This window comes from Carassius auratus, chromosome 9, assembly GCF_003368295.1.
Source record: "Carassius auratus strain Wakin chromosome 9, ASM336829v1, whole genome shotgun sequence".
Classification (NCBI taxonomy): Eukaryota; Metazoa; Chordata; class Actinopteri; order Cypriniformes; family Cyprinidae; genus Carassius; species Carassius auratus.
The window spans coordinates 31,720,318-31,849,287 of NC_039251.1; the positions used below are offsets into that span (position 1 = coordinate 31,720,318).

The window sequence follows — 128,970 nt, forward strand, 5'->3', positions numbered from 1 at the left end:
ACAAAAAGATGAAATATTGCTGCGATAAAACGGGTTGAGAATCCCTATAACTGCTAACTGACTAGTATTCTGCCAAATTCTTGTTTTTTGGTTTTTGCAAAAAAAATATATATATATATATATATATATCTGGTTTCAAGTTTTTCTACATTCATTATTAAATAATAATAAATAAAAAAAATCAAATGACCAAAAGAAACACTGACCCTTAAGCAGCAAATCAACATATCAGAATGATTTCTGTAGGGTCATGTGACACTGAAGACTGGAGTAATGATGCTGAAAAGTCAGCTTTGCATCACAGGAATAAATAACATTTTAAAATATATTACCAGTTGTTTTAAATTGTAATAATATTCCACTATATTACTGTTTTTGTTGTATTTTTGATTAAATATATGCAGCCTTGGTGAGAGTAAGAATATTTTTTGTGATGTCTGGATTGGTGAATGTTGTACCATGTGCACAGTATTAGCCAGGCACAGACTCCCTAAGGACCTGATCATAACTTGAAAAGAGGAAGACACAGAACAGACAGCAGTTAAGCTTCAAGACTGAAAACAGCAGCCTCATCACTGGTGCTTTCCCTGACAGCTTCTGATTAAGAAATTAGGTCAAGTCTGCTTGCTTGTATTTGGCAGCACACTGCAAATATCTTCATTCAGAACACCGCAATGCAGTATGCTAAAAGAGCAATCGTACATCGTATTAATGTATGTTTACTGCAGGTGTCGTGTAGCTTGAGTGGCTGTGTGATGCTCAGACAGCAAGTGCCATATGGTCACCTGATCCTGTGCTGCTGCTATCGCACACGTTCCCTCCAGTGCATGCTGGGACATCACAACAGAGTCTGTCTGGCTGCTCCACTTCATGCACCTCTGCATCGCCAGGAGAAAGTCTGGCAGTGGGAGCTTCCATTTCCTCCAGCTAAGAGTGTGTGTGGGGGGGTTAACATGCAGTGCCGCCAAGCATGGCTAATGCAAAAGGACAGTTCCTGCTTATTATAGAACCATTGCGGATAATAAAATCTGAATCAAACTGCCAGCTGAAAGCCACTGGAGAGTTTCCTCCTATTTAATTTTTAAAGTTATGGAAGCACTTGACACTGAGGTGGATCAAATATCACTAGTTTGCGTGCAAATACTTACTTAGCAAGCCAGTGTAGCCAAATTTCCAAAAAAAAAAAAACCTTAAATCAGGTGAGTGGTCTTGCAGTAACCGAGTACTTAGTTCTTTTCTGGAATGTCACAATTGGCCCTTAGTGGCTGCGGATGACATCTCATCTCATGATAGTTTTCACAGTGGCAAGTGTTAGGGCAAATTTATGTTTTGGCTGCCTGAAACTGGTACCATACACAAAACCATTTCAACATTAAAACAGATGCCGGAGCTTCTGGGACAGCTGCAGTCTGTCCATCACTTGCCTATACACAGAGCCCTATGGATCTCATGGGAAGGAAGCCATTGTGGGGAATCTACCCATCAGTAAATATTACAATATTTAAACAACATTCAAGCTTCCCATTTAAAAACAGTAGGTAGATACCGCTAATGCTACACTGGTCACACAGTTCGGTTCAATACTATTATCACGTAACCAATCCGGTTAAATTGAATATCATGATGCATTGATGATGCACTGCATGCTCAATTTTCTAAACTTCACATGTATACAATTTTGTCAATAAATACAAGCAGTCAGATATATGAAAGCATAAGAATCCGTCTGCTCTCTTATCACTCTCGTGGTACTTGATATCATACATTGATCATTCTGCATTGCAGCGCTTCAAGCCAAACGCGCCTTATGTGTGCTACTGCGACAAAGCACATATGCAACAAATTACATCAGAAAAGTGTCCTCCTAGTCTGCATTGTGATGCATCATAGAAACTATTATTTTTGACACCCTATACTTAGTATCTTACTACAATTTAAGAAGACAATATATTTATAAATGTATAACTATCCAACCAAGCCTCAATGGAAAAATGTGTTTATGGTAATATTAAAGGGGTCATATTATGCTTTTTCATGTGTTAATATTAAGAGCTAAGCAAATGAAACTTGCGGTTATGGTAAGGGGTGTGTCATTTCAGGAACATGCTCTAAGTGGTTCGCCAATCACAACACACTGGGCCAGCTAACCAATCAAAGCACATTTCATCTTTAGGATGGAGGGGTTTCACCCAAACAGGAACTAAACAGGCGTTTGAAACAGACTGGGAAGAAAGGAGCTGTAATAATGTAAAAAAATAAGAATAATAATGCTTCTCTGGATGCTTCTCTGGAGCATGAAAACCTATTTTAGTACACTGAAAAACTAAAAATTAAGATTTCCTAAAATGGCATAATAGGACCTCTTTAAACATCCATTGAGTGGGGCTATAAGGTTAATGCTCCATAACATTTAAGATTGAAAATAATGTAGAACCTACACTACACCTAAGTGATAGTGTTAACAAAAGTGAACATGAAACAAAAATTCTGAAGGCAACTATGCCAATTTTGCTTATTCAAGTCTTTGAGCTCTTTTATCTTCACTCGCTTTTAACTGGACATGTACCTTCACATCGCAAGATTAATGCTGCACCAGCATCATTTTTCCTGCCTCTTGTTTTTATTTCAGCTGGAAACTGTAGTGAATTGTATGTATAGGTACATTTTTGGAGTTTTGCAAAAATGTAAGTAGAGGTAAGTTTTCCAGTAAGCATATGTTGGTCACACTACTGAAACAGGTAGTATGTACTAGCTCATGATTGCTTCCTCTGCTCTCTGAATGCACACACATGACTTCCTCACAGCTGTTCTTCTCCTCCTGCTTTGACATCTCTTCTCTCAAACGTGATTAGAAACCCTAATTCCATTGTCTATGCACATTTTCACAAGTATTCACAAAGAATATACCATTCCAATGATTTATTTTTTCAAGCTGCCCATTATGGTATAATCTATTGCAGATAACCATGCCTCTAAATAGCATATATATATATAGTATTTGTCTTTTATGCGACAATCAGAAAATCTCTTCCTGTTTAAATAGATGGCCAAAATAAGTTGCAATGTGTACCTGTCCTTATCCTACAGTATTATCTGCAAACTGCATCCATGCTATTTCTTTTGCATAGTATCATGTAACACACAAATAAAATGAAATTGGATCATGTTGCATTTACAGCATTAGAAGCAAACCTCAAACAGCAGATACAGTTCACCTGAAATGTTCTCATACAACACAGCATTCCTGTGATCTGCTCCGAGACCTCTGAAAGTAACTGAATATCGGCTGTCAGAAACTCTAAGCATGTGGGACATGTCTGTTTTTCACCAATCTTGACAACACAGGCAGAAAGAATGAAGATCGTGGAGCCTCAGCTCTCCAGCTGGCCGTCAGACTGCTGATGCAGCGCGGCATGTCATTTACATGAGATAAACACTGACTCGCTGACTAGTCAACTACTTTTCTAAACAACTTTTCATCTAGAGTAGTCACACAAGCCTTGCCACACACATCGTAACAGTACAAACTGAATGAATATTTAAACTTAAGACAAGTAGTCTCACGATCACTCACTGGCTGGCAGCTAAGGTCTGTTCATAACATAGAGAAATATTATTTGCTGGAGGTCTGCTTTTCTGTGTTGTTAGTTGCAGTGGGTGTTCCTTGGGCTGGATGAGCATTACTGCAAGGTTCACAATTGGCCTTAGCTTTTGAAAATCTGGAACATCACAGATAGGATGTATTGCTTGTAAAAATAAAAAGGAAAAAAGTGTCATTCGGTCATTCTGAGAAACAGTTATCTAAGGTCATACTCACTAAAAATCTTCATAAGAAAGAAGTTACAAAATGCATCTTTTATTTCTCCTTAAAAAGGAAATGACAGCCTTTGGGACTGTCTGATTGTATGGTCTGCAGATTACCATAATACTCAAAATAAATTAACTTCAAATTAAATTCAATTAAATTCAATGCTTCTAACACTGCACATAAAGAATTAAATGCAAAGTATTATGTATATGAATAGTGGAACTGAAGGTGTTGTGAAGCTGTCATCATTAGAGATCATGCAGCCACTGTGCAAAATTGGACAGACAACCAATTAAATGACATATGTCGTAGTGACGTGGTTTTAGCACCGTCAACATTTCTAACTGGCATGCACTACTTCATGCTAGTCAGATGCTAATTGGTCTATTAAGCACAGCATGAAGTCACACCCTAATATCTCACAGATCATCAAATGAGCTCCAGTGTCCATCCTCCTATTGGTGGTCTCCCATTGCATAAAGCTAAATTATTTTCTCAATTCTGTTGGATCTAGATACATCCACACTGCATTTCCAGCAGTCACACATGAACATGCTACAGCAACAATTAGCATTAGTCTGGTCTCGGAGCTTTCTGCTCATAAGCATCTGACTCATTCTCTCTCATATGCTCATTCCCTCCGCTCTGAGTTATGGGAAAAGTTATAAAGCAAAAATATGATGGTTAAGTGTGAATCATTGAGAGTCTTGCCAATGTGCATGCCATTGAAAGCATATAATAAATATGAACCAAAACTGGGCTTGTACTCAAATTGAACTCTAGTACAACCCTCCAGAACAACAAACAAGGTTGTCAACCATGTTTTGTGGAAACAGTAAGTCACACAAGTCATATTTTAAAAATGAAAGGCAACTATTTCATACACAATAGTGTTCTTTAGTAAATGTACCCAGATGTTTTTCTCTCAAATGCCACACCATAACCACATCATGGGGGAAATAAACTAAATAAATGTGCAAAAGTTGAAATGAAATAGGATACAGCAAGTTAAGTAAATGTTTTTTTTTTTCAATCAACCATATGATGAATGAAAATTATATATATTAGTGCTGTCAAATGATTAATTATGATTAATCACATACAAAAAATAATAATTTTACATAATGTGTGTATACTGTGTATATTTATTATACAATAATATAATGACATGCATATATATATATATATATATATATACATGAGAAAAATATGTTATGTTATACATTAAATATATTTATATTTAATATAAAAAAATAAAGAGATAAATATATAAATGTATATACATGCAAATATTTATGTGTGTGTATTTATATATACATAATAAATATACACAGTACACAACCATATATTGTGCAAACAAAAACTTTTATTGGGATGTGATTAATCATTTGACAGCACTAATATACACACACACATTTTCTTTTTTTTAAGAAATACATATATAGATTTCAGTATTCACTGGTGACTCAGTTACTCATTTGACTCAATGTCAAGTATAGATACACATCATATGCTGACTTAGAGTTACTCAAATAAATCTTCATTTTAAATTAATGCAAACATGCAAATGATGGTACTGCCAGAATACAGTAAGACACACCTGTCAGCAACAGCAAACAAAGGGTTTTGACAGGGAACAGAGAATCCGGCAGATTCTCACACCCCGCCGTAGCGATAATGAGTTTTGTTGGGTGGTGCGAGGAGCCATTTTCAGCAGACACTTGAAAGCATTTCTCCCATGTGCCTCCGTCACCCCTACACAACAAGCAAGAGTCCGGGGTCACCTGCAGAAGTTCTGCACATGCTCCCAAGGCTGTAATTTAGGAAGGTATGAATGAAGCTCGATTGCGCAGCATGACAGCTTAATTAATGACTTGACATGCATGAGTGGCAGAAGAGTTTGGCTTGGGAATGCAAGCGATGTGTTTGCCATGGCGAGATGAGAAAGGTACTTGTTAATTATAATAATATGGGATTTTGGCTCGCTCGATAAATTGTCCCACAGGTGGGAGAGACAATAGCAGATGATACAGCTGCAGGCCCTGATGGGCAAATGATGGCAGTGCGGGAAAAAGGGAAGACAAGCAACTCATCACACTAAAACACCCAACTGGAAGGTAATTGCACATCAAAGATGAAAACACGGTGCTGCGAGTGAGCTGAGGGATATGCGTTTTCAGACAGCTGCGCGACAGTCAACAGAATATTCAACTCTGATCGGATGAGACGAGACTCGCTTTTTCAAAGAAACCTCAGTGCTGTCATGTTGAATTATTGTTTATTTTGTTTGAATAGCAAAATACAGTTGAAGTTTCCATCCCTCACAGGGTTGAGAGAAAAATAAGAATTCATTTTTGATTTAGCTTTCTTTTAATTCATGAGATAGAATCTGAATACCGTTGCCCTAATTTTCTGAACAGCGATTCAAAGAAACAGTCAGACAACAGAGGAATTTCATTAGTCCATTACAGATTTTGCAGTAAAACATAATTAGATGATTAAATGACTAATTAATTATTAGACATGTTCTTCTAGACCAAGTACAGTACTGTTAATATAATTAACAGATCAAAAAAAAATGTTTTTGCTATAGATCAACAAAAAACAAAACCACCACAAAGTTTCTGCATAAATGCAAAGCTCTGTCATGAAATCCTAGATGACACAGGCTGGTGGGTCATTAATACGAACAGATGTATTGGCAGTGTTAAACTATTTGGTGCAATCTGATTGGTTTATGTTGCATTTGCAGCCAATTTGCATTGCTTGTTAGCCTCCCACCTCCCCAGCTCCACCTGTATGCATCTGCTATGGGTTATTATACATGCTAAATTATTATTTGTATGCTCTAGAACATGACCAATAATCAAAAGCAGACGAAATTCAGCAGACATCGCCAGTCCAAGTATTCATGTGGGTCTCAAATTAAAAATTATGCGTTATAGATTTTAGACCTCATGATGAATTGAAAGCTTTATTGATGAATAAATCAGTACTTCTCCACATTGCTCACTAGGCAGCTTGCAACCGGAGTTCACCCGTCATATGGCGAGAGGCGAACAGGGACCTAAAATCCTTTCAACCCCGGTCTGTTTACTGAAATCTACCTCCACGGCTTCAGCCCGAGCGAGATCAGAGCGCTGCTTTGATGTGTGTCATGAGCTGTGTACAGTCCCTCATCACAGGCAATCTGATAAGTGAATTATCTTCCCTCAGATCCAGACTCTGATAACTGTGCAGTTACCGCACTCCAGGATATCATTTAACAGAGCTGAACCACACGGACAGGCAACATTAACAATCTGACCCAGCCATCTCTTCTGCTAACCTCTAATAAGAGTGTTTAAACAGAACAAAACAGACCACTCATTGAGTGATTATATGGCAGATTGGCCGTTAGAAGGAACCCACACTCCAGGAGAGGAAGTCAATGTGGCAAAGCCCTGGAGCAGAGAGAAACACTGGTCTCAAAAGGCCACTGTGTAAAGGGACAGTCACGCAGAGATGAAAGTGAAATGGGTTTCTGTGAAGAAACTCGCAAGGTTTAAAATGACCCTGCTAAAAGCAGCCCTGCCTTCGTGAAGAAACCGGCCTGTAACAGCGGGACGCCACATGGCTCAACCTCACCTAAAGCTGAAGAAAGGGGTCACCACTGGCTTTGTACTAAAACCCAGTGAGCAGCCATGCTGTATACTTGTCTAATGGCTACACAGGCAGCTGCCTTCCAAAGTAGCATCGTGACTCAAAATGAAACCTCAAAATTTGAAGCTCTTTCATTTCTATAATTATTCGTTATGTAGTGTGTAGCGTTCACATCACGTGAAGAACAAGAGATATTTGGCTTCTAGTTGATACAGTTTGGCTCAAGTATGTTGCGAAGATAAGAATGTGATACATTAATGAACAAAGAAACACAGCACTCACAAATATTCTGTCAAATATTTTTAATGGTTTAAAAGTGCACTTAATTGTTCTGACTATGTGCTTGTACTTGCAGATCAAATAAAATACTTTGCATGACTTTGTTAAAAATTACATTTAATTGAAAGTGCATTATTTAAAATGTGTAATTACAAATATATTTAAATACATAAACTAGTTTAAATAGAAATTACAGTATATATTTATATATAAGGTGTATCATAAATGCTTGTCAGTAAATTCAGTTCAATTTAAAGCTGCAGTAGGTAACTTTTGTAAAAATATATTTTTTACAAATTTGTTAAACCTGTCATTATGTCCTGACAGAATATGAGACAGATAATCTGTGAAAAAAATCAAGCTCCTCTGGCTCCTCCCAGTGTCCTATTGCCATTTGCAGAAATACATCGCTCCCGTTAAGTAACAACCAATCAGAGCTGCGGTCCGTAACTTTGTTTGTGTTCAAAATGTAGAAAATTGTATATAATAATAAGCGAGTACACCATGAATCCATTTTCCAAACCGTGTTTTTGGCTTGTCGTGAATCACAAGGGTGCACCTATAATAAGTGTTTATATTCTGACTATTTTAGATTGCTTCGGGGGTACCGCGGCGGAGTAACCCAGTACCTTTGTGATTCTTCATAGACATAAACAGAGAGAAGTCGTTTCGGCAACGATGTTCTTCCACAAGACGCAAGCAGTTCTGTTTATTAACCGCTAGAGCGTCAAAAGTTACCGACTGCAGCTTTAACTGTAATTATGAAATTGCCTGTACAGATGTACTACAATAGTTCATTAGGTTTAAAATAAGACCTAAATTTTCACTATAATGCATATTCACTTAATTTAAGTTAACGTCCAAAAACAAAACATAAAGGGGATTTTTTCCCCCTTTCATTTTCATCCAGAATAGTTCCTTGATCTCTGAACATGACATGCAGGCTGGCTGCTATGAGCATGTGTGCAAATAACTGTCGGATATACATGACACATTACTGTTGGGTACAAATAACACGGGGATAAACAGACAGAGCAAGAGAACACAATAACAGGCAATTTCATCATAAATGTACAGAATTACCCACCCAAGCACACCGGGAATGAACAGCAGTTACTGATGATAATAATAAAAGAGAGAAAGCCTCAATCCAAAGTTAAAAATGAACAACTAAAGCAAATTCACAGTAGTTTATTAGCACTAAAATCTAAACATGGGGTTTTACAAGAAGAATTACCTTGAGAATGACTGCAGCCAATATCTGCTCTGATAAATGATAACACTAGTGAACCCACCTGTTACAGATATAACTGTATAACCATCTGTTCTACTGAAGAGAGATAAATCTGAACAAAATCAGCATATGAACAGGCATAACACAAACAAAAATCTTCTCTCTCTCTCTCTCTCTCTCTCTCTCCCCAATGCAAACAAATGGAGATGTTTAAAAAAAAAGTCTAAGCTGATTTCCAAATGAAATAAAATACACAAGTCAGTCAGTCTAAATACATACACTTTGTGAACTTGACGATAGCTTTGTGTGAAAAATACAAAATCAGCTCTTGTTAAGGATTGTTCTTCCTCCAGGGGGCGCTTAATCCAGTTTTGACCCATGACTGGATTGGACCGTCCTGACCAATAGGAAACAATTAGTCATGTTATCTCTGAACTGCTTCAGCAATGCTCTTAACAGTAATTATACTGCAAAACCTTAATAACAAGTGAACTAAAAATTCTTGTAAGCTCAGCCAAAATTTGGTAAAAGAAAAATGCTGTTCTTGGCTCTTGTGCCCAAATGTCTATATGTTTATCCATTCCTGTTTGTAACATTTTTGGACTGGCTTCGCTGTAAATGATACCAAAACGTAGTCGGCTCCTGAGGTAACGGGGAACAATCTCAGAACGTTGGAGAATGTTCTGTCAAGGTTGTATCAACGTTATGAAGAAATGCTAATTGAACATTCACTGGAAGTTAACAGGAGACACATTGGATATATTGAACGTTTATAGACCATTCAGAAATAGCGATTCAATTACTCAATGTGAACATTAGCAAAACATTCTATATTTGTTAAATGAGTCACATTTGTTTTACAACCAAAGGCACCAAATACATCACAGATTCAAACAAATGTTGCTGAACCCACTAACAGGTTACATCCATCTTGATTGCAATCAGAAAAAACCTCAGCTGAGACCTTGTGGAAAACAACCTTTTTATTTATTCCAGCCGGTTCATTTTCAGAACGAAGGCGGGAAAAGCGAGCGAGAAGAGCGTACACCCGGAGGGTGAACTTGAAAGAGATTAGACTAATTTCAAGCAAACAGAGCGATGAGGGAGCGCGGGTGTTATCTGGCTCTGAAGAGAGAACTTAAAACAGTCTGCGATACGGGGCAGAATTAAAGCATTATTAATTGCATAGGCGTATTAAACAGACCCCAGCAAGTGACCTCTTCTAATATGAGGGAAGCATGAGAACAAAATACGTCTTAATCTGCTCAGCAGTGCTTAGATAAATGTCAAGAGTATCTATCACCTCAATTAACCAAGCAGAGAAAGTTGTCAGAGTCTAATTCTCCTTGTGACAAGAGTGGCGTTAAGAGGCTCCCATGCACTTCACTGAGCTTCACAGTTCCTGCTGTAGATTAATGCCCCTTCAGACAGCACAGCCAATAGCGTTCAGCCTCGCTCACTCCCAAACACATATTCCACCTCCACCGTCCAATACCTGCCTCTCTCCAGGCGTCTCTTTCTCTTCATTTCCCACTGCAGAGGCAATACGCTTGTAATGATCGTTGGTTTTAACCAGTTACAGCACCTGGAGAAAGCTGTGTGTTAGCATTACATCTGCCGCATTTAACCCTGGAAGTGTGTCAAATGTCCACTCCCCAAAATGACGCTAAGGGGTGACGCAGGGTAGGCGAACTGAGTAATAATAAAGTCATTATTTTAATAATAAAGTCATTATTTTAGTTTTCTTTGCGCACAAAAGTATTCTCGTATTCTTGTAAACGTATGGTTGAACCCCTGATGTCACATGGACTATTTTACCAATCTCCTTTCTTACTTTCTGAGCCTTGATCGTGTAAGGATCCTTGCTGTCTGTGGAGGGTCAGAGAGCACTTTGAGTAAGAATCTGTCTGTTTGCTCATTTATTGATTAAAAAAGGTTATGTTTATGCACAGATGCACTAAATTGTATCACAGTTTCGACAAAAACAGAAAATAAGCAACTGTTTTTAATACTACTACTAATAATAGTGAATATTATAATGATTTCTGACTCTGAAGCCTGGAGTAACGATGCTTTAGTAGTAGACTAAAGAAAGTAATTAGAATTAGATAGTCATTAGCTTTGCATCACAGGAATAAATGACATTTTAAAATATATTCAAATATAAAACATTTATTGTAATAATATTTCACAATATTACCATTTATGCTGTGTTTTTAATTAAATAAATGCAACCTTTTGAGCATAAAAAATGTATTAAAAAAATTATACAAATTTTCAAATTATAGTTCAAATAGTATATTTAAATATTTTTGCAACGCAACAAGGAGTTTTTTATTTATGCATTTATTTTTCGTGATATATTCCATGCTCTGTAGATGATTATGTTAAGCACAGCCTCTATGCAAGGTCTCAAAGGAATTCCTTCACCCATGGAGGCTTTCTCTCAGCTCTCTGCGGCCAGCATGTGCACCATATGCATTTCTATTCCCCAATTTAAGTACACGCAAACAGATGGCAACCTTCTTTTACTTGAACCAGCGTCGCCATGTGTGGCCAACAGTCTAGAGTTAGATAATGCCAATCGCACGGTTGCCCTCAGCCAGAAAAAATAAATAAAAAAAATGGCATAGTCAGGTGCAGATTTACTGTGAACACAGCTGCCAGTCTCAGGCCAGTGGAGCCGGACACTGTCACCAAGCCATTAGTTTCTAGAATAGCACATGCAAAACCCAAAAGAAGGTCAAAGCTGTTAAAAAAAAAAAAACACTGTACTCGCCGCCTCACAAGAGCGGTCTCAAGGGTAAAAAAAAAGGAAGTACTAATTCATTTCTCAAAATTGCAATTAAAACTCAATTTGGTCACTTTGTAATGAGCAAAAAGTGGGGGAATGAAATAGGAAGTGCAGTCAATACAATTTAGCTGCATATAAAGAGGCCATACAAGTGGCCTAGTTTTTAAGAGAGAGGATAGATTAATAAATCATGCTTTGTAATGGATTTGACTCCCACAGCATTGACATGACAACACTGTTTTGCATCCGAGGGTCTGCCTATCAGCGCCCTCGACCGCTGACCCACCTGCGAGCGATTCCTGCCCCGCGGCTGACCGAAAAAACTCAAGCGGCTGCGACATGACACTGCAAACAATGACTGACACCAAGGCCGGCCTGATTTATCAGACTCTTGTAACAATACCAGATACAACCTTCGTTTCTCCGCCCGATGGCATATGAAGATTTATAACCAGGGGAGAGAAACGTGGAAAAGTGGAGCTGAGAAGAAAAAGTCAATATGATTCTTTGGGGGATTAATAACGATTTGTACAACACTGATCTGGCTGCAATGGATCAGCGTCTGGATATCATTCTCCACCTTCAAGGAAGCATCACCTGAGGCGTACTGGAAAATTTCCCCCACCGTTTTGAACGGCTCACTTCATTGGTATTCAGATTACGAGCTCCTGGAGTGGAAACGGAGAGCAAGGCGCTTACAGAAAATCTCTTGTATCACTTGCGTTCTTTAAAAGCACTTAGGAGACGTCAGGCAGCTGTCACATCTTTAGTTTGTTGTCAAATTAAAACGTCTTTTTGCAGTGTCTTCACTAAATGCTATCTCATGCCCTGAAGGCTTGATTCAAGCATAAAGCCGATATTGTATTTACTCTCACTTTGTTAATGTCCTAGATTTATAGTCCTACTAACAGTCGACTTTATATCACCGTGATTTAAAGCAGTTACAAATAACATTGTCAAGCAAGGCAGTAAATTTAAACGCTACATCCGTAAATTTGAAAGGTAGGTTATCTATTTTAGTAGCATCACCTGGATGAGTCCCAGATTCATCCGGTGTCCACCTTGAAGCTCCTTGAAAGACCGGCCCACCGTTTGACAGCTCACTTCCACTTGTTAGTATTTCCAGAAATAAAATCAATGTTATTTTTCCCTAAACGGAGCTGACAGAACTCGGTCTGGAATTGACAGTAATGGTGTTTGAACACCCGGAAACCTCAGAGATGATTGAGCGCGTGATTGATAGACAACAATTCTAGAATCGCGAAGTTAACAAAATACTCCGAGCCATTTGAAATGGAGTTACGGAAAAATGAAGATAAATTACCGTCATCTCAGGAAAGAAGTTCCATAACAAAAAGGATCATTTAAATGACATAATCCACAACCCTCACAGATGAATGCAGTGCTTTCAGTCTGCAGATTCACTCGTACAGTAGCTAACATCCAAAGTCAGCGTTAATCGCGAGCATCTGATTTGCTTAATGTAAACCATTTTGCCTGTGATTTATCATTCAGTTCCAATCATGCAGTCTGCATGACATTAAACCGACCTAAAAGCATTCTGAACTATCTGAAATCACTCTTGAGCCAGTCACTGAGAAAACCTTGAAAAAATGTTCTTAATTATGATAAAGTAATATCTAATTTCCTTAAACGCCTTGCTCTTTAATCATCGTCTCTACAAAGCTTAATTTACTCGTTTCTCCATTAAAAGTGCATTGCCACACATTAAGTCTGGCAACATGTGTTTCTTCATCTGGGTTCCCTCTTAAGCGCACAGTGTAATTCAGGAGTTTAGTAGCTAAGCTGCAATTTCCTGTAATTTAAGAGAAATTGACATTTCATTTTATCAGATCTTTATTTCCTGAGCAGGCAGGTCTTTTCTTTAAAACCAAGTAAGACGTTTGGTGGCATGGGTATAAGAAAAAAAAAGAGCCAAACTGAAAACAGCCTGTAGCAGCTCACCTTACTTAGCAATGAAGATGTTTTACTTCTGCAGTCTGTTTAGTATTATCATTGCTACAGAAAAAACCCACCTTTGACATTAAAGAACAAGTCATATGGGTTTTCGTAAAATATCTATTTTGCAGTTAGTGAGGTAGCTATCCTTCAACATAAACAGTCTGCAAAGTTGTTAATTAAAAAAGTGCATGATAAAGATATTGTCTCTCAAAAGAAAGAGTAGACGAGTCGTTATATTTCCGAATCTTCTGCCTGTTACTGGTACACCTCACTGGGTAACACATTCTCCCACCTGCGCGCGAAATACAAACACTCTCTGTGTCGAGAAGATGCTGTGGTCCACGATAACACAATTCGAAACCATTTATTCAGTTTGTTATTTTACAGAGGACTGCTTCTCTGATCTTGTCTTTTATCTTCGCTGGGTTCTAATCTTCTTTATTTGGACCAACATGCTCTCCGAACCACAACCTGTAAGTACTATTGATACGTTATGTGTGCATTTTCAAATGAGTGCTCTAATTTGTGCTAATAATATCCAACCCATTGTCACTCCCTCTAGCATCACTATCATGATGCCAAATAGGTTTTGTGTGTGTGTGTGTGTGTGTGCTAATATGTGATGTAGCCTATATCTAGTTTTACTGAAATAGTTCTGGGAGTGAATTTCCTAAGATTGTGTTGATTATTGTAGACTGATGTTGTTCTAATTACGTTGTTTAATAATAAAGAATGTAGTGTAGCACAGACTTTATAATCACTCGGATAATATATCCACCATTATTGCTTTGTTAACTGTTCAGTGTAGCAGCTAAACTTTAGCTGTGGGGACAATTCGCTTGAATAAGTGTTAAACAACATGTTTTAATGTGATTATTTTAAGAACTAATTGGAGCACTATATTATTGTTTTATGAAAAGGTGAATGCTAGGGTTGCCAGATTGTCACAACCCAGGGTGGTGCCTCTTTAAAAATCCTATTCTGGGTTGTAAAATACACACTTTCAGTCGGAGTACCCCGGGTAAATTTGCATTCCAGTGCCTAAATATGACGTTACTGGGGTCGCTACACCCAGCGACATCAAAAACAACGGTGGACTTGGCAACACAGATGGTAGCGCTTGCTAACTTGCTCAAGCGTTCTTCTTTGTGCCAATCATAACAGGCTTGGCCAGCTGACCAATTATTCAGGGAAAATTACAAAGTCTTCTGACCTTAGATGCATTTAAACCTGTTGTAGGAGACTCCAACACAATATTAGGACACTTAAAAAAATTTTTTAAAACAAGACCTGCTCTTTAAATCTGATCAGTTTTATTTTAATATAATTTATATATTGTTATAGTATTTTTTTCTTTTTTATTTCTTTTTTAAATAAGCTAAAATAAGATTACTTTTTTTTATTCTAATTTTAGTAGTTTAGTTTCTTTGTGTGTTTGCATGTGTTTATTAATTTTGTGTTTTGGTCATTTTCAAATATCAAATATATGCTTAGTTTTTTTATTTTTTATTTTTTAAAATTTTTCCCTCTAATATTTATAGTTTATACTAGTTCAGGTTTATTTCAATTAACAACAACAACAAAAAAAAATCTTTAATTATTCAATTAACAATTACTTTTAATAGTTTTACTCAATGCAGAACTGATTCTGATATCAGACTGAGCCGTGTATGCCTGGATTTTATTAAATTCTGTACGCTGCATTGTCATTTTATGTTTAAATGAAGCAATATCACATTGAATATCAGCACCGCTGTGATTCGGGCACAATCCACAGCCGGTCTGATATTCAGACCAAAAGCATGATTGCAATTGAGTGTGTTTATAAAAGAATTTGAAATTTGAAAAAGTTCATTTTGAGTAAATGACTTACAGAAACACTTTTGCTCTAGCATCACTCATCTACTTTGTTTCTTTATTTTTGCTGATTTCTGACCCAAAGTATTATATTTATTATTATTATTATTATTATTTTTATTTATTGTTTTGGTGGAGACAAAACAAAAAAAACTTTTTTTATTATTATTATTTGCAAGAATCTAAAAAATGTTGTAACTTTGTCTTGTTTATGGAAACATTTTTATGTTTTTGCTGAATTACGAGATTATTTTCTTTTTCTTTCTTTTTTTTTAATTAACAGTTGCATTTTACATTTATAGGTTCATTCTAATCCAATCCACTTGGTGATTTGTTTTCTTTTTGTTGTTGTTGTTGTTCTACACAAAATAATAATGCTCTAGCAGTTTCATCTAAGTCTTTTCAGGTAGTACAACTGCTGTGTCAACAAAACTAAACAGGGATAATAACTCAATACCACAAAATAAAAGTTTACCCTTGAGTTATTTCTGTTTGTTCGGCACGTGGCATACCAGTATATGAATGCTTTGGGGTGAAGCGTAGACTGAATCAGGAGGAAAACCCAAACCTGCTGACACTCACTTGCTGATCTGTGCTGTGTGCGCTGCCAACTGACTCTCATGATGATGTATTGACAGATGCAGTTCTCTCCAGTGCTTCTCTGGGCCTGAGAATTTGGTTTACAGCAGCACCATGGGAAATAAAAAAGGGGGATGCCCAGGGGCCTGGCTAGATGAGGATGAATGGAGACATTCCTGAATGTCAGCAACGAAACTATCGGGCCAAGCTGAGACACGCATCTTACAGCTGGAGCTAAACAAACAGAGCTTGGTTTCCAGAACTTTCCTCTGCATTCCTCTCAAATGATCAAAGGCAGCAGAGCTGGAAATCTGTGTAAACTATACCAATATAAATAATAATATAAAGTAATATAAAAGAAAATTACCTCCATCAGAAACACAAAGCAACCTGCAGCACAAAAAGATAAATGAAGCAAGCAATACAAAACAAGTTAATGATAGCATGGCCAGTTTCAGTTTCTGTGAAGCCCTCTTCGGTTTATCAAAGGGACCAAGATTGGTTTGGTTAGCAATACACATATTTTATCATTTTACAGGAAGGGGTTGGGCTTTTAGATCACTTTATAGTATTATTTATATTAGTATAGTTTACACTTTTTATTTATATTAAGATTTATATTTTTAAGAAATTCATTCATTATATTAATATATTAATAATGGTACTTTTATTCAGCAAGTATGAATTAAATTGATCTAAAGTGAATAATTATTTTTCTAGTTTGTCTTCTGTTCTTTTAAACTTTCTTCACATCAAAAAAATAATAAAAAAATAAGTTATTTTCACAAACATTGTTACAAAAATAAATCTATTTTACATGATGTTGTGGATCATTTGAAGAGTTAAGAATGTATTATTATTATTTAACTAATACTTTTATTCAGTATAGAATACTGAAATAGATCAAAAGGGACAGTACCGATTTTTACATTATTAAAAACATATTTCTATTTGAAGTTCTATTACTGTTGTTTTGAACTTACTACTCATTAAATAATTCATCTTTGCATCACAGGAATAAATGACACTTTAAAATATATTAAAATAGAAAGCAGTTCTTTTAATTTGTAATAACACTTCACAACATAGTTTTTTTTTTTTTTTTTTTTTTTTTTGACCAAAGAATTGCAGCATTGGTGAGCATAAGACATTATTTCTTATATTTTCAATAATTAAAATGAACACACAAACAAATAAATACATCTTACTGACCTCAAAGTTTAGAATGGTATTGCATATATGTTTCCCTGTCTGCTGCAGTTTTGGGACTGTGTTGTCATTGCCATCAGCCAATCAGAGTTTTCATGATGTCATTTCCTGCGACCTCAGAGTGATTAGTCACATTGAATTTATGGCTCAGGTGGATGTCTAAAGAAATGTGCTTCTGGCAGGATGTGCTACCTGAGAAAGTGCCATGGAGATGAATGGAAACGCCATCGGATACTTTCTCCAGGAATTACAGACCTCCTCGGGTAAATAAACTACTGCAGGACATCATAGCAAAACTTCCTTCTCTGTGAAAAAAAAGGGCACTGCAGTAAAGCGGACCTCAGTTGACAAATTAACTTTTGCCATTTTCATTCCTCCGTGAAAATACTGTTCTCTAATTGGATTAGGTCTTTGACCGGAAGTGGCGCTTCAGCGGGTGGGAGTGTTTTTCTCTGCCAAGAGCCAGAAAGCACTGACCCCTGAAGTGTCACCCTCATGAGGCCGGTAACAGTACTGCTGTAACATGAATCATTCCTCCACACTCGCTTTCCCAGAATGGCCATGGACTGATGTGACAAACACCGAGCAGGAGACCGGCACAGCTGGGCCGCGTAAAGCCTGCAAGAAAAACAATGAGCGAGAAATAAAACCTGGACTTAAACTATGTTTTATGAGCTTTGACTTAATGATGACCACCTCAGAGAGAGTTATATATGCTGACCTCCACAAACACAGACGCAGGATTAAGCCACTGAAATCACCACAGTCAAATGCTGGATGAATATGAAATATCACAGATTAAATAATAAAATACAAAAATTAACCCTGGAGGTGAATTTGTCAAAACAATATTAAAAGCGATATTAAATTAATAACACTTTACAATAATGGTGCATTCAAACCCTCCAGGTCTGTGCTTACTTTGTACATAAATAATGGCCGGATTCAGAATAGCAATTAAAAGGCTTAATGGTTTTTATACTGTACACACTATCGCTATTGTAGTACCAATATCTTTATACACATTTGTGTATTCATAAACCATATATACCAGTACACACACACACACACACACACACCACATATTCGCTACTCAAACTCAGACATCGCAGTCTGTTCATTATCAAAACAAAATACAGTCAACCAAAAATATAAAAAGTTACATTGGTCAATTTAAATAGTCTGTGGTATAACTGGTCCACTTTGTATTCCAAGCATATTTTTGCTCGTGTGAAGAGGATATTTCAGCCGATATACGAACCCCCATGAAGTACAAAGCCTCTACATGATAAATAATAGGTTTATTCAAATAAATTGTGAAAATTGGAAACATCAGGATTTGTGAGGAATGAGAGGTGAGTCCAATTAACGCCTGGTAAGGTTACCTTCAGTTTCCCTTTGTTTTGGTTTCTCTAGATTATACGTTTATTTCATTCATGTTCTGTTCTATATACTGTTACATTTTTATGATTTGTTTTGGAGTGAGCTATACTAACGTATAACTGCGTTTATAGTCTTTATAATGTTTAAACATTATAATATTTCACTTTATTGGTATTATTTATGGTATTATTACACTATCTTCAAACATTCTGTTGCTCACAAAACAATGAGCAGTGAGAACCAACCAATGAGACCGAGTCTGAATTTAAGAAACTGACTGGTCACGGTCAAAAACATGATGAGGACCAATACATAACCTCCACGTGCTTCTTTCTCTTGCCCACTTCACTCTGAAACCTCTGTTCTGTGACTCTGCAAGTTGTGTAAGCCTGTACAAAATTCTGCGAAAAGGACGGATATTTCTTTATAGCAACAACAAATCAGCAATCCACTGTAATTATGACAGTGTGTTCCACTCACTTAACAGTAGGGGGCTCCAAAGTCGCAAAAATAGCTACGCAAAACTACATTCAGTTGCTTTAACTCTAATCATCAATTGGAATGTGGAAGAATGTTCACGTTAACACATTTAAAAACATTAGAGTAAAGTGTTACTACTAAATCCTTTGCCTGTGTATAATGAAAACAGGAATTTTTAGACACATAGTGGACACACAGTGCACTAACTGCGTCCAAATGTCTGTGTGCTGACGTCATGGAGAGAGGGAGAGTGTGTGTGTGTGTGTGTGTGTGTGTGTGTGTATGGGGGGGTTCATGGGGAATTGAAATTAATGAGAGTAATCAGTGGCACACAGCGAAGGAGGCAAGGGCAATTAATATAAACAGGCTACCAGCAGGCCGGAGATCAGTATTGAGAGTGCGCAGCAGATGTCCTGGAAGAGCCAGAGGACAGCAGCACAGACAGCCAGCTAAAGCCAACCTGACAGTCTGCTGGCACTCCCAGATAACATGATCATTTCCCCATCAGCAGCCACGCTCTCAAGCCTCTTTAACACCCGCTGCCTGCTCCCCGTCCACATCTTCCAGAGCCGCCAGGAGCTTGTCCACAAACTCTCTTCCAGAAGGACGTTCTGACAGAGCACCTTCAGCTGTGAGAGGACCGATTCGCTGTGCTGTAAACGTTTAAGAGTAACGTAAAGCTCATGGATTCTTCTTATTCATGTTCAACTAAACTTGTGCGTCAACATTTTTACTTGAACAGTTCTGTGCACTGCACTGCACACATTCATTGTTGATGTGGAATACACAAAGTGCTTACAGCAGAAAGTGAATGCTGCAGAGCTGCCTCGTCTGTAGAGAGCTCGCTCCGTTAATAGACCACACAGTGTTTAGTGCTTTAAAGAAAAAGTGAGGCGCAAATCCAATGTGCCCAGATTTTTTTTTTTTTTTTTTTTTAGTAATGGATACTTGTATTTGTTAGGAAATTATATGTTAGGAAACTATTATGTTACAAAATTTAAAACAACATAAAATGATAATATACTTTATTTAAAGATAATATCTATAAAAATATATAATATATAAAAATAGTATAAAATAGTTTTACAAATATTTTTATAACCACCTTCCAACAACTATAAAACAATATCATTATAATGTTGAATTTATATTATGTTAATTGTATTATTAAAGTACAGTAAGATCCATTAGTTAACATTAATTAATGCATAAACTAATATTAACAATGAGCAATACATTTATTACAGTATTTATTCATCTTTGTAAACATTAATAACAGTACTGTTTATTTTTAGTGCATGTTAGCACAGGTCCATTAAATAATATTAACAGACACAACTTTGGATTTTAAAGTTGAAATCAAAATTAATATATGCTTTACAAGAATCTATCATTGCTATGTATTAATGTTAACAGATTGAATCTTAGTGTAGTGTTACACAAGTCTGAATTATTACTGACGATTTTTCTGTCCAAAATTAAGTTTAGATTTTTAGAATTATGGTTCTACATTTTTTTACACAACCCTGCCATTTCATAATTCTCCTCTACCAGAGAAAATGTTAAATTTAAACATTCACAACCACGACATCTAAGAAATATTAATGGGAACCTGTTATAGCATGACAAGAAAATGTATTCTCATTCTATTTTCTACATTTTCGATGAACACTATAAACTTAACCGTTCTATATTGTTTTCCAAATGTGAAGATTTATGTTTTTTCACATAAAAAAAAAAAAAAAAAAAAACTATTTTGCTCAATTTATGGGGAAATTAAATGCAGTTTAAAATAAATCGTAAATCTAGTTTATCAATAAAACTACTTATTATCTTATTGCTAGAGAATTTAACCCCACAAATTGTAATGTTGTTAATGTTTTATTCTAAACAACTGTTAAAAAACAACATAAGACATTTAATTTAATCTCCTCAAATGAACCACAGACTGAAATGGTTGAGGTCCTATATTTTACCCAGTTTAAAGCATCCTATACACTGAGAAAATGTAATAATTTTGGAAAACAACGAAAATAAATATTTGAAACTGGAAAAGGGATTCTTAACTTGTCGGTGATGGCAGAAGCCAAACAGACTCATTCACATGTAGATCAGTCAGCCTGTGTTGTAGAGGGCTACATCCCACAGACTCATGTACGAGCGCGATCACATGTTACAGGGTAACCGAGGTCAGATCAGAAATGGTGATCACGTCTTTAGGTTCTGTCCTTCCCACATGTATAAACACGGTAGTGATGCACTCCAGCGTACTGTCTGTTTGCTTTACAGCTCTAATTCTTATGGATGAGAGTCTGTCAGACTTCAGACAATAACTCCTTTAATTAAGCAATTGATTGGTCTGGGGGTTGTCAAAGGTTTAACTTATGGATTACTTGGTTCAAGGAGTTTTTTCCCTTTCTTTTTGTTTTACTAAGGACATTGTCACATCACATCAGATCAATAAATAACGTTCACTTTTAATATACATCATCATGGTTTCCAAAAGCAATAATTTAGGTGCAATACACTCAGGGAGAGATTGATTTAAAGTCAAGAAATCAGCAATAAAACTTAAAAATGTACACTTTGGTACAGCTCTATAAAACATTGGGGTTGCATAAAACAAACTGATTTTCTAAAACAATTGCATTACCTTTCGATTTTGACACAAATGATGGGCCAATGGTGCCCCCATGAGGACATTTCATTGATTCGTTTTGTTTTTGGCCAGAAAGTTGTTAGAGATTACGTAAAATGTCACATCAATTTCTTCTTCTTTTTTTTTTTTTCTTTTTTTTTTTTTTTAAAGCTAATAGTTCAAGATTAAATTGGTTTCTATGCAGCAAAACTCAGATTAATGTTGAAATAGAATCATATGTAGATGACAAGCGTTTCAAGTTTGGCCATAAACAAGCGAACACATGAAACACCCATGTGCTATTTTCTAACCGTTAAAGCAATAATTCAAAAGTAACGACCAAAAAAAAATAAAAAAATAAAAAATAGACTAGCCAATTATAAAAAGTTCATTGTTCACCCCTCCAAAACATATCTGAGAGATTAAGCATCAAAACGTTAGCGTGGTCTTTATGAGAAACACACGTCGCGTTACAGACGCTCTGAAGGCGCAGTGATCCGCAGACGCCAGTCACTGTATTTCTGAACCTGCACGTCATATCCGTCAGCGCGGCCAAACCACTTATTAAACAGAAAGAGGCCACGGCTATAAAGACAGAAGGCGAGGAGCTTGTTATTTTTCTTTCGGGGAGGTGAACAGGGAAAAGATCAATGGTTGTGGTGGCGTCTTTTGCCACAACTATGGCATTAAAAAACTGCTCGAGAAAAGATATTATCGAAGCGTCAGCCTTTGAAGCGAGCGCCAAGAATAATTTCCCACATATAACATTCCCCAGTGAAACCACACACTGCTGTGGTACTAAACACCCCTCCCTGACTCCTGCACACCCCTCCAGAGAGAAGTGCTGCTTCATCTAAAGCCCAATTAGAGACTGATGAGTCAAAGAACTCGCTTCTGGCCTCTCGACAACCACAAAAGGTACTTTATTCCCGTTAGGCGTGAATACTGTAAAACACTCCTTCCGCAATAAAGCTGCAGATCTGATGATCATGACCCATAATGACGGGAATGAGGGAATGTGACGAGGAAAAAAAGCATAGAGGTTCTTCCCAAGATCCCTAAAAATGTCGGTGGACTTTACAGTAAAGCTCCATTAGTTAACACTGGTTAATGCACAAACAATGAGAATTACATCTAGTCTTTATTAAGGTTTGTTAATATTAGTTCATAAAAATCATTAGTTCAGGTTAAGTCGGGTTCATTAAATTATATTAAACAAAAACATTTGATTTTAATAAATGTATAGTGAATTACCATTGACTGGGATTAATAAATGCTTTTAGAAGTATTTTTCATCGTTAGATCATGTTAACTCATGTATTTAGGCTACTTCTTGTTAACAACTGGAATCTTATTGTAAAGTGATATCAAGATGTCACTGTATTTGAACAAAATAAGACTACATAAAACAATAAAGTAAAATAAGAATAAAAATAAATAAATAAATGCATAAAGTCATGAGGCACAGATGTTAACAGATATTTTACTGTGAAATGATCCAAGTATTGATAAAAGTGCTTATAAATAACCAGAAGGAATAAACAGATTTGAAGTATTTTAAGTAAAATTGTAAAATATTATGGAGATAAAGATTACTTTAAATTTTCCAGAGTTTGAATTCTAGCCAACCCAAAGTCACAAGAGTAAAATCATCATCATCATCATCATCATCATCATATTTTATATATGACTCACATGAATTTTTTTTGAGAATTTATTATTTTGATGTTATTAAATTCGTAGAGCATATATATATATATATATATATATATATATATATATATATATATATATATATATATATATATATATATATATATATATATATATATATATATATTATCATGTTATGGATATTTAGGTTACAACTGCCACCTTAAAGTGGTAATGTGGTTTCACACATTTCACATATGAACTAAATGCCTAAATTTGTATTCATATTTTTTGTTTTTGTTTTGAAGTAACCAGAAGGACGAATTTAAAATCTTTTTAGGCCAATTTTCAGAAAACTAATTAATTAATATAAGTTGTTCAATCCATATAAATAAACATTAATTTAAAGTTTCTATTTAAAACAGGAATAATAATAATTATTATTATTATCATTATTATAGTTATAAATAATAAATAAATAAAATACATATTTTGCTTGGGATCAAACTGATTGGAAACTCCCAAGTAAAAAAAAAAAATAACAAAAATACAAACTAAGATCCTTTTACAGATGAATATTTATCCCACAATAAAGTTGTTTACACACAATAGTAGATCATCATCCGATGCGTGCATCTCTTTAGTGAAACTCCAGGCTTCCCCTCAACTGTCGGTAAAAGCTTCATTACTCGACGCGTTTCGAGACGCTGCACACAAGCGACATCTTCTGGTTAAAAGGTGGAAAAAACTGCCTTTGTTTCCCAGAAGACCCCACTAGTCCAGCCATGTTTGGACTGTTTCAGATAATAAAGTAGTTTGTGCTATGAAAAACCTGTATAAAGCAAATAAAATATGAAGTCTATATAAACAAGTCTTCATGTCAGGCATTATATTACACAATATTAACACATTAATACAGTCTGTAAAAAAATAGGCAAGACTGCATATATAGGCTATGATCAAAATAACCGAAGATTATCATAGAATGGTCAGTTAAAGCGTTTGTGAACCAGGAATTAATACAAAACGAACATGCACAAAACTACACATGCAAATATGTATTTGTATTATGATTTATTCTTTTCAAAGCAGTGAGTTAAACTTGAAACTGCAAAAGTGGTTCACGTTATTTGAATCAGAATACAAAGAAAACGAAGCTTCGGACATCACAGATCACGTGGTTTTGGCAAAACGAGTCGAGCTCTGGTACAGTGCTTCACTGCGAGACTTTAGTTTTTTTGACAAGCTTCAAAGTCTCTGTGTCAAACATCACATCACTGCATCGCTTCACTGCCGAGTCAAAACATGTCCAAACAGACCTCGTGTGGATCAGTCACAAAGACTCAGCAACTCTTTTGAGTCGTAGGTAATGACTGGTAACTGTCTGTCTGTGATGGCACTTTGTGCTTCCACTTTCATATTCACAAACTTTATTTTCCAGCGATTATTGTCCATTGGTGAGCGAATGAGGCCAAACACTTTCTCAAAAATCCCAAGGCAGGCATTATCACGGTGGACGGTCCCGGCTACGGCCACTAACACCAGTCCATGAGCTGAAGATACACACTTTAACCCTTGACCCTCCAAGTTCGGGCAGAACAACAGACCCTCTTGTCCTGCGAAAGCATGAAGCCGCTGACTGACCAGCTCTGCCCCGTTGAACTCATCTACACACCGCTCTCCAGAAGACGAGAGGAGCCGAAGTCTCACATCCGGCCAGAAGTGCTGAGGACCCCAGTCTTGAGCCGGCTGCCCTTGAGTGGGGTTTTGGGAGTTCAGAAGGGTGAAGAACCACTGGCAAAACTGTTTTCCCAAAGCTGGAAGGTCTGCCAGACCATCTCCAACATCTTCTGAAACCACGGTGTTCTTCTCACGCTCTGAGATCTGTCAGAAATATCCACCAGGTCAAAATACAACCATAAAACCTTAACTGTTTTTAAAAGAATTACATTGAAGCACTTTTTTTTGTATTATTATTATTATGTTTAAACAGTCAGTGCTTCACAGAATTGGGAAAGCTTTTTTTTTTTATAAAGTGAAATTCACTACAGTTCAGAGGTTTGGAGTTGGTAAGATTTATTTATTTTTTCTTCTTTAATAAATTGTTAATTTTATTCAGCAAGGTAAAAAAGAAATAGAATATCAGATATGGGCATGATCTAATGATTTCTTTAGGATCATGTGACACTGAATAAATTTAATTATTTTCATCTATAATAATATTTCACATTATTACGGTTTATAAAGGCTTTTAATTCAATTTTCAAGTAAATGCAGCCTTGGTGAGCATAAGACTTCTTTTATAAACTTTTTGAAGGCTAGTGTACTTTTAATACCTCTGTGCCTCTTTCCAAGCACTTAAAACACACCTTGTACAGCAAACTTTACAAATGGCAAGTTCTGTCAATCATATATATTGTGGTCTCATTTTATTGGCCATTCGTTGCAAAGTGCTGCCTATTTAACAGCTCCTGTGATCCACAAACAGATAAGCTGGGCATCCAGGCGGGGTAAAATACAGTGCATTGCATCAATGTTTAATATATTATCAGATCCAAGATCTACGCAAATGTGATACGGTGAATCACAGCTTCTGGACAGAAGCAAAAATGACTTGTTTAAAGATCTTTGCCCCATTGAATTATCCCTCAACTCCCACAAACCTCGACTGAAGCCCAGCTATAGTGGTGCTCTATAGGCCATGACATTATTTAACCTTCAATCATAAAAACAATTCAAATAAAATATTCAAATACAGAAAGAGTGATACATTATTCTTGCAAACTTTATAACATATTAGTAAAAAAAATACATTAAATAATAATATTACGTGTTCAATGTAAAAACAATTAAATAGTGTAATACAATTAAACTTCTTTTAATTGCTACTGTGATGTATAAATTCTTTAAACTACATTGCACATGAAGTAATATATCATTTGTATTAATTTAAAATGTTGTACATTAACAATGTGAAACGGGAGAAATATGCTTAACTGGCACAGACATAATATGACCCAAACATGTTTTTGACACTGACATTTCGACCCCTACCTCCCCAGATGACCAGTACTCCGTGGTCCTCCTGATCAGCTGTTGTTTATCACTGTTAGGGGGCATGGCAACTCCTTCACTGGCGAGATACTTAAAAATTACATCTCTGTGCACCTTCTTTCTCTTGAGGAGCTCCTCGGCGTCTTGTGAGTAAGTTATGATGGCCTCAATGGCCTCTGTTGATCAGGAAACACGACTCTGACAGACTGACAACATGCATAGCTCATAAAAAGATACAAGATAATACAAGAGAGTAACAATTGCTCAGTGTCGTTGTCATCAGACACGGGGACGTCTGGAAAACGGTTAGCTTTACAGTGCAGTCTTACCTTGCGTGCTCTCTACAGCGATCAGGCGATTCGTTACTGTCTCTTTAAGGGCGAACAAGTCGTCCAGGGGTAATAATCTTAACAGTTTTCGACAGCCACTTTGCTCTTTCATTGACAACTTTGCCATACTTACACAATTTATGTCAAGATACACATCTTCCTTCGCTGTGTGAAAGTTGAGCAAGCAGTTGCTTCCACTGTTGTGACGCACCACAGCGCCCCCAGAGTTCAGAGAGAGGAGGTGCACCAACCGTCCGTCAAAATAAAAGTTCAAGGCGGCGTTATCTATGGTCATTATTCACAAATGCAACCAAAAACGTCAGGACTCAGGACAAGATCACAGTCCAGTTACAGGACCATTGACTCTTATTTGCTGGCATTTTATTTAATAATAATAATAATAATAATAGCTACCAATAATAATAATAATAATAATAATCATTATTATTATTATTATTATTATTATTATTATTATTATTATTATATTTATATATAAATATGTATGTATGTATGTATGTATACCCTATCCAAATAAATAACTTAAATTTTTACTACACTATACACTATATTTTTTGTTATAAAAATAGTTATCACTGCTTTGTGGCACTGGTGGTAAAATTGTCATCTTTCTTATAGAAACATGGATTTTATTTATTTATTTATTTATTTATTTATTTATTTATTTATTTATTTATTTATTTATGTTGGAGCAAATGGTAACACAAATATGTTTGTAAAATGTGTGTGTGTGTGTGTGTGTGTGTGTGTGTGTGTGTGTGTGTGTGTGTGTGTACATTGTGGTGGAGAGGTGTTCAAATAAAAAAAAAGGTATCCCTTTAATAATATAATATATATAATATATAATATAACATATTTCAAATTATACAGCTGTTCCAATCAAATGAAATCTAACAATAACAACTTTACCATTTATCAGTCTATTTCGACTGCAATTTATAATTGCATAACTAATGTGAACTAATTTGTAATGAGTTTTGGTTTAAAATTTACATTTTTGTTTTAGAAATATGGAAAATGTTTACTACAACCTTTTTAATTTATGCAATAATGGCTACCTGAATACTGTTAGACCACGGGTAGGCAAGTTCAGTCCTAGAGAGCCACAGTCCTGCAGAGTTCATAAACATAATATAATATAATATAATATAATATAATATAATATAATATAATATAATATAATATAATATAATATAATATAATATAATATAATACACAAGCACAGTCTGCTCTGATTGGCCAGCTGACCCAGTGCATTGTGATTGGCTGAACACCGCAAGCTCTCGTCCGAAATGTAACAACCCTTTCCATAGAGTGTCAAAGGGTAGGGGAGAAAATATTCCCCTAAGGATTGGGACACCACTACCATGACGTCACACACCATCATTCGTCGTCTAGCTCTTACAATGCACACAAATACTGGTGTGCTGGTGTGCATTAGAGCCTTTAATTATCGTTCTGTATTAATGAGCTGCTTAATGACACACACACACACACACATATCGGAAATCGCGCAGCTCAGTCATCCAGGAGAAAATACAATTTTCAACACTACCCCACGACTTTTATTAAATACAGTCTAAATACTTAAACCACTACATTATATTTTCCAGCGACGAGAGGATACAATCGCTGTTTTTAAGTAAACTCACTCTAAAAAGATAAACGCACAGATGCGAAAATAGATGCAACCTCCATATCTCTTTCTCTCTCTCTCTTCCTTTCTCGAATGGGCAATATTTGAGAAAATGGTTTAGCGATTTGTAATTATTGGGGGGATTAGCCCCAAAATTTCTTTGAGTAACATGACCATTATTATGAACTCAATTGAATGTAACATAAAACAAATGACTACTTTTCGTTAAAATCTTTATTTATGCCCAAAAAAGCTTACATTTATGTGTCTTTTTGTTTGCTGTAGCAGCCATGTTGCCGAGATAATTCATACCCCTTCGTTTGAAGTGTGGTCTCGAAAAATCTTCATTTGAAGGGCTATCTGGCCCTTCCCCTCCAACCAAAAGAGAATGGAGACACCCCGACACCCAGAGGAAGGGCTAAGGGGTAGAATTGGGATTGGGCCGCAAAACTCTGCATTTGAACATTCAATAGCAAATATTTTATCTAATAACAAAGCATATTTACAGTAGCTGATTCAGAAGCACCGGATTGTCATAGCAAAGTCAGAATTACCTCCTCTTCTATGTTCACCAAATGGTCATCCATAAAATGTGTTGCTGTTCTGTTGTAAGTAATCTTAAAGGTTCCTAAATGCATCTACTTTCGGAAAGGCCAAATAAGCTGCTTTTGCTTTCGCCTATAAACACATAGCATCTCCCTGACATGGCTACTTCGACACTTACTGCGATTACTGAAACCACACCTTCTTTCTTTGCAAGAACATTTGAGCAGCATTATGCAAATTTCCCACATAGTAACGTAGACATGTGGGGGCATGTTTGATTGAGCCGTTTTAGGGGGCCATGGCAGAGTCTTAACTTTGATAAAGAATGTCTCTTTGGATTTGAGACTTTATAGTCTTTGCATCTTTACAAATCTTCTACATGCACCAATAGCTTGTAACACTTTAAAGAGAAAGGAAAAATTTAAATCACGTCATATGATCCCTTTAAATGCATCTGAATAATTTCCAGCCGAATGCATGTGATGGAGATTTACTGGTACTACTAATCAGAGAATCGGCTTTACTGACAAGATGCGCATGACAATCACATGCGATTTATTGTGCAGCCCTTGTTTGTTTATCACAAAGTACAAAGTATATGAGGAAAACTAAGATGACTGGTATATACAAAGTGCCGCCATAACTGTCTAGAGTGTGTGGAATGATTGCACTGTGATTGGTTGAGCAGATATATTGCATTTGTCAGAAAAGGGTGACTTGCTTTTGCCGCGGTTTGGAAAAATTTGAGACAACATAACCTAATAAATCTGCGCATATCACATTTTGCGTAAAATAATAAATACAAATCTTTCCAGTAACGACCAGATAGGCTACAATACAGATTTTGGCATAAACTCAGTTTTTTTTTTTTTTGCATTTTGGAACCAAACTCTTCGTATGTATATGTATATGTATATGTTTATTAGGCATTTCATCTATTGCATGCCCTTTAAATTTGCTTATTGAAAGAACAACAACAGCAGCAGTTTGGTGTGACATTTATTTAAATCACATGCATTTGGTACTTGCTACACTATATCTTTTGTCGTTCCTTTCATTCTTTTCATGACTTTGGAAAACTTTTCAACGACACCAAGCTTGATTGCAATTTCTTACTAGGAATTGAATGCTTTCTCTGAATTTTTAAAGACTGTCCACGAGCGATCATACAGGTGAAGATATATTTGTGCAAAGGCCATCTCATGGAACCACACTTCAATGGTTTGAGTCTTACCTATCAGACAGGTCCTTCAAGGTATCTTGGTGAGGAATAGGTGTCCAAGTCACAACATCTAACTACTGGGGTGCCTCAGGGCTCAGTTCTTAGACCACTTCTCTTCTCTGTCTACATGGCATCATTAGGTTCTGTCATTCAGAAACATGGCTTTTCATACCACTGCTATGCTGATGACACTCAACTCTACCTCTCATTCCACCCTGATGATCCGACGGTAGCTGCTTGCATCTCAGCATGTCTAATATTTCTTGCTGGATGAAGGACCATCACCTTCAACTTAACCCTGCCAAGACAGAACTGTTTGTGCTTTTAACAAACCCATCACTTCATCACAATTTCACCATCCAGTTAGGCACATCAACCATAACACCTTCAAAAACAGCCACAAACCTTAGAGTTATGATTGATGATCAGCTGATTTTCTCAGACCACATTACTAAAATTGTCCAGGCCTGCAGATTTGCTTTTTTCAGCATCAAGAAGATCAGGCCCTTTCTTTCTGAACATGCTTGACAACTCCTTGTTCAAGCTCTTGTTCTGTCCATGCTGGACTATTGCAATGCTCTCTTGGCAAGTCTTCCAACCAGTTCTATCAAACCTTTACAATTAATACAGACTGCGGCAGCTGCTCGCATAAAATTCAAGGCATTGATGTTTGCCTACAAAACCACCACTGCACCCCTTTACCTAAATTCAATACTTCAGACTTATATGCCCTCTAGAAGCTTGCATTCTGCAAGTGAACGTCACTTTATTGTGCCATCCCAAAGAAGCACAAAATCACTTTCATATACTTTTACATCAACTTTTCCCTCCTGATGGAATGACCTGCCCAACTTAATTCAAGCAGCTGAGTTTTAAGCCATGTTTTAGAAACAGCTAAACACACATCTCTTCCATCTTTATTTTAACCTTTAACTCTAGCACTCTTTATTCCAATTCAGTTTTATCTTTTTTTTTTTTTTACTTTAACCTTCAAACTAAACCTTTAGAACTTGTACTCTATTTGTTTTCAAACTGCTTGTTTTCTTAAAATAGCTTTCTCTCTTTTTCTATTCCATCTATTAGTTTTCAATTATTTGTTATAAAAAATATATATATATAAAAAATAAACTTGCTACACTTAACTGCGTTAGGCTAACCGAGACTTGTCATAGCACTTGCATATTATTGCTCTTTGGTTGATTTTGATTGCTTCCATTGTCCTTATTTGTAAGTCGCTTTGGATAAAAGCTTCTGCTAAATGTAATGTAATTGTAAAACACATTTGAACAGATATGACTTGGCAACTTCCCTTGAAATATTTGTATTTTTAAATCATCCTCTTCTTATTTTATTATTATTATTATTATTATTATTATTATTATTATTATTATTATTATTATTATTATTTTTACCTTATTCCAGTTGTGGAAAATGATCTGGTCCTTGGGCACAATTTATTTCCAAATAAAAACTTTTGGGGGCTCGAAGTGGCATTGGGTTCCTGTTATGGACATTGCAGAGCCGTTGCCTCATGCATTTGCCCTGCAACTTTTATTAATAAAATAGCTTTGATACTGAATCATTGCATTATATTTCTCAGAAACAAGGAGGTTATTATTACATTTTGATTTATTTAATTAAAACATGAATGTAAACAGCATTTGGTCATTCTCAGACTGACATTATGCAAAAGCATCCTAAGCTACATTCTGCTCATAAGGTTACACATATAGGAACACTAAAGTGCCCTTTCAGTCCAGCCTCTCGTTCTACTGAGGATGTCCCCACAATGACTGAACTTATGGCCACAATGCACTATAATTAGCTTAATTCCATTTGTTTTATTACCGTAAATAAAACTCCTGAATCAATGTTGATGCAATTTGATCAAGACGACGCATGATGGCAGTATATAGCAATTCGTTTCATCCTTCTGTTACTGGGGCAGTTCAGTTCAATGGGTTGGAGAAGATGGGCGTTTTTTGGGATAAGCTGATTATCACAGGGACTCCAGTCACCACTCCCCGTGTTCATTGAGCAGTAGTCTCAGTCAGTCTCTCTGCGTCCCCTAACTTACACAGCTCGCGGGACACACACACACACGCGCGCGCGCACAGAGACAAAAGCGCTGGGAAGGGGACACGCCAACCACCTCTTCCAGTTTATCTAGAGCGGGATATTTTCCTTCAAGAGTGGATTAAAAGGGACATTTTACTCAAGAACTGAGGCAAGTTTTGTTTTCATTCATTTAAAAGTTGTTGTTGTTTTCTTACTGGCTGAAATTATTTTAGGTTGCCAAATAAGCGGTGAACTTCTTTTCGCTGCACATTCATTCATTTTGTGAAATAATCCGAAAGAGACGCCCAGTGTCATTATTTTCATTTGAATCTAAATGGGACCTTCTGAACATGTTTGTTTTGCAGTTAGGCTCTGGTTCCAAAAATGATGCGTGGCTCTAAAGTTAAACAAACATGCTGAAACTCACTGACTCTCAGTCGCATTAATGCACAAGAAGACAGGACTGAAGTTTTATTTAGAGTGCAGACCGACTAAATGAGCTAAAGAAGTAGCTAGCTCATCCGAAGAAGTTAATGAAGGAAAAATGGACGTGAGCCTTGATTAATAAAAGTTTCATGTTTGGTTCAGTCGCTAAGAAACGTGCGCGTTAACAGGAGACTTTAATGATAAGAAGTATAAAGAGCACATTTGCATGAATGGTGAAGATGGCAATACACACACACAAGGGGTGAAGGTCTTAATGGTTTTAAAGTTAAGTGGCAGAGACAAAGAAGCCTGAAGTCTGCTGAGTTTGAGCTGAATCTAATAAACCCAGTGTCCTTGCGCCTAGTTTTCGCTCATTGTCCCACATGTTAGCGGAAAGTGTTGGTAAGTTTCTCGTCTGATGTTGGGCTTAAGCATTGTTCAACTCCTAAACCTGTTAAACTTGGACACGTAACTCGTTCCTCTCAGTTTGGGCTACAGACATGAGTGATACATGATGCCTCAAATCATTGTTGGGGAAGGTGTCCCGTTAGCTTTCTAAGTGATCAGATTGTATTGTTCATTTTTCTTAGTGAATGCTAAAGTTGGCAATAAAATCCCATAGATTCGCATTTGTGGGTTTGGCTGATCGATCAGTAGGCAAGCAACCACTTTGAACACTTGAGAATTTACTACTTAACTTAGTTACTTTTTTCGGAAAGTAATGCATTGCGCTACTTTTTGGTTTTACATTACTGTTACTTTTGCTTCACAACTGTAAAGGCCCTCTAACACCTAAAGTGAAATGAACCTCAGTCTGAAGAAAGTGCCATGCCTCTGCACCTCACTCACTTCCATTTCTCTCAACACAAGGACAGAAGAGCTGTCGGTATAAATGGGAAAACTTGTGTTACTTGTTTTATAAAATAGATAGAAGATATTTTACTGCAATCTTAAAAGTGATGTATTATTTTATTAAGTTACTTGTGTTAAGTTTCAAGTATAGCTTGTAAGTCCTTGATTAGCTTGTGCAGGTGTGTTTGATTAGGGTTAAAGCTAAACTCTGCAGTTTGGTAACCCCTGCCCTAGCGACTGCATAGCAACATGAAAAAATGATGCTAAATGTTTTCAGAAACTGCTCTGAACACTCAGAACATCATTGTGGCAGTGTGCAACAGGCAGTTGCATTTTCTTAAGAAAAGATCACTACCCTGCTTTATTTTCTCCTCTTGCTGAACATTGAAAATATGTTTCTTGAAATGGACTTAATGTAATGGTTGTGATCATGTTTCCTTTCATCTAACAGGATGATACATTTATTGGTTTGATTGATTAATAAGCAGCCTAGTACTGTGGACACTTCCTTATCGGAGCAATTGTTAGTGCTATTTTAAGGATTGATGGGATAGATAATCAATTGGAGGGAGCCATATATTTTTCTTCATGTAAAGCACACAAAAAGTAAAAATAAAACATATTTGTTAGTGTAAAATTAAATTGTTTCCTGTCATGTTAGAACCTCATTGCTAGCTGTGGTGTGAACACTCTCAGTGAACTGATGGACAAGGACAACGGTCAATGCCAAGAACTGCTAATATTGGGTTTGGTGTAATCAGGGCATTTGTGGGACAAAAAAATAAAATAAAATCAGTCCTGGCATTTTTTTAGTTCAGGCGAACCACCACTTCACCACCTCTCTATCTCTCTCTCTCTCTCTCTCTCTCTCTCTCTCTCTCTCTCTCTCTCTCTCTCTCGCTCTCATTAGGGGTGTCCCCCGTTAAGGATTTTCATAGTCGAATCGGAATTTTAGAAATCTAGCCGATATTCGACTGATAGTAGAATCATATGTTTGGGGGCGGGGCAAAATACATTAAAAAGAGTCAAGTGAGACATTCAACTAACATAATTACTGATGTTAACACACAGGGAAAATGTGTAACCAACACCTTGAAGATATAAACAGGGGAAATATTATTTTATATTTTGATGAACAGATAGCTAACACTTAATGTCGGGAAACCATAACAATTTTTTTTTTTTACAATAGTACTCTCATTATAACGCTAGCCTGAAACTTTAACAGTTAATGTTATGTATTTCTATTTTGAGCTGCGCACCGAATATGACCAGTAGAGTAACGCATTTGATAGCAAGTTTTTAATCAATGGGATTCAACTAGTGCTGTCAAAATTAGCGCGTTAACGCATTCGATTAATTTGAAATATTTAACGCGTTAAAAAAAAATAATGCAATTAACACTGTTGCAGTTTTTTTTTTATTTCCAGTTGTGGCCTATGTGTGTTCAACGTGCAAAGAAATATGGATAAGACCAAGGAAGGACTTTTAGACGGAAAGTTTCAGTATAAAACTCTGCCGGATTACTCTTCAGTCTGCCACAAGAAACATTACTCTTCATTCAGTCTGCCACAAGAAACAGCAACATTAAAATCATGAACTCAAATGTCATTGTTTAAAAAAAAAAAAAAAAACAATGACTGTAACAGTGCGTAAATCAGACCTTTTTGTAACGCTAACGTTAATAAGCTTAAACGAAAATAACGAAATAATTGTGTAGCGGAGTATTTTTTGTACACAGTGCCGCGAACTGTCAATCACTCCTGTACGCGTGCATCACTGTCCTCCTCAGCTGCAGCAACTTGCGCTCTCTCTCTTCATCAAGCTTTAAAACAAAAAGGGGACAAAAATATCATATTGTCTTTGTGCATAGGCTATAGATTAATTAGATAAATGAATATCTAAATTTGTGCCTTGCCGTCTACGGTATTTGTTTAGAACTTAGAAAAAAGATGCTGCAGCCAATGAACAGCCAGCGGGGGCTGCAGGACGACACAACCTCCGCAGACAGTTTTTAATGTTTATCAGACAATAAATACTCAAGATTTTGCTTTATGGTGCACACACATTAGGATAGGTTAGATGGCTGCCTCCGTTGCAAGCCCCTATCAAGCACTTTACCGATTCAGCTACTCTCTTCTTCTCCTCCTTCGCCTGGCTCTTTGGCCTGCATCACTCACCACAGAGCAAGCCTGTTCCTGATAAAGCGTCTGTAAAAATGGGAAAAGCCGATGAGGAAGAAGCTTGGATGAAGTCATCTTTATATAGGTGGAGCAAAATACTTCTTAGTACCGTCTATAGTGCAATGTGATTGGATGTTTACACTGTCAATACAGGAGATAAACCAATGGGCCACTGGCTGCTTACTGTCCCTGTGTGATGGTCCTGCAAAAAAAAAAAACCCACCGGGAAAATGCCTGGTATGGCCCGATTACTAATCCAGCCCTGGGTGTAATGCATTTAATCAGTGTAACGGGAAACCATTGGCTTTATCTGCTGGCTAACTGTAGTCTATAACTTTCTGTATAATTCCCTTAACATTGAGTAGTGAATGTGCAGCAAGTATTTCTCAAAATCCGATTTATCTGTTGTCATAAAACAAGGAGTTCACAAAGTCTCTGTTTTTGTTTTTCCTAGCAGTACACTTTGCAGAAATGACAAGTACTGTATGTAACGCTCTTTCTTTGCACCTTGCTCACCTCACTTGGAGCATATGTATTGGTCCACCCACTGAACGCCTACAAGTACAGCGCTCTTCTCTGGAAAGGTGCTTTGCAAACCACAATCAGCAGATGTGAGAGGCTGAAGAGAATTGTTGACTTTTTGAGGGGGTTGGGTCTCACAGGCTTCATACACTAGAGTCACTTTCTCTAAAGCAATGCCTCGTTTTATCAAGGTCTCTGTGATTAGTTTTACAGAGATGATGAATGTTTGGTTGTTGAGAACTCTTCACAGATAAGGGTAAAGTCCTTATGCCTACTATTACTCGCCTCAGTGTAAATAAAATAACGACAGCACAATTTCCAAATCTAATAACTATTACGCACTCTCCAAATTTTACAGTCTAATATGCTTTTGTGTAATTGTAATGAAGGATTTTTAAATTAATATAGCCTATAGGCTCGTAGGCTACCTTTGTTTTAGATTCAATATCTGCGTTTCTACTGTCGGGCTAAAAGCAGGCGTGCGTTTCCACTGTCACTTCGGGGGTTGATCGTGCTTTGTCGGGGCCAACTGGCAGGGTTTTTTGACCCTGAATATCTGAACCTGTGATTTTACTCAAATTTACTGATTTATCTTAAGGCTTTGAGAGTCCCGTTCTATGGTCCAGATGAATAAAAAAAAATATATATATATATATATATTAGGGCCGGGACTTTAACGCGTTAATTGAGATTAATTAATTACACAAAATAGCGCGTTAAGATTAATTAATTACAGAAAAAAATTTTACCGCATCTTTAATAACTTATTTTTGCACCGCGGAACGTTTCTCACAGGATCAGTTTCGGCGGACCGATTATACTGGAGCACCAACTAGCGTTCGCATATCACCGCCAAGGGGCAAGGAACTCGACCGGAAGTTGAAGTCGGGTGGGGGCTGCCATCTTTTAGCAGAACTTCACTTGCGTTAGCATTCCCATTGACTCCCATTTATTTTAGCGTCACTTTGACCGCGAATAACTTTACATCTGAGGCGTTTAAAGGAAAAATTGATTAAAAGGAGCACAGGAAACCAAAACTTCAAAATGATATACGACCCGCAAAATCACAGAGATGCTGAATCGCACTGGACTAATATTATCACAGGACCTCGGTGTTCAGCGAAATATTGTAGGTCTTTTGTGTGGGGATTTTGACTTTACAAATTACAGACAACCTTCGCAATTATTACAAATGACTGGAGGTCACCAGGTAATACTAATCCCAAGCGATTAGGGCTTTAGAGCATTGATTTGTAACTTTTTTTTTGGGGGGGGGTCTACTGCTCTGGACATTTTGTATGTGATTCCTCTTCTAAAGACATTATGATCTGAATCAGGTTTATTCAGTAAGAAGGACAAAGAAAATGTGCAGAACAATGGGACTAGAGTTGAGGAACACTCTTATTGGATGCTGGAAAGCAGTGAACAGTAGAGAAAACTTTGCCTTGCATGCACAAATATCATCTTGTTATTTTAATATGATTATTATTATTTTACCTGGGTTTGTGTCATTGGCACTTGAAAAGTAAAGTTCAACCATAACACCGTAATAGTGTCCCGCAGCTTCTCATGAATAATATAAGTTGGGATAAGAGCAAGCAACAGACTTGAGATGACTTCACTGTCCCAGACATGTCTCATAGGAGAATATTGGAAGGTGTGTGTGTATGTATTTGTGAATTCAAGAGCGTTTAATGTATAGCCATCATACTGAGCTCCACAGTCCGTCTCTTTCTATCCTGACACGTCTTTGAAAGCTCTTTATCTTCAGGCTTATTTTGGACATATATGATCTTTTATGCTGGCTTAGCAGAAATTCATAGTATGTTAGTCGTTGAGGCGAGACACTTGGAGTTGGGAACCAGCAATGATCCTGTCACACACATTTTAGTTTTATTGCTGTTATAATTATTTTAAATGATAAAGATCCCAGCGATGGGATTCAGAGATGCGTTCTAGTCTGCCAAGCCTGGCTCCATTGGGATTGTGGAAAGTCAATCCCAGGGTTTACCCTGGAAACAGTGCAGACTCCCATAGCAGTGCTTCGGGTCAGTGAGCAATGAGCGTGCTTGCATGTACTCACAAATAACCACAATGGCTTTGCCCTATCGCTTCATTTGGAGCTTGTCTGTAGTTGCCATCACCAGCCATGTGTCTGGCTCTTTATTCAGCGGTCTGTACTCGATTAAACCCTATTATGTAGTTAACTTGTTCCACTGGCATCACTAACTGTGACGTTTTAGTTCTGCATTTGCAGAGTTTTTTTTTTTTTTTTTTTAAGCTTGAGTAAGGGCATGGGGTTTGAAACTGAGCTGAATTGTCCTTAAATATGTGATATAAAATGTAAATGGAGGGTCTGTTTGATCTGAGTTGTTTAAGTGCATGTCTCTCTGGGTGTTTCGGGAGGGACTTTCTGCTCTACCTTGTCTGTGAGTGGAAAATCACACGTGGCTCACATCCAGGATTTTTAAATGATATATATTAGAGGCATTGCACTTAGAAATGTAGGGCAGATGCAGAGTTTTGGGTGCGGGCCAGTTTTGAAAGGTGACAGCCAGTCAGTCCAGAGAAATATTAATGCTGCTGCTGCACATGGTGGCTTCATTTTTAGGGCAGTGTTGTCACTAAAAATACTACACGGCTTAATCTGATGGATTTGTGGAGAGTTTTGGAGCTCTGTGCGGTGAATCTGAAATCTGGCTTCAACAATGATGCCTTTATTTGCTAATGCACATCAACTGCATTCAATTATGAGCAGGAAAGCATGTCTGACCTGATGCACTGAATATGGAAACATTGCGTGACCCGCTTGTTTAAAGCAGCGATTCCTTTGCAATAGTGAAAAAGGGAAGTATTTTGTAGCTGGGTGGAGCAGTATAGCTAAAAATATTTGTTTCATAGTCTTGATGTTCAATACATAGCAAATACGTTAAAAAAAGTTAGTACAATCATTTAAACAAATAGCCATTTGTCTAGATCTAGATCTTTCTTTTATTCTTTCTTTCCTTTTCTTTAAATGTAATTTAAAATAATAAAGACTTGACCTGTTTGGATGCTTACAGTACCTACATTTTTATTCATAAGCACTTAATACTTAGACTTTCGACATTTTTGAAATGTAACATTGAAAAATCATTGAATCAGTTTTGAATTGACTTAAAACAGCTAGTTTGAACTGATTCACAGAAATTAATCAAACGTAACATTTACAGTTTTTTGCTAATGAAATTTAAATCAGTCAATCAAGATCACGAGACAAGAAATAGACTAACAATTAGTCATATGATGCTGCTAAAAAGAAAATTATTTGGTGAAATGAAATGTTTATGCAGTTTAAGGTTTAAAAAACACATTATTTTCCACACTGTGTACATTAATTGTTTCTCCTCTATGCCCTGCCTTTCTGAAACGCGTTGATTTTTACAAAGGTTATCATTCTGAAAAGTGAGGTGTGCTCTGATTGGCCAGCTATCCAGTGCATTGTCATTGGCTGAATACCTCAAGCATGTGACAATGTTACGCCCCTTAACATATTGTGATGCACTGTCCAGCTGGAGCGACCAGACATAAACATAGAACCATTATAAACATGATTTGTAGTCGTGTCCTCTTTTGGAAGGACAATCAAAGTATGTTCGCTTTCACAGTGAAACACACAGTGTCTATACGACATGTCTGTGGCGGCAACAACAATACTACAACCAGAATAAAAGGTACGCCTTATTTCTTTGTGTGAACATTTGGGTGGAGTTATGCAAATCTTCCCACATAGTGATGTAGAGATGTGGGGGCGTGTTAGAACGAGCCGTTTTAGGAGGGCGTGGACGAGTCTTAACTTTTATTAAGAGTATCTCTTTGGGTTTGAGACTTTAGTCTTTGCAACTTTACAGATCTTCTTTATGCACCAGGAGCTTGTAACACTCCAAAGAGAAAGGAAAAATTTAATCATCAAATTACCCCTTTAATAGTGTCGTAATCAGGAGTATATGCTCATAGCACAAATATCCTGGCAAATAAAGTTATATTTAGTAATTTTTCATAGATATTTAGATGCTGAAATCTGAGCACTTTATGTTGTTTGTTTTTTTGGTTCTATCTGGAATCCAGTCTGTGAATTGTCGTTTTATTTTATTTTTTTACCAGTTGGGCATATTCAGAATGATCATAAACATGGTCAAATATCCGTTTGAACCAAAATCCTTGCTTTTTGGATTAAATGCCATTCTTCATCTCAAACTATGAAAATATTGCTTCAATAGTTTTTCAAAATGTTGTGATTTAAAAAAAAAAAAAAAGAAAGAAAATCCACATGATGTTCTGTCCTTGTCCGGAAAAATAATCCTTCCACTCTTGATCTGTAGATTGATATGGATTTAATATATGGTCCAGTGCTGGTTCAGATGTAGTCATGTCAGTGGGGGAATCTGGGCTACTAGGCTACAGCACACATTCACATGCAGTTATAGTTGATGAGCATCACACGGAGCTTTTGGAAATTCTAATAGAACACCAGTTTCCAAGTTTCCACTTTTGCTGGGATTCACATTCTGGTGTGTTTTTTTTTTCTCTCTCCTGACTGTAGTTTTTCCTGCTAGAAAATGTGTTATTGAAATGTTATGTTCAAAGGTATACAACCCCATCACTTGCTGATTTATTTACCATGTATTTGGTGGTGCCTGTTTATCACCTGGTTTCCTCCTGCATGGCCTGTATTCTGGTCTTCCTGTATTAAGTCCAAAGTATAAATGGTCCATTTGTGCCATGTGGTAAGCGTGCAACATAAAACATCTAGATCTCCCATAACAACAGCAAACATCACATGCAGAACACCATGGAAAACAAACAAAAAAAGGGTCTATGTGAAACCAAATCGAAGTCCGGTAATCATTCATTAAAGAAAACACACACCTGATCAGATTAAAACACTGGAGAATGTTTATTGGCTAATATTTTGTCCTTCCAGGGCTGCTGCTATTCAGTTAGACTAGTAGATTTTGTCAGGAGTTGTTTTGTAGTGGGGAATGTGAGGCCTGGAGTTATTCTCTTTACTTTGGAGCCACTGGATGCATCCAGGCTTTCTTCATGTTTTGTCTGACCTTTAGTGCGTGGTCTTCTCCTCCTGTCCGTTTCACAAGTCACTGATCATATCCCCGGCTGTCAGGTTACAGCTGTTGCCATGACACATATTGAGCTAGACAGAGAGAGAGAAGTGGTTTTTCCCCACGATTACTCGAAAGCAAAGATAATGCGAAACAGAAAAAGGAGGTTTATGAAGAACTTCATTGTTCAGTTCTTAGCAACTGGCTTGGGATAACTGTGATTTATTAGCAGGCAGGATCACAGAGGTAACTGTATCATAGGCAAAACGAAATATTAAGTGAACGTGCCTCTTTAATGTATGTAAGTGTTTAGAGTGCAGAAATGAATCATAAATGTGGTAGCAATGATCTGTAGTATACAAACCTCATTATTTTTCAGTGGTTCAATTCTAAGTTACCCACATGTACTAATAAAAGGAATTGTTCATTTAGCATTTGATCATTTGATTGCATTTATTAAATCAACTGTTAGCATTTAATTCCTTCAGTTGATTACCATCATTTTTGTTAGTAAATTTGTATTACGTCATGAAGAAAAAATAAAGTGGATAGAATACAATAATATAAAAATGATATTTGATGACATTACACAAAGAATAGACTTTTAGAAAAATAATTTAGGTTTATGTAGTTTACAGATATGTCAGATAATTCTGTCTCTGAGATGTTTTTAATTTGTGTGTGTGTGTGTGTATGTGTGTATGTATGGGTAATGTTAATGTGTTGGTTTAAAAAAAGAAAAGAAAAACACTTTACCATGAATAAAACACTCCAAGAAAGACATGCATTATTTACAGTTACCTTTTGGATATTTGTAATTAATGCATTTATTGGTTTAGATTCTGAATATTTCATTTATTCATTATTTTTGGACGCCGCACCGTTGTATACTTGGGTTTTATACACCGTTACTGACTTTATTATAATACTGCCCCTTAAAGGAAGTATAGGTTCCATGTATCAAAGTGATTAGCCCTTTTTAAATGGTTAGTAGTTCACCTGTGAGCTATATTTTGATACTTTATATTGGTAGTTGCTGGCAACTTGTAAAAGGGGAGGGACATTCTCAATCTGGAGAGGATATTTAACCCTTTAATGCATGAATGTTTCACCAATCATTCTTACATATTCGGGTCTTTAACGACCCGGACCTAAATATCCAGCACGGATGGATCTCCAATAGCAAAAAAAATAAAATAAATCTCTTGATATTTTGAGAACAATTAGAGGAGAATAAAATAAAGCATTTTGTTTCCTTTTGAAACTTAAAAGGGTTCAATAAGAGCAGATGATTTTACCATTGCTATCATCGTCAGAGCGCACTTCTACAGGACATTCAGCATCTGCCTCATATTCACCATCTCAAACATATTCACTAAACTATCGTTTTCTATGACTCCATATTCAATATTTTGATCACTAGCAGTTTATTCACCAAACTCAGCATCAAATGGCAGTGACATTTATATTTCATTGTGTATAGTTATTGCTCTGCGGTAAAGCCATTCAAACCAGTTCAGTTTTTGCTTATGATATTTGTTAGTTTTATGCCTGCTTTTAATAATCAGTGAAACGCCATGTCATCATTGTCTATCAAACTTGAGAAAAAAAAAAAAAAAAAACTTCTGGTCTCTAGCGACCTTATACACTTTTTATAAAAAATAAATCAGAAAACAGGCATTCTTTTTATATTTTACTTTTTTTTTTCTTCTTATATTGTTTATAATAGATTGAAGAATACTAAGAAAGTTGATGTTTAACTTTAAAAAATGAAAGAGGGGGAGGGTAGGTTCACTAAAGACCCGAGATATGCATTTAAGGGTTAATTGGGTGAAAATGTGTATATATCCTTTTAGTGCAAGATGACGACTCAATATTTTTGGTCTGTTGTACATTTTAAATATGTATATCTGCTAAATAAATGTTTTCAGTGTTTAGGAGTACACAAGTGGATAAAAAGCCACACAATTTAAATTTGTGTTCTTTAATTTCTGACATCAAGGCTGCAAAGTCTTCAAGTTGATGACAAGCCCTGAAAAGATTAGGATTATCAGAATGCACAGCAGCAATCTGAGGCACTTACAGGAGACTTGAGGCAGACACGCAGCCTGACCACCTTATCAGTCTAATCTGCCATTAGCTTTCACCTCTCAATCCTTCATTTACATTCAACTTTTATTTTTTTATATATATATTTTTTAAGTTATGCCTTGCATGGTGCACACAAATGACACTTTAGCTGTCAACAAAGCACATTGTGTTATACTGTCTGCCCCTTTTTTACGACTTGTTTCTTTGCCCATGTTTGTATTTTGACTACAACTGGCAATGCTGGGTGCTTTGTTTCTTTACTCCGAGTGAGCTGGGAGTGAAAACATGGGCTGGTATTGGAGAAGCTTTTTGCTGAGCACTACACTTTGCCAGTGCCTGTTTGTTTGAACAGTGCATAGGGGGTTTATGGGCTCAGTATGAAGGCCCTGAATGCAATTGGCACCTGGAGAGAAAAACCGCTGCCGTAGCAGTTGAACTGTTTAGCTGTTAACTATGAAATCACAATTCAGGTTGTGAAATTGGTTTGCTTGAAGTAAATATTTACTTATTATTATTATTATTATCATCATCATTATTATTATTATAATTTTTTTTCTGTCCACTTTTATTTAAAAAAAAAAGTAGCTACATTTTGATGCCTCCACTCCATAAACATCTTGGGAGTATCTATGGGTCATCAGCTGGGACAAGGGTCTTTCGTTACATAATTCCCAGTGGGATATCTTGTGTCCGTAGTGTCCCGGAGAGAACTAAACATGTCAGTCCAGTCATGTGCTGCTTTGCAAGTACTTTAGAATGTATTTGCATTGTTTTAGGTTACAAGAACAGAATTCTGGGATAGATGGGTCACTGACCAAGAAGGGAGTACAAAAATAGTGGAGAGAGTCTTTAAAAACTCATTTGAAAAAGCATGTGCCAAATTCTTAGAAATGTCATGCTTTAATGTTTGTTTTGCGTGTGTGTGTTTTAATGTGGTGCAACCAAGAATAAACTTGTGACATGAGTAAATGAGGCTCGCAATTGATGTCAGACCAAATTTTGGCAATTTTTGTGTGTTTTTGTAATGTGTTTTTAAATCATTTTTAAGTTTAAGTTATTTTAGGGTTCATTAAACTTTAAAGCGTTAGTTCGCCCAAAAATGAAAATTAGCTCATAAATTACTTGCGCTCAAGTCATCTTAGGTGTATGTGACTTTCTTCTTTCAGATGAATCCAGACGACTCTTTGATCTTTTAAGATGTTTTATGGCACTCCATGGGTGTGCAGTGCATCAGTCCAAAAGAAGTGAAATAAAAAGCGCCCATCCTTAATAAAAAAAAAGTGTCTCATACAGCTAATTTACATTTTTGAGTGACCTAACCCTTTAACAAAAAAATAAATAGAAATATTTCTAAGTTCAAATGTTTATTTATATGTTTATTTTACTTTATTTCATGGCATGATTTTATTAATTGTTTTAGTTAATGTCAATAATCCTGCTCCACAGAAATATCAAAATTAATTGAAACTCAGAAATTGAAAGCATGTTAATCATCGAAGAGTTTTATTCAAACCATTATCAGTATGAATTAGGAACATTTCTTATGGATTTTGTATGAATGAATAAACAAACACACACACATTAACTCCACAGACCTAGATACATGTCTAAGTCAAGGCCTACAGAACTCTTGATCTGATGTGTAATTGTCTTGATTTCTCCATAGGGGGTGTTGTCCAAAATGGAGGTGAAGACGTCACTTCTCGACAATATGATAGGGGTGGGCGATATGGTCCTCATTGAGCCCCTGTCAGAAGACACCTTCATTGAGAATCTAAGGAAGCGATTCGATCACAATGAGATCTATGTAAGTAAAGCTTAAACTAATGCTGAGAACGTCATGTCACTTTTCTTGGTCGCCTTCTCATTTTAGGCTTTCACTGCTCCAGACAGTCACATCAAGAATGTCTTAGTTTAAGTTTAGTCTGAGTGTGTTCCCACTTCACAGATAAATAAGAGTGTAGAGATGAACACAGTGTAAATCACAGCCCTCTCATTGTTCTGTCCCTGTCCCTAGTGTCTTTCTCTTTCATTTGGGCTCAGTTTAGAAAGCTGTTGCTTACCAATCACCAGACCAACATACAAAATGGGTTCATCTGAAGTGTAAATAGTTGTTTAATGAATCATAATATGCAAGAGTGAACAGATATCAAGGAGATTTGAGGATTTTCTACTTCAGGGGGAAAAAAATGCACTGAGGCTCTGTTGTGCTATTCAATTATTGCCTGTATGTTGTTCGACCAATAGCAGACAGGAAGAGTGTTCAGGAAACCTGTGTGAAAACACTTATATTTGCAAACAGTTTAGAGACATTACCACTTCAGAAATTACTTTACACTTAAGACTTAAGCTCATATACAGCGGTACATTAATGAAATGCAAGAAAATCCAGTCATTTAGAATTACTAGTGATCAGTGAAAGCTTTCACCACTGTGCTTCCTCCATTGCTACACTATTGAAAATATTACTTTTTTGCTAGTGAAATTTAGCTAATAGATAGACAGCACATTTAGTACTTTAAAATGCTAAATTTTCATTAATCAAAGTATTTTTTTTTCTGCTGAAATTGGAAGAAAGCTCTACCATGTTCAGATTTACTTACTGTGTGTGTGCATTAGCTGCAATGCTTAATGAGAATTTGCATTTAGTATCAGGAAACCGTAAGGTTAATGACCCCTTCAAATGGCTGATTTACATTTTGTGTGGCACCATAAAAATGGACCCTTAAAGATGTTTATTTATATTTTGCAGAGCTGTAATCTTATCAGTTAAAAGACTAAAATCATGTAGTTGGTCACAAACAGGTTCTGTGTTCACTCTGTAATTTAGAGAGTAACTACCCACTGCCCTCAATGTCCAGTAGCTGCAAGTTTGTAATGCAACCTCTAGCCTTGTATTTAATGCAAATCCCCAAATTACACAGGAGAGTGCTGACAAGAGCAAAATTATGTAGACCACAGTATATTTATGTTCTTTGCACTTTGTGCAAACTGGTCACTTAATTTTCTTGTTCGTAGTCACCGCAACCTTAAATTAAAAGTCTGTAATTATTTACACACTCGTACGTTTTCTGGCAGGTAGACCCCTCCTTTTGTGTTCAGTTGAACAAAATACGTTTTTTGAATGATATGAAGGTGGGAAAATACTTCTGAATTGTTCAAACGTACATTTTAAAAAGGCTTAATGGAGAATATTCTAGGAACGTCTCCACCCTCAGTATCATCTATTTAAATGCCAAGAAGCTTACATCACAATCTCACACATTTCACCAACTTTACAATGAATATCACAGAGAATGATCTGCCTTATCTAATCAATGCCCTGTCAAAAGCAGTTAGAATGGGTTCTATTTTCATATACAGCAGGCGATAAGAGCTGTAGAATTATGAAACAAATGTCCTTGTAATTATATTTAAACTTTGCTCAGTATTATTGGCTGCAAGAAAGAACAGATGTGTGTGTGTGTGTGTGTGTGTGTGAGCACATTTAGTTAGTAAGGAGCAGATGTGATTGTGTAGATCACTCTTTTAGTGATGCGCTTTATTGATCCACAGTTGCGCGTTCTTCCAAAATGTATGTTCACCAGGTCTCATTTAGATGCATTTAAGGGCCAATTGATTTTTTTTACACAGGCCTAGACCTGCTCTAATGCACCCATAGCTGTCATATCTCTTTAGTGCCCCAGATGTCGTCATTGTGAACCGTATTTAAATCCATCTGGGATTGGGACAACCCTAATATTCTTAATTGAATAAAGAAATGCCAATTCTGTTCTGTTTGTGTGAAATGAGAATTGAGCTACTGGTTCAAAAAGCATAGGATAAAAGATATTAATTAATTTGTTGCAAATGTGTCCAAACTCCACACATTTGACTGGTAGCATATGTCTTGGGTGACATCTGTGCTTTTATTGATGTAGGCCTATACTTCCATTATTTCTGTAAATTTTACTTCATCTGTTCATTTACATTTGTTCTCTACATCTAAGGGGATTTATTACGCCTCCTGTGAACACTTGACAATAGATTGTGGGCTGTGCTGCCATGGGAGAGGCCTGATCCTCTGGCTGCAAGCTTTATGCAACCCTCGCTGTAATGAGAGGTAGAAGACGGCTGCAAGAAATAATCATTGTTCTGAGGTCCCAGAGACATTGAAAGAGATTTGCTTTTAATGTCATATGTTGAAAATAGGTGGCAGAAAGTATGAAATAAAGATTTGAAAAGCAAGAGAAGCTGGAATAAATTAGTCAGGATGTTTGTTTGTATCATGAATTAGACTACTTTAGACACCGTTGCCCTTTCTGGCCACGTTTGACCACAATATGGTGTCGATGCTTTCTGAGATTCCAAAGATTTTTGTTTGTGTTCTCTTGTTCGGTTGCTTGCGGGCCCCCCGCCTGTCTGAACAATACCCTGGAATTCCCATCTAGATCATGCAGACGGATGCATATTGTAGCTCTACTCCCCTACACTGCTGCCGCCACTGTTTCTACCAGAACGAGGCAGAGAATGTGCTTGATGTCTGTGCCTCACAGCAGGGGAGTATGAAAACAGTGCAGTGTCCTTTAGGGATGTCACGATACCAGTACAAGTGAAATTTCACATGTACCAAAATTTTCATGATTGGAACACACCATTATTTTTATCATGACTGGCTTGATGATGCATATACAGTCTGCGGTGACGACAACTGGGTACCAAAATAAGTTTGTATGCTCAGTATCACCAATACTGCAGACTAAATGTTCCCAATCCTGGTCCTGGAGGACCCCCAACACAGCTTGTTTTTGAAGTTTCTCTTATCTGACACCCACATCTGAGATCTGGAGGCTTTATTAATAAGCTGATGTGTTGAATCAGGTGTGTGGGTTTAGGAATGCATCTAAAATGTGCAGGTTTGGTTTCATAAGCACCAGGATTGGGAACCAATGCTGTAGACTGAATATACATTGGAAATTAAAATTAGAGAACTACCTAAAATTTCTTAAATTGCAAGGTCTTCGGTTAGTCCTGTTTGAATTTGTCCTAAAGTAGAAGGGCAATTCTACAAACGTAAGACAATTGCATGAGAAGACCGGATAATGAGGAAACTCTTAATGGGGAATTGGTTCAACAGGAAGTACCATGGTTTGGGGGGGTGTTTTCCACGGCAGAATTTGGGGCACTTATACAGCTAAATGGCAGATACGTGACTGCAGATGATCACCATATCCCTCTTTAGCAAAATGCAGTTCCTTCCCTTCAAACATTTCCAATAAGACGATGCCCTTGTCACACTAAAAAAAACATGTAAAGTAGTTCATTGAGGTTTTAAACCGAATTAAATTGAAATAATTAAATCCGTTAGCTCCTCACTATCTGCGCTGAAGCTGAGAACGTTTGCCAGTTTAAATGAAAGTTAACGTGCCTAGCTTTTTCAACTCGTACATTACACGTTACATCCTGATGTCACGTGTCATTACAGGACCATTACGTGACCTTTACGGGTTGTGTGTGAATGCACGCACAGATTCAGGTAAATCACTGGCAGTGTGAATGAACCAAAATCTAACGATCCGGGAACAATTGCTGGGACACATTACCCATGTATTATCCAGAATCTCAGTGTGAAAGGGTCTTGAGAAAACGAGTGGAGTGGACCAAGATCAAACCAGACTGAGAGATCAGTGATGATCTGTGGGTGCTGATGTGTGAAGTCATTAAAAGCTAGGGCCTCTACACTTCCTACTAATTTTTAGGCAGCTGTAACCCCTCCAAATTTTTTATTGTAATCTGTTCTGTGGAAAACACAGTGATCAAAATTAGAGAACAGTAATCACTGTAGCACGACAAAGTTTTTTTGTTGAAATGCTTTAATTTGTCGAACATGTTAGTAGAACAGCGGTATACCAACAGCTAATATTCCTTCAAAATTTTGCACGATGAGCATTACCGTATTTTTCGGACTATAAGTTGCACCTGAGTAGAAGTCGCATCAGTCCAAAAATACATCATGATGAGGAAAAAAACATACAAGTTGCCCTCTCGCGGCTGTAGACGGTAATGTTTTCTCTTGGTTCATTTATATTGGTTCATGTCAAATTAATTTTGATAAATAAGTCGCACCTGACTATAAGTTGCAGGACCAGCCAAACTATGAAAAAAAAGTGTGACTTATAGTCCGGAAAATATGGTAATAATATTTCAGAAAAAAACTATTTCTAGATTGTTGTATTTTATTTCCTTCATATGACGGTTATGTTGTCTCTTCTTATGTCATGTTTTCACAAATATTTTCTTATGTTTTATTTTTATGTATTTAGTTGTTTGTTTGATCATTGGTTTATTGCGTCTTTCACTATCCTCAACAGACATACATTGGCAGTGTGGTGATCTCCATGAACCCCTACAAGTCCCTGCCCATCTACACAGCAGAAAAGGTGGAGGAGTATCGCAACAGGAACTTCTATGAGCTCAGTCCACACATGTGAGTTTAAAAAGTCACGGTCACGGACTCGTTTATTCCTAGGCTTCCTGGTCCGCAGAGCACAGAAGAAATTGTTGCACACATGCATGCAAATGGTTGGAAAAGCCTTGCAGCTTTTTTAATCAATAATAATGTGAAGCTCACCCATTGGTGTCATAGTTGCAGAGTAGGTGTGCATAAACCTTGTCCAGCCCTTTCGGGGGGAGGGGCGGCTCACTGTCCTGTCCTGCTCCAGCTAATGACCATCTGTCTCCTTAGAGGGCTGCCAGCCGCCTGACCAGACTGCCAAATCAAAACAAAGCAGTCTGCTTTATTTGATCGGCAGACACACACTTAGCATCTGAAAAAAAAAAAGGAAAAGAAAAAAATTGAGTTGAGAATGGTATGGCTGTTCCAATAACATTTCCCATTCATTCGACACACTCTCCCCTGGAAAAGAAGTTTAAATGACCAACTATGTACAGCTGTGTCCCCCCTCCCCCAAAGGATCCTTGTTATACTTTTGCCTGTGGGTTCATAGTTTGTTCTCATGTTTCTAAATTGATCTCTTCTTTGCTTCTGGTCCTATCCTGTTCATTTGATCTGCTTTAAGTGAACGTTTGCTCTGGTATGCAGATCGCCTTCAGTCTTGAACCCTTCCACATTCATATGATTTAGTCTAGGCACTGTTACGCTGATGTCGGGGTCTGTGCTCCTCTGAACTGAAGCCAGGCTCTGAGCTCATTCCAGGGCAGCTGCTTTTCTTGTCATGCCTGGGAAGCAGACCTCTTAGATGGCTCTGGGTGTACTGGCCTCTGGGGCTTGTACATTTCAGCATCCTGGGCCGTAACTGGTCCTGTTAACAGCACAAACTGTTGAATAGTATTTATGATCATCACCTCATCACCTCAGTAAACATAGCAGTCCGCAGCAAAATGGCCCAGAGCATCTGTGCTCAAACTGCTGTCAAGCTTTTGGGTAAGTTTTAGTCAAGTCTATACTTGTTTGATCATTTTCAGAAATATTGTAAGAGCCTAGTCCCATATAACCTCATAGGCTTAAAGGTGCATAAAGGTAATACTTTAAGATACTGTAGCTATGTATTAGCATTCTCATAGATCTCCATTACAGCCACTCACCTGTTGCAGGACATCCAGTGCAATTTGAAATCAGCCATCTTTCATCACGAGTGCTCAATTTTGCATTTAGATGGAAAACTGAATATTACCCTTTTGCAACAATGCTAAGAATGAATTGTTTTCTTGGTTGCATCATAAATTTCATGCAAACGTATTTTGGAACACAACAGTGCTCAAAGATAAATGAATTTCCACATCTAGCTAGTGGTCTTTCGCTGGCACTTCTGGTGGACTGAAGGTGTGGATTTGCTCACTGGTTTTTATTTGGTTCACAATATTAGTAGAGTAATGTTGGGAATAGTACATGATGGTAAAGGGGCCATTTGAGATGCAGCTCTAGAAACTTACAGGCAAGTATGTTGGCGAGTTGGAGCTTAATTGAATAGGGCATTGGCCCTCCTAAAGCAGGACTATACACCCTTGCATATTGTAGGTTTACGTAGGCATAAGACTTTTTTTCTCATCTTTTATGAGAGTCTTGGATTAAGGTCTCTTTTAATTAGGTCCTCCTTAAAGATTGTGAGGTTTTTTTTTAAGTGAGGTCTTTGTAAAAGACTCCGTAATTTTATCTTAATCTCCAAGTCAGGCCATCTGCTTAGGCTTTTGTGTGGTAGATCTTTTGTAAGATGAGACTATGACAGGGTTTCCTAATCATCTTTTCTTATCCATGGCGCTCCATCCCTTATCGATTTTAACAGATGCTTGTCAATTTTGGGGTTTATAATGACAGTTTTGAGTGTGCCTGCTCTACATTGAGACCATGTGTGATATGATTACATGACTGATATCACGTCAGTCTGGTTGGCATTTGTATGGTGTGTGGCGTTAAGGTACTTTAAGTAAAGCAGTAGTTAAAGTAGCCAAAGTCTGCTTATTCTGCTAAAAAGTAATCTACGTTTTTGATTAAAGATTATCAAGCTATCCCTAAATTATACTGTACACCACTTCGATGGAGCCATGCAATGAGCCCCTTCATTAAAACTACATTATTATTGCTGTTTTTGACTCCTGTTATAGTACAGTGTGTTTTTGGTTTCCATTAAAGACCAGAAGAGTCTAGAGTGTGTAGATGTGCTTGAGGCATTGAGAGCTGATATGCCCACCTGCTTTTGAGAGGCCTCTTAAATTAAACAATTGTTTAAGTTTTCTTAACATTAAGAGTTAGTTGCAACTGGCAGCTGAGCTTTAGAGGTGGTCAAAGCCATGGAGACAATAAAGTGGCTGAGACCACCCTGATCACTAATCACTGCAAATGGTGGTGTTTTTAAAGACACTCACCGGAGGTCACAAACAACTGCTGGTTGCAACTATATCCTAAAAATAGCTATGTGCCCTCACAAGAGGTCTGTTATCAGGACAGTCTGACATCTCAGAGAGAAAAAGGAGCAGACCTCGGAATGGTAATATATTATTTTAATTCACTTCAGATTTTGGTTGGGTTATGATTTTTCTGTGTTGTGAATTTTTAATTTGAGTATTTTGTTGAATACAAAATTTAAGCAACCATTGTGAATATATCATTAATATAATAATCACTTCAACTAGTTTTGACTAGACTAGGCCTACTTTGTTCAAAATATGATTCATTTGTCGTCATTCAGAAATGTTCTGAGAAGTGTCATCAAATAAATAAATAGTGCATGTCATCAGAAGGCTGAACTTGTATTAGATACGATGTTTGGAAATGCTCTGGACTGGATCTTCTCTGACCGCTGGAATGTGAGCTTGAACTTTGTTGTTGAGGTTGTTTTAGTTAATGACCCAGGATGAGTGTGAAATGCCTCATTCTGGCAGCCGCACGTGGTTCAAGAGCCCCGGTGTTACCTCTCCCTTCCAAACAGACGGAGTTTCACACTGCTCTGCTGTCTTTGGCTTGGTGGCCATCTGTGTGTGGTAAGAGTGCTTCACTGGAATCAGACTGTGAATGAGGTTGTCTGTGTGTGCATGCTTTTTTTTCTTTTCTTTTTTTTTTCAGGGTGAACAGTCTCTTTAATGGACCTTATGACATCTCTGTCTGATGTTAATGCCATGTGTTCAACACATTGTGCTTTTAGCTTTTCTGAACACAACTTTTCATAGTTCAGGCCTGAAAGTGTTCTCAGAAACACATACTGTACTGTATGGTTTACAGCAATGCCAAGAAAAGGAAGATCTGTCCATCCATCCATAAGCAAATTCGGGGCCTATAAGCTTCCTATTCTGTTAAGAAACTCTGAGCCAACAAGAACCATTAGAAGACCAGCCTTCTGTAACCAACTAATTATTTTCACAAATCAGAATAATCTGTTTGTATACATGCTTCATTTCAATACTGATATTTTTTTTTATTGTCAAAAATTTTTTAATGGAAAAGTTCACCTGATAATTAAAATGTTTTCTCTGCCCAGTGGCATTCCAAACCAGGTTTTTGATGTACTGTCACAAAGCTCGTAGTTTTATACTTAGTTCATAGTATTTATTTTTATTATTATAATTTTTTTTTAATCTAAAGAGTTTTTAAAGGCTATAGATCTTCTGAGGTGGAAAGAAAAATCATCAGTGAATGTGAACTTAAAAAAAAAAAAAAAACACACATAAAGCTATTGTATGACTTCAGACTTGGAATATACTGGGTATACGACTACTACTATGAATTGTATTTATTATTTTTTATTTATTTAAGATTGACAGTTATGGTTTTCATATGACAGAGCTGCATCATAAAGGTTCATTCAGTTTCTCCTTTTGATAAGAACAAAACAGCATTTTGAATTTGGAACAACATGAAGGTCAGAAAACATTTTCGTAAAAAAAATCACAAAAAATCCCGCAGCAGGCTTGATGATTCATTACCTTAGCATTAATTAAATGGATGACCTTTGTCAAAAGCTTTAGACAACCATTGTCTCACCAGACATCTATAAAACACTCTCATTTCACATATGTAGTGACTAGGCGGCCCCTTTCTTTCCTCTGGGGTCTTCTGTGTGCTGTGGGCCTGCTCGCACCTGCTACCCAACACTGTTCATCCCAAAGAAGCTGTAGTGAGAGTTTGCAGCTGTGTTCCAGGCTATTAGCGTTAATTGTGTTTGATTAGAGAGGAACACAATGAGTAGTAGCCATTATGCAGTGATATTTATGTGCTCTGTTCCAAATCTACAGTGGTATTTAGGGTATTGAGTAACTACTTCAACTAATATCTGTGTATTTTTATGCTGTACCAATGCAGTTAGTTTAGCATATGCTAACAGTAGACTCTATTATGAATAATTGTGATGTGCTTTATATGAGGAGCACTGTTTGTGTAGTCGTCTTTTGTAGTGCGTTCCAAATCACTTACATACGAGTTGAATCTGCACCGGCAGAACACATTTGAAAATGTTTAAATCCATTCTGTTGAAATCCAGTTACAGTTTTCCCTCAAAATCTTCATGGAAAAATGGGGGTAAGGGGGTTCACTTCAATTAGGCTGGATTTCGGACAGAGCCATAATGTCGCCCTGCCTTGGACAGTAGCCAGCATTCATCACATTAAATACTGACATTAAACATCATAAAAGCCAATTAATGTCCACGCGTGGCTTTGAAGGTCTTTTTAGTAATCTGCATGACAAAGTTGGTGGCAGGTGCTTATCCTCATGACCGTTCTGGAAGATTGGGGTCTTGGAGGGTGTTGCAGATGGGGACTACGGTCAGTGTGTCATTCCCAGATTGAGCTGCTGCGTCTCAGGGGGTGGATTGTGTTACATTGTGTGTAGTGATGTAATGGGACCTCTCAGCACTCTGCTACTGAGCAGCACCAGGGCATTGTTTGCAGAGAGAATGTACCCGGCACACAAATAGCAGCTCATAGGGATTTTTCTTTTCTTTTTCTTTTCTTTCTTTCTTTTTTTTTTGTACTTTACAATAAGATGCCGCGCAGTGGACTATTAATGCATCTAGGGTGTTTCTCTATGTTTATGACCCCAGTATGCTGCACTGTCAGAAAAAGAAACCAAAAAAGTAACAAAGCTGACGCTGGGGTGGTACCATAAGGTACAAAAGATATAATAGGTACATCTTTGTGCTTTATATGCCACTAATTGATACATGTTATTACCTTAAAGGTACTTATTAATATTGTATTACTACTTTAAATGTGCCTATTAGTACCTTTTGGAAAGAGTAGCAGTCACAGTTTTGTACATGTATCTTGTTGTGTGAGTTTTTCTTATCGCTTCAGACATTTGTTCTATTCAAACGATGGAACAGTGGATTATGGATTCACTCACAACACAGGACCTGAGTGAAAGCATTGAGTCCTGCTGAAGGTTGCTGAGCAGACACAAAAGGCCAGGAGGTCAGGCAACAACGTGCTCCCAAAAATATCACTTAAACGTTGTGCCTAAAATGTTGTGCCTGAAGTACAGGGTTGGAACAACATGGGGGTGAATAAATGAAGCACTGTTCATCTTTGGGTGAACTGTCCAACCTTCAAATGTTTTGAGGTCCATTTTACTTTTCTGTTTTCTTGAAAATGAGTAATTTCTGGGTTGTACCATGTGTGGCACCTTATGGTTAAGGCGGTTTGGCCTTCGTTAAGATTGAAAACAGGCATTCAAGCTGATATTATCCAGGCTCTTTAGCTCCTACACCGGCCAGTCCGGGTGTATATGTAATTTGTGTGTTTTTATGTTGTGTTGATCATCTGTGCACTATAACATTAGCCTTTACTACTGTAGAGTAGGGTGTGTCTCTTTGCGTGGCTATCTTTATAGGCAGAGAAAGAGATGTAAAGAGCAGATAGGCATCACAACACCCCTTTGCAGAATAGTAAATTTCAGTGTTGTGTGGGAGACTTTTCTTTATTTGACTTGGTCTCTCACTGCCACATCTCACACACATTTGGGAAGCAGGAGACCGGTTTCATCCAGGGTGTGGGCCAGATGTCTGCTGCTCTCATCACGCCTATGCCTAAACTCCAGACTGGCACAAACTTGCTGTAACTGCCGGTTAAAGGGGTCAAATAAAGAGAAATTGGGTAGATCTAATAAGAGTTGCAAGTTTAGAAAGTTCACGTACTGTAGCCTTGTGCTGATTTTGGCTTTGTGTAGCACCTACAACTCTACAGATTATTTTGAAGTGTCCCAATGTTCGATGAGCAACTGAAGTTTATTTTCAACAAGATATGATTATTTCAGTCTGATTTTAACAGTTTAAGCCACACATTACATTTTAGATTATTTTTTATTTTTCAAATGCAGCTTTGCAAAGATAATTATTGGAGCGCTTAAAACATGTCAAACAAAAATACTACTTTTCTTTTTTTTTTCTTAAGTTAGGCCTAAGGGTCCACTTAATAAGAAAAATGTTAATAAAATAAAATATTAAAGCTAAACCTGACCCAATCCCCCTGTGAAAAGACAAAACCTAAAGTTATTTTTCATTGACAGACCATATGTGGGAAAACAAGATGTGTCAGATAACGTTAATTGCTGGTAAAAGGGATGTGGTATCTTGTTTTTAGTCCATATAATAGACATTAGTTGCATTATGTGCATTATAACTCTCAATGTTTAAATTGCATTAGGTTCAACAGCATAAATAAAAAATCATGATATGTGTTTATATATATATATATATATATATATGTATATGTAAACCTACAGTACCACATTTTGTCTCTTCGGCTGCTGTAGGATGTAGGCAATACGGAAATGTTGAGCTACCTTTGCTGTTTACAGAGCCACTACATTTGTTTGCTTTCCCAGAATCCCTTTACGATCCAGGGTTTTACTGAAAAAAAAAAAAAAACATTGTCCCTACACTGTGAAATGAAAAATGGCAGTTGTGCAGTACCATTTCAGTTTGTTGTGTCAGTGAGAATGTCAGAAAATGACATTATTAATCACACAAACAAGTCTTAAGACATTTATAAAGGACATAAAAGTCTGTTTTTGTATTTATTTCAGATAATTTTCTTTACAATCAATTCAGCACTGTTTTGTAAGCTGCAAGTGACTCAAGTTCATGTTGTTCATCCCACACATGCTTGCAGGTAATATTGTATAACAAGTGTCTGCAAACAGCTTTTAACATTCACATGGACTTTTGAGTGTGTCATCCTGGTTATTTGTTATCAGCGGTGGCTTTTAGCACAAAGAGAGATGAACTCTGGACTTTGCGTTGGTAGGCATGCTCTTTGGTAGAGAGTGAAGCTTCTCTTCTCGTGTAATTATGGCCACCCACCCTCATCCTTTGCCAGTGAAACACAAAGCAAACTGCCTCTGTCCCTACAGTATTTACTGCCTACAATTCATAGCTGTGTAAGTCAAAAAAAAAAAAAAGAAAAGAAAAAGGAAGCCATTAGGATATAGTGGGAGAAAATGCTCACTTCCCAACTGGAAAGTCCCTTCTATGGGATTGCATGAGAGTTGCATGAGGGCTTTAATATGTTCACACTGTTTGTTCTGGCTCAGGTTGTGTAATATCTAAATCACCTCTTCTCCATCATCAATAGCTCTGGCTCTGAATGCTCATAACAATGTTTGCACGTCCTATGTTTGTCACTTAGGTCAGTTAATATAGTTAAACATCAGTCCACATTATATTTGCCATTGTCAATTTTTAATGTGGAAAACCGTTAACCTAAATATAATTTGGAAATGCATAAAATTGGAAAATTGGAATTTAACTGCGTGTAGTTTCCTTAGCAACAAAGATCTACTCTTTCAATGTGAAAAAATAAATAAATAAAAATCCCTGCAGAATGTTGTGATTGACTAATCAGACTGAAGTATTCCAGAATCCAGAAAGTCGGGTAGTTATTACAGTATGTCTGTTCACCACAACATATCCATGAAATCTGAATATGATTGCTTAACTGCTTTCCAGATATTAAAGTAGCATAGATCTGTGTTGATTTATGATCTGTAATGGTCACATGTCGAAAACTGTGTTATGTCATGAACTTGACCTCAGCCAGTGTTTGCTTTTCTCATTGTTTCCATTCCTCCTTTGACTTTCCTTGTGTTCTCAGAGCTTCGGCAGTGACTACACAACTTTAACACTTGACCTTGATTGTTCACTCATGGAATCGAACTAAAAATGAATCTATCCGGCCATGTGTTTAATTGCTGGCTGTTGTAATTAACCTTTCTCTAAAACATTACTGTTCAGTTTTACATTTTAATAATGTAACTGTTTCTTCAAATAAACCTTGGCTTCATAAGAATGTCAACTTGGAGAACATTTCATTAAATCACACTGTTTACAGAAATGTCTAATTTATTCCTATGAGATGTTCTATAAAGTTTGCAGAAGCAAGCGACCTTTGAGGTAGTCAGCCATACTATACTGTTGAGTTCTGACCATTATATAACCATATTGCACCCCATAATTGTATTTATTTTGGCTCTCAGAATGTGAAGGTGACCCCTCTCCCAGCATGTTCACAAACCCTCTCCCTCATTTCCTGCCACGAGGTTGGATAAACAAGCTTTGGCTCGTGTAGAACGGCCTCCCCTTGGCCACAGCTAAATTGTGCCATGATGGCATGGTTTGTCGTCTCGTGGAGACTGCTTGCCTCCCCGACAGCTCTTCATTCATTGAGGGTCACACTTGGGTCAAGTCCCCCTATTGAGACATGTCAAGCGATGTGTTTTTATGTGGCGTGTTCATCTATTCTTTCTTTGTACCACCAGTCTGTGGTTGTGGTTAAGTTTGAGTATTGAAAAGCCATAAGCTCTCCCTGAGGAGTGAGAGTGAATGAATTAAAGAGGATGGTGCTCTCTGTGGGGCATCAGGATACCAGAACACATGAAGGTTTGTGCTAGACCTCGAAAACCTCTAAAACTGTTTTGAATGGAATACATTTGAGTTCATCCGTTTTCCTGTGTATCAACAAAAGCTTTCTTATAACAGCCTAGACAGCATATTAAGGTATCATAATAGGCTATTCCAAAATATATCTGAAATAACTTGCATTGGCTAAAATCCAAGGCTGAATCATGTACGTTTGAGAACGCAATCCCAGGACACATTGTGAGCTCTAAAGAAAATTCACAGAAGTCTGCAGACAGATAAAAAAAAATATATAAATTATACTATTGTTTTTTGGGGAAAAAATTATAATCTAGTAAATCTAGTAAAATATATTATACTAGAAATGCACAAATTACTAAATATGCATTTGATTTCAATACCTTTTGCTATTAGCATGTTGCTAAGCTAAATTTCACAGAGTTGGTATAAAATAAAAATCCACCCCTTCCGGGTACTTTTCACCTACTGTTTTATGAATACTTGATAAATATTTAAGACATGCTGCTCTTTTTACATCGTTTTTTTTTTCTCTTCCTGCCATACAGTAGGAAAGTCCAATCCAATTTTTATTTTCCTCTCAGCTAGTCACAATTCATTCAGGATTTTCCATCTACCCAAAGGATACATGCAAAACTGGTTGCACTTTCCAAAAAGAACCTATACATGTTCCCTAAAAATGCTTTCCACAAACAGCTTGCTAGGTTTTGGAGTGGGGCCTGAATGGAAGTCTCCATAGGTCTCCTCAAAGGACAGATGTGGGACACGTGAGAGAACATACAGAGCGCAGACGTCAGGAAAGCTGAGTCAGTGCAGACAGAGGGAAGCAGTAAAGTCATCCGGTTTTGGGTGACTAAAAACAGACCGACTCACTCCCTTGTTCTTCCTTTCTGTGGGTGTGAAGGGGCCAATGGAAGGGGGATCCCAACTATAGGTCTCTAGCGCTCTGTTGTTTAAACATTTGTAAGAAACAACACGTTCAAGTACTCTTGTATTAAAACACCCACTTCCAAAAAAGCTGTCCATTTCATAGTTAATTGTATAGTAAAAGTAAAGTTTTTTTTTAATTGATAGTGCATGTCCTCTAATCATACTCCTAATATTTTCTAATTCAGATTTGGTTGGAAAAGGTTTGTGCGCAAACATGCTTATATTGAACATTTAAGAATCACATTGTCTTATTTCACATCTTCCATATGGAAAAGCATCGCATCCGGTGTGTGTTTACTCCTGCAGTCTGTGCAATAGCTTTGTTCAAGAAGCAGCTGAGGTGTTTGTGGCCACCTGGTTGAATGCACTTGCATTTTTCTGCCTTCCTTCTCCGGAGCTTCCGTGATCCATTGTTTGTTCCAGCGGAGTCCATGATCAGTCCACCACAAGCAGGAAAACATTACTTCCACTGTGGCTCATTCAGAAACACATACGGATATCCTATCCTGGTGTAGCGAGCTGTCCAGCCTGCTGAGGCGTGATTCATTATTTGGCTCCGGAGTAGTTTGTCCTGCATCCAGCTCTGTACATTAACAGCATTGATGTCGGTTATACTTTGGGTGTTCCTGTCCTTGTGATTAGTTTTCTCTTTTAAGCAGGGCTATCCGTGGTAGCAACATTCTATTTTCTGCCATGTGCCTTATGTTGCGGCTTTGGCCCTTACCGCAGCCTTACAGAAAGCTGAAATTATGGTTCAGTCTCATGTAGGCCATGTGCTAAAGGACATCCCTCCTCCATTCATCAAGAAGCTCCTGGTCAGATGTGGCTCTTCGGGCCAACAGCCCATGGACTCCTTACTGTAATGTTCCGAGTGGTCCTTTGTTACTACATCTCACCAAGTCTTAAATCAGCCAGAGTGAAGTTTGCATATTGTAGAAATCACTCCCTGTTGTAGAGAAGACTACTCAAACTGACCCCTCTCTCCTAACCTTGTGACGATTGCACAGAGCAGATGTTTTCACTTTACTCTTGATTTCTTCTTTCTCTGCACATGGTGTGGCTCCAGGCGGGGCATGAAGATGAACATCTAATGATTCCCTGGCCTTTTAGTGCAAAGCAAAGCTCAGTTATAGCTCAAAGTTGGATCGGGACGGATACCACACACGCGTCTCCTCCCTTTTGTTATTGGGAGAGTTCTTTTGTCTTTTTTTTTTGTTGCTCTGCTTGAAGACGCCTGAGATTCCATTCATATTCAGATTTTAAACGATTAATTTTCACATGGACCCTTCGCCAGTGTAAAAAAAAAAAAAAGGTTTTGCAATGCATGCTGTGACTCCCTGTAGAATTACAACAATTGTCTAGATTTGTCACTTTGGCAAATTTCCTACAATGGGACCCCTTTCATGGCCCTCTGTCAGGGTTAGGATGACTGTATTATGCCTCTCTTTTGTTCAAGTTGTGTTGGTTTTGCCACCTCACAAAGCTCAAACATCTGCTATCTAGGCCCTGCACGTTTCTGTGTTGATGTAATGCCGCATAGCCGCTCTGGCTCTCCTACTCTCCTCTTTTCCTTGCAAGTCTCTCGCAGGCCTCCGCCCAGAGCCCAAACCTCCATCAGATGGACTCTATACTGTTCACGATTTAGTTTGGAGTGTTAATAGTAATACTTGTGTTAGTATATTATCTTCATAATATAAAAAAATTTTCCCAATCGAGTGAGCTGCTTTGACAGCAATTTGCAAAAATACTGTTGACTGAAGTTACTTTTTTTTTTTTTTTTTTTTTTTTAATGAGAGTATAATATTTATTTGGAGTGAAAGAAGCTATTAAGAGTCCTGTACAAATTTTTTTTTGCAAATTCGAAGCAATGTGTGGCAGCTTCATGGCAATAGGAGTCTGATACAGCTGGCTGTTGCAGTTGAGTAAAAACCTTTTTACTTTATATGTTACTGATTTGAAACACTCTACAAAGGCAGCTTTATGTGCCATACAAATATCCCTATTTATACAAACCTCAGAGGAAACTCACATGAGTTTAGCATAAACATTTTGCATTTGGCTTTCAATGCAGTTTTCAAAGCATAAAAAACTTGTGTATAATAATTGATAGAACTGTTTTTAACCTGTACTGTTATTTAACTGTTTTTCCACCTTATTAAATGCATGTTTTTATAAACGTGACGTCACTTTTAAGCTTGTACACCAAATTTCCACAGGTGAAGGCAGTCATCTCAAGATGAACTTTAAAAATCTCAACTTTGGTCAATGCAACACATTTTTAATGTAAAGCTACTATGTTTGAAAGTTGTATTAAAGTAACCGATACTTCATACATAGCTGTATTGGACAGTGGACAATGGACTTTTCTTGCCATTTTTGGCAATGTGACCACACCTTTAGGGTTTAAGCAAAAGGTGGCATTTTAGAATGTAACATAATTATCTACACACTTTTGGAACAGCCTACGATGCCTTAAAATGCTTTTTCTGTGTAGGCAGCTTGCAAGATTTTGGAGCCATAGTGTCGGAATATGGTCTTTCATTTGAGCCATTTACCCAATTCAGTAAATTTCAGTCTTTGACCCATTTTAGAGCTTAAGGATCCAAATGTATGCATGTCACATCAGAGATGGCTTCTGTCATGGTCATTAAGAACATGCATATCAAAGCAAGAAATTCCATTCAACCTTGGATCTGCTTATCATTGTTCCGGAGCTTTTGTTTTGTACACATGTATACCACTAGCTCTCCATGAAGCTGATCAGTCCAGAATTGTATTCGTCTTAGAGGAGGGGAACTACATGCAACATTTCCCTCACAATCAGACCTATTATTAGTGGTGGTTTTGGAAAATTCCTCAGTAATGATTGCAGAAAAGTACAGACTGTGAGGAAACTGGGAGGTGGAATAAAATGGGTTGAAATTAGCACTGTTTTAGGCGGTGTGTAGTCCAGTTTATTTCGAGCTGATCACTCACCCTGGAAGAGTGTCAGTCAGTATAGCAACATTTACTGACCTACAATCTGCCCTACAAACATGAACTGAGACTGCTGCTTTTTTCTTCTTCTTCCTCCTCAAATGAATCATTTACAATTACATCATTGTTAAAGTGCCCACTGGGTTATAGAATCATATGACCTACTTTTCTTTTGTTTACTGTCCTGGAATTTCTGGAGAATGATTCTAATTACTGACTCTTTTCATTCAGAAGCTATATCCTGTTCGTTTCCAATCAAAGAATAAAAACATAAATGCAATGGTCCCCAGTATAGACTGTTAACACTGAGGAATTTCTTTTGTCCCCAACTGATGCCTCCATCAATAAAAAATGAATTTGCTGCAAAGCAGAATGATTCAACTGACTATGTGCTGGAGGGTTGTGACTGAAATATGGAATCTAGGTTTCAGCACTGCAGGGGAAAACAATGGTACATGCAAATAATAAAATGCAACTAACTATATACTCATGCATAGTTAAACCTAGCCTTTTCAAAAGTCTATTCTAATGTGTATGTGAAATAGTAGTGCTATACACCTCAAAGTTTAAATGAAAGAACAATATTTAGTTATGTTTTAATGATGTATGTCTCCTAGTTTTGCCAAGAATTTACTTATACACTGGTGTGACCGTCATTGACGATTCCCAAATCTAAACCATGCATTGCCTATCCTCTTATCAAAGCATATAACAAAGTGCTCTGAATTTACCATCAGTTTTTTTATATATAAAGTTCAGATGGTGAAAGTAAATTGCTTATACAAGGTGCCTAATTGCAAATAAAAGTTTTGCTTTGTCAAACCTTTAAAACCTGCATATTCTCTCTCTCTTCTCAGTTATGCTCTGGCAGATGAGGCCTACCGGTCCCTGCGGGATCAAGATAAAGACCAGTGCATTCTCATCACTGGAGAGAGCGGGGCAGGAAAAACGGGTAAGACCACTTAAAAACATTTCAACACGAGTCAAGCTAATCAGTAACTAATTAACATTAGTGATGCTTCCACTTTGATATATTTAAGTTGGATTAATCTACAATCTAAAGTAATGATTTTGATTAAATTAGTTTTTGCGGACTAACATACCTCTTTGAAGTGTGCAGTCCATCTGTGTTGGAGCTTTTTCAAAAATGCATTTAGATTCTTCATGTCAAACCGTTCATCTGCTGTTGGGACTCAGATCAAAATCTACAAATGGGGAGCAGGTGCGGTGTTTCTGAAAATTTATGAGCCAGTCATTACTGTATTCAGTGTTTTCATTCGGCTCCCATCCAGAGTTTACATACGGATGCAGTTTCATATTCTCCCTTTTGAGACCTTTTCCTTTGTGTTTTAATAGCAAGTTGCTAATTGTTTAGAGTAATTAAGTTGTGCCTGCCTATCAGTCTTTACAGAAGAAACATTTGCTTTAGACCAAGTAGAGATGATCAAACAATGAATGACCTACAGATTGAAAAATGAGGTAATATAAACACAATCTTTTTATTTTCGTTTCGAATTGCAAGCGTTCATCTAACAAGCAAGTATAATATTGTGACTTTCTGAGTTTGTTCATGTCAGCTCAGCTCTATAATGTTCTTTTGGAAGAAGCTGTTTTATTACTTTACAAATGCTGATGTTAAACCACAGCCATTTAGCAGTACAAATCTGGAGTCCTCTTGGTTTAAAATGGGCATCTTTCTGTGCCAACCATTGAAAACCAGGACATCCAACAGTCAAGGCAATGAGATGAATGGGGATTGTGGTAATCCACATCGACATACTGCAGACTACAGAGCAAGAGATATGAAAATCATTTACGGTTAGTCAAGGTCACTGTGTTAATTTCAAAATGCTCTTCTGCAATGATGAAAATCAACCCTTGCTCAGAAATAAACGAAATTGTGCTCACTTATTCAGTGTTCAAGCTATGTGAAATGAGGGGTTATAGCATTATTTTCTATCTGCTTGATTATCGCTCTGCCATCCCTTCATGTATTCGGCTTGATCAAAATGTTTCATACTTTTAAGTCCTGTGAATTGAGCAGAATCCAAAAATAGCCATAAATCTCAAAAAACATAAGTGGGCGTCTTTCCCTTCAGAAAACATTTCATATCTGCACTTCTGTGCACAAGTCACTGCTCTCAGGTCCAGACATGGGAAAGTCATTAAGCGTCGAACAAGATAAATCTTACACAGCCGTTAGTGCCAAGTAGATTAAAATCATTCCATGTAAAAACTGGAACCGAGTTTTAACGTTAAGAAAAATAATAATGATAATCACTAGTTTAACATAATTATTTACTAAATTAACTAAAAGAAGAAATTTAGAAAATATATTTATTACATTTATTTATTTATTTTTCACTTCAAGTTATATTTGCCAAACTTGAAATTGACACACAGGCTTTCCATTATATTAAAGTTGTTCTGTCATCTCTTCATAATTAATAGTATCAGCTCTTTAAACGGCTGATCTCATAGTTGGCTTTGAAAGAATGAGGGAGTCTGGGTTCTCATGTGAGGTGGGAAAGGCGTTTGCTCTCTGGAGGATGGGTAGAGTTGATGTAAAGGGGATTTTTGGGGTGAGGTCTCGTCTAGAAGATGACCCCTGACCTCATTCTTCTGTGGTCTGTTTTTCAGAGGCCAGTAAGTTTGTGATGTCATATGTGGCAGCAGTGTGTGGGAAGGGCCAGGAGGTGAACAAAGTGAAGGAGCAGCTGCTTCAGTCCAATCCTGTGCTTGAGGGTGAGTCTTCCACATCTTCTGTTTTTGCACCAATTACCTTGTCTGTATGTCGTTTCACACCTTTAAGAGATCCAGGTTCCTTGTCTTGCCTTAAAACTGAGACATTGGGGTGTGCTTGAAAGTATCAGGTTCACCTTCTTGTAGGCAAGTTTGGGAGCAGATGATTCGAGTCCTACATCATATGAGTGTTCCCATAATCTTGTCCCACTTTCAACTAAAGGGCAAAAACAGCATCTTGGTCCCTGTTGGCAATCAGACAGCTGTGTTTTTATGTGGGGCCATGAACAGGAAATGCCCATAAGCAATGAGATGGAGATGAAGTAGGAATGTCCAGTGCTTCTTGGCAGCAGGACTCAGAGCAGAGTGAAGTCCCACATCTGTGAGAGTTTAGCTGCTGGAAGTAATGAGCCCCACTCTGGGGGTCCTGCACATTTCCTGCTGCATGTTTCTCTACCATAGACTCTCTGTATATATGTAGTTTATATATAGGGAGATCATGTTTTAAGAAGGAAAATTAAAAAAAAATGTGTTACATTTAATGTCGTAATAATGAATAATAAAGATTCTTTGTCGTTTTGGTTCCATTAAGTACCTTTAAAAAACGTTAAATTGCACCAAAGGTTATTTTATAATAGAAAAAAAGGTTCTTTAGACTTAAAAAAAATAAAAAAATAAAAATAATCTTCACTCTAAGATCATAAAACCTTTATTTGTAAGTATGATTAATGGTAATTTCACTGGAGGAAGAAATGGAATCTGAAAAAAAAATAGCTGTGAAACTAAATTAAATATGGATTTTTTTTTTATTTATTTATTTTTTTGTACGCAGGTTTCCAATACATGATCTTTGAAATCTTCCCTGAAGAAAATCATGAAAATTCCCTGAAAAATATTGTGACGATTAATAAATCCTAAAAAGACTATAGACTGTACTGTAGAGTTTCTATAACAAGGATAATATATAGTGCATCTCAGAAAAATAGAATAATATAATTCAAAAAGTAAAACATTTTCTTAACTTTCATATATTCTAGATTCATAAAATGTAAAACATTACAAAAGTTTGCTTATTTTTATTTTGATGATTAATAAAATAAAGCTGACTTGACAGAAGGTCATTACTGAAAGTGCTGGCTGTTCACAGAGTGCTGTATCAAAGCATATTATGTGCAAAGTTAACTGGAAGGAAGAAATAGAGTAGGAAAATGTGGACAAGTGACAGGAATTACCGAAAACTTGAGAATACTGTCAAGCAAAGCCGATTCAAACACTTGGTAGAGCTTCACAAGGACTGGACTGAAGCTGGAGTCAGTGCATCAAGAGTCACCACACTCAGACGTCTTCAGGAACAGGGCTACTAAGCCACTTCTGAAACAGAAACAACGTCATGATATGGGGAGTTTGTGCTAACGTAGCCCCAACCAAGTAATGAGTGCATAAATTAACATACTTTAAATAAATTGAACATTTATGTTTTGCAAATCCTTGCATGGTTATTCTAATATTTTGAGATACTGGATTTTTGACTTTCATGTAAACTCTAATCATCAAATTTTAAAACAAACCAAAAAAAACTTTAAAATGTTTTACATTACATGCAATGAATCTAGAATACATGACAGTTTCCGTTTTTGAAATAATTTACAAAACAAATGAACTTTTTCAACGCTATTCTAATTTTGAGATGTACCCGTGTGTGTGTGTGTGTGTGTGTGTGTGTGTGTGTGTATGTGTATATATATATATATATATATATATATATATATATATATATATATATATATATATATATATATATATATATATACACACACATACACACACACACACACACACAAAGGAATCTAAGATATGATCATGCAGAATAAGGCACTGATATGTGCTTCACTAATAAATAGACATATGCTGGTGGTTATAAGCAGCTACTTCCTGAAGTGGAAGGTTGCATTATTGGATACATTATTCTGTTCATTGTGCTGTTTTGTATACTGCAAATGTATTAAGTCATCTGGATATTTCATGCATGCAGAACATTATTACAGAACATGTATCATGTACTAGAGTATTTTTTTTTTGGAACTTAGCATTTGTTTGAAAACAAACAAATGTTCTGAAAGCACATTCAAATATGAATTTGTTTAGCTTGTGTATCAAACTGTAAAGCATGACTCTGGCGATGCCAAGGTCATGGGTTCAGCTGATAAAATGTAAAGCTTGAACGCAAATTCTGAACACAATAAACTACTTAGAATAAATGTATCTGCCAAATCTGGACACGTACATTCCATTCAGTGTCTATTAGAGTTAACGAAGATAGTCATTCATGTTTAAAATGGACGCTTTATTGAAGGACATGTGGAATTGTTTTTATTCATAATTTTAGGCCATCTTATGCTCCGTGAATATGATGAAATGCACCTGAGAGGACTCGGGATAATTTTTCCACAAGATTGCATCCGTCAAAGTAGAAATGTAGTACTAAATGAATCTGGCTTGACTAACTTTCATGTTATTCCATTGCAGCCTTTGGGAACGCCAAAACTGTGAGGAATGACAACTCATCTCGATTTGTGAGTGTCTCTCTTTTTTTTTTTTTTGACAGAATACTTTACGAGTGTTTTGATGCTGCTCCTCCCTCTAGAGTGTGTTTGTTTTAGATCAGATCAACATGGACTTTTGATCCGTAATGTGAACACAGGCAAATGATTCTATTACTTTGTCAACCCACCCCTAAAGTGATGCAATGCTTTTCTTGGGAGTTTGATTTTGCAAAAATTATACTGCAACCTTTCTGGTTTGCTTTGTGTTCTGCTGCACATCTGGCCCTATTCTGACACAGCAACTCTAGAGTGATTGCTCTTCGTGCGTATAGCAAGATTCAAACAGAACTCTGTGTAACCTTTCTGGCAACCACCTCCAGATGCCTTTGAGTCGGTTCTTTTTTTCCCTGTTGTCCATGAGGAGAGGCTCCCACAATGCCATTTGCACAGAGATTAGCACAGTTAAATATATGTGTTTATGTGTTTATGTGTTTAATGCCGCCGCTCTTTGACAGTCTGGCCCTTTTCCAGATGTCCGTCCCAGCCTGACCACACAAAGTAAAGATACTGAGCTATAGAGTGTGTACTTACAGAGGTCAGACCACACAGCATTGTCCAGCGTGTGCTTTCAGAGGTTCAACAGAGGTGCTGTTCAGTTTACATAACAGGGAACATTGAACAGTGCTGAGTCAATGTTGTTGTTGTTGACGTTTATCCTCAGGAAAACTTACCAGATCTAAATTTTACTAACTCGTGGGTCAAAATTGAGTTTGTTGAGCACTCTTACTAGCTCTTGCAATCACCCACATGAGACAATCAGTGTGTTACATAACAAGCTTTAGCCAGGAACCATTTATTTCTGTGACTGTTTTAAAACCTAGCCTATATCTATATCGATAGATAGATAGATAGATAGATAGATAGATTTTTCCAAAATAGGTCAAGCGGTAAAAAAAAATAGCAAAGACAACATAATTTCATGGAAATAACAGCTGCAACATACTTTGCATGTGTGCATAAGAATGCATGCTTCTAGGTGTAATAATGAAGACAATGAGCCATTATTTGCAACCTCAGTGAAACAGATTTAAAAATATGTATGTAACTGCAAGCACTTTACAAGGGAGAGAAAACATGCATTATGGATACAGACAAACTCATGAAGACAGGCATTGAAAAATACTGTGCTATCATCCTTTATTACTAAGAGCAACAGACCAAATCTAAATCCAGAAAAAAGGAGTAGCCTATATTTTATATATATGTGTGTGTGTGTGTGTGTGTGTGAAATACTCATTTTGTGAATGAAACACTTCTTCAGATTATATGTTAAATGATCAATATAAGCCTGTTGCTGTTTTACCCACTTCAGACATTAGGCCTAATGTGCAGGGTTTTTTTTCTTCAAATTATAGCTAAAGGGTTTGCAATGATTAATTTTAAATCTAGATTAAATGAAGGTTTATCTAATAATTCTGTTGCACCAAACTTGAAACATTAAAAAATTAAGTAGGTTTACATTTTTTACCCATGGATTTAAATTATATTTAAGATTTACCTTAATCCTGTTGCACCATAACTTTAAACTCCGATTTAAATCTTGATTATGAATTCACTTTAAACTTAAAGGAGGTTTAAATAAAATGCACATGCAATTAAAATGTAACTGATCCCACAAAAAAAGTAGATATCTGACAAAAACAGGTCTCAGAAGTGTTTATTACAAATAAAAATGTTAATGAAAGCACATTTCAACTGCTATACTGTTACAACTTTTCAGAGTTACAAGTAATTTTCAGCTGTTACTTCCTGTGCTGTAGGAGTTCTAGGAGTTTATTCAGCAGCCTCTGAGGCGGTTTCCTTTTTGAAGAGCTGTTGGATATAAATAAAGAGGGAAAAATGTAACTGGCTCCAGAGACACTGGGCATACTGTTCCTTTCCCAAATAGTGTGCAGGGACAGAAAGACCCAAAAAGTTTATCTTACAATTACAGCAGTAAAAAAAAAGCCTATGCTCCCACAGAAGTCCATTACTCCATTGCAAATCTATGTATGATTGGCAGCGTGTGTTGGAGAATTGAGGGATTTTATTTTTTTTCTTCTCCTATTTGCCTCACAGAAGGCTCAGATTTCATCCCTATTTGCAGTGATGGCTGCCCTCGTTGTCATGCGTCTTTTCCTACCACCAAGAACCACAAAAGAGCCACGTGGTTCTCCGCAGCAAGCCTGCCATTAGTACCAAAGGCCTTGATGCAATGTCACCATTGCTTCTTAGACCTTAGCTTCTTAGTAATATCTTATTTTGACTTCACAGGAAGGCCATTTTTAAACGATAATAAAAAGATACATGTCATCAACTAACCTACCCATGCACTTTTTATGGGATGTGCTAACAATTTCTTCTCTTTCTACAGGGGAAGTACATGGATATCGAGTTTGACTTCAAAGGAGACCCCCTTGGTGGAGTCATCAGTAATTGTGAGTATAATTACAAGGTGGAAAGCAAGGAGTATCCCTGTAATACTTCCCAAGTAGAAATAAAGAAATAGTCCACCCCAAATCTGTCATTATTTATTCACTCTCATGTCGTTCCAAGCCCATATGCGGTTTAATTATGTCTAAAGTGCAAAAGACAGAAAAATGTTCATGCAGTTTTTGTTCCATACAGTAACATTGTGATTTTGACTGTCAACCTCCCAAATGTACAAAACAACCATTATAAAATAGTCAAAATATGACTTTCTTTAGAAATTCTCCTTTTGGGTTTTCTGAAGAAAAGTCATGTGAGTGCACAGGCAACATGCAAGGGAGAATAAAAGATGATAGAACAATTTAATTTTAACTTTTTTTCCTCTCTAAGAATTTAATTCAAGTGGCTGTGTCTTTACTTTAGCTCCCAGCTGTGTGCTCTCGGAGAGGTTTTTGGGAAACTGCTGCATTTATACACACACAAACCATCCAGAATGTGTCCTTATTTTGTAGCACCATAGCAATGGTTCCTGTTATATCCCTGAGCCTATCTCAATAAATTCAAAGCCAGACCAGCAGTGTAGTTGGCTTGGCACACATGCTCTTGACTGTTGAAGCCAGTGCACCATTTAGCTAAATGTTTTGCATGCATTTGGTTCATGTACAGTGGGTAGTTAAAATTATTAGGAATCTCTAGGAGTCTCTAATACATCACTACATATTTTAACATTGAATAATGATAATGTTGACAACATTGAGAGTGCATTTTATTTACGTGTCAGCTAACCTGTTAAATAGTTACTAAAATAGCAGGCAATTTCTAAACTGTAGAGACATTTATCTGGTCAAAAATGTGGTTTATGCCACTATGACAGGTGACCTTAAAATCTTTAAATGGAAACGAAGGTGCTACCATTTGGCATGGAGAGATAATTGAGAGATCATTAATCCCACAGCAACTTCCTCTAGCAGTTGACACAGTTTGTCCATTTGCTCATTGATTTGATGAGAGTTTGTAACCTATATAGTACAGCAGTTTGAGTAACCAGTCGATCAGATAGTGTGCCACAGTCCACGTGAGAACCGATCGGTCTCCCACTCTTAATGATGCTGATGTGATTTATCTACAGCACTCCATCACATGCAGGGAAGTCACTACATCTAATTGACAACATAATTTTTTTTTTTTTTTTTTTTTTTTTTGCTGATATTTGGATCCGCACAGAATTACTTCACTTGACAGTCACCCCTTCAGCTCTGATATAGAAACGCCTCTGCTCGGGTTTATGAACACAGTGACTTTACTTGAGGACAGCAAGACCTTCACCTGTTTTTCAGTTATCTCTTATTTTGACTCCACAAACATATACAGCGAAAGACACAGGAAGTGGGAGCAAAATGTTACTATGATTAGAAAAGCTTTTAACAGACCAGAGTTTTTACTGAAGTCTGGGTAGACTTGCACCAGCCGTTCATAAGTTCAGGAACACAAAGTAGTTGTAACGCTCTGTACTTAATTTGTTCTTAAAACAGAACGTAGCTATGTGTAGTTCAGTATTACGGCATTTAATCTTAATGATCCAATAGCATACTAACTTATTTTGCCTCAAATAACGGCACAAATATTCATTTGAATTAATAAACTACATAATAACCACATATTTACAGAAACCTCCGATCGGGATAACAGTTTGAATAAAACAGCAGATTGACTGAATTGCAACAATAAGCGGTTGTTTTAGATGACAGACTTCAATCCTTTAGACGCTAATAAAGAGTAAAATAATAAATATATTTATAAGTAATGGACCGATCAGTAATTGATGACAGCAAAAAATTGACTTATGTTTGACATGCACAAGGCTGAACGATGTACATAGAGGTAAATTAAGCCAAATTTGTGTTAAAAAAAGCTGCTAACAATGTCATTTATTCACATAATGTCCTCAGCAATTTCATGTGTGTCTAAAGTACTGAAGTCAGGTGAAAAAGGAGCTATTTGGGGTGCAATTCAGTTGTTACTTAATGTAAATAGAATCTGCATATTATACCCTATTATTTATACATTATTTATGGGGTGGATAATTTTATCAGTTGTTTATTATTCATGCAACCATACATATTGCTGTTATAGTTTTTATTTATAACCATTATTTAGCTGATAACATTGTCTAGTGCTCTTGTGAATGTTTATAGCTTGATTTTGTGAAAGTTTAATTACTATACTGAATGACTTGGCATAGATTTCTTAATGGCCACTGTTTGCGTATTTCATTTTATTCTGTACCCTACTTGCTCTACAGATCTCTGCACTAGTGTTAAATGCGACCGGTTTTGACAGCATTTATAATGTTTCTGACAGGTTATATACATATATACATTATTGCTATTAAAATACCTATAAATAAATAAAATAAACAGAAATGTTCAAATAAAGATATCGCTGACCCTAAACTGCAACTTCCTCATTTATTAACTTTCTAAAGTGTCAAATTAAGTGGAAAAGACAAGCCAAAAAAAAAATGCTTATAGCTGGATCTGTCCGTGCTCTCTCTCACAACACTCCAAAGACTCGTTCACTTCGGCAGCATCTCGTAGCGATTATTTTCATACCACGGACCCTAAACATTCTGAATTATAAATGCAGACATCCAATATGAGGAGTTTAACAGCAAATACATCATTCAGAGAACAAATTTTATTTTTGAACATGACACCTCTGTCACCTCATAGCTGGCTATGGGCCTGCTCATGCACAGCTGGTGCAGTTGGTCTCTGCGGTCTAAAATCAGTCTAGTTTAAACCGTTAGTTTCATGTAGTCTGCACAATAGAATCTATTGTGATTTGCTTCAAAACAACCAAGTTTCATGTCCACATACAGGCTATAACAGGATGCTACAGACTGCTGTGAAGCCTGGGGGCTTTCCTCCAAAATAAGAAGCAGTCTTAGAGTTATCTGATACAGCATCATTTTCTTTACTTGAAACTGTTAAGATGATTTGAGCAAACAGACTTCATTCGCCAGAACTCTGTTTTTAAACCTACTGAACAGCCTAAACTGAAACTATCAATAAGATGACAAAAGACAAGTGGATTATGTACAACAGGTTTTTAGCAAATTTGGAAATCAGATATGATCAAACACAGGGGCCAAAACAGTTTTGCCACAAAGTGAGGTTGGATTGAAAGCAGTGGACTAAACAATAGACCAAATGGAGAATACTTGTTTTAATATCATTATACCCCTATAATGGCACATTCTGTTCAGTTATCTTGCTCTAAGTTTATATGCAAGAATTTGTCCTGTGTGAATGGCCATTTAATTAGCAGCTCACAGTAAGGCAGCTTGCTAGGTTTTTGAGTAAGTCAATTCAAATCAATGCAGAGAAGAAGAACTTCTACTTTTTGATTGGAGGACAGGAGTTACTGGCTATTACTGGAGTTGTGTTAAAGCAGTAACAAAGGTCTGCGAGTGTACAGAAGGTGGAAGGTCAGAGTGGAGTCCCCTCAGGGATGAAGTTTTCCTGCATTCCTCAGACTCATCCTGCCTCAGACGCTACTCTTACACCAGACAGCATGAGTTATCTCTGGAAGTTAAAGAAGAGGATTGGGGAGAAGAGAGACAAGGGATATTTGATTATTGTTGAGGTAGATTCCACAACAGGGGATCTTTTAATAGGGCTATAAACTATTACTGAGATTGTGGACCACAGCCAATAAGCCACTGCTGTGACAGGCATCAGATAAAACAGGAAGTGACAGCTGCTAATTGCCATCTTGCTTTTAAAAATTTACGTTTTAGTTTAGGGTGTGTGTATATGTGACGCTGGACCACAAAACAAAGTCTTATGTGTCAGTTTTTCGAAATTGAGATTTATACACCAGGTATAAATAGCAGAATAAATAAGCTTTCCATTGATGTATGGTTTGTTAGTATCTGACAATATTTGGCCGAGATGCAACTATTTGAAAATCTGGAATCTGAGGGTGCAAAAAAAAAATAAAAAAATTAGAAAATCACCTTTAAAGTTTTCCAAATAAAATTCTTATCAATGCATATTACTAATCAAAAATTAAGTTTTGATATATTTACAGTAGGAAATTTACAAAATATCTTCATGCAACATGATCTTGTTGCCATAAAAGAATGATTAAAAGACTGCGTTTGAGTGATTAAAGACTGGTTTTGTGGTCCAGTTTAAACTGTCAAAAAAGGTTTTATTGGTGCTTTAACTCATAGATGATACTGCTGCACGAGTTGCTTTATAAACAATGCTTCATATCTCATATCAAGCTAATAAATGTTATTGATGATAAGCTAATCAAGACTTTGTGCTGATGTTGCTGTTTTCTAACGAGCACACATCTGGATGGAGCGTGGGTGGTGTGACATGTTTCTCTCCCCATAGATGAATATCTCCTGTGAGACTTCCTGTCTCAATCTGAATACAATGAACAATGCAAACTTGACCATGGATACCTAAATATTCAATCTGATATAAACAGGAAAACACCATTGTTTTTCTCTGAAATGGCTGTTCAGAGTAGGAGAGCATTGTCTACAGCCAGTTTCATCTGTGTGGATTTCTTCACTGGGAATTCCGTCATTAACATTTATTTATTTATGAAGTTGAAAACAAATGATGTGCATGACAGTCTTGTATCTTATGTTAGGCCTGTCGTTTAAGTTGAAACATTATCTTAACGTTCTCTCTGTGGATAAAATGAGTTGAATTTAAGCTGAGTATGCTCATGAAATGTTTTGTGCTTTTCACATTTTCATATTTCCCTTTTGCAGATCTTTTGGAGAAATCCCGTGTGGTAAAGCAGCCCAGGGGCGAGAGGAATTTCCACATCTTCTACCAGCTGCTTTCTGGAGCATCAGATGACACGCTCCGTAAGAGACCACTTGCAGAGTTGATATGATTACATGTGCATTTCCAAAGCACAATTCATTCAGTGGCTTTCAGAAGATAGTGTGGAAAAGATTGCTGGATTGCACTGTAACATACCTGAGCTAAAGACTCTGGGAACAGAATTTATGGTTAATTTGTTCTTTGCATAGTGTTAGTTAGAGCATAATCATTATTTGACATTTTTAATAAAAGAGAACACCAAAAAAGGCTTGGATTTCAGGCATCAAAGGGGTAAGTGGAGCAGAATACCACATAGATGTAACATAATCTGATAGCGACTGGGTCATAATGAATGGCTGATACATCGAAACTAAGAAGAGTATAAGTCAGGTTATCTCCTGGAGGACCATTGTCCTGCAAAGTTCAGTTCCAACCCTATTTAAACACACCTGAACCAGTTAATCAAGGTCTTCAGACTCAGTAGAAACTTCTAGAGCCCCTTTCACACTGCACGTCGTACCCAGCAAATTGCCGGAACATTGCCGGGTCACCTTATGTGTGAAAGCAAACACATCCCGGGATTGATTCTGGCATTGTACCCGGGTCGGGGACCTAGTAAGATTGCCGGGACAAGCGCTGTGTGAACAAAAGCCAGATCTTATGCCGTGTCGAAGTGATGAAGCGCGTTATCTCGTGACTCTTTTACCGGAAGATCAATGTTCGCGAAAAAAAATATGTGCAAACTGTAATGAAGCAAAGATCAGTTAGTTTCTCACTTTCTGCGCTGATGCCGAGATTGTTAGCTTGCTTCAGTGAAAGTATAACGTGCCTAACATTTTTGACTCATACATTACACGTCACGCCCTGATGTCAAGTGTCATTACAGGACCTTTACGTGTTGTGTGTGAAAGCACACACATATCCCGGGTAATCACTGGCAGTGTGAAAGTGCATAATCTGGCGACCCGCGAACAATTGCCGGAACACTTTACCCGTGTATTTGCCGGAATCGCTGTGTGAAAGGGGCTTAGGCAAGTGTGTTGGAGCTAAACTCTGCGAGATGTTGGCCCACCAGGAGTAGGATGGGACACTGTGACCACTCATAGAAAAATTGGAGAACTTGCATCAAAGATGGTTGACAAGTGATTGCCTTTAATGCTCAAATTGTTTTTTCTTTCAGAAAAACTGAAGCTGGACCGAGACTTCAGCAAATACAACTACCTTAGCCTGGATTCGGCGACAGTCAATGGACTGGACGATGCTGCCAGCTTCAGAACAGTTAGAGTAAGTTTTCTTTCAGGCCTGCCACACACTACATACAGTAGCTTGTTCTTGACACATTATAAGCAGGTGTCATTGGTTCTAACTGTCTTGGGATTAGCTCCGATCCCTGTATGATGAGAAGTTAGCAAGGCACCTTATCTCCCTGGCTTAACTGGATAAGATCACCCTTTACCCACTGAGGAGGAGTTTGATCGGAACAAAGCGATTTGCCTTGTGTCATTATGTAATTTCAGCTTCATTCAAGCCTCTACTTGAAGACAGGGAAGTTGATTAAAGGGGGAATTCCACCTGCTCACAGCTGACTGTGTAAATAGAATCAGTGCTTTTGTTTTTCTCATGCACACTTATTGTCACTGTGAAAACTTGTTGTGCGGAGACCTTGTTGAGCCAGTAGTTTTGCTTCCTTTGGACTCTTGCCTCACTGGCCTTGAGACAAAAAATATTATTATTATTTTAAACATATTTAGCTTCTGACTTATGCAAAAATGTTTTACTATCTATTTTTATTTATTTGTTTTTAACCAGTCAAATTGAATAAAAATGACACACAGTTTTGAAAGTTAGCTTTCATAAGTGTTTATAGTTTCCAATAATAGCTGTAAATTATGTAAAATTAACAAGGCGACTGCCGTTCAGAAGCATCTGCAATGTATTGAAGGCCAAACTACTTAAAATTAAATGATGATAATGATAAAAAAGCATATAGCTATAAAGAGTAAAAAGTCATTAAGGGTTGGCAAGATTCTTAAATATTTTTGAAAGATGTCTTGTATACTCAACAAAAGCTGCATTTATTTGATCAAACATACATTAAAACAGAAAACCGTGATATTGTGAAAAATTATTAAAATTTAAAATGTCATTTATTCATGTGATGTAGAGCTGAATTTTTAACATCATTATTCCACAATCCACATACTACAGAAATAATTCTAATATGCTGATTTCAGCGCAAAAACATTTATTACTATTATTACCAATTTTGACAACAGTTGTGCTTTTGTAAAATACAAAATTTATTTAAAATCACTTTTGATCAATTTAATGCATCTTCACCGCCCCCAAATTTGAAAAGTAGTGCATTTACACTGATAAAACACAGGAACCAATGCATAATGTGCTTAAATACTAAATTTTATTTTCTGGCCCGTTAAGACAAGTGACTTTTCCATCAACTAGCCCAAACCTTTTTTTGTTTGGACCCAGACCTTTGGGTCATCTTTATTGTGAAGCCCTGTTCTTTACTTGTCTTCTGGAAATGAGTGCAGAACGTCTGTGTCCAAGCAAACAATGCAGCCCACATTAAACTGACCAGAATTCAGCAGCGTATCGTACAATACAATACAGTGCAGTTCTGATGAACAATAGTCCTAAGCCAAGCTCTGTGCTGACATCAGAACACCCTTACTCAGCATGTGCTGGGCCTCTGGCTCCGTCTTTTAACCCCTTGCCTGGGGAGTCAAATCTAATTAATTAGAAACATGCCAGAAATAAGGCTCTGTGTGTAGGAGACAGTAAACACTTCCATGAGGGAGGATGGTTGCTATTTATGCTAGGCTGTTAATTCATATACAAAACTCAGCAAAACGTTCATTCTTAGACACAACATGCTTGTCTTGTCAACATGAAAAAAATATATAGAAGTGTGTGTGTGTGTGTGTGTTTATTTATATATATATATATATATATATATATATATATATATATATATATATATATATATAGTGGAAGAATTCAATTGTTACCATTTATTCTGATAAAGAAAGTTATTGGTTTGTCATTCTCTTTTAGCTGTCACATTTCAGCCCTGTACAGCTCACTCACTGTTATCTCTGGCCTTTAGACCATTGACTTTGCCAGTGAACTGCTTGCACGTTTATTATCAGCGATTCCATGACATTTCAAACATAATTTTTGGCTTCACGAGAACAAATATTAACACAAGCTATTGTGGAAGCACATGGAACATGATAAATCATAAGCTGCTGATGATACTATTGGCTAAATCTACTGTAAAATTGAAAAATATACACCTATAAATTAACAATATTATATAGTTCACACAAAAATGGAAATTGTCATCATTTGCTTACCCTAAAGCTGTTCCAAACTTGTACAGCTGTTGAGCACAAAATAAGTTATGTTGAAAAAGGAGGTTGGTAACCAAGCAGTCGCTGGTAGCCACTGACTAATAGTACAGGGTAAAAAAAGTACTATGTTACTCAGTGGATTCCAGCAACTGATTGGTTACAAACATTCTTCAAAATATCTTTGTGTTCAAAAGAACAAAGAAATTCATGTGGGTTTGCAAACAACAACTTTACTCCAAAATATGTAAATAAAGAAATAAAAGTTGTGTTTTGAGTTAAGAACATTTCCCGTATATATGGTTGAATTGAGATCATGAGACAATATCCACAAAAAATGTATAAAATAAAAAATATTTTATTCCGGATTTATTTCCTAGATTTTTAAAAGTTGTCAAATACAAGTTATTCTTAAGAGCAGCTGTAATTGTTGATGTTGTCTCTTTGACAGACTGTGTGTGGTGTGATGGAAAGTTGTGTTCAACACCCTCAGGCTGTCCATTAGTGGAGTGGTTACGGGCCAGTCGATCTCTTTACAGACGTCACCATGTGTACTGCCACGTTAAATGTCCATCGGCAGACCACTATTGACTAAATTTATTTTCTCTTCTGTTTTCCCAGAATGCCATGCAAATTGTGGGCTTCATGGAGGATGAGGTTCAGTCAGTACTGGAGCTGGTGGCTGCTGTTCTCAAACTGGGGAACCTCGAGTTCAAACCAGAGTCTCGTTGCAACGGCTTCGATGAGAGTCGAATCAAGGACAAGAACGGTGAGTGCTAGGCTCCTCCAAAAGCATTGCCCATGCAAACCTTAATATAATTTGTTTTTTAAACGTTTGGTTTGTAAAGGAAAGTACACTGCCCAAGAAACTTTCAAGTGTGAATAATCAGAAATCATAATCCGTATTAATGATACAATGACATAAACATTTGCAAGCACTGAAAAACAAATTAATATGAATGGAGAAATAGTAGGTACTGTGGTGTTGTATGTAGGTTGGTCACTACTGCCATCTATTGATATGTCAAGAGTCATTTACAGAATTAGCTTGCAGTCAATCAACACCACACTGGAACTTACCCAGATAACCCTTGCATCATGTACCATGAATGCATAAGATAATTATATTTTTTATGTATTTGCAAAATGTCAACTACCCAGATATATGTGCTGCAAATGAGTGTTACTCATCACTGCGTGTTCTTGTAGTTTCCCATTGCCAGGCCAGACCCAGACTAAACACCACAATCCATGTCAACACCTCCATTTATATATACTACAGCGTCTGGTTTGTCTGCTGTGCTTTAACCCATTAGCAGTAATGTGATTTCCTCTGCCCTTTCGACCTGATTGCTATGGGCTGAAACGAGACGGATTGAGCTGCTGTGGGATGAGGGGGATGTATACCTGATGTCCAGATCCTCTTAAAACCACTGGAGAGAAGCACTTTTAAAATAGTCTTCAGCTTAAACTCCTTGAAAGGGGCTTAACATGTATCAGTCTTATCCTTGACCTCTAGATTCTGAGAGACGGGCCTTTGATCAGAATGATTGGTGGTTTTAATTTTAAAGACACTAATAGAGTTTTTTTTTTTCTTCCGGATGAGTTTGTTTATCTTTGGCAATTGTCAAATTTGTTTAAATTACATAATGCACTGTCTAGTCTATCCATAAATAATTCTTTAATCTGATCTGCCTGGGTTTGTCTTGCATTTCCTGTCCCAGACCTGAAGGAGATGTGTGAGCTGCTGGGCATCGAGCAGTCCGTGCTGGAGAGAGCATTCAGCTACCGGACCGTGGAGGCCAAGATGGAGAAGGTGTCTACCACACTCAACGTGGCTCAGGTCAGCACACACACCCTCCTTGTTCACAGGATAAACCATTTAACCATTTATTGCTACTTTGTACAATACAAGTATGTTTTAAAGCTAACAAAATAATTAGTAATAGAAATATACTGCAGGCCAAATCTCACTAAAGGCAACTGGAAAGGATATGAACCTGAGGGCTTGATCACTGCAATACTATCATCTGGGGTCCAGTTAGCGAATAGTAAAATGTGTCCTTGCCATCACATCATGTTGTTAAGAGTTTAACTACTAACTTTTGATAGATTAACTTTTGCATCCAGGCCACATGATGAGTTTGAAAAACTATTTTGTTACAGCCATGGGTCATGGAGGAAACTGGAATTAGAAATTAATCTATATATTTTTTCTTGTATAGATAATGTGTAATTCAGATGTTCAGGACATTGATTGTAATTTGAGACTTCTTCTATTTTAGGCCTATTACGCTCGTGATGCTCTTGCCAAAAACCTCTACAGCCGACTGTTCAGCTGGCTGGTGAACCGAATCAATGAAAGCATCAAGGTATGTCTCTCTGGATTTTCACTGAATCTTTGTTGATTGCTGTAAAGTCACAGTAACACAAATTTAGCACTTTTATGAGGACCAAAAAATTACTATTGCCAGTAGTGTAGCAAAGTATGAAATACAACTCACACAAGTCATTTTGAAACTCATTAAATTGTGATGTGTAATATCTATGGTGAAATCTTTCACAGTCACTAAATTCCAGATTGCATGAATTTGATGCTGGACTTTAAATGAAGTAAATAAAGCTTGAATCATACGCTGTGAAAGTACTCAAGACATGCTTATAACCATGCTAGCACCATTTCACATAATTTGTGTTTAGAGTGAGTTGGTTTCTGCCTTGTAACTCACATTCTTCTCTTTTTCGATCAGGCTCAAACCAAATCACGCAAAAAAGTAATGGGAGTGCTGGATATTTATGGTTTCGAGATCTTTGAGGTGAGTGATTTGGTCTGGAATTTTGAAAACGATTTCTCATAAAATCCACGTCATCTCCACCTGTTGATCTACATCAGATGCGTGCAAAGGCAGGTTTCCAGGCTTAACACACCCATTCTGTTTACACAATTTTTGGATGTTGGTGAAAAGTATCCTGCATTTCTGGATTGACACATTTACATTGCACCTCCAGACGCTTAATACCTATGCACAACTTTTGGAGAAGTCTGTACATTTAAATTCAGAATTGCACTTGCATGCATTTTTGTTCTTAAACGTTATTTATATTGCTGACTTTATCGTTGTTGTCATACTAAATCTCAAAAGTGTTTAACGTAATGCAGAGAACTACTTCTCAGGCCTACTAATTCACCTTTCATCCATTTTGGTTTACATTTGTCCATTGCATGTGTTCTGCTGTCTGACTTGTATCACTCTCTCCTGAATGTTGTTTATGTTGTTGTGGCCATGACGACAGAATGGAGTAAGTAGACCTGGGGAGGAAATCCCAAGGCAGTGTGCATGTTGCAATTTTAGCACTTAATCCTAGTCTTAATTCTGCTCATTTTATCTCTGCAGCATAATCCACTGCTAGAGCGAAACCCTGCAGTGTTTCCTAGTAGTATTAGCATGACCTGTAAGCTTGATGTTACAGCATTAGCTCCATTCATCCTAAACTTGGAAGACCTTAAAGGAACAGTTCACCCAGAAAAGGCAACTCTGTCATTATGTATCACCCTCAAGTTGTTCCAAACCCATATCATATGGCTTCAAAAGACTTTGAGTGTATTGCATGAGCAATACAGACTACAGACTTCTTCTTTTTTTTATCTTGAGGGTGATTTAGCATGGCTAAATTTTCATTTTTGGGTGAAGTATTTCTTCAAGCTTCACTGAAACCAGCCAGAGATCTGCAGTGAATTTTGATCTTTTGGGGCTTCAAAAAAAGTAAGAGATGTTGAGGTTATTCTTTGAACAGGGTTAGCTCTCATTACTTCTAGAACACTGCAGTTTTAGGCTAACATGCCAATGTGGCCTCTCAGCAAAGGGTGCCAGAATAAAACTGCCAGCGCCAAGTAAAACAGTGATCTGGTGCTTTTCAGCATGCCATATGCTGGCTTTTGGAAGTGATTTTGGGCTTTTCCTCAAGCCAGGCCCATTGGAACTGAAGATTGTGGTGGCTTTAGTTGCAGAGACTATCATGCAATAGGATTGCTATAAAGATTAAAAAAAGAAAAAAAAAAGAAAAGGATTGATTAATTCCTGAACCCCAGTGTCATGGCTCAATAGTACAATCCTAACTGTTATCATAAGCCAATGAGCATAACATTGAGTTTTACTCTTGCTTTAATTCAACAATAGAATTGGTTCACTGATTGGGGTTTAGCATGAGAAAGTGGAAATGGTTAGTTTTTCTAACCCTGCATTTGCAAACCTGAAAACATTTACTGTGGGTGAAGAGGTTAAAGACTTTACCTCCATTATGAGATTCAGATAAGATTATGCAGCCTTGATGTATATTGTACCATGTTACGCCTTCATTTAATCTTCGCTATAAAGACCTGTTTTGTAAGAGCAGACTTTGTTCAGGGCTATTTTACATGTGTAGTACATGTGTGGTACAAAGTGATTTGTTCTGAATTCTTTAAGGCGGTGCCCCATAAGACTATTTTAAACAATTATGTTTTGGTTGTGGGTGTCACACCAACCGTTTTCACCAGAAACATACATTCATCTGTCAGAGTTCCATCAAAAGCAGTTAAAAATGAAGGATTGATGGCATGTGAATTTTCTCCAATTTCCCTATTACAAATTGCAGAGTGCCATTTTGGCAGCAAACTAATGTGAAGCTTGCTGAAGTAAGAGCAAACATTGTTGCAGAGCTTAGTTTAGACTACTTAGTTTAGAGATGGTAGTATTTTATGGAATACATCAAATATTTACAGATTTTTTTTGACATTGCTCCCCAAAGTCACCAGAATTTCCAATATATCCAGCTTGTAGAGTTACCTAGAGAGAAAGGTGTTTAGTGAATAACGTTGAGTGACGGTTGCCTTGTGGGTGCGCCTGTTTGCAGTGCTGTTTTAGTTTGCAGTGTGCATTTTAATTATCTCGGTTATCATTTGGTCTATGGATTCTCATTTATCTTTTTGTTCCTGCAGGACAACAGTTTTGAACAGTTTATCATCAACTACTGCAATGAGAAGCTCCAGCAAATCTTCATCGAGCTTACTCTCCACGAAGAGCAGGAGGAGTATATCCGTGAGGTAAGCAAAAGTCAGGACATGAAGACAGAAAATGGTACTCACTCAACTTCTGCAACTCTGAAAGTTTTTGAATTAATTTACCTTGGAAAGAAAGTGCTTTCGGACAGGTACCATAACAACATGTACAACATACTGCTGTAGAACTTTTTTATACATAATAAAGAGATGTCGATCTAAAAATGGAACTTATTTGAATTATTTGACTTCTGTCAACCACAATCCTGCACATATAGGATTGTGGGATATATCATGAACAATCACCATTGCAAAGGCAACATTCCTAGTTTCAGATACATCCATCTAATTGCTTTAAAAAAAAAAAGTAATAATATACAGATTATTATGCAGTATGGTGTATGTAGTAAGCTAGTGTTTTCTTCCAAACTGCCTTTGTGTACTATTTGCTTCCTTCTATCAATCCCTTTCCCTCTTGCGCTGTGATTGTGAGGACGGAAACGATCCCTCACTCCAGTCAGTGTAAACACAATTGTCCCTGAAGAGCTCGGAGCTCTGTTTGCTTTCAGAGCTCTGAGTATGTGCCCTGACGCTGCCGTGACCCCTGCACTGTGATATTCCACTCTCTGGCTTCACTCCAGTAGAGTGCATGGGAAAATACCACTGCTCTGAAGACCGAAGAGGGACGCGGGGGTCTAGGGACCAGTCTGCCCCAAACCACATTCCACATTTCCCATTTTTTACCCTCCTCCCGCATACATCCACCTCGTAGTTTGAGGAGCTTTCACACAGTCCAATTAGCCCACAGCTATTTTCCAGCTTGTTACATTCATTGACTTGATTGGCTCTGATTTGAAGTTTAAATCCAGTGGGTTTCATCTTTCTCTAATGGGCCATAAATGGGTCTGCACTCCAGACCCTAAATATCACAGAAATGGTCATGACATGGAGCAACATGGACATCCAGCCATCTGCCGTGTGTTCACTGTATAAGTTTATAGAAATGATTGTTGTGTGTGGCAGTTTGGTTGGTAATTGTCATAAAATTAACTGAATTTTAAATGTTCCCCTTTTTCTTTGGTGCAAGTCATTCATTCGCATTAACCTAGCTAAAATGTATAATGATAATAATAATAATCGTATTGTTTTTGTCAGTTGATGTTGATATTGGAATGTATCACTTTAATAACTTTGGGTTCACTTGCATTTTGGGATCTTTAGTGATTGCAATTAGAACAAATCATTCGACTGAGCCAGTTATGTAATAATTGTGACAGGACGACTACTATTCGTTATTGGATATCTGTTGTGTACCTGTTCAAGTATAGTAAAGCTTGTCTGCGTCTTTCCTAAACCACTCAGGTTTGTCTGTTGAATCTACAAGATTAGTCTTAAGACAGTGTTCTAGGAATATCCTTCTTTAGAAAGAGAAAACTGATGGAAAGTAAACAAAACAAATCTGTGATGTGCCTCTGATTTTGTCTCCAGGGTATTGAGTGGACCAACATTGAGTATTTCAACAACGCCATCATATGTGACCTCATTGAAAATGTGAGTGTGTTTCTGACAATTGTTTCAAACGTATTGCCATTAATATTTCTATAAAAATTAAATTGGGATATCTGCCAGAAGTTCAGCTTAAAGGAGGATATAAGCATATAGCGATCACCTAAAAGCTCACAGATATGGTTTAATACCCACAAATCTACAATATCAGGTTTTTAATGCTGTTGATCTGATTACCGTGATTCTTGTTTTCAGAACAAGAATGGGATTTTGGCCATGTTGGATGAGGAGTGTTTGAGGCCAGGCACAGTGACCGATGAGACTTTCCTGGACAAGTTGAACACAGTTTGTGCTGAACACCAGCATTTTGAGAGCAGACAGAGCAAAAACTCCAAGTTTCTCACAGACCACAGCCTACCACACAACTGCTTCCGCATCCAGCACTACGCTGGCAAGGTGAGAACATAAAGCGTTTCAACATCCCATCATCATTTTTAGTTTTACATACACTGCCATGTAAACTGTGCATCACATGGTCACAATACATTTAGATACAATGTTGTATATGAATTACATTGTGTTCTTCTACTAAATTGTGGAGATGATCTCAGTTCTTTAAAGAATAACCCACATGCAATTTTTTTTTTTACATTTACATTGCATCCAGATCTCATTTGCTGCAAAAATTGCAACAACATAATTGGCCACATGCCCTTTATAACTTGCTGAGTTTTCTTAGTCAGTAAACCGAGTTACAGCTGTTCAAATTTACAAAACAATTATAATAATAATGATGATGGGAGCTTTCCAACCCAAATTGTGTTTTCATATACAAGCACATTAAGAAGGAGTGTAAAGAAGAGTAATATTCTGTATACACAGGTGCTGTATCGGGTGGAGGGATTTGTGGACAAAAACAATGACCTCCTCTACAGAGATCTATCCCAGGCCATGTACAAAGCCAATCAAAGCCTGATAAAGATTCTCTTTCCTGAGGGAAACCCAGCTAAAGTGAACCTCAAGCGGCCCCCCACAGCTGGATTCCAGTTCAGAGCCTCCGTTGGAACGCTCATGAAGAACCTGCTGACCAAGAACCCCAACTACATCAGGTCACAATCACAAACCTTCTGACACTGACCTCATTATGACATAACCACATATTAGGGGTTGCACAAATACTGATTTCTGCTAGTCGTAGTCTTATTTAAAAAAAATAATAATAATACTTGGTTGCCCGACTACTCATGGTTCATGCTACTGTAAATTAAAAGACATGAAATAGTTCTTATCAATAAACGCTTATTAATTTATAGCTTAATGCAACCATTACATATGTAATTTATTATAGGTGATATTACTCTTTCCAAGCTCTGATTTCTGAGAGATGCACGGAGAGGTGTGTGGTGTTTGATTTGCACTATTTTCATTCATAAAGTTTACATTCATTCACTTCACACTCTATTGCGACTTTAGAGGTCTATTAATAAGTATAATATTGCAGTGATCCCCTGACTCAACCGTTATATATATATATATATATATATATATATATATATATATATATATATATATATATATATATATATATATATATATATATATATATATATATATATATATATATATATATATATATATATATATATATATATATAATTTTTTCAATATTTTCACTTTACCAAACTTGTTTTTTTAGGTGCATCAAACCCAATGACAAGAAAGCAGCCCACATTTTCACAGACTCACTAGTGTGTCACCAGGTGCGCTATTTGGGTCTGATGGAGAATGTACGCGTAAGAAGGGCTGGTTATGCTTTCCGGCAGGCCTACGAGCCTTGTCTGGAGCGCTACAAGATGCTCTGCAAGCAGACCTGGCCCCACTGGAAGGGCCCAGCCAGGTTAGACCAAAACTGATCTTGTGTTTTCGTGTTGTTTTAAAGAACTCTTCTTCAGGCTTCACTGTTTTTCTGAACATGTTGTTCAGCTGATGTCATTATACTTTCAGCACTTTGGAGATTAAGCAATTCTTTAAGTGACTGTTCCTCCACCTGCATGACCTTTTTTATACTCATTCATAGTTATTTAAACATGCTGTTTCTTGTCTTAAAACCCCTTTTGTTCCTTTCAGGTTTAACCGTTTCTTGAACACTGTTTGGCTACTGAAAACAGGCCTTTTTTTTTAATTCTATCTATCTGATGGCAAACATGCCAAGACAGAATTGTGGCTAATAACTATGTCACTTCTGGACACTGAGACATTTCACTAAATAGTTTGACAGGAGTATCTTTAGTGTCCATGGAGATTTGGAGTTGCACACCTTATCATGTTATCTTGCATTGGAATGTTGTTATCGTCTCTGTGCCGACAGTGGTTAGACTATGTTTTACTTTTCAAATCACTCAGACACTGTTTATCACTCACATGGTGCATGTTTTTGTGCTAAATCATACAGTGCAATCTCTGACTTTTGTTGCTGTCTGTTCAGTGATGTGGGTGTATTCAGTCCAGTCTGAACTGGCACTGAAAATAACAGATTTTTTTTTTTTAACCTTGTAATATAAATAAATATTCAGCATTATTTGCAATCTTGATCGTGTGTAGATCTGTCAGAGTGTGGCTCTAACAATGCCAAGGTTGTGGGTTCAATTCCCAGAGAATGAGCATATTAGAAAAATATATAACTGGAAGTTGTTTTACATAAAACCATCTTCCAAACAAAAAAAACAAAAAAAAAAGATAATCAGATGATTATTGTATATATTTTTGTATTATTATTCTGAAGTTGTTGTTTTTTAGAAGTGGTCTCAGACTTTTGGACCTACCAAAAAAAAAAAAACATTTGTGAATGGCATGGTTCACTGACGACTCATGGCCTGTTTTCTTCCTATTAGGGAGGGTGTTGAGGTTCTCCTGAAAAATCTGCAGGTTCCTGCTGAGGAGTTTGCCTACGGACGTTCAAAGATCTTCATCAGGAACCCAAGAACGGTGAGTTACTGCCCTAAAGATCACTGACTGTGATCTACACACAGTTATACAGAAGACTGCTCTCTCCTTGTGAGAAACATGGCCAATATATCATTTGACTCCTTTCCAGTTCCAGCATGGCGGATGGCTTGGATTTGTAAGTTTGATATGCGGAATCAAAAGGCCAATGCAAGTATTACATATGGTCACTGAACGGTTTAGTAAGGCTTTTTAAACAGGAAGTCATGTTCCTTCAGGCTTCTCTTTTATAATTAGTAGCAATCGCCCTCATGAAAGAAAGAAATCCAAACAGGCAGTCACACACATGGTTTCACTTATCCCCCCCTCCACTGTTTGTCAGTTTGCATGGGAAACGAGACTCCAGCTGAGAAATTCCAGAGGAGCCCATGAAACCCCTGTATTGAAGCCTGGGCGTCAGTCACCAATCCAGCACTTTGGAGCATTTATCTTATCCTTGTCCATTCTTCCTGCATAATCTCCAGATGTTTGTTCAAAGCCAGTGGACGACTTCTGCCCAGCATTAATGTAGTCTTAGTCATTTCACCTCTTTTCCACCAAAATGTTGTTGGTGCGAGAGCCCGTGCTTGGACAAGGGATCTACAAACTCAATCATGTAATAGACTTTGTTTCTACATAACCTGGCCACAGACAAACAGCGCATCTCAATCTTTGGATACGAGTCTAAAGGTCCGGACACATTTATCATTGCTCAGTGATATTCTGCAGGCATAATCCAGTCATTTCAACAGTAAGCTGTACAATCCTGACAATGAAAAGCTCCTCACACAGATTTTTCTTGGGTTCAAGCTGTTCACACAAATTCACCATGTTAACCAATAAAAAGCTGCTTGATTTGAAAGTGGCTTTTGTGTCAGTTGTGCTTCATAGGTCACTACACTATTGCCAATAGACCTTTTTTGCCACAAAATTTGGCAATTTACAATATGACCACACCTTTTACTGCAGCATTTAACTTATTTTGCTGTTAGCCTCTGACATTAGTAATTCCTGGTTCAAGAAACCCAGCTGCTTTAAAAGGTTAAGAGCCAAGCACCTTTCTGTGCTGAAAACTCCAGATAAGGGTTATGTGTGGAAGGTGTGAAGGGAGTAAACTATAGCTCTATAACTATATAAATTTGGTTCAGACCAATTTGGCAGACACTGTCAACAGCTACTTAATACCAGAGGATGCTGGTCCCACTATGTCTGGAATTTATTTTGCTGATCTTGGAGATCATCAGAATCCTGTGGCATATAAAAAGGACATCATGTGGTCTCACAAAAGATCTCTATATCAAATGTGTGGCTCTCACGGTCTTATCCTTGGGAATTTGGTCATGTATCTTGCTTGCTCACACTGCACACACATCTGATTTGTTTTTCAAATCGGATCTTGTTCAAATCTGCGACTGACTGTCTGCACTATCATTTTGCAAGTGATGAAATCTGATCCATCCATTCATACAGTGTTTATCTACATCAGTTGCTAAAGTAATGACGTAGCCATCCGCACAATGCCAACAGCTGAAAGTATGGAAAGAGAAGACTTTTTTTAATGTCTTGGCTCTTTTTCATCAGTGTGGTGCTGAGCTGCATCAGCAATAAAGGAAGGTTTATACATTAATGCATAAGTTGTGTTCGTATATATGGGTTTGGTTTATATCAGGTGTGTAAAAGGCTGATTTACAGTTTGATACTGATTTTATTTATTTTTTCTTCAGCTCTTCTTCTTGGAAGAGAAGAGGAGGCAGTGTCTAGAGGATCTGGCAACACTGATCCAGAAGATCTACCGTGGCTGGAAGAGCCGCACTCACTTTCTCCTGTTGAAGAAGAGCCAGGTGGTGGTGGCCGCCTGGTACCGAAGATTTGCGGTGAGCACCATTCACTACGCCTGCCACAGAAAACGTACTGTTTCTGGGATCAGGGGCGGAACTTGTTTAAAACTCAAAATTGCTGGTTGTTTTTGACTGTAGCAACAAAAGAAGTACCAGAACATCAGGTCCTCTGCCTTAGTGGTTCAGTCATTCATCCGAGGATGGAAGGTAGGGTTCAGGTGCACCGCATGTCATTTCCTTCAGCAAACAAAGGGCTCTCCTCACTGTGTAACCCCCTTTTCACAGGCCCGGAAGCTTCTGCGTGAGCTGAAACACAAGAAGAGATGCGAAGAGGCCGTCACAACTATTTCTGCCTACTGGCATGGAACTCAGGTACTGAACACGGCTTCTTCTTGAAAAAGGAAATGGTGAATTATGTGGTTAGATTTTCAATGCTGGAGCTTCTCCACTGCTTTTGCTTTGTTTTTCTCCTTAAATCCTAATTTCACTTCTGCTTTTGATTTGACTTACTCTTTTCAATCACTCTCTTCTTGTCATATTTCTGACTTTAACCTTTGCCATCCTGTCTCTGCTTCCACGTGGCCCTCCTCGGCTAACATCCGCAGGCGCGCTGGGAACTGCGGCGTCTTAAGGAGGAGGCACGGAATAAACACGCCGTGTCTGTCATTTGGGCAGCTTGGCTTGGAACTAAGGTATTTAACGAGTCTGCCAAACCTAGTCATCTCCATCCCGCCTCACCCAAGCTTTGGATGTCATCCCTTTTGTTTGCTTTTGACTAACAGTTTTATCATCTTGTAGGTAGCATCTTATGAGAAATAATCGGGAAATACTAACGTATTGTTCGTTTGCTGACATGGTGGTGGCAGATGTATACCCAAATAACAAAAAGTGTATGAATTTGAGTGCATGTGTGATTCATATGTCCTTAAAACTAACCCATTTCGATTTCTACTTCATAACCCTTAACAACTTTTTTGTGTGCATTTTAGATCTGTGATATGTTTCTGCTTTCATGTTTTAAAGTTTCAAAGACTATATTAACTTTTTACAACCCCAGGTTCAGACAGAGCTGATTAGTTTTGAATTTGAATGGTATTGGCCACACACTAATTGTGATTTATAACAAAAAAAAAATTGGAATTTGAGGAAGGAGTCACTTAACAGAAATGTAATAAGTCCAATAAAATGACACAAGTGCTGAAACAAAACATGGAAAATTGTCATTGCTTTGGGCTAATTCTTTTTTTTTTTTTTTTACATAACAATTGTTGGACATATTTCTAAAACAGTAGGAGAATAAACAGCCATCACAACAGATTTACATTATGAGAGAGAGTACCACAAATTGTCCACCTGTTACAGCATAATAAAAATCTAATTTGAAATTAAAATGGTAATAGATGTAATATTTTGAGCTGTTTTCTAACAAAAAACATAAATCCGACCCCCCCCCCCCCCACCATTAATTGAACTGCATTCTCAGCTGATGACAAGTTCTTTTATGAAAAAATAGTACTTTTACCAAATTATTGTCTCTCTGAAAATGTCCTGATTTACAACACTCTTGTCTTTAACACATGTTCTTAATACCTTTCCACCATCCTCTTCTTCATCTTCTTAAAAAAAAAAAAAAAATGCCACACTGAACAGGCTCGGAGGGAGCTGCGGCGCTTAAAGCATGAGGCTCGCAGTAAACAGGCCGTGTCTGTCATTTGGGCCTGCTGGCAAGGAACCAAGGTATTCCCCACTACGTCTGTGTGGCATCCCATCCTCCATTTAACCCATCTCACGCCTCCATATGTACCTGAGGGGGATCATGACCCATGTTCCTTAAGCTCATCCCATCTGCTGTTCATGTTGAAACATTCTGGATACCACAGCATGAATCATACTTGCATTGTAGGCGATTGTAAAAATAAGATGAATGGTATGTCAGAGGATGTGAACCGGGAGAGCAGGGTTAGCATGTGTTGCTTTGGGGGCAGAACTGAATGTGATCTTTTAAGCCTCTTCCTCTGATTGCCAATGGATTAAAGCTCATCCAGACGGGCACCCTGCTGGCCGATTCCCACACAGCAGGCTGGCATCACAGCCGGCATGATCTCTGTCCATACAGAGTGCCCCATTTTATTAAACACTTTCTAGGAGTCTGGACCCCATATGTTTGGTCATCTTACAATATTCAGTAATGGCATAAATCAGGGATATGCACATTTTTGTAGCAAGGTTTTTTGTAAGTTTTACACAAAACTGTAAGATTTGGCTATAAAGTTATTGTGTGTGTTTTTTTTTAATACTTTTAATACTTTAGGCTGTCAAAGTTACTCTGTAAAAAAATATATTTAACGTTTTTTTAAAAACTAGTTTTACATTTATTTTGGTTTTAATTGTCTTTTTTTGGGTGGGGGGTGGCTTTTTTGTAGAAAAGCAAGATAATTAAGAATCAGTAAATAAAAAATAAAAGTCTGATTAAATTTGAATTTGGTTTTAAAATGTGTAACCATAAACCACAGATAAGTCTTTGACAAACTTTGCCAGTTAGTGATGTAAATTATCCTGATTCGTAAATAAGGATATATGGTTTGATGAATTGCAAAACCTGAATTGATCTGATTATTAATCAGATATACAGCTGCATTTCAATAAATTAGAATGTTGTGGAAAAGTTCATTTCAGTAATTCAACTCAAATTGTGAAACTTGTGTATTAAACCAATGCAAACAGACTGAAGTAGTTGACGTCTTTGGTTCTTTTAATTGTGATTATTTTACATTTAGCAAAAACCCACCAATTCACTATCTCAACAAATTAGAACATGGTGACATGCCAATCAGCTAATCAATTCAAAACACCTACAAATGTTACCTGAGCCTTCAAAATGGTCTCTCAGTTTGGTTCACTAGGCTACACAATCATGGGGAAGACTGCTGATCTGACAGTTGTCCAGAAGACAATCAATGACACTCTTCACAAGGAGCCACAAACATTCATTGCCAGAGAAGCTGGCAGTTCACAGAGTGCTGTATCCAAGCATGTTAACAGAAAGTTCAATGGAAGGAAAAAGTGTGGAAGAAAAAAAAAAAGATGCACAACCAACTGAGAGAACCGCAGCCTTATGAAGATTGTCAAGCGAAATCAACTCAAGAATTTGAGTGAACTTCATAAGGAATGGACTGAAGGTTTGGTCAAGGCATAAAGAGCCACCACACACAGACGTGTCAAGGAATTTACTGAACCACAGACAATGCCAGAAATGTCTTACCTGGGCTAAGGAGAAGAAGAACTGGACTGTTGTCCAGTGGTCCAAATTCGTCTTTTCAGATGATAGCAAGTTTTGTATTTAATTTGGAAACAAAGGTCCTAGAGTCTGGAGGAAGGGTGGAGAAGCTCATAGCCCAAGTTGCTTGAAGTCCAGTGTTAAGTTTGCACAGTCTGTGATGATTTGGCATGCAAAGTCCTCATCCTCATCCTTTCTAATCACCCTATTACTTGCCCGCTTGATCCTATTCCATCTCATCTCCGTCAAGCCATTTCTCCTGCAGTTGTACCTGCACTCACTCACATCATCAACACATCCCTCTACACTGGTGTTTTTTCCTCATCATTTAGACAGGCTCGTGTAACTCCACTACTTAAAAAACCCACCCTCAATCCATCTCTTTTAGAGAACCACAGACCAGTTTCCCTTCTTCCTTTCATTGCAAAAACACTTGAACGAGCTGTGTTCAACCAAGTCTCTACATTTCTCACACACAACAATCTCCTTGAAAGCAACAAATCTGGCTTCAGAAGTGGACATTCAGAATCCAATCTTCAGTAATTATGCTGCTTGATCGGTCTTCTGCTTTTGACATGGTTAACCACCAGATCCTCCTATCAACCCTACTGGCAAAAGGCATCTCAGGAACCACACTTCAATGGTTTGAGTCTTACATATCAGATAGGTCCTTCAAAGTATCTTGAAGAGGTTAGGTGTCCAAGTCACAACATCTAACTACCGGGGTGCCTCAGGGCTCAGTTCTTGGACCACTTCTCTTCTCTGTCTACATGACATCATTAGGTTCTGTCATTCAGAAACATGGCTTTTCATACCACTGCTATGCTGATGACACTCAACTCTACCTCTCATTCTATCCTGATGATCTGACGGTAGCTATTCACATCTCAGCTTGTCTAACAGACATTTCTTCCTAGATGATGGACCATCACTTTCAACTCAACCTTGCCAAGACAGAACTGCTTGTGATTCCAGCAAACCCATCCTTTCATCACAATTTCACCATCAAGTTAGGCACATCAACCATAACTCCAGAACTTCCTTTTTTGAAAACCAAAGTCACTGCACCCGTTTACCATTAAATTTTGGAGCACTTCATTCTACCTTCTGCTGACCAGCTTTGTAAAAATGCTGATTTCATTTTACAGCAGGATTTGGCACCTGCCCACACTGTCAAAAGCACCAAAGGTTGGTTAAATGACCATGGTGTTGGTGTGCTTGACTGGCCAGCAAACTCACCAGACCTGAACCCCATAGAGAATCTATGAGATATTGTCAAGAAGATGATGAGAAACAATGCTGATGAGCTGAAGGACACTGTCAAATAAACCTGGGCTTCCATACCACTTCAGCAGAGCCACGAACTGATCTCCTCCATACCATGCCGAATTGAGGCAGGAATTAAAGCAAAAAGAGCCCCTACCAAGTATTGAGTACAAGTACAGTAAATGAACATACTTTCCAGAAGGCCAACAATTCACAAAAAAACTTTTTTATTGGTCTTATGAAGTATTCTAAATTGTTGAGATAGTGAATTGGTGGGTTTTTTAATTTGTGAGCCAAAATCACCACAATTAAAAGAACCAAAAACTTAAAATACTTTAGTCTGTGTGCACTGAATTGATTTAATACACTAGTTTCACAATTTGAGTTGAATTACTGAAATCAACGTTTACATGACATTCTAATTTGAGATGCACCCGTAAATATATTACGTACGTTTTAGACTCTGTTTTGCCTGTTGCCATCTTGTTTTATTATAACGTGACCGTTTTGATTGCCTGAGTAACCTCGTGGCTGGCTGTTTTTGGTCTATGGGCTGGACATTGAGTATCCCTGGTGTAGATTTTATCCTTTAGATGAGAAAGTCATCTCGTTCCATCCACAAGCCCATGTGAACTTCTCTTTGCATGTTGGGATTGCACTGCACTGCTGTTTTCTCCCACCCCATCTGAGTGGCCTTTGCCTTGTTGAGGTTGATGTGGCTTATTTTATTGTGTGTTTGTGTGGTGTGCACATTTAAGAGAGCAGTTGTACTCTTACTTTCTTTTTATTGCTCATTTTCCCTTCATCTCGCTCATGTTTTGTTAACCCCATGAAAAGAAATGTGCTCTCCACAGGAAAACCTCAACAATGTCCATCTGTCTTAACCAACAGCAAACAAAGTTTCTTTACCACGGAAATGGTGTGTGATGTGTGCCTATCTGTGGCTCTGGAGTTATGCTGCTCCTTCTCGCTCTGCTTTTTACAAATATTTATCATCTTTTTGCATTTATCCCCTTCTTCCTCCCTTTTTCACAGGCACGTAGAGAGCTGAAACGCTTGAAGGAGGAAGCCAGGCGTAAGCACGCTGTTGCTGTAATTTGGGCCTACTGGTTGGGACTAAAGGTATCTTCCAACCATTTTCCAGGCATCTGAGTCTTTTGGAAATGAGTAGGAAGCATCCATATAACCAGTCTGTCGCACAACTAGCTTCTCTGTTATGAACTAACAATATAATCTTACCCTAGAGTTCAGTTCCACAGGTCCATTAGTATCCAAGGCAGTGATGCATATAAGCATTGTCTTAGCATTGTCATAAGCAAGGGCAAAATAAGGCTTTAGATTATAGATGTGTCTCTATAATGCACAATTAAATCTGTTCTCATAATCCAGGGCTTTAGAAAAGCTTCCTCTGGAGAGATTGGATGCAGATGCTTTTCCTTCTGTATTCCTGAAAACTGGCACTGTGCAAAATAGCTGTTAGCATGACACTGTGCAGCCTGCCTGATGAAATGTCTGTGTTTGTCAGGGGTTGATAAGGGTGTTTTGCACACATGTATGGGGCCATTCTTTAAATTTATGAAACTGATTGATCATTGATGCCGATTGGTCAATGCAATTACACTGTGTATATATAGACCATTATGATGTGAATTAAGTGAACTGGAACTTGCAAAATGAGCTACAGGATAAGCCAGGCTTTATGAAAAAAGTATGCCTTGAGGACATCTGAATTGCAGAGAAGAATTGCATGAATTATTAATGATTTGAATGACTTTGCCCTAGTAGCCCCTCCCTAGTACAGCCATGTTTTCTGTCTGTTTCTGTGCCTGTCCTGTCTGCATGCTGCTCCTAACATTCTGTTGGCTTTCACAGACATTAAAGGTCTTTGGTGTGTTGTCCCCACTATTGTTTTTGTTGTTGTTATTGTTTTATAAGTGTTTTTTCCTATCATTTGCTGTCATTACTTTTTTTCATGTTGGGGTGACTTTTGTCTTTACAGGTTCTGTAAAGATAACGGTGTACTGTATGACTGTGGACCTCTCATTGTTTCGATCACAGCATCAGTTCTCTTTTGTCTTTGCTTTCCAGTGCACTGCTCTTGTGTTAAGACCCTCACTTATCTGTCCTGACAGTGTCCTGTCCCATTCCTGCCTTCATCACAAAACTTTCAATACAAAAAGTGACAAACCTACTTTTTCAGGTCCGTCGGGATTATAGGAAGTTCTTCAGAGCTAATGCTGGCAAGAAGATCTATGACTTCACCATTCAGAGAATTGTAAGTCACTTAAGTAGCTGAATTGTCTACTAATTTTTACTAATCACCTAGTAATCCAAAAAGCAGTCTTACTTGTTGGTTGGACACTGTTTACCATGTAAATCACCACAAGCTGTGCAGCATCTGGTCTTTGCAGTTTCTGGCGAGTCCATTTGATGGAGAGCATGGCTTGTTTATTATATACATTGTAAAGCCAACAATCCTGCTTCAATTTTTGACTTTAATTTCAAATATGCTTGGCCACAACCAATTATACCAAGTTAGCAACACACTGCTAAGTCCATGTATACAAATGCAAATTAAAGTCATGTCTTTTACATCTAGCTCACTTCATGTATCCTTCATGTATCCAAACCCATTGAAACATGATTTCTGACACGTTCTCTGCCTTTCATAATTCTCCAGAGAAGAAAGAAAATACTCCCATGAGGGACTAATGTGAGTTTTTGTGTACAGATGCAGAAGTATTTCATGGGCTTGAAGAAGACAATGCCTTCCATGTCACCAGTTGACAAGAGCTGGCCAGCTCGCCCCTACGGTTTCCTGGATGGGACGCATCAAGAGCTCAGGAGGGTTTTCCATCTGTGGAGGGTTTGTGTCTTTAGACACATCTGTATATAAAAAATATATCTCTAAAATTAACTATTAAGACTTTTAATCTGGCTGGTTTTAAATGAATGTATCCTTATGGAATCCTTCAATTAGTGCAAGAAATACCGCAGCCAGTTCACAGAAGAGAAGAAGGCCACCTACGAGGAGAAGCTTGCGGCTAGTGAACTCTTCAAAGATAAGAAGGCCTTGTATCCTAGCAGGTAAGGAATAAAAAGTCAAGTCAAGTTCCTTTTTGTACGTGGACTTATATAATTTTTTTTTTATTGCCATAACACACATCCTCTGCTTTACAGTGTGGGGCAGCCATTCAAAGGAGACTATGTGGAGATAACCAAAAACCCAAAGTACCAGAAGCTCAACAGCTTGGTAGAGGATAAAGTTCTGCTTGCAGATGTGGTCAGTAAAATCAACCGTGCCAATGGCAAGGTGAGGACAATTAGCTGTGTTCCTGTAGAATTTACCGTATGAGCGATTGATGATGGACATTCAGTCATTTTGACCATCAGTCATACTGAACTCTCTGTAACATACAAACCCCTTTTTTTGACAAATTCCCAAATGTATCGCATTAACATTTAGTCATTTAGCAGATGCTTTAATCCAAAATGACTTACAAATGAGGACAATAGAAGCAATCAAAACCAACAAAAGGGCAAAAAAAAATACAAGTGCTATAACAAGTTAACTCGACGCCGTACATGTAGCAAGTTTTTTTTAATGGTACATGCAATTTGGATCGGAGTATTCATGACAAATACAACTGCTGGATCAGATTCTGCAGTAGATGGCATGAACTGGAAAATTGTGAATGTTTTTTTTTTTTTCAAAGCAATCTATTTGTATTGTAAGGTCAATCCTTTCATCCTAAAGTGTTGGCTTTAAAGACGACAACTTCATTTTTAGGGAGCTCCAAGAATTTTCCTCCTGACCAAGAAGAGCTTGGTTCTGGCTGATCAGAAGACGGGCCAGGTGAAGGCCAGCGTTCCCCTGCTGGACCTCAGCAGTGTTTCTGTGAGCACACAGAGCGATGGCTTTTTCGCTCTCAAGCTCAAAGAGGTATGACATTCAGTAACTCATCTCAGGTAGGACTCCATGTGAGTCAGGCCCACTACTGACCGTGTTCTCTCTTTAGGGTTCTACATCTGCAGCCAAAGGCGACTTCCTGCTGAGCAGTGATCGACTGATTGAGATCATCACCAAACTTCATCGCATTGGGGCTACTTCAGCTGACAGAAACCAGATCAATATCGATATTTCAGATGAGTAAGTGTCTAACATTTATCTTGTTTCCTCAGTGTCACTCTTGTGGCTTAACTTGCTCTCTCCTTTTCAGGTTCTTAGTGCAGTTCAAGCAGGACAAAGTGTGTGTGAAATTCATCCAGGGTACACCAAAGAACGGCAACGGTGTCGCCTGCAAACGTAAAAACAACCGTCTTCTGGAAGTGTCTGTTCCATCACCATAAGGAGCGATCAGCTTGGCCCACTGAAGGGTGTCATCTCTGAGATTCTTCACTCTCCCCCAATCCCGTGACGATCATGCAATTATGTTGATCCTGTCATTTCTGATTCTAAATAGTCAGGTTTTTGGCTCCTATAGATTTTACTGCTTCCCTGCTAACAGTAGGGTGGAAGTCCATCATTCTCTCTCTTCCCAATATGTGGGGCTGATCAGAGCTGGTCTTTAATTGAAATAATGTTAACCGTTATGATTACAGTGAAATGCTTTGAGACTGGCATTGGCTGAAGATTCACTTGGTGACTCTCTCCTCACGCTCTGCTAAGATATAGCCATGTCTCTGAACCAGTGTTTGCTTGCTGGGAGAAACTTTGTAAATAGAGATGCTGAAGGGTGTTGAAGGGCTCCTAGCAGGATGCTGAAAAGCTACAAAATGTAAGATTGCACTTTTTCACTAGGGGTGATGGTCAGGAAAGACCGGTTGGCTGGTTTGTGTTTATTTTTCTGTTCTATTGTCATCTTGTGTTTCTAGTGCAGAACAGTCATTTATTTACGGGAAAAAAAAGAAAATACTAATCTGACTTTTGCCAAATGATAAAGCATTTTGCAATCCAAAACCTTGTGCCATTTAGCCGTTCCTCTCCGGGAGAAAGACATTATCTTGTATACGTTATAGTGCAGACACTTTCTTATTTATAAGCCAAATAATTATGATTCTTTTCAGTTTCATGATAAATGCCAAACGATAACATTTACAATCCTGCTTTTTCACATGTATTATGTTTATAAATGCTTGCTTTATTCAGTACATACATTAAATCAGGGTATTATCGTTTAAAACCACTTCCCCAGTTTTAGCATGTCACTGAAATTCGATTTACTATACCTGCATCATTCATATATATATATATATATATATATATATATATATATATATATATATATATATATATATATATATATATATATATATATATATATATATATATATATATTCATGCAGGGCATCGTTTGAACTCATGGGGCCCAAATACCAATCATGTCCCTGCATTTATGATAATATAAAGATCTTCTCACATCTGGATTGAGACTAGTAGTCAAGACACCTGTTGAGCACTTGTTTCAGAAGGCCTCACAGAAGAAAAACTGACGCTAACAACCTGAACGCTGGTACGATGTTTGCCAATCCGCTTCAGTCAGTCCTTTTACTTAAAGCTGCATGTATATGAGCTGTAGAATTTGTGTGGACCTTGTATGGAAGGAGGCTAATAATCGTAGCTTTGATATTTGTTGTCCTTTAGCTGTATCTTGGCAAAATGTATATGCCCTCTTTGCCACTGGAATGTGGGCTGCATTTATTTTTGGCTCGCTCACATCTGCTAATAATAAATGTAGTGTTTTTCTTAAGGTCTTTTTTTTTTTTTTTTTTTATAAAAGTTCAAACAGCCATGCATTCATTGGATGCAAGGCAAACAATACACAACGCTTAAGTATATGTTGTTTACCAAGATCGTGGATGATACTTTTTTCAGTCATATTTAATGTGCTATTTTCTCACGTTGTTTAAGTGGACATGAACTTCTGAAGACAAGGCCCGCCGAAATAACTTATCTGCTTCAGTTCCATGATGCTTTTTGATGTGATTTTGTAATTTTACAGTAAAAGCATAACTCAAGTTTAGGGGAGTGGATTATCATCATCTTCAGTACCAGACATTTGTGGAAGCTGAATTACTTTATTATCTAGAATACTGCATAGTGCCCGTCTTTCATGCTTTAAGCTCTTGGTTCTTTTCCTCTTCCATGTCAGGAGTTTGCATTGAAAGAGAGGTAAATAATTGTATGCATTGTTTTGTGCCTAAATGTAACCTGTTTTGAAAGACATGAAAACATGGAAATGTTTCATCAAGTACTAAGTGTAATAAATGACAAGTAATCATTTTTATTAAATTAAAGCAATAAATAAATGACTTTGTTGATTTGGTTGTTTCTCTCATCTTCATCAGAACACTATGTAGAATGTTTAAAATTGTCTTGATTGTAAATAAGTATTAAACATTTCACATTTCTCAGTGTGAACAGCTTTTTGTAAAATTATATTGTGTAAATTATAAATGGTTGATTGTAAATTCCTAATATATAATCTGTATTCGTCAGTAAATAAGACACATGAATGCACCGGAGTAGTCATGCAGTATGCCTGGATTGGGCAAAGGTTATGTTTTTCTTTCTCTCTCTTTTCCTTTTAATTAAGTTTCAATTTAAATGGAAAGTTAATTAGTTTAGTAAAGCTAGCTTAATCTACTGTATATATTCAGTGGGTACATGACCCTGTTGAAAACACATATTTGCCAAATGTACTGGTTTACTGGATCCTTTCTATCTGGGACTGAACTTTAAACGAGTGAAGAAAAGTTTAAATTTTCAACCATTTAATCAGTTCACAACCTCGTTACACCAATATAAGATGTTAAAACACAAGGAAATGTAGTTTCTGTATAAAAGTTATAGCATAAAAGTACAAATGACTGCAAAAGAGAGAGATCCCCCTTGCCTCTGGACCAAGGGGGGCAGCTCAGACCAGATGTTTTCCATCACATCTGGAGAGATGTCCCGGGTTGAATTCTGTGGTTTGAGGAGACTGCTGGTGGCAGGTCTCTGTGGAGTAGGCCTTGACAGATTGTGGATGTAGTGTTTAAAAATAGCACCCAACTGCAGAGCTGCCCTCCCAAAGTTCCCACCATTGTGCAGTCTGGGAACACAGTGGAGGACAAACCCCCTGCAACAGGCCGTCCCATAGACACACCTAGAAGAGCTCGTCATCTCAGCCCCTAAAAATCCTGTGTTAGAGTTGTGCAATATGCAATAAACCTGCAGTAGTAATTTTTCATTTTAGTATCCACCGAATGTTTTTTTTTTTTTTAGCCCTCTTCATTACCGACTCCCAAAGACCACCCATAGTAGCTTATTCTTCACAGTCTCTGTCAATTTTGTTGATGGCTTGTTGTGACTGCACCTAAAATAACTGGTGATATAAAGTCATAGCAATATTTTCAAGACTTACCTCAGCTGTGTTCTGTGGGTTTTATTCAGCATTGAACAAATAAATTAGAGAAGCTTCAACTGTAATGTTTGTGAATGAAAAAATCATCAGCTTGAACTGCACTGATCTTTAGCGCCCTCTGGTGTATAAATTGCAGAGGCACAATATCTGGCTTCAGTCATGGGGGCGAGTGGAGCTCCACTCCAAAGCGGAAATACGTCACCTCCACTAGCGACGCGGCCGCCATGTTGGTCCGGGCTAACTTTTAAAACGGTCCGTCTTTTTAATTTATTTTGTTAAAACTTTAGTTTTGTATTATTAATAGTTATATACATGTATAAAGGGTGCTTTGCAAGTTATGTCACCTGTTTGTACGCAATGTTGATATTTTCTGTACTTTTATCTTTACTACATTTACCTAGTAGAAATAATACGAAAAATAATAATAAACTAATATTTCACGGTTTATGACAAGAGGGCGCTAAAGTCTTCTTTTTTATTCTTCTTATTTATGCCTGGGCACACCACATCTGCTGGGCTGGGGACACAAAGAAGACATGAGCACAGCAAAACTGGAACAAAACTATATCTGTGTGCTGACGTTATGTAAATTCAACACAGAAAAGTACTGCATCATTCACCTTTGATAGTCCCAAAGCAGACAAGGTGATGGTGCTCAGAAGTTCCAGTCGCCTCTCCAGAAGTGCTCTCTTTGGAGGTATAATGAGGATAGATAACACTTGATATATTTGATCTGAAACTAAAAAGTTAAACAACAGAATAATAGAACAACAAAATAGAAAAAATGGATACATGTCAATGTCACATGTAAAAAGACATTTACTTTTAGGGAGGCAACATACATTTAAAATATAAAGAGTGCTGCATCTTCCATGCTAATCTCTGGAAATGAATGAAAAATTAAATATGAAAGAATATGACTTTTTAACATACAAAACGATTGTGTCCTTTCATTATTCACTACGTTATTTTAACACAAGCCACCAAAACTGAAGTTACACCTATGCTAGCCATCATGAAAGATCGGCGAGACAATCACTGTATTGATGGTAAAAATGTTAAAACATGTGTACCTTGTTGGTGAAAATATTTCAGTGCAATCAAGAAATATAACCATTTTAGTAAAGGCAACTGATACTTCAAACGTGTTTCCATACTGTAGTGAACATGAATCACAAACCGCAATTATTTTGGTAATTTTTTGAGTGTTTTTAGGTGATGCATGCCAAGTTTTGAAAAAATTGCAGGGGTTAGTTGTAACACACGAGATGGAAGGATATAAAACTGGAGCGACAACAGTGAAGGATGAGAGAGGACCAGGCCTGGGCCTTTATTTTATGTTTGCTTTTTATTTGTGCGCATCAGTCGTCCATGAGGGACGTTTATTTTTTAATTATTAAAGTTTCATTTGATTGTCCGCCGGTTCCCGCCCCACTCATCACATTCAGCTTGGTTTTATTTTATTCATTTAAAATTAGATAAATCTGCTTAATCTCCAATCTGTTATTTATCAGTTCAGATCATTTTTGATAACTAGCAGAAGACACAGTTTCAAATTCCAGTAGCACAGATTTGAGGCTCGTTGTATTGTTAATTCTTAAAAAATGCTATCATTTTATTTTAATAACAAAATATTTTAGTTTATTATGTATATTTTTTTCATTCGATCACATGCCCCTCAGATGTTTTACACCTATGGGGCATGTTGTCTGATTTCACTTCCATTTTTTGAGGGTAGATAAAGAAAAATGTATACACTGTAATTATGAAACAAAGCAACATATTTATACTAAGTGTAAAATTACTCTGGATAAAAAATATATATATATATATATATATATATATATATATATATATATATATATATATATATATATATATATATATTCTGAACCCTGAGTGGATGTACACTTTCTTGTCCACTGAAATGACATTGACATATGATTTAGACTAAATTAATGTTAAGGATATAAATCTGTTATGAATAAAACAATGTTCTAAATTATAAAATTATGTATGTGATGAATTTATACATCAAATTATTCAAAATGTGCATTAAGAAGGTTAAATACCATTGTAATGTTGTCAATTTCGGGGCTTATAATGCAGCAATATTATATGTTTTAAGGGATCCCATCATGAGTCAATGATGAGATAACTAAAATTTTTTATTAAATTATTTTGCTTTCTTTATTAAGTTCAATTGAAAAATTTTGACTTCATTAAATGGTTATTATTACTGTTGTAAATAATAAAGTAATAAATTATTTTAAATAAAATATTATTTATGTCATAAAATGTGTATTTAACATTCCATAAAAGAACATAAAGGTTACACATTCTTTTAGACTTATGAAGACAACAAACACACTGTTAAATTAATTCAGCAAACTGGGTATGCACATTTAACCAGTGGTTAAATCTGACGTTTACTTGGTAAAAAGAATTGACTATTTATAAGTCATACAGTGTCCCATATTAGAGCATGAGCTGTCCCACATTAGAAAATCTACAAATTCTTAAACGATTTGGCACAAGGAGCACTAATAAATGTGCCATTTGCCCTTTAATTACAAAAAAAATAATTATGATAATAATAATAAAAAAAGTAATCATATATATATATATATATATATATATATATATATATATATATATATATATATATATATATACATATATATATACATATATATATATATATATATATATATATATATATATAAAGATGTTTGCTAAAAACAGTATTGTACCTCAAGGATAATCATTATGTTATTACATTAATCTGTAATGAAGCACATTATAAGAAAGAAAGAAAGAAAGAAAGTTTATCTTTAAGTTATTGTGGTTCCACTTCCAGGGAACTCTACGCTGCACATTGGGGAATGCAGCATGGATGAAAAATTAGATTTGATGGATGATACCATCAGGAAAACCAGAGAATGAAGCTATGAAAAGAGTCCTGAGTAAAACCATCAGTGCAGTTTATAACGGGGTCTATAGCTTATTCTAAACTTCTGTTTCGTTCAGTTAAATGTACAATACTTGCATTTCCTTGGCCTGGAATGAGCGTCTGGATGCAAAGTCTTGATGCTTTGGAGGTTCAGTGGTGTAGGAGTCACGAACAGAGGCCTGTTCTGCCTTTTTTCGAGGTGATTTTGAGGTTGCATTTTGGGGTAAGGGTCCATAGACCCTTTGGTTAGATGAGGGGGCATTAGATATTATTTGTTAAATGTAATAAATAGTTGTGTGTCTGATTGGTCCAAAAGCTACACAGCAGCGATTTAGTCTTCCAAAGAAAAAAAAAAAGAAAAAGAAAAAAAGAATTAATCTTCCAGGTTCTGACATCATACCTGCATCACTCTTTTATTTATTTTTCCTTTGCTTATAATCAAAAACTAAATAAGCCCCACAGTGTGATGAATTTAAGACAGGCACATACAGTATAGTGATCTGAAGATTTATATCTACATTATTCATTTGGTCAGTTACACTTAATCATTGAGCAGATGCTTTTTTCAAACCGCCTACACATCAGGACAATAAGAAGCAATTTAAAGAATGTTACAACCATTATGAAAGGTTCTAAAATGTGTAAAATTGAACACACACACACAAAAAAAAAAACTAAACACTTTCATAGATTATACCAATATCTATAATTTTGAAAAAATTAGTTGATGTATGTTCATGGTGTATGTTTCCTTTGTAGTGTGATAACAGATCTAACTTTTATAAGTGTCAGTGTATTCTGTTAACCACAGTAGAATGAACACAATGAGCTTATACTGTACATCAGATTCATATATAACATACCATAAAATGACAAGCAGAGTAGCAGACAGATGTAAACAGGTGAAAAAAAACAGTAAACAGTAAATACTATTTAAAAAGATCAAGTGAAAGTTGGAGTTAAAGTGAGAAATAAAGGAACATTACTTGTAAAAAGTGGTGTGTCTATTAGTTTGCATTTACACTCCAAGACTCAATCCACAGATCTATTTTAACATACAGTATTAGATTAATATTATTTTGTCTCATCCATTGCTAGTTTTGACCCGCATTCAGCTGATTTTGACTGAATAATCCACCTCTTGATGGCCATAGCATTACTTTTATTTTGTTTTATGTGATTTAATTTTGAGCTAATTCAATTTAAATACTTACTTATTAAGAGAAAGCTGATCAAATTATGGTCCACATTATTCATGTGTTTTTGATAACCTAAATTGGTAAATCAACTACGAACATAATTAGAATATTATTATCATTATAATTATGATATTATAAATCCATAATTATAGTAACCTGAATGTTCACTTGTCAAGATAAATTAAATTAATTTAGGGCAAGTAAAAGAGAGTAAAATATCAATCTCATTTTTGATGATGACTGGGGCTGGATGGATGTTCTCTTTTTTGTAGTGACAGGCCGTCATTTGCCACACATCCAGAATATACACACCAACATCCTGAAAAACCCATCGCAGAATTCTGTCCAACTGTAGAGAATACCAGTCACTGCCGAAAATGTCCTATTATATAAACAGAAAAACAATATAAATTCTAAACTCATAAGAACAGACTGGTCTTCTCATACTTGAACACGTGATACTGTATTAGCTTACCTTATAACCAGTGTTGACAGTCTTGATTACAACGGTAGTGTCAGGCGCCCGCTTTAACAATGCTAAAACAGCTTTGCGGATCCTCAAAACTCTATGAGTGTAGAAATCCAAAGGGTACGTGGTGAAATGAGGCCCCAGATTGAATATAATGACTGTGTGGGGTCCTCCAGCCAGGTCATCAATCTCATTACTGATGTAGTGCAGATTAGCAACTGCTGTTTTTAGAGTGCGCAGAGGAACGTTGTGAGCCCTCCAGTGTAAGTCAATGTTGTTCTTCACATCCACTGCTATGAGCGGCCCTGACTGATACTGAACATGGAGGTTCATCTGATTCAGGGCTAAAAAACAGTGAACATCAGTTACCTGACAATGCAAGTAAGTTTTATACAACTTGATGTCAAAATAGAATCATTTGTGTGTCTGACTCTGAGTATTTTATGTTTTGTCAGTTGAGAAGTTAAAGCTTCCTGCGAAAACTTATGTTATCCTCTCATGCAGCTACAAATGCAGAGTTTTTACTGAACCACTTCTACATCTAATGCACAAGATGAGAACACATTTTTGTAATTTTTTGAATCATGAAAGCGTCTGTGCTTGTGATATATTTCCTTTCTTTAACACAAAATATTTGTTCTGTCTAGATGCACTTAAATCTGCACTTAAGATACATTCCTGTCATCACACATGCGCACTTCAATAAGCAGATAATAATAATATGATCCCACAATTACACTAGATATATAATATATAATTAACCAGTAATCAGCTTCCCATCTCACTTGGTATTGCTTTCACAAAGAACTCGAACCACTGTCTCATAGTAGAGTCTCCCATCATGTAGATGTGTTTGCTTTTCAGGCACTCTGTTGTCTTTTGGGTTGTAAAATGACGGGTGCTACACACAAATGACGTCCACACATCATTCAGGTAAAAACCGGCTGGAACTGGAGTGTGTAAACCCGGACGACATTTCTCTGTTACATCTGAAAGACGAGAACATGGAGACTGTAAGGTCTTTAAGAAAGTTTTCCAAAATGTGCCTAAACTGTAGTTATTTTTATTTTGAAATGAATTCGTCTTTTTTGCAGCACGTTTCCTGGCATCTCTGTACTATTCCTCTGGGTTCAACCACTAACTGACATACCAATAGTTTTATTTCCATGGAAATAAACAATTTTGATGATGCTCTTATCTCCATTGATGCCTTTGTTAGTTTGTGTCCTGCCAAAGAGAACATGTTTGTCAGTTATACTGCCTTCCATGAATGCATTAAATAAATCAAGTATAAAGTCAATCAAGAATCCATTAATCTCACATCAAGATCTTCTCTTTATTAGTCAGACGGTTTCTATAACCGCCCATAGAGTGGTACACAAAGGCACTGCATGGCAGTGATTTGGGTCTCTGGCAGCGCCATGTTTCTCTGGTACGTGGATCGTTGTATTCACAGCAACAGTCTCTGGTTCCCATACGTTCTAGTCCATTCTTGTCCCACTTCACATTACACTTCACTATTTCACTCAACCGGGTCTTATTTGGTCCTGGTCCCTCATAATATCCATTAAAGTACACTCTGTCAGAGTCAGTATCTCTGTGATGCTTCAGGACCTGCACAGCTTCACTGGAGTGAATTAGACGCACAGCCACCTGAGCCTCACCAACCCACGGCAGGAGGAAACGCACAGAGTAGGAGCCATTGAGCAGGTCCACTACCTCTCCAAACACACTGGCCTGTAACAGAGGAACATTTTCAGTACAGCTCTCTCTATCAGACCAAGGTGCAGACTTCTCAATACAACAGCTAAGTAGTTCTATTAAAATAATGTGTACAGTCACTGACCTTAGTTTTAGACCAGAACAGCTTGGCTTGGAAAAAGTCGCCCCCGTAATGTTTGGATTTATTATCAAAATCCTTTGCATGTACCACAACAAAAAGCTCCTCACCAATTTGGTAGCTCTCTTTCAGGTTCTCTATGATGAATGTGGTGTGAGCTGGACTAGTACTCATTGACAAATTTGTGATTGATCTGTCAGGCTCTGCCCAGTAAACAGTCTGCTGTAAGCTGGAGTAGTCATCTAAACTGATTCCAAATTCAGAGTAAAATGAGCTAACAATTGACTCATCTGAACTGAGTGCTGAAGGAGAAGTGGAGTTCGGAGAGTTAGAGAGTCCTGCAAAGTGCTGAGACAAAAAGTTTGGTTGAGGGTGCTTCTTCCTTCCATTACCCATGTAAGACCATACAACCTACAAATACATAATAAATGATTGTCAATAAAAAGTTCAGTGATTTCATAGTCGTATAATTTTGCCAGCTTCCATTTTAGGGTATTCAAAATAACAGAGTGTACAAAACAATACAATAACAATACAAAAAATCTGCCCTGAAATTTTTTGGTCCAGGCAGCCCACTACCACTTCACTGTATATATAGTGTACAGACCAAAAGTTTGGACACACCTTCTCATTCAAAGAGTTTTCTTTATTTTCATGACTATGAAAATTGTAGAGTCACACTGAAGGCATCGAGGGCTATTTGACCAAGAAGGAGAGTGATGGGGTGCTGCGCCAGATGACCTGGCCTCCACAGTCACCGGACCTGAACCCAGTCGAGATGGTTTAGGGGTGAACTGGACCGCAGACAGAAGGCAAAAGGGCCAAAAAGTGCTAAGCATCTCTCGGGGAACTCCTTCAAGACTGTTGGAAGACCATTTCAGGTGACTACCTCTTGAAGCTCATCAAGAGAATGCCAAGAGTTTGCAAAGCAGTAATTAAAGCTTATATATATATATATATATATAGTTATTATATATATATATATATATATATATATATAGTTCCGGTGTCTCACTATGGGATATCCTAACTCCCATATTGCCAGATAGCCTGTCTTGAAGTCTCCTGTCAACCAAAGAAACTATTACTGGCTGGTTAACACTTAACCCTTGTGGATTGTTCAAATTCACTACCATTTCGGTATGTTCTAGATTAAAACATCCACTCAATTAAACTGCTGTAAAAATGTATCAGATTCATATTTTTTTTCTATTTTTTTGCATAAATCTGTTAATCATCTTCAGTCCTGATCAAAATTAACAAATGTTTTAAAGAAATCCAAGATTTTAACTCTTTAATTGCCAAGTTCATAAATTATGTCACTGATTTGGAGGAAAAAACACACAAAATGACTTATTTTCAATATAAAAGTAATTGTGGCTGGATTTTTGCCCCATTTACATTAATAAAGTGAATGAGTTGACTGGGCACTAGAATGCCAGGAGTTCTGGATGAGGATAATATATCCCCCCTGCCTGTGACAGCAGATCCATGTGCAGTGGCAGGGACCATGGCTCTGTGTACAGCATATGTATGATCTCCGCCAGCCAAAATTTCCCTGGCCACCACGGAGCTACCAGTATCATTCTCAGTCCCTCCTCCCTCACTCTGTGAAGGGCTGGAGATATCAATGCAATCGGTTGGAACGCATACAGGAGAACGCAAGGCCACTCGTGTGCCAGTGCATCTATTCCCAGAGGCACACACTGATCCTTCAGAGAGAAGAACAGAGGGCATTGAGCATTGTCCTGCGACATGAACGGATCCACTGCCGCTCTGTCGAACATACTCCAAATTTGATCAACCACTTCCATGTTCAGCTTCCTCTCTCCATAAAGGGGATTTTCCCTGGACGGCAGATCTGCACCCCGGTTCATGATGCCTTGTACGTGTGACGCTCTCAGGGATGAGAGCTGGCATTGCTCCACAGAATCAGTTTGCATGCCAACATGTGTAAAGGGAGTGATCTTAGACCTCCCTGTCTTTTTATGTATGCCACAACTGTAGTGTTGTCCGTTACCACAAGAACATGGTGTTCTTTCAGAAAAGGAAGAAAATGCTTCAACATTAGAAAGATGGCCAGCATTTACAAGTGGTTTATGTAACAGTGGCACAGATGGGGACCCCATCTCCAGTTCACTGCCCTGCCCTCGTGCTCTGAATGTCACTGAGCCCAGTAACAACCCCAGATACATTATAGACTGACTGGGGACTAAAACACACTTTTCAGTGTTTTTAATTTTAATTGTAATTTTAATCCCAGTTTTTGTAGATGTTCTAGGAGCATGGCTGTGTGATCTCTCACTTTGTGCTCTGATTGAGCTGTCACCAGCCAGCCGTCTATGTAAGTAGTGAGACGAATGCCTTTCTCCCTGAGCGGAGTTAGGGCCGCTTCTGTATTTCACAAATACCCTCGTACTGAGAGATAGGCTGAAGGGTGAAAATATGCATCTTTCAGGTCGATGTGTAGAATGGATGAGAATTCTGAACTTGTACTTCCTTAGGTATTTGTTCAGTGCACGAAGATCTAATATGGGGTGGAGAGCTCAAGTCCCTTTTTTTGGGTCTAGGAATTATCTCAAGTAAAATACACTGAGATTCATCGATTGAAACCACTCTTATTGCCTTTTTGTTCAACAGGGAGGTAATCTTGTCCTGAAGAACATGTGCTAATGCTCCCCGCACCTGAGAATGAATTATCCCTTTGAACTGCAGTGGAGAAGTGGCAAACTACAGTCTGTAACCACACTGTACTGTTCTCAGCACCCAATTGGACTGCGTGCATTCTCACAAATAGTTTATTTGCAGTCGAAAATGGGTTTGTGGTCTGTACTGCGCATGCGCGAACACTTAGCACTTGGACAGAGTTTACGTGGCTCACAACCTTCAGTGGAGCGATGGCCCCATGAAGTGGTGTTACGTTGTGTTCTGAAATGTGTTTTGCGACATTTTTTGGGGCATTATGTTTTGCAACATTTGTGGGGGAATGTTAGCATATAAAGCATATAAAGTGCTTGTGACTAGTGGGTGGTTGTGTCTCTCATTCTCTTCACTGCTCTGCATCCCCTGGACCAACTTGGCTCTGGTTTCCCCACAGAACATTTGTAAACATCTGAACTTTCTCTGCTGAATGCTGAACAACTGAGGGTCGGGGACTAGCAAACAGGGGGGGATGTGAGCCACCCTGCCTCAGGAAGACCCCCTCAAATGGGCTTTTTCTTCCTAGCATCATCACCTGGGTAGGGTGAAGGGCCGGCTGGTCCATCAGAGCAGTAACAGGCAGATAATTTTTCATGGGCCAGAGGGGTTTCTGCTATGGTGCGCCGCTCTGAACTGTTGTTGCATTCACATGCGGTCTTTGTCACCTAGGGCATGCAGTAGCCTGCGCAAAAGTCTGCAGAGGAGGTGGCGGGGGTGCAGTCTTCGTCTTTCTTGGCATGCAGAGATGAAAGGTCTCATCATCCCTTTTCTTCCCCTCTTATCTCTTCTGCATCCAAGTCAGCACTGAGCCAAAAATGCCTTCTACGATGACCGGTGCATTTAAGATGGCTTCCTTTTCTCAGTTGGAGAGATTCACCAAATTAAGCCAACATCCTCTCTCCTGAATAACCATTGTGACCATGGCCTTGCCCGCAGCCTGAATGGCACATCTCTGAAGATAAAGTGAGAGATCTTTGCCAACACAGTGACAGACACCTTATCTTGTAACTCCGCCTGGTATGGCCCGGACTGAGAGATCAACTGCTTTGTAAGCGCGCCCCGTCATGCTTGACTGGAACCCCCCTTGCACAGACATTTTACCAGTAAATGGGTTGTCCTTCCAGGTGATAGAAACCTCTTCCAGAAGATCTGGAAAGATTGGAAGGAGTAGTCCCGCAGCCCTTTTAGCTCTTGGCTGCCTTTTCCCCTTCAAGCACAACTTAGCACTCTCAGCCACCACGGTCGGCCACGGAATATTGAGTAACTCCGCAGCGCGATTGCACATGTCTTGCAGATCCACACTAAGAAGCGGAGAGGATGGTGGCCTGTCCGCCTCCCCCGTGGTTCCCGCTGTAACGAGGGGTTGTGCCGGTTGTGCAGGGGGGAGAAAAGGGGAATCCTCAAAATCTTCTTCGGTGAGAAGGAAACCTGATTGCCCCTCTAGCTCAAATTCAAGCTGGAATGGCGATTGTGAGGTAGACGAAAGAGGCGTGGTGGCCAACAGATCGAATATAAGCACAGTACCAGAATGATTAGCCAGCAACCAGCGTGGAGACTAGTTGAAATCTCTCAGAGTTGGGTAGGCTTCTGGTGTGAAGCGAAAAGAGGTTTTTGAATGTTGTAATGACGTTGTGTCGCTCTTTTTATACCAAGAGGAGGGAGACACTCCCTGACACAATGTCATTTCTGCCAGCCAGTTTGGGGCTGGCATAATGGAATTGGGCTTCTGAGGAATATGTGGTAGGGGCGTATCCCATAGTGAGAACGTATGCTTGAAAGAGAACACAGGCTTATGTATCACACTCATATCACATCTTTTATAAGTATAAAATTTCAGGTCCGACAATATTGTTTATTTATTTATTTATTTAAATCTAGCTTTATTCACATTGGCCCATGGAAAACCCCATTAACACACTTGACTTGACTTGGCCAAAGAATAGCGGGGGACGAATTTACGGTTTATTTTTAAAAAATTACATTCATGGCGCGCACTCACATTATGATAGGTCAGATGCCTGCCTCTGTTGCGAGTCCCTATCAAGCACTTTACTGATTCAACTACTCTCTTCTATTTTTTTTTTTTTTTTAGTTTTTTTATTTAATTTTTTAGTTTATTATTTATTTATTTATTTATTGAGTACCATCAGCATGGTGGGTGGGTAAACAGCCCATGGCACACGCACTCATGCAACCCCATTCCATCAAATGAAGGCTTCTGAACTGAGCGCTGATAACAACTTGGGTTGTCCTTTTCCTCTTTAGTCCAGATGACATGGCGTCCCAGTTTTCCAAAAAACTTACAATTTTTATTTGTCTGACCACAGAACCCAGACAGCAAGCAGTTTCGGCCCAGAACCGGCCCACATCTGGCCAACGTGAAATCCATACATCTTACGGGGCAAGCACGAGCCACTTTGAACTGAAACTATAAACTACAGACTATTATGAGTACACTGGGTATATACTATAACAATTACAATAAGTCCCCTTGGAATTATAAGGTTCTATCTGACATTTTTGTCAAAATTGAGTTATTCACATATTCTTATTCTGTGACAATTTGTTTAAATTATGTGATGTTTTATTTTAAGTTCTGTACATTTTGGGATTTTTTATTAAAAAACAAAAAGGTTCTATCTACAGAAGTCTATGTAACACAAAAACTTTAAAGCTCAATATCTCAAAACTACTCAGAATGCAGATAGAACCTTATAATTCCAAGGGGACGAATTGTTAAATTACATTTTATAATAATAATGATAATAATAATCTATACATTAGAGATAACTTATATACCCAACATATAAAAAAAAAAACATTAAATATCATAAGTGTAGGCTATTTAAATGGGATATGGAAACCCAAATCCCCCCACATTCTTTTTTCTTGGTGGTTTAAAATGATGTATATTATTTTAAGTATCAATTTCTATGACTAAAGCTCAAATGGTGTTGTGTATGACTAAGACAACTTTAAAATATAGCCTACACACTTAAGCGCTGTAATGCATCTTATCTTACAAAATGGGGACATACTGTCACTTTCAGTGATACAGGAATACATGGAGAGATCCAAGTGCAGGTATGAAATTTTATTAAAGGGCAAATCCAAAGGGGTAAACAGTCCAGGCAGGGTCAAAACCAGAGTATCCAAATAAACAAGAAAACAGACAAGAACACACTACAAGAGCAAGTCTACGGATTAGCATTAACATAAGACAAGGACTCCGTGACTCATACTCAGACAGACTGGGTATAAATACACAGAAGGTGATGAGGGAACTGGAGACAGGTGGGGAATAATCAATTAACTCAAACAAGGAGGAAGGTGACCAAATAAGGGAACAGACAGTAATAAAGTGCCAGACACCGTGGGAAATGAGGACACCTAGTGGAAACCCAGGGAACACAACCCAGACACTGTGACTCATACGGGTAAGAACACGGTTCCTCAATTAGTTTTCGCCAAGGGCCGAATTCTGCCAACATTATCAAGCCAAGGGCCACTGATTTATATATATATATATATATATTAGTAGTAGTATTATTATTACTATTATTATATTTTGTTAAAATAATCAAAAGATGGTCACAAGTAGTCTGCTTTATTCAAACAATTATGAACTTTTTTTGGGATTTAGATACAGAACAACTTTACCTGTTGAATAATAAAAACAAACAAACAAACAAAAAATCTGGATCTCTATGTCTGCCATGCAAATCAACTGTTCCTGCTCATCTCCAGACTGGATCTCTTCTCTTCACTTTCCCAAATTGCAGATTCAGTTATTGAGTCTGCCAGCATTAATATTTTTATACTTACATTTTTGAGGGGATCAAACTATAACACTGTGTCCCAACCAGACGTGGTGCGATGCGATAAAAAGTGCAGTAGGGCAGAGCGGTGGTCGAAAGTAATGTGGAATGAAAGTAACAAAAAGCGGTTTTCTCAGAGCCTATTACTGCATTTGCATTTCCCGCTATGACGGTATATTCAGCATCCAATCCTTGACGGAGCTGAGATATATCACGTGATTTCCTCATCATTTCCCAAAGTTAGGTCCGTAAAACTGTTTTCGAGTACAAAAAGTAAATTATTGAAGCGGTAATTGTTTTTAATTATTTGTGTTGTTTTTTTTTGTTTGTTTCATGTGTCACAGTAATGATCAATCTACATGCTATTAAGTGCTTTAACACATCCTAAAGTTTGCATTATCAAGTTTTTTAGTATAAAAGTAAATCAGGTTTAAACGTCAGGAGTTTCTGTCAGGACAAAAGTAACAATTGTTACTTTAGTCCCGCTACAGTGACAAGAAGTATTTATTTTGTTCCGGTACATGCTATTCTGTGAATTTCTGTGTCTTGCATCATTTATTAAAATGTTTATGTCATATTATACCAAAAGAATATGTCTGAGTGCGGGTCAGAAAGACAAACAGTGGTCTGGTTTTATCCAGATGTTTATGAGAGAGCATTTCTGGATATAGAGGAACATCTGGGCAGCTCCTACCTCGCATTTACCTTAGTTATATTTAGGTTTTCTCCATACCTTAGCTTTTACACCTCCACCTATGAATCTGTAGTGTTTCCAGATGTTTTAATGCACATTTTGAATTTATGCATAAAAAACAACTGGATGGAAACATGAAAAGGAATACTGTTACATTATGTTTAGAATTTATACTATGCCAATGTAATTTAATTATTATATTGTTCATTCTGTAGAAAAAATGTTTTATAAAAATACACTGAAATAAAATAAATAAATAAATAAAGTTTGTACAGTCGGGTTTTGAGACATTTGATGAAACTTACATTTAAAATAAAAATATAAATATGTAATTTTTTTGCAAAAATAAAAGACATAATATGTTTGAAGTTACATATTATCAATGTCATAGTCAGGTATACTTAATAAAAATAAGAGTAACAGAAAAAAAATCTAGCTTATATTGTTGTGTTACTTTTAACCCACCTGTGTGTTACTTTCGTCCCAACCGAAGGGGACGAAAGTAACAATGTGCAATTTATGTTCAAATTGAAATTATACTGAAGTCTTTCTACATTTATACAAAATACCACCTGGTATTGTTAGACCACACTTATGAGTTACTGACCACAGCAGAAATATATCTCTGTCTACAACATTATCTTTTAAAATTATGTTTTTCTGAAAAATGGTAGCCTACTTTCGCCCCTGCTCTCCCCTATCTTTTCCATGTAGTTTTTGCCCTTCCCACCCCGCAAGCGACATGTGACAATAAGAGACACAGAATTTTATTTTAGAAATGCTTTTTAGTTTCTGCGACGTCGCTGCAGGAACAACATACAAAATATGACAGCGATAATCAACAGTAATGATTATATGCTTTATTCAATCTTAAAAGTGTCTAATTTGAGTTTGAATATTATTTTGTGTGATCTTTATAGCCATAGTGAAAGCAACAATAGATATTTTACCTCAGATCTTGAAAATAAATTAGGCTAAAGCAAACCTACGTTAAAACGGTGTACTCACGGTGAACCAGCATCCATAAAGATGGTAGTATCACTCACTCAAAACTCTTCAGTCCATTACATCTGAATCATCTATTTTCAATGTACACTTTTCTTTACTTCACACTTGCCATGTTTTTGCTGTCACATCGTATCTATACTGGACGCAACAAAGCATTGCAAATCATTTGAACTCCTTGTCAGCATGTAATAAATAGAACGAGTCAGCAGTTGAGGATTCTGTTGAGGATTTGTCGCGCCGTCTCCAGTGTAGACAGCTTCACTGATTATAATAAATTATATTGTTTATTGTTGCATCGGGCCGCGTCGCTCGCGTCCAAATTGTGAAGTATCTGAGACAAACAAGTTCAAAATGAGCTACAGTATGATAACTTACACACTAGTGCATATAGCGCAATAGACGCTTGTTGTTGTCAAAAATTATTTATAAAATTTTACATCAGCAATATGGTATTTGTAGCCTAGAGCCTTTGCTATTTAGTTAAGTTATTGCATTATTAATCAGAATTTCTTGCCTGTGAAGAGTTAATGAGATTTAAAGAAAGAAAAAGGGGGAAAAAAAAATAAAATTAAAAATAAAATTAAAAGATGCAGCTGTGAAAAAAAACATCTTTAAATGAACTTACCAGAAAACACATGATTACCAGTAGACACAGGCCAGTAAAAAACCTCCTTAAACATGATCTTTCCCTGTGAACTGAAAAAGCAGTATGTTGTCACTTTTAATTTAATTAGTATACACAATTACATTTACTATGGTTGTGAGCAAATTAGCGACTTTGGTATTTCAGAAATAAATCAGTGCTGAATGGGAAAAGAAAGTTGCCCAAATGAACAACAAAATTAATATATATATATGTGACTATTAAAGGTTAAAGCAGCTCATGTGTTTTGATCAGATTGTATGCCCTCTCTGATTGTGTCCATGTCCTAATATTTTGTGGGACCTAGGAAAGATGTGCCGTTCTGTGTTTTAAAATGAAAATCTAATTTGATAAATATTTTATAATTATTTGGCTGGCCAAATGTATTAAATTATAGTTATTCAATTTTACAGATTTTGTTTTTTCTGGTTTCAATTATGGTCATTTAATTTGATGTTTTTTGTTTTTTTTTGGCAGCTGGAGCTGCCAGTAATTTTAGATTTATTTTTACGGTGTAAAACCTTTATTTTACATTTTTCCGAGAGTATTACAATGAAATCATTAGATGTTCTACAAAGAATCATAGTTATTTTACAAATCATTACAATCAAAATACAAAATACAAAGTCTGTACAAATACCATGTAAAATTACAATTTTATGTTTCATTTTTTTATTTTATTTGTTTTATTCAGCAAAATTACATTTAAAATACTGTACTAAAGAAGAACATAGAACAGTTTCATCAAAATGTTGAATTAAAAATACTAAACTTAAAGGAAAATTTCACTTCCAGAATGAATATTTCTTGATAATGTAATCCGAGATGTTCATGTTTTTCTTTACTTGGTCAAAAGGATATTAAAGTTTTTGAGGAAAACATTCCCAGCCACCCTTATTCCTCGGCTGGGATTGTGTAAATCCCTTTGAAGCTGCATTGAAACTGTAATTTTGACCTTCAACCCGTTGGGTCCTATTTAAGTCCACGATGTGGAGAAATATCCTGGAATGTTTTCCTCAATAACCTTATGTTTTATTTTTTTAGACAGAAAAATGAAAGACATGAACATATTGGATGACATGGGGGTGAATTTTATTCTGGAACTGAATTAGTCTTTTTTCAATTAATTCTTTATAAACAGTTCCCTTTCAGTCGGTCACTCTCGACGCCACGTCGGTGACCGACAAATATGGGATATCGCTTTGATAGACCAATATACTTTGAGTGTAAACTAAACGAGCCAATGCACATTGGCATGCAATTATTAGATATTATCAGAATATTATTTGAAAAGGTAGGATAACATTAACTAAAAACTTTTCTAAAAATGTGTATTGATAACATTCTAATAAAGCTTCCCATCACACTAGATGAACTTACTGTACATTGCTCAGAAGCTCCAGTGTAAATAAATCCAAAAACTGCATTACCAGCTTCACTTGTTATAAACAAGATTGACTTTATTTCTGTCTAGTGATGTGTCATTCATGAACAAATCGTTCTTTTTGAACGAATCTTTTAGGTGAACGAATCGTTCTCGTTCAAGCAATCCACTGACTCATATTTCTCGTTCACTGAAATTCCTCCCTCCACAGCAGCGCGGCGCTATAAGCAGCCCATGTGCAGCGCATGTGCAGCTCAGTGATCCGGGTAACTGAACCATTTCAACCTGTCAAATAATTACTCAACCTCGAGCCAATAGCCTTCGAGTATGAGATGTGACAGAGCATGTGATTTGTTGAATGTAGTGAATGTATACGCCCTTCAATGAACAAGTTTAATATGAGTCTGAACGAGATCCAGAGATCTTATCGTTCGTGAATGAAATGACTGATCTGATACCCATGTCGTTTGTGAACGAGTCGAATGATTTAGTACATCTCGTTCGTGAATGAAATGACTTAACTGGCACACATGTAGTTCGTGAATGAGTTGAAGGAACGGACACATCATTCGTGAATGAAATGAACTAGTATAGCTTATCTCGTTCGTGAACAAAATGAATGAGAGTAAACCGGGTTAGTCTGCCATTTAGCATGTCAATCTCGCAAAATGCAAAGCGCAGTTACAGGTACTGTGCACATACGCTTGTTTCCATATTTAGCATACAGAACGTTCGTTGACTTAAGACATAACACATACAGTAATACACTCTTTTTTGCCACCTGCTGGCATATTTTGTGTAATACAAAGAAATTATCACTGAACGAATCAGTGAACGATTCTGAACTAATCATTTTGGTGAATGAACTGAAAATGAACGAATCTCTTGAAAGAATCATAATTTCCACCACTATTTCTGTCATACATTTAAAAAATGTATTATTGAGATTAACATAGGTTTAGATATTGATGGTTTATTGAAAATAATAGTTTGGTTTGACGTCATCATTATGGTGATCAGTAGTTGGGCAGTAAGACTCAAACATTTCTAGATTAGCTTTTATCTGGCTGCTGTAACTATGTTTGTTTCAGCAAAAGCAGTGAGAGAAAATGTGATCTTTTCTGTTTGTTGATGTTAAAGAGTTCATTATGTAATGATTTGATCAACTGCTTTCATCTAGAGTCTAGTCTATAATATTATGTATTTCATATTAGTGACTATAGTAAATGCATTTCAACAGCATAAGATCAATATTGTGCAACTAATACCATAATTATACCAGATTAAATCAGAGAGATAATATGATTATATCTTTATCATCAGCAAGCAACCACTGTCATCTAATCACATCTCTTGTTGTTTTTGCCATAACAAACATAGCTACAGCAGCTAGAGAAAAACATTGACAAGTCAAGTGTTAAATTGCATAACTAAAATGAACACTGATCAACATTATGGTGATCATCAAATTATTTTTAAACAAACATTAACGTCTAAATCTCTGTTAATCTCAACAAGACCTTTTGTAAATGTATGACAGAAATGAAGTCAATCTGGTTTATAATAAGTCAGAAATAATGTTTTTGTAGTTATTTAATGAAAATGGCAAAGGTTTGGTTTTTATTTTCAACCAAAATTTGATATCTGAGCAACATTTGAGTCCACATCCAATGTACAATGGAAAGCTTCCTGCTTAAATCTTAATTAGAATGTTAGGGGATAATGTTCTAATAATGTTATTAATACATATTTATAGAATGTTTTTAGAGAATGTTATCTTACCTTTTAGAAGAACATTCTGGGAACTGAAATAAAACTTGTCACTGAAAACATTCCCAGAACATATAATGCTCTCAGAACATTATTAGAACAATGATATTCCTAGCTGGGTTGGGTCTCTGGCAGTGCCATGTTTATCCAGTACAGGGATCGTTGTATTCACTGCAACAGTCTCTGGTTCCAATAATCTCTATTCTATTCTTGTAACACTTCACATTACACTTCACTATTTCATTCAACCTGGTGTTATTTGGTCCTGGTTTCCATAATATCCATAAAAGTACACTCTGTCATTCCCAGTATCTTTGTGAGGCTTCAAGACCTAAACAGCTTCAAACACACTGGCCTGTGACAGAGGAACATTCCCAGTACAGCTCTCTCTAGCTGACCCAGGTACAGAGTTTAAATGCTCAGCTAATTAGTTCTAGTAAAATTATGTGAAAAATCACTGACCTTAGTTTTAGAGCAGAATAGCTTGGCATGAAAAACGTTTTTAAAAGCATCTCAGAAACAAATATATATATTTTAGACACTGGGCAGTTCAGAATGAGTTCCAATACAATAATGATCTATACGCCTGTCAATGTTTAAGGGGGAATATTAACAACAAAATGAAAATATTTATTTTTAGAATTTTTTTCTTCCTTTTATTTTGTGAGATTATTAAAGGTTAAAGCAGCTGGCATGTCAATCTGTAGTTTGAAAATGACAGGTGGACAATATTAATTTTATTAATAATTTCTAAATAATTTGGCTGACCAAATGAATTAAAATATATTTTAATATTTTAATTATATTATCTTAATAAATTAATGGCAAGAAGTAGAAATAACTTACAGTGTTGTTTTCGAGTTTCAATCTCCATTACATTTTTTGAAGGCATACATTTGAAGACATGCAACTGTGAAAGTCATAGTCCAAGAAGGTTTACCATTTCGTTTAATGGTAAAGGTGTCCAACCTGAAGTCTGTGTTCAACATGTTGTTCCACCTCCTAAGTTCAGATTTTATTATTCCTAGACCACAGTCTAAAGTCTAAAGTCTAAAGCCAACACACTCAGAATATAAGCACCAACATCCCGGAAAGCCCACTGCAGAATCTGTCCAACTGTTCACTCTCAAAAATATCCTATTGTAAACAGAAAAACAATATTAACCCTAAAAGTTTAAGAACAGAGTGACCTCCTTATATTTAAACTTGGCTTCTTATTTTGAGCATGCAGCATCTACAAATATGATCCCACAACTACTGTGTACATTGTATATACTGTTAGCCAATTAGCCAATAAATAGCATTCTTTCTCACTTGGTACTGCTTTCAGAAAGAATGCATGTCTTGTAGGGGAATTTACAGTTAAGACCCAAGGACCAGATATGTCGCAATGAAGACCAGGAGTCAGAGATGAGATCAATTAATAATAAAAATTTTACTTGAAGAAAATAGTTTGCAATTTCATCAGCAGAAGTCAGCTTCAACACTCTCGAAGGAGTTCGCAGGCCGCCCCCAGTACAATACAAAATCAACCACAGTTATACCCTGACAGAGGATACTAATTGCGTCAATACATGAGTCAACAAAATTCTGATTGGTTCCAAAACCTAGATAAAACTCTCCAAAGACGTATATCTGATACGCTGGACACTGGCAGTTGATCATTTGTCCTGGGACTGTCTGAGCTTCTCCCTGTACAGACAGATACTAACACACATACACAGAGAACTTATCTAAAATTCAAGGCTTTCTAGCACTGGCAAGTGTCTTATCATTACGGTTGGATACACACACATAATATGTGGACATTAATCTTGAGGAAAAGAAATACAGCACACATAAGGTTACACATTTCACTCTTGCTATAACTTGATTAATAGTCAAACAAGAAATCATGTAATAATATAATATAATATCAGTATGAAGGATCTGGCAACTCGGCATCCACTCCTTCAGTCCCCCGTTTTAGATCAATGTGGGGTCTAATACCCCACATCTGGTCTAATAAATGAGGTCAGGTGTAGTTGTGATGCATGCTAATAATGCAGGCTGTTGGTCAACTTAAACATGTGCATACTTAAAATCTCTGGTACTGGCTGACATTTCTAGTAATAAACACATTATTTTGTACAAAATACTTCCCATAATCATTCTTACTTCCCATATACATTCATCTACTTACTTAATCCCACAATATCTGCACTTGCACTAGTTTTTCTTCACATAATGTCTTTTCCAGTGAATCATTCTGTGTGTCCCTCAACCTGGAAAAGTGTCCTCCATCCATATATACTTTCATCAACATATCTTTGTAAATACCTCTCTTCCTACTACAGCTACTTCACACTTACCCTCTAAAACAAAACATTTATCCAACAGCCTCAAGACTAAATTTGCATATTCATTAACCAGATTTAACAAATCATTAAAGAAAACCGCAATTAGAGGGATTGAATATCCATTATACCCTTTCACTCCAAACTTGGTGTTAAAAACACAAAAATAAACAAACCAAAAATAAGTAAGATCAATATTGAGCCATTTTTAAAAATAAAAATAATCCTCGAAAACCTAGAGCAGTTCCTAGTTTATTACTTAAAAGCCCTTTTATTAAGTTTTACTTTCACCACGAATCCAGTTGCAGTCATCATAGTTCACATGCTGTTTAAACATACATGAACCATAAACCTAAACTTGTCATTGTTAACAACATTTGGTCAAAATTACATTTTAAGTATCGAAACTTCAAAAATACAACTAACCTATCCACTTATTGTCATGCATGTATTTTATACCATGACATTACTGTTAACCATACTCATTGCTTTATTATTACTTTTTTTTTAAATGCAAATCTTGTCAATTATCATACCATATTACTGTACTCAGACTATATTAATGACACATTCAGAAGCAAATCCTCAATACTTAGTATAAAGTCAATTTAGTTCTCACTGTTTTGTCAGTGATAAATGCTTACAGGTCAGCTACGTGATCAATGTCTTAAAAACCCTCGTTCATGTTTGTCATTTGCAGTGATATTTATTTACTCAAAATTATTATAAACTGAAAAAGAGCAGACAGATTTCCCAATACTAAATGAACAATACTATTACTTAGTTCTAAACGGCCAAATATTTATTAAAGAGACATCCTCAGTTTCCGTAAATCTGTATTGAAACAATATGTATTATCAAAAAGCCCTGTCAGTGTTCACAATATTAATTTGATTTGACTTGATCAGGTGTTCATAAGCAGCTCCATAGAGCCTATTACAATTGTTTTGTTTAAACAATTTTTTTTTTTTTTTCTGCTGTGCTATTTCAATTAATTCAAACCTCTTGTTATGGAATTCCTCCATTAAAGGGCTATCCCAGGAGATCCACACCTTTTTGTTCAACTTATCTCTGTTCTACATAGACCACTACATAAAGCTTTTGCACTATATTACACAAGCAGGATTCACTCCTTTGTTTTCCCACCATGCTTCTTGATGTGAGGGTGCTCTCTGAATAATTTGGTTAGTGACGTAACCAATCTGTCACTGTTTTTCTGCCGTCAAGTCTAAAATATTTACCTTCACCATTCAAACAAAGTGTTAACTTGTTAAAATTTAGACCCTCATTTAAATTTAGGCATGGATTTTAAACCCATTTTGGACGGCAAACTTAAATTTCACAAATCCAATCATATAAACACTCTTTAACATATTAATCCAGAGAGTGATTTAAATCAGCATTATAGCCAATCCTCTTAAAGCTCGTCCCATGTTCGGCATTGTCTTTTCATTAGTTTCACTCAGAATTATCGACTTCTGTAAAGTAATTTCACTCAACACATCTGTAATGATAAAACACTCATTCCAGAGGTTAGTAACTCATTTGAAACAAAACAGGAACAGAATTGTCCCCCAAAAATTTATAGTAGCCATCCTTGTGCATGCACATACTTAACACATTAATATTTTAACAGCTCATATTTAAGGTTTGCTTTTGGAATTAAATCAGAAGGATTTAAACTTAAACATTGTCTGTGCATTTTACCTAGTTTGAACCTAGTCTCTTATCTAATCTCAAAGTTTGCCTGTTCATTAATGATTTTTATTTAGAGTAAAATCAGCTTGGTTGTTTTGGTCTTCAAATCATTGCTCTGTTTTGGTTACTCTGACTTAGCAGGCCGATAAGAGAAGCAGAGCACCATCCCTGCCTCCACTCAAGCACTCTCTCTCTCTCTCTCTTACTGTGCAAAATATTATTTTTTTTATTTTTTTATTTTGAAAATTTTTGCCAAACTTTAACTTAGACTATAATATCAAATTCATTACAACATATAACCCTAAATCATTCAAATAGGTTAAAAATGTCAAAGTTTCTTTATCTCAAATCTCAGTTTAAACTGTTTAAAATACATAATGCTAGGAAAATTTCTTTAAAATTATTTTTTACCTTACATGCTTAATTCCCTTAACCTTTGTTATCTAAACCATCTCTTGATTAAGCAGAAGCAGTCTTCATTTTTATCCACCACCATATCTTGTAATCATCTTATGCCATGCCTAATGACCTGCATGAGTAAAGACTATGATATAGACATATTAGTTCAATATCATTTTAGCCTCATAAGAAATTTTGTCTCAAAATAATGTCTGTCATCACATGGTCTCAGATGGTTCTTGACAGCCCATTGCCATTAACTTTTTATAAATAAGCTCCTTGTCCTCAGGGTGTGATCCCCTGGCATAGTTGCATCAAGTTGTGGACGCTTGTCACAACAATCAATTAAGGAATGCGGTTGCTGGTGATCAGGTCTGGAAGAGCTCACATTTTGAGGCAGATTGCTGTACTTCATACAGTTCCCCTCTTAATGATGCTCTAGGCCTATCAAGCATCCGCTCAACTCCACTACCATCTCACATATAACACCTCCCTTCAGGGCAGGTGCCCAGTGGCGGGGACCCCCTGCCTTAGGTTGTCCCCTATTGGCCAGAAGAGGATCTTACCCGTCATTGAGAAATCACCTCATGCACACTGGTAACCACTCTTTCCCGTTGCAACATCCTCGACAGTCTTCTTCCAGAATCCAGTATTTCCTGCAGCTTAGGAAAGGTGCACTCAAGAACCATGAGAGCCATTGACAGCACCTACTAGTGTTAAAACATTGGAAAAGGGTTAATCAGACTAATATTTAATCCCAAAAATCAATTGGATACCTCCAAACTATCATGCTGAGATCACTCAGTCAATTTATTTTTCACACCCGTCCATTCATTGCAATTTTCTGTTGCTTCTGTAGCTGGAGCCATCAGGCCCTGTATGGTGGTGGAGACTAAAAATAAGACAGATAAGTTACTGGTCATAGAACAAATAGCAATACAACTGTTTAACTATTCAAAATTATTACATCTATAGCTCAGGGTCTGTATTATGATTTTAAAGACCTCATGTTTCATCAACAATTGCTCCTAAATTGTTATTCATTATTTTTATAATCTCTTATTTCTGCACATGCATTGGGCAGTTGAACATTTAACTACCAATTGCCCTCTTAATGCATTAAATCTGAACTCTTTTTATCATGTCCTATCATGATTTGACTGAAACACTGTGCTGTACTATAAATATCTTATCACTTAAACACAGGCTCAGATAACGGCATTTTAGCTTACTTTGAATGAGAGAGAGAGAGAACTCTGAGGGATTCAGGACTCGTAACAATGCATTTTCATTCATTTTTAACCTAATTTCATCATACTATCATTTTACAAAACTCAGAAATTATATGCATTTTAAAAATAAACATCTTTATATTTGTATTTTTACTTTATTTCCGCAACTCAAATGTTTCTCAAAGTTCTTTGCAGTCATTGTCATTACTTTTACATCAACTTGTATTTATTCATTCACTTAATTCTGGCCATGGCTTCTGAATTTCAACATTGGTTTTAAATCTGTCAGAGGTTATCTGACCCAGGTATATTACTTTGGGTCTTGCTAGCATGCTGTCTTCAAAGTTACTTTGAAACCCCTGTTTATGTTACTTGTTTACAACTTTATCATCTCATAAACAAACAATAATTTTCTCTTCATTTTATTTTATTTTTATGATGCTGCGTGGCTGCAATTTTGCAATCCAACAATAAAATTAATCTTTTGGCCAACATTAGTTAATATAGGAATTACAAATTTTCCACTCAGAACATGTCTCTGGTACTTTTACAGCTTAAGCCAGAATCATGGTGGGGGCCAGCATGAGATAAAACAATGGCTTCATTGTAGTCAAAGCAATTTTATCTTTTAAAGCAAAACATAAGCTTCTAAGTTTTTTCCAAAATGCCACTGCCAATTTGTGTGCCTTCAGTTTTTTTTTTTTTTTTTTTTTTTTCACTAACCCAGAATTCTGTTCAGTATGCCTTGTCAGAACTTTCAACAATTATATAAGAACTGGAACAGATCTTATGATATCATTCTTTGTCATCTGAACCTTCTATGCACAGAAAATCAGATTAAATCATCACTCAGTTACTTCTGGGATTATTTTTAACAAATCGGCACATACATTTATAAATGTTTATTTCTCTGGTTCTGTCTTTGTTTAAAGCCAATACATTTTTTTGTTTTAACTTTCCAATCAGAATCAAAGCTCAGACTGACCATTCTTTCAATGAATTCAGAGAATATTTTTAAAGTCAGAGCTTCAGAGCCAAACTGTTTACAGCATTTGCTCTCTTCTGTTTCATTATTTCTATCAGGGCTTACCAGGTTACCTAATTTGTCAGTCATATTTCTATCATAAACCAAAAACATATTGAGGCGGCGATCTTACCAACAGCACTTGACTTCTGCGTGATGAAACTGCAAAGTATATTCCAGAATTTCCATATACTGGTCCAATCAAATCAGGGTCATGAAAACTACATTTTAGCTCTTTTGGGGTTGTTCCTGAGGCATCCCAGATCAATCAATACTTTCCCTTTGCATATATCCTTATATTTTTTTATAGGTGCACATATGAATTATCACTATTTATTTTTAAACACTAATTTTGGATACTCTGTTCCCTAACCACTGACCTGGCCTATTTCTAAGCTCGGGGCGCCCCCGTCTGTAATGGTGGGTGATCGAGAGTTGGAAGAGCGAGATACGACTAGAACTCCCGTCTAGCGTCTTACATTCTTCCCGGGATTTCCCATACCCCTACTTTGGCTTCCCTGGCCGTAAATGCACTGCCCTTTATGGCCTCTCGTGCTTTTCGGCTTTCTGTGCTTGACCCAGCACTGCCTATTTACGGCTCTATGTGTCCCTTGTCCCTCGGTGCTTGACCCAGCACTGCCCTTTACGGGTTCACATGCCTGTTAAGAATGCGTTTTTGTCCCCCCCCTGGACTGTGCACACCTATAAAATTTTTACGTCTCTCTCTAAGACCTATAGGTGTGCACCTGTTCCCTCTGTAACTGTACACATCTCTAAATATCTTATATCAAGACCTACCGATGTGTACTGGTACCCCTTATACTCACAAGGTTACTTATTTACAGGTATATTGTGACACCAATTTACCTTACTCCACCCTGGAGCTGGTGTCTACCCCCTCACGTCTGAGTGAGTCTATCGTTCCTCCTTCTCTCGACCCCCTCCACTTACAGACAGTCCCTAACCAATAATATTAAATCTAAAATCTTTCCTACCTTGGTTTGATGATTGATCAGGGATGTCACCAAAGAACTATTGCCCGCCGATCCTCCACCATTAACTGTAGGGGAATTTACAGTTAAGACCCAAGGACCAGATATGTCGCAATGAAGACCAGGAGTCAGAGATGAGATCAATTAATAATAATAATTTTACTTGAAGAAAATAGTTTGCAATTTCATCAGCAGAGGTCAGCTTCAACACTCTCGAAGGAGTTCGCAGGCCGCCCCCAGTACAATACAAAATCAACCACAGTTATACCCTGACAGAGGATACTAATTGCGTCAATACATGAGTCAACAAAATTCTGATTGGTTCCAAAACCTAGATAAAACTCTCCAAAGACGTAGATCTGATACGCTGGACACTGGCAGTTGATCGTTTGTCCTGGGACTGTCTGAGCTTCTCCCTGTACAGACAGATACTAACACACGTACACAGAGAACTTAAAAATTCTAAAATTCTCTAAAATTCAAGGCTTTCTAGCACCTGGCAAGTGTCTTATCATTAATGGGTGGATACACACACATAATATGTGGACATTAATCTTGAGGAAAAGAAATACAGCACACATAAGGTTACACATTTCACTCTTGCTATAACTTGATTAATAGTCAAACAAGAAATCATGTAAAAATATAATATAATATCAGTATGAAGGATCTGGCAACTCGGCATCCACTCCTTC

At 37.1% G+C, this 128,970-nt stretch overlaps 3 protein-coding genes across 10 annotated transcripts; 1 reads left to right on the plus strand and 2 right to left on the minus strand.

Annotated features, from left to right (window-relative positions):
- Positions 1-24,577: 24,577 nt before the first annotated feature.
- On the minus strand, positions 24,578-27,129 carry c9h3orf38 (chromosome 9 C3orf38 homolog). The gene is made up of 3 exons (XM_026272557.1): positions 26,902-27,129; positions 26,573-26,748; positions 24,578-25,402 (listed from the first exon to the last, which is right to left on the minus strand). Exons 1-3 carry the CDS (start codon positions 27,026-27,028, stop codon positions 24,848-24,850), a joined length of 858 nt encoding a protein of 285 aa, XP_026128342.1. The 5' UTR covers positions 27,029-27,129; the 3' UTR covers positions 24,578-24,847.
- Positions 27,130-32,333: 5,204 nt separating this feature from the next.
- Positions 32,334-99,618, plus strand: myo1b (myosin IB). Of its 8 annotated transcripts, XM_026272558.1 has the most exons (33): positions 32,334-32,550; positions 45,221-45,361; positions 49,905-50,020; positions 63,680-63,774; positions 65,463-65,567; positions 68,091-68,137; positions 70,521-70,584; positions 75,375-75,473; positions 76,613-76,716; positions 79,425-79,572; positions 80,528-80,646; positions 81,089-81,175; positions 81,554-81,619; positions 82,098-82,103; positions 83,782-83,886; positions 85,330-85,392; positions 85,603-85,803; positions 86,230-86,456; positions 87,044-87,244; positions 88,239-88,332; positions 90,054-90,203; positions 90,306-90,374; positions 90,453-90,539; positions 90,773-90,859; positions 91,818-91,904; positions 95,746-95,832; positions 96,911-96,985; positions 97,442-97,576; positions 97,691-97,797; positions 97,891-98,023; positions 98,501-98,653; positions 98,730-98,860; positions 98,931-99,618. In XM_026272558.1, exons 2-33 carry the CDS (start codon positions 45,236-45,238, stop codon positions 99,058-99,060), a joined length of 3,504 nt encoding a protein of 1,167 aa, XP_026128343.1. In that variant the 5' UTR covers positions 32,334-32,550; positions 45,221-45,235; the 3' UTR covers positions 99,061-99,618. The 8 variants fall into 8 exon arrangements, with proteins under 8 accessions (XP_026128343.1, XP_026128344.1, XP_026128345.1 ...); XM_026272559.1 differs by lacking the exon at positions 82,098-82,103; XM_026272560.1 differs by lacking the exon at positions 91,818-91,904 and having other exon boundaries at positions 32,335-32,550.
- Positions 99,619-105,458: 5,840 nt separating this feature from the next.
- LOC113109046 (NXPE family member 3-like) lies at positions 105,459-121,592 on the minus strand. Its single transcript, XM_026272566.1, has 8 exons — positions 121,441-121,592; positions 117,423-117,493; positions 108,584-108,988; positions 108,059-108,474; positions 107,888-107,964; positions 107,523-107,726; positions 106,744-107,081; positions 105,459-106,650 (listed from the first exon to the last, which is right to left on the minus strand). Exons 1-8 carry the CDS (start codon positions 121,484-121,486, stop codon positions 106,450-106,452), a joined length of 1,758 nt encoding a protein of 585 aa, XP_026128351.1. The 5' UTR covers positions 121,487-121,592; the 3' UTR covers positions 105,459-106,449.
- Between the last annotated feature and the right edge of the window lie 7,378 nt (positions 121,593-128,970).

Excerpts from the sequence above, each read along its gene's own strand:
- c9h3orf38 (XM_026272557.1), bottom strand. The coding sequence starts at position 27,028 with ATGGCAAAGTTGTCAATGAAAGAGCAAAGTGGCTGTCGAAAACTGTTA. Across the intron at positions 26,749-26,901 it reads CGCTGTAGAGAGCACGCAAG|AGGCCATTGAGGCCATCATA; the intron begins GTAAGACTGCAC and ends CCTGATCAACAG. Across the intron at positions 25,403-26,572 it reads AGTACTGGTCATCTGGGGAG|ATCTCAGAGCGTGAGAAGAA; the intron begins GTAGGGGTCGAA and ends TATTTCTGACAG.
- myo1b (XM_026272558.1), top strand. The coding sequence starts at position 45,236 with ATGGAGGTGAAGACGTCACTTCTCGACAATATGATAGGGGTGGGCGAT. Across the intron at positions 85,804-86,229 it reads TCCAGCACTACGCTGGCAAG|GTGCTGTATCGGGTGGAGGG; the intron begins GTGAGAACATAA and ends CTGTATACACAG. Across the intron at positions 97,798-97,890 it reads AAGGCCTTGTATCCTAGCAG|TGTGGGGCAGCCATTCAAAG; the intron begins GTAAGGAATAAA and ends TCTGCTTTACAG.
- LOC113109046 (XM_026272566.1), bottom strand. The coding sequence starts at position 121,486 with ATGCCTTCAAAAAATGTAATGGAGATTGAAACTCGAAAACAACACT. Across the intron at positions 107,082-107,522 it reads CTTTGTGAAAGCAATACCAA|CCCTGAATCAGATGAACCTC; the intron begins GTGAGATGGGAA and ends ACTGTTTTTTAG. Across the intron at positions 106,651-106,743 it reads CTGTCAACACTGGTTATAAG|GACATTTTCGGCAGTGACTG; the intron begins GTAAGCTAATAC and ends TTTATATAATAG.